Below are 135547 nucleotides of genomic sequence, written 5' to 3'. Positions count from 1 at the left end.
CTGATGTCGTGAGAGAGGCAACATCTTCTCTCTCGATGAATACTTTCTTTATCTGTTTCAACTGCTGTACAACGTGTCCATGCTTTTATAGTTTGTATCTCTAAACATTAATGTGGTGAGATTGTGTTCACATTTGCATTTGCGTGAACAACATCTGTCACCACTATTCTGAATAGCAACCATTATTTGTGTATCATGGTGTGTAATTTTATTAAATCTAAACCAAAGCAGTTTTCCTTCTTATTCCTTAAACTATGGTAAAATATTATTGTCGGGTTGTGCAACTGGATTACACAAAGGGCATCTCTGAGGTTGAATCTGGCACAAAGCTAATGAGATAAATGTGTTCCCTCATCCCATGTGGTTAAGTACAGTCATAGAAATATACAACACGGACACAGAACCTTTGGTCCAACTCGTTCATGCTGAACAGATATCCAAAATTAATCTAGCCCCATTTTCCAGCACTTGGTCCATATTCCTCTAAACCCTTCCTATTCAGATACCCACCCAGATGCCTTTTAAATGTTGTAATTGTACCAGCTTTCACCACTTCCTCCGGCAGCTCATTCCATACACACACCACCCTCTGTGTGAAAAAGTTGCCCCTTGGATTCCTTTTATATCTTGCCCCTCTCACCCTTAACCTACGCCCTGTAATTCTGGACTCCCCCACCCATGGGAAATTACCTTATCTATTTATTCTATCCGTGCCCCTCATGATTTTATAAACCTCTATAAAGTCACTCCTCAGCCTCCGACGCTCCAGAGAAGACAGCTCCAGCGTATTGAACCTCTCTCTATAGCTCAAATCCTCCAACCTGGCAACATCCTTGTAAATCTTTTCCAAACCCTTTCAAGTTTAATTTGCCAATGAGGACAAGGATCTGAATGAAGTTACAATGAAGTTTCCCATGAATACAACAAGCTCAGAGATTCATTCCCTTTAAGACTCTAGATTTGCTTAGAACGCTGTCATTATCTACAATCTGTGAGTACTTGCTTGGGAGTCATAGAGTCACAGAGATATACAGCACGGAAACAGACCCTTCAGTCAAACCTGTCCATGCTGACCAGATATCCCAATCCAATTAGCCCCACCTGCTAGCACACGGCCCATATCCCTCCAAACCCTTCCTATTCATATACCCATCCAAATGCCTCTTAAATATTGCAGAGGCATCATTACCCACTTCCCAATATACTATTGATGTAAGTTGTATCACATCATTCAATGTGTAATTTTGTGCACCATTCCACCAACTTATGAAAGGCTGCATTATAAATGGGAATTTCTTTTGTGTAACTGATCAACATCCATAATGGTTCTAGGCTTTTACATTTTAACTTTTTTTGTTTTACTTTGCCAATTGGAATTGCGATTATTGCATTTTCAGAATGTATTAGATGTTGTTTGATTCATATGGTTAACTTGAGCCTAACTGTTGCTGGAAAACTGAGAAGATTGAGTGCAACTCTAAATATATGCCTGGCTTTCTTTAATTCTTCCTCAATATAATATTGGCCTGGGAGCCATACTGGTATTTCACCTGATCCTGTCAGACTCCTGACTAGTGAGTTTGGTTAAAGTTACCATTCTCAGTTTTACCTTTGACATTCTATATTGAGTGATTGGAGTCTGCAGTGATTTCTTGCAAATTGTACCTGTGTAACTACGTTCAGTTTGTTTTAATGTCCATGTGGGATTCTCTCACTAATCGAAGCAAGAACACTTCAGAAGAATGGAATTGGCAAAGGTTCCTTTAATGTTTAGGACTTGATTTTAAAATATTTGATTACCATTCTTGCCAATTGCATCAAAACATCCAAGTGGCATAGAAAGAGGTCGTTCAGGCCCATTGTGTTTCTGTAGGCTCTTAGACAGGGGGATGCAATTTGTTCCATTCCCAGCTTCCTCCCATAGTGTTAAATACCAGACATTAATTGCTGGTTTAATTTCCATTCTCACTCCACAAACTCCAATCTCATGGGCTACTTGTTCCCTGTAAAACACTCAGTCAAGTGTTCACCCAATTATCCCCGCATTAATAGCTAATATATTCCATAACTCCATGTGGTCTCAGACACCAGACACTGACTGAATGGTAAGACCTATTTATCCAATTCTCTCAGATCTCCCTCTATCAGCTTTTCAGGCAGTGCATTCCAGGTTGTAATAATTATATTGCATAAGTTTCCCCAGAAACATTTACCAATGATCGTAAATCTGTATTCTCTAGTTACCAACTTTACTGCCACTGGAACTAATTTTTGCTTATGGAATCTATCCAAGTTTTTCATAATTTTAAACTCCTCCAATTAACTTTACTTTAATCTTCTCTGCTTTAAGGAGGATAATTCTGGCCTAACTGAAGATCTGGATTTGATTTGATTTGATTTGATTATTGTTACCTGTACTTGAGTTGCAGTGAAAAGTATTGGAGCTGGAGCTGGATGAACTTCGGATCATTCGGGAGGCAGAGGGGGCTATTGAGAGGAGTTACAGGGAGGTAGTCACACCTCAGAAAAAGGCAGATGGGTTACAGTCAGGGGACAGAAAGGGAACTGGCAGGCAGTGCAAGGATCCCTTAATGGCCGTTCCCCTCAATAACAAGTGTACCATTTTGGATACTGTTGGGGGATTGACATGGGGTACAGGTCCCTGGCACAGAATCTGTTCCTATTGCTCAGAGGGGAAGTGGGGGAGGGGGAGAGAAGAGCAGAGCATTAGTCATTAGGGACTCCACAGTTCGGGGGACAGATAGGACGTTCTGTGGGAATAAGAGAGACTCATGGTTGGTTTGTTGCCTCCCAGGTGTCAAGGTTCGTGATGTCTCTGATCGTCTTTCAGGGATCCTTAAGAGAGAGAGGGGGAGCAGTCCCAAGTCATGATCCACATAGGCACCAACAACATAAGTTGGAAAAGGAATGGGAATTTAAGGCAGAAATTCATGGAGCTAGGGCGAAAACTTAGAGCTAAAATGAACAAAAGGAGTTTTTTTATCTCTGGTTTGTTGCCCGTGCCATCTGCTAGCGAGGCGAGGAATATGGAGGGAGAGGAGTTGAACACATAGCTATAGAGATGGTGCAGGAGGGAGGGTTTTGGATACCTGGGTAATTGGTGCTCATTCTGGGGTAGGTGGGACCTCTACAAACAGGATGGTCTACACCTGAACCAGAGGGGTATCAATATCCTATGGGGAGGAAATTTGATAATGCTCTTTGGAAGGGTTTAAATTAATTCAAGAGGGGGATGGAAACCTAAATTGTAGTTTCAGTGTCCAGGAGGTTGAGAGTAGTGAGGTCAGAAATCTGGTTTCAAAGTCGTAAGAGTGCACCAGCAAGCAGGAAGGTGGTTTGAAGTATGTCTACTTCAACACCAGGAGTATATGGAATATGGTGGGTGAACATGCACATGGGTGGTACCTGGGACTTCAATTTCAGAGACATGGATAGAGCAGGGTTAGGAATGGTTGTTGCAGATTCCGGGAATTAGATGTTTCAGTAAGAACAGAGAAGTTAAGAAAAGAGGGGGAGGTGTGGAATTGTTAGTCAAGGACAGTATTTCGGTAGCATAAAGGACGTTTGAGGACTCGTCAACTGCGGTAGTATGGGCTGAGGTTAGAAACAGGAAAGGAGAAGTCACCCTGTTGGGAGTTTTCTTAATGCCACCAAATACTTCTAGAGATGTAGAGGAAAGGATAGCAAAGATGATTCTGGATAGGAGCAGAGGAACAGGGTAGTTGTTATGGGGGACTTTAACTTTCCAAATGTTGACTGGAAATACTACAGTTTGAGTAGGTTTGATGGGTCAGTTTTTGTTCAATGCATGCAGGATGGTTTCTTGACACAGTATGTAGGCAGGCCAACAAGGGGGGAGGCCTCATGGGATTTGGTACTGGGTAACGAACCTGGCCAGGTGTTAGATTTGGAGGTAGGTGAGCACTTTGGTGGTAGTGACCACAATTCGGTTAGGTTTATTTTAGTGATGGAAAGAGATACGTATATACTGCAGGGCAAGAGTTATAGCTGAGAGAAAGGCAATTATGATGCCATTAGGCAAGATTTAGGATGCAGAGGATGGGGAAGGAAACTGCAGGGCATGGGCACTACTGAAATGTGGAGCTTATTCAAGGAACAACTACTGTGTGTCCTTGATAAGTATGTACCTGTCAGGCATGTAGGAAGTGGTCAGGTGAGGGAGCCATGGTTTACCGAAGAAGTTGAATCCATTGTCAAGAGGAAGAAGAAGACTTATGTTAGGATGAGACATGAAGGCTCAGTTAGGGTGTTCGAGAGTAACAAATTAGCCCGAAAAGATCTAAAGAGAGAGAGCTAAGAAGAGCCAGGAGGGGACATGAGAAGTTGTTGACAGATAGGAACAAGGAAAACCCTAAAGCTTTCTATTGGTATATCAGGAATAAAAGAATGACGAGAGTAAGATTAGGGCCAACCAAGGACAGTAATGGGAAGTTGTGCACGGAGTCCAAAGAGATAGGAGAAGAGCTAAATGAATTTTTTTTGTCAGTATTCACACTGGAAAAAGACAATGTTGTTCAGTAGAATATTGAGAAACAGTCTACTTGACCAGATGGGATTGAGGTTCACAAGAAGGAGCTGTTAGCAATTCTGGGAAGTGTGAAAATAGATAAGTACCTGGGCCACATGGGATTAATCCTGGGATTCTCTGGAAAGCCAAGGAAGAGACTGCAGAAACTTTAGCGTTCATCTTTGTGTCATTATTGTCTACAGGAATAGTGCCAGAAGATTGGAGGATAGCAAATGTCACCTTGCTCGAGAAGGGGAGTAGAGACAACCCTGGTAATTATAGACTGGTGAGCCTTTGGTCATGGGTAAAGTGTTGGTAAAGATTGTAAGAGATAGGATTTATAATCGTCTAGAAAGGAATAAGTTGATTAGCGATAATCAACAGTTTTGTGAAGAGTATGTAGTGCCTCATAAACCTCATTGAGTTCTTTGAAAAGGTGACCAAACAAGTGGATGAGGGTAAAGCAGTTGATGTGATGTACCTAGATTTCAGTAAGACCTTTGATACGGTTCTCCATGGTAGGCTATTGCAGAAAATACACAGGCATGAGATTGAGGGTGATTTGGCAGTTTGAATCAGCAATTGGCTAGCTGAAAGAAGACAGAAGGTGGTGGTTGATGGGAAATGTTCATCCTGGAGTTCAGTTACTGCAAGTGTATGGCAAGGATCTGTTTTGGGCCCACTGCTGTATGTCATTTTTATTAATGACCTGGATGAAGGTGTAGAAGGATGGGTTTGTAAATTTCCAGATGACACTAAGGTTGGTGGAGTTGTGGATAGTGCCGAAGGATGTTATAGGTTACAGAGGGACATAAGTAAACTGTAGGTCTGCTCTGAGAGGTGGCAAATAGAGTTTAATGTGGAAAAGTGTGAGGTGATTCACTTGGAAGGAGTAACAGGAATAAAGAGTACTGGGCTAATGGTAAGAGTCTTACCATGAAGCTGAGCAGAGAGATATCGGTGTACATGCACATAGATCCCTGAAAGTTACCAGCCAAGTTGGGGATTGTTAAGAAGGCATACAGTGTGTTAGAAGGATTGAGTTTTGATGCCAAAAGGTCATTTTGCAGCTGTACAAAACTCTGGGGCGGCCGCACTTGGATTATTGCGTACAGTTCTGGTCACCGCATTATAGGAAGGATGTGGAAGCTTTGGAAAGGGTGCAGAGGAGATTTACTAGGATGTTGCCTGGTATGGAGGGAAGGCTGATGGACTTGAGGCTGTTTTCAGAGAGAAGAAACTTGAAGGGTGACTTAATTGGGATGTATAAGGTAATCAGAGGGTTAGATAGGGTGGACAGCGAGAGCCTTTTTCCTTGGTTGGTGATGGCTAACATGAGGGGACACAGCTTTAAATTGAGGGTGATAGATATAGGACAGATGTCAGAGGTAGTTTCTTTACTCAGAGAGTAGTAGGTGCGTGGAATGCAACCGTAGTGGACTCACCAACCTTAAGGGCATTTAAACGGTCATTGTATAAACATATGGATGAAAATGGAATAGTGTAGGTTAGATAGGATTCAGATTGGTTCCACAGGTTGGCGCAATGTCGAGGGCCAAAGGGCCTGTACTGTGCTGTAAAGTTCTATGTATTGTTTTATGTGCTAGCCAGGCAAATCATGCCATACATCAAGTTAATAGAACAGAATGCAGAGTATAGTTTTACAGCTGCAGAGAAAACTCAACTTTAATATATGAGAGATCCGTTCAAAAGTCTGATAACAGCCGGGAAGAAGCTGTTCTGAAAATATTGGTACACTTTTATCTTCCACCTGATGGAAGACGGTGGAAAAGAGTATAATCAAGGTGAGGGAGGTCTTTGATTATGTTGGCTGTTTTCCTGGGGTAGTGGGAAGATCAATGGATGGAAGGCTGGTTTGCATGATGGACTGGGCTGTGGTCACAACTCCCTGTAATTTCTTGGGCTCAGCAATTACTGTGATGCATCGAGATAGGATACTTTCTATGGTGCAGCTATAAAAATTGTTAAGTGACTTTGTGGACATTCTGAATTTCCTTAGTCTCCTGAGGAAGTAGAGGCGTTGATGGTCCCAGTACCACTGTAGTAAATTCAGTGAGAACATAGAAACAGGAGTAGGTCAGTGAGCCCTTCCAGCCTGTTCAATGAGACCATGGCTGATCTGTAGACTAACTCCACATACCTGCCTTTGGCCCATTCCCATTAATATCTTTACTCAACAAAAAAATGTATCGATCTCAGATTTAAAATTAACAACTGATCCTACATCCCTTGCCATTTGTGGAGGAAGGTTCCAAACGTCACCTACATTTTGTGTGTAGAAGTGCTTCCTAACATCTCTCCTGAATGGTCTGGCCCTAATTCTCAGACCATGCCCTCAATTTCCAGAATCCCCAAACAGTAGAAATAGTTTATCTTTATCTAGCCTATCTTTTGCAGTTAAGATATCAATCAGATCACCCCTTAACCTTCTAACTTCTGAAGGAAAAAACCTAATTTGTGTAATGTCTCCTCATAATGTAACCCCTGGAGTCGGCATATCATTCTTGTAAATTTACGTTCCCTCCAAGGCCAATATCTTCCTTCGAAGATGTAGTGCCCAGATCTGCTCACAGCACTCCAAGTGGGGTCTAACTAGGTCTAACTGCAACAATTCTTACAGCTTAGTTCTTATGTATGTTACAATGCACTTATGATTTATGTGTTGCTCTTAGTTGGTGTGGATAACAATATTACATCAGGTTATTCTGATTTATTCAATTATTTCAGGGCTTAGATGGGGTGTAATTTGTTAAGAGTGTTCAAGAAAGATTCCTCAAGCAGTATAAGACCATAAGACATAGGAGTGGAAGTAAGGCCATTCCGCCCATCAAGTCCACTCTGCCATTCAATCATGGCTGATGGGCATTTCAACTCCACTTACCTGTATTCTCCCCGTAGCCCTTAATTCCTCGAGACATCTAGAATCTATCAATCTCTGCCTTGAAGACATTTAGCGTCCCAGCCTCCACTGCACTCTGCGCAATGAATTCCACAGCCCACCACTCTCTGGCTGAAGAAATGTCTCCGCATTTCTGATCTGAATTGACCCCCTCTAATTTTAAGGCTGTGTCCACGGGTCCTAGTCTCCTCGCCTAACAGAAAATATTTCCTAGCGTCCACCCTTTCCAAGCCATGTATTATCTTGTAAGTTTCTATTAAGTCTACCCTTAATCTTCTAAACTCCAATGAATACAATCCCAGGATCCTCAGCCATTCCTCATATGTTAGACCAACCATTCCAGGGATCATCCGTGTGAATCTCCGCTGGACACGTTCCAGTGCCAGTATTCCTTCCTGAGGTGTGGGGACTAAAACTGGATACAGTACTCCAAATGGGGCCTAACCAGAGCTTTATAAAGTCTCAGTAGCACAACGGTGCTTTTATATTCCATCCCTCTTGAGATAAGTGACAACATTGCATTCGCTTTCTTAATCTCCGCTATTGGACTCATGGACTCAACCTGCATGTTTACCTTTAGAGAATCCTCGACTAGCACTCCCAGATCCATTTGTACTTTGGCTTTACGAATTTTCTCACCATTTAGAAAGTAGTCTATGCTTTTATTCTTTTTGCCAAAGTGCAAGACCTCACATTTGCTCACATTGAATTCCATCAGCCATTTCCTGGACCAATCTCCCAAACTGTCTAGATCCTTCTGTAGCCTCCCCACTTCCTCAGTACTACCTGCCTGTCCACCTAACTTTGTATCATCTGCAAACTTCGCTAGAATGCCCCCAGTCCCTTCATCCAGATCATTAATATATAATGCGAACAGCTGTGGCCCCAACACTGAACCCTCGGGACACCGCTTGTCACCGGCTGCCATTCCGAAAAGAACCTTTTATCCCAACTCTCTGCCTTCTGTCAGATAGCCAATCCTCAATCCATGCCAGTAGCTCACCTCGAACACCATGGGCCCTCACCTTGTTCAGCAGCCTCCCGTATGGCACCTTATCAAAGGCCTTTTGGAAGTCTAGATAGACCACATCCACTGGGTTTCCCTGGTCTAATCTACTTGTCACCTCTTCAAAGAATTCCAACAGGTTTGTCAGACATGACCTCCCCTTACTAAATCCATGTTGACTTGTTCTAATCAGACTCTGCTCTTCTAAGAATTTAGAAACCTCATCTTTAATGATGGATTCTAGAATTTTACCAACAATCAAGGTTAGGCTAATTGGCCTATAATTTTCCATCTTTTGTCTTGATCCTTTCTTGAACAAGGGGGTTACAACAGCCATCTTCCAATCATTTGGGATTTTCCCTGACTCCAGTGGCTCTTGAAAGATCTCAACCAATGCCTCCGCTATTTCCTCAGCCACCTCTCTCAGAACTCTAGGATGTATCCCATCGGGGCCAGGAGATTTATCAATTTTAAGACCCTTTAGCTTTTCTAGCACTATCTCTTTTGTAACGGCAACCATACTCAACTCAGCCCCCTGACTCCCTTTAATTATTGGGATATTACTCATGTCTTCCACTGTGAAAACTGATGCAAAGTACTTGTTAAGTTCTCCTGCTATTTCCTTATCTCCCATCACTAGGCTTCCAGCATCAGTTTGAAGTGGCCCGATGTCTACTTTTGCCTGTCATTTGTTTCTTATGTATTGAAAGAAACTTTTACTATCATTTCTGATATTATTGGCTAGCCTACCTTCATATTTGATCCTCTCCTTTCTTATTACTCTCTTTGTTATCCTCTGTTTGTTTTTGTAGCCTTTCCAATCTTCTGATTTCTCACTGCTCTTGGCCACTTTATAGGATCTCTCTTTTTCTTTAATACATTTCCTGACTTCCTTTGTCAGCCATGGCTGTCTAATCCCTTCCCGGATAATCTTTCTTTTCTTGGGGATGATCCTCTGTATAGTGTCCTCAATTATACCTCCAAACTCCTGCCATTTTTGCTCTACTGTCTTCCCCGCTAGGCACATGTTTACTTGCCTAATTTTCTTGTCCTTATCCCAATTGGCACGTGGTTCGGGCAGTAATCCGGAGATTATGACCCTTGAGGACCTGTGCTTCAATTTCCTGCCTAGTGCTTCGTAATCCCCAAACAGGTCCTCCACCCTAGTCTTGCCTATGTTGTTAGTATCAACGTGGACCACAACAACTGGATCCTCCCCCTCCCGCTCCAATATTCTTTTAAGCCGGTCGGAGATGTCCCGCACCCTGGCACCGGGCAGGCAACACACCATGCAAGACTCCCGATCCGGCTTGCAAAGGATACGATCTGTCCCCCTAATTATAGAATCCCCTATAACCACTACTTGTCTATTTGCTCCCTCCTCTTGAATGGCCTTCTACACCATGGTGCCGTGGTCAGTTGGCTCATCCTGTCCAGAGCCCTTTTCCTCATCTGAACAGGGAGCAAGAATCTCATACCTGTTGGACAAGGTCAAGGGCTGAGGCTCCTCCACTCCTGAACTCAGGTTCCCCCTACCTGCCTCACTTACAGTCACACTCTGATGTGCCTGATCACTAGCTGAATGTGAATTACTTAATCTCCCAGGTGTGACTGCCTCCTGAAACAAAGCGTCCAGGTAACTCTCCCCCTCCCGGATGTGCCGCAGTGTTTGAAGCTCAGATTCCAGATCATCAACTCTGATCCGGAGTTCTTCTAGTAACCAACACTTGCTGCAGATGTGGTCACTGCCATTCACAATGGGATCAGCCAGCTCCCACATCATACAGCTACAGCACATCACCTGCCCAGCCATCTCTGCTTAGTTAATTAATTACTTAGTTACTTTGTACAGGTTTGAGTTAGAATACTTTCTGACACCTCTCTGCTATTGTCTTTCCCTAAAAACCACACACACAAAAACAAAGTTAATTTTTAACCAGTCACTGGTAAAGAAATAGAAAATCCTCACCTTAAAAAAAACCCAGAGTAGTTAAGGAGAGTCCTACTCAGGAAGGGGCAAAGCTCAACCTACTCTTGGGAAATAGGGCAGATTAGGTGACTGATGTGACACTTTGGGACCAGTGTTCTTTTAATTTTAAATAGTAATGGAGAGGGACTAATCTGGGGTCCACAGGTTTAAGTTCTAAAGTGAATTTTGATGAAATTAGACAGGAACTTGCAGAGGTTGATTGGCGTTGTATGTTTGCAGGCAAAGGGACGTCCGGCAAGTGGGAGGCCTTTAAAAGTGAGATAGCTAGAATTCAGGGTCTATATGTTGCTGTGAGGGTGAAGGGCAAGGTAGGCAGGAATAAGGAGCTCTGGATAACAAGAAATATTGAGGCTTTGACCAGAAAAAAATGAGGTATGGCTCAGGTACAGGCAGCTGGGATCAAGAGAATTCCTGGAAGAATACAGGGAATACAGGAGTTAATTAAAGAAGGAAATCAGGAGGCCAAAAGGGGGCATGAGATAGCCTTAGCTGAGAAGATTCAGGTGAATCCAAAGTGATTCTTTAAGTATATTAAAGGAAATAGATTAACTAGAGAGAGAACAGGACCCCTCAAGGACCAAAGTGGACATGTATGTGTAGAACCGCAGGAGTTGGGCAAGGTCCTTAATGATTATTTCTCCTCTGTATTTACCGTGGAGAAAGACATGAAGACTTGGGAACTTGGGGAAGTTAGTGGTGATATCCTGGAGACAGTCTATATCACAGTAGAGGTGATGTTGGATGTATTAGAACATGTGAAGTTGGATAAATCTCCTGATCCTGACTAGATATATCCAAGAACACTGCAAGAGGGTACAAAAGAAATTGCAGGGTCCCTGGCTGATATTTGCATCATCATTAGCCATGGGTAAAGTCCTGAAAGACTGGAGGGCAGCAAATATTGTACCCTTATTCAAGAAGGGCTGCAAAGAAAAACCTGGGAGCTATAAACCAGCAATCTTAACATCTATGGGAGGTAAGTTACTTGAGAAGATTTTGAGTGATAAGGTATACATGGATTTGGAAAGACAGGGTTTAATTAGGAGTAGTCAGCATGGCTTTGTGAGTGGAAGATCATGCCTCACAAATTTCTTAGAGTTCTTTGATAAAGTGACCAGGAAGATTGATGAGGGCAGAGTGGTAGATATAGTCTATATGGATTTCAGTAGTGCCTTTGATAAGGTTCCACATGGTAAGCTGCTCTGGAAGGTTAGATAGCATGGAATCCAGAGGAAGCTGGCAAATTGGAAACATAATTGGCTTGATGGTAGGAATCAGAGAGTAATATTGGAAGGATGCTTGTCGGACTGGAGGCCTGTGACTGGTGGAGTGCCTCAGGGATCGGTGTTGGGCCCATTGTTGTTTGTTATCTATAACATTATTTGATTGAGAATGTACAAGGCATGATTAATTAGTTTGTTGATAACACTAAAATAGGTGGCATCGTGGACAATGAGGAAGGTTATCAGAAGTTGCAGCAGGACCCTGATCAGCTGGGAAGTGGGCTGAGCAATGGCAAATGGTGTTTAATATAGATAAGTGTGAGGTCTTGCATTTCGGAAAGTCAAACCAAGATAGGGGTTTCATGGTGAATGGTAGGGCCTTAAGGAGTGTAATGTGACAGAGATACATTGTTCTCTGAAAGTAGAGTCGCAGGTAGACAGGGCAGTGAAGAAAGCTTTTGGCACACTGGCCTTCATCAGTCAGGGCATTGAGTATAGAAGTTGAGAAGTTATATTGCAATTGTACAGGATATTGGTGAGGCCACACTTGGAATATTGTGTTCAGTTTTGGTCACCTTGCTATAGGAAGGATGTTATTACATTGGAAAGGGTGCAGACAAAATTTACAAGGATGCTGCCAGGACTCAATGGTCTGAGTTTTAGGGAGAGGATGGGTAAGCTAGGACTTTCTTCTTTAGAGTGTAGGAGACTGAGGGGGTATCTTATAAGATCATGAGAGTCATGGATAGGGTGAATGCACTCGATCTTTTTCCCAAAATTGAGGAATCGAGGACTAGGGGGCATCAGTTTAAGGTTAGAGGGGAAAGAATAAAAAGGAATCTGAGGGGCAAAGTCTTTTACACAGAGGCTGGTACGCACCTGGAATGAGCTGCCAGTGGAAGTGGTTGAGGCTGGTATATTAACATGTAAAAGGCATTTGGAGAACTAAATTAATAGGAAAGGATTAGATTAATATGGGCCAAGTGCAGGGAAATGGGATTAGTGTGGGTGGACTAGTTTGGGCCAAAGGGCCTATATCTATGCTGTAAGACTCTATGACTCTATTTTTACTGAGAAACTATGGTCTTCACAGAAGGACACTTGATTTTCAGTAAGGCAGCAGTGATGAATAGTTTGCATCCTTGAAAACTTGTTATGGAATAATTTCACCCATATGATTCTACAGGCTGACATTAAAATTGCACCCACATGAGCTAGGACTGTTATGTTCATCTGCATATACAAACAAAAGGTACATTACAAATCACTGATACTCAACAAATTGTTGCTTATTTTAACCAAATGGAACAAACCTATCATATGTGATTTCCTATTTAACCTTATCTTCACAAAACTATCAAAACCGGTTTAACTTAGTGTCAATGTCATGGCCTATTGCAGTGATTAACGAGCACTCCACGTCTTGCCAAAAAATCTGTAACCATGGAATACAATACCACTTGCATTTCATTAAATCATAATTGGTTCCAGCAGTCATAGGTCATTGAATGAAGATATACCACATGTGTACATTCCCTAATGGGCTGAAGAAACATTGGGAGCCACAGCCTGTTAAAGAAACTTGACGCACAATCATATTCTTAATTCTAGTAACAAAAGAGTATCACCAGCACCTTTTCAAACTTTTGCATTAGTGAGATAGTCAAGACTGAGTAGGAATTTGTTCAATCATTTGTTTCATGTCAGTTGTGGGCAACCTATCAACTTCTAAACTTCATGAAGTAAATTGAGATAGTGGTATAGGATTGTGCCAAATCTGATTACACTACTCTCATGTCAATAAGAGAGAGGACACCAACCTAGATTGTGCATGTGAAGAGATAGCTCTTAGTCACTACCCTCGAGGGCTGGATTTGATAATCTTCGAAACACAAATGTAGGGGGTCGATGAGCTCAGTTGGCTACTTGACTGGTTTGTGATGCAGAGTGACATCAACAAAATGGGTTCAATTCCTGCACTGTCTGTGGTTAACATGAAAATCCCACCTTCTTAATCTCACCCTTTGACTAAGGCAAAGCGACTTTTAGGTTAAACTCATCACCAGTTGTCTCTCACTGATATGGAAGTGCCAGTATTGGACTGAGGTGAACAAAGTTAAAAATCACACAACACCAGGTTATAGTCCAACAGAAAGCACTAGCTGCATATAGATTATCAAATACAGCTCTCGAGTGTAGTGACTAAGACTTCTCTCTTCACATGTACAATCTGGATTGGTGTCTTCTCTCTTATTGACATGAGAGTAGTGTAATCAGAATTGACATCAATCCTATACCACAAGCATTATCTCAATTTATTCAGAAATGCATAAAATATTGAGCTAAATTACAGCTCCCTGATGATGGAGCAGCACTCCAAAAGCTAGTACTTCCAAATAAACCTGTTGGACTATCACCTGATGTTGTGTGATTTTTAACTCTCTCACTGATGAAAGAGAAGCCCTATGGTCCTCTGGAACTACAGCGACTTTATCTATGTACAGATGTAAATAAAAGAGCATTACAATAAATAACTAGTTAATAAGCCTTATATGGAATGACAAAAGCAATCAGCCTCAGGGATAGTGTATGTGCAGACAGCCAAGGTACTCTGTGTCAGTGTGTCAATGCATAGGTAACAGCATTGCCTCAAAGCACAAGATAAAACAATACCAATCAAGTTGCTTTTCTTTAATATATTTTGTTCTGAGTACGCCGGAGTTATAAAGTTATGGTTTACTGGAAAATCCTGGAGCGATTTTGTCTAAGGTTCAGTACTAGATAGATGGTTTCTATTACAAAAACCAAAGTGGCATCAGAATCTGATTTAAGTCCGCCCTCAGAAAGGCTCTAAGCAACTTTTGCAGGGCTTGATTAATGGTCATTTCACAGATCGAAATCCACTAACCCAACATCAAGCATGCTATGAAACCCAAACGTCTCAATAAAACATTTGTTGAACGATCAAACCTGAAAGGAAAACAATTAAAGAACTTTTCAAATCCCAGTCAACTCCAGAGAAAATATGCTGAAAGTGACATCAACTACTTAACCTAATTTGTGTACTTTCTGGTGTTCTAAGAATACCAATAACCAATAAATTCTGACACATATAGAAGGTTTAGTGTTGAAGGTTTGTGGCCTTTGCTCAGAGATTGCCTCAGAATCAATCAATTGATTTCGATTAAGCAACCTCATCACTAATGAGGCAGGTAATCAAAAAGCTCAAGTTACTCAGAAAACTCTCACTTTGAAACAGATCTTTTAATTGACTTTAATTTCAGGTTCTTTTTCTAGGTGATGCATTCCTTTAATTATAGTCAGTCCAGTCTTAGGACTTTGTTTCAGTATGAACAACATTACAGACTCGTAGCATCTCGACAGTGTGGGAGCAGGCCATTGGCACATTGAGTACACACCAATTCTCCGAAGGGCATCGTACCCAGACCCACCCCATCACCCTGCATTTCTCATGGCTAATCCACCTAGCCTGCACATGGACGGTGGGAGGAAACCCACGCAGACATGGGGAGAATGCGTTAACTCCACACAGACTGTCACCCGAGGCTGGAATCGAACCCGGGTCCCTGGCACTGTGAGAAAGCAGTGCTAACTACAGAGCCACCATGCTACCTTTGTATCTATAACGGTAAGCATTCAAGGAAGTTTGGCATCATCCAGAACAATGTGGCCTGCTTGATCAGCACCTCATCAACCACCTTAAATATTCACTCCTTCGACCACTAACACACTGTGTCAGCAGCATCCACCATTCACAAAATGCACTGGTGAGCTACTTATACAGAAGCTTCCAATTCCTCTGTCACATAGAAAAACATGGGCAACCCAACCTTGTGACCTCCCACCCCCACCCCGAATCACACACTTCCTTGACATCGAAACTCAGACAATATTCCTCCACTGCTGTTGGGTCAAATTCCTGGACCTCCCATCCTAACAACATTGTGAGTGTACCCACACCCCAGCACAGAGGTGTTTCAAGAAAGTAGTTCACTATCAACTCCTCATGGACTAATCCATGATAGAATAATACTCAATACAAACAGGCATCTGGTTATTTCTGTATTGGAATACTCTGTCTTGTGGAAATGATAATTGTTTGAAATGGACAACCTCCTTTGGGCCAATGTCACTATTGAACAACATAATGGCAGATCCTCCATTGACCAGAAAGCCAGTAGTTTCCACTATTAATGAAGCTGGCAATTGCTGTTAGTTGGTAGCCAAAGAGTATGAAATTTAAGACCAACGTGCAGCAAACATGCTGACTATGCTTTGGGAAACATCGTCCTTGAGAAGTTGAACGAAGCTCAAGGGTTTTATTTGCCTTTGCAGTGCTGGGTCAGAATACTCTTGGCAGGTGCTGGTAACTGGCACATCATTGTTATACATCACCAGCACTGTCACGGCATCTTTCAAAAGTGCATGAAAAGGAAAAATACTGCATTCAATACGTGGCCTGGAAACCACTGACGTTGTTTGTAATTAACCTGTGTAAAGAAATGGGTTTGGAATTTGAGCCTTCAAACTCCAGACAATGAGAAAAGACCTCCAACCGTGCTGTATGTGCAGTAGTTAGTTGTCAATCTAACTCTGCAATTAAATCATGCTTTTTGTATCCGGATCGTTTCCTCCTTAATTAGATTTGATCTAGTTGTCACAAGCAATGGGGCTGATTGGCCTTCAGCCATGTTGGAATTGAAATCATGCACTGCTCACCGTCACCATGGTAAACCAGCTCACCAGAATGCAGTTCTCAGCTCTCCTTGAGGTAGAGCGATAATTGATATTTCGGAAAAGTTTTCGATTGTGCAGATCTTATTTACGCACCACATTTTACATTATCTCCCAGCCTCAATAGGTTTGGGCTGCATGTGAATGCAGTTGAAGAGAGTAGTTTGGGAGGCCGTCCTGTTCAGATGTTAATTGAAGCTCTTCATCAGGCAGTCTCTTTTAATTTGCTCGTGGGACATGGGCATCGCTGGCTGAGCCGGCATTTAATGCCTGTCCCTGGTTGCCCTCGAGAAGGTGGTGGAGAGCTGCCTTCTTGAACTGCTGCAGTCCATTTGATGTGTGTAGACTTACAATGCCCTGAGGGAGCAATTTCCAGGGTTTGACCCAGTGACAGTGACGGTAATGGCATTTCCAAGTCAGGATGTTTAGTGGTTTGGAGGGGAACTTTCACATGGTGGCGTCCCCATGTGTCTGCTGCCCTTGTCTCTCTAGATGGTAGTACTTGCATGCTTGGATGGTGCTTTCTAAGGTTCTTTGTGAATTTCCACATTGCATCTGTTAAGGATCAGTCATCCCACTGTTTCGGACAATCAGCCAGCAGAGAGTGGGACAGTCCCCACAAGGGAAGCTCAGAAAGCGAACAGGGTCCCAAGGCTGGGTTGCCCTTGCTCAAAGGCAGTCATTGAGGGACATGGAATCACCAAGGAGCAAGCCTGCAGAGAGGCACTTTCTACTGAGCATTCCACCCAAACCGACCTCATCCCTTTAACCCTGCATTTCCCATGGCCAATCCACCTAACCTGCACATCATTGGACTGTGGGAGGAAACCCACACAGACATGGGGAGAATATGCAAACACCACACAGACAGTCGCCTAAGGGTGAAATCAAATCTGGGTCCCTGGTGCTGTGAGGCAGCAGTGCTAACCACTGAGCCACCATGCAGCCCATTAGAATTCCCAGTTTAACACAGAGATTCGACTTTTGTTCTTCAGAGGATTAAGAGTCTTTGGAACATTTTTCTTGAAAAGGTATGGAAGCAGTGTCTTTGAATATTTATAAGGTAGAGGTGGTGAGGTATTTGTTAAGCAAGGAATGAAATATTAGCAAAGGTAGGGGGAATGTGGATTTTAGTAACAATCAGATCAACTAGGAACTCATTGAATAGTGGAAGAGGCTAGAGGGGCTGAATGGTCTACTCCTGCTTCTAATTTATTCCTTTGTATGTATAAAATGAAATGGAAGGAAACGATGCTTTTCAGTATTATACTATTTTTATCATAATAGATAAAAAGTTACTTGTTTCTCAGATCAGAAAGATCACTCTCCCTTTAATATAGAATGTGTGGATGAGATTGAGCTTAACTTTCCAAATAAATGCATAGCACAGACTACAGTTAGCATCTAGATATGTATATTTTATATTTCTAGCAACCCCTTTCCACAATTAACAGCTAAGGATGAAAATTCACAATACAAGACACCACTAGAATTGAACAGAGATCAGAAGAGTAAATTCCCATGTTCCATAACATCAGGAAAATCAATTATTATCCTTTAACTCACCAAGAATATCTGACATAACTCGAGTATATCATCTAGGTGGCCCTTCACTGCTGTATCGAGGGAGTTTGACACTGTCAGCGGAGTCATCAATTTGCTGATACATTAAGTGACCTTCCCTTCATTGTAAGGTTAACTTTGCAGTAATTGTAGTCTTTAGTCCTATTTGTACCTCTTCAGAAAATACTCCCACAAACAGCATGACTTGGACAACACTCAGCTGATATGTGGCGAGCAACATTTATGTCAGAAAGTATCAGGCAATGAACATCTTTAACAAGAGAGGATCTAACAATCTCCCCTCGGCGTTCAACGACATAGCAACTGCTGAGTTTCCCACCATCGACATTTTGGCTGATGCCATTAAGTGGAAACTGAACTGGGCCTACCTCATCTGGTTCACTAATGTCCTTTAGTGAAGGAATTTGCCATTCTGACCTGGTCTGGCCTACCTGTGACTCCAGACCCACAGTCAAGTGGTTGACTCTTAGCTGCCCTCTGACCTAGCCAGCAATGCCCTGAATGAATAAAATAATATATAAGTACTGCAGCCAGAACAGCAGGTCAGAAGGTGGAAGTTCTTTGGTGAGTAACTCACCTCTTGACTCCTCAAAGCCTGTCCACCAGCAGCAAGGCACAAGTCAGGAGTGTGATGGAATACTCCCCACTTGCCTGGATGAATGCAGCTCCAACACCATTCGAGAAACTTGAAACTATCCAGGATAAAGTAGCCCACTTAGAACATAGAACAGTACTGCACAGAACAGGCCCTTCAGCCCACGATGTTGTGCTGACCATTGATCCTCATGTAAGGTAAACCTAATGTACAAACCCTCACATTTCTGTGACCATATGCATGTCCAGCAGTCGCTTAATTATCTCCAATGACCTCGCTTCCACAACTGCTGCTGGTTACGCATTCCATGCTCTCACAACTCTCTGCGTAAAGAACCCGCCTCTGACATCCCCTCTATACTTTCCAGCAAACAGCATAAAACTATGACCCCTTGTGTTAACAATTTCTGCCCTGGGAAAAGGTATCTGGCTATCAACTCTATCTATGCCTCTCATTATCCTGTACACCTCAATTAGGTCCCCTCTCTTCCTTCCTTTTTCCAATGAAAAAAGTCCGAGCTCAGTCAACCTCTCTTTGTAAGATGAGCCCTCCATTCCAGGCAGCATCCTGGTAAACCTCCTCTGAGGAGAAAGTGAGGTCTGTAGATGCTGGAGATCAGAGCTGAAAATGTATTGCTGAAAAAGCGCAGCAGGTCAAGCAGCATCCAAGGAACAGGAAATTCGACGTTTCGGGCATAAGCTCTTCTTCAGGAATCCAAGGAACAGGAAATTCGACGTTTCGGGCATAAGCCTGAAGAAGGGCTTATGCCCGAAGTGTCGAATTTCCTGTTCCTTGGATGCTGCCTGACCTGCTGCGTTTTTCCAGCAACACATTTTCAGCCCAAACCTCCTCTGAATCCTCTCCAAAGCATCCATATCTTTCCTATAATAGGGCGACCAGAACTGGACACAGTATTCCAAGTGCGGTTTAACCAAAGTTTTATAGAGCTGCAACAAGATCTCATGGCTCTGAAACTCAATCCTCCTGTTAATGAAAGCCAAAACACCATATGCTTTCTTAACAACCCTGTCCACTTGGGTAGCAATTTTAAGGGATCTATGTACTTATACACCAAGATCCTGCAGTTCCTCCACACTGCCAAGAATCCTGCCTTTAATCCTGAAATTGATCGAAGATTTTCCGCCTTTCTTCAATAGATGTGTGAACTGTAAACACGCACAATAACAGCTCCTCTCCTACAATATTTACTTTCACTTTCCACACTTGATTGGCATCACATCCACAAACAATCACTCCCGCCATCACTGATGCTCAGCGTTTACAAAAAATTCACTAAGGCATTCAGACAGCATCTTCTAAACCCACACCCACATCTACAAGAACTTGGAACAAGTAGATATGTGGTAACACCATCTCTTGGCAGTTCCCCATCAAACCACTAACCACCTTGACTTAGAAATATATCGCCACTTCTTCACCGCTGCAGGATCAAAATCCCAAATCTCTGGATCCCTTGAAGGGTCACTGGAACCAAAACATTTACTCTACTCTCTCTCCACAGATGCTCCCAGGTCTGGTGAGGTTCTCTAGCAATTTCTGTTTAAAGTTAGTCCACATGCTGATGGAGGTAGCTCATGGGTCCTCTTTCCTCATCTTGTCCCATAAAGATATTGAGGACAGTCAGAGGATTCACACTCAGACATAGAGATATGATGATAGATTTGAAAAATACCCTTCAAGTAATATCCTAAAGGGAGAGAGAGAGAGGGGAAAATGGAACTTTTTGGAGAGGGAATTCGAGGGTTTGGGGTCCAGACAGCTGCCAATGTGAATGAGAGTGTACCAAAGACCCAAGTTGCAAAAATGCAATGTTGTAGGACAGGAGGAGCTCCCAACATAGGGAGGACTGAGGCCCAGGAGCGATTTTGTCACAAAGGTGAGAATTGTATAATTTAGGTGTTACTGGTCCAGGAGCAAATACAGGTTATTGAGCACAAGGAATACAGGCACATGGGATTTCGTGAGAGCAAGGATAGGGTTCAGGATGAGCTCAAGTCTGTGGAAAGTGGAAGGTGGGAGGATAGAGCTGGAGAATCTCAACAGATCTGGGAATAGTCAGGTCTGGAGGCAACAAACACTGGATAAAGTTTTCAGCAGCTGATTGCCTAAGGAAGAGGGGTAGATGGATAAGAATACACCAATTGTAGAAGCTGTCTTTGTGGTGCAAGGTTTATGGGCTTGGAATTTCAGTTCAGGATCAAATAGGAGTTGCAGCTTGGCCCAGCCTGAATCAGAAGTTAGAATCAGAGAATCCTTACAATGTGAAAAAAAGTTATTTAGCTCAGAGTCTGCACCAACCCTCTGATGAGCATCCCACCCAAACCTAACCCCACTCTCACCCTATCCTCATGACCTTTCTCATGGCTAATCAACCTAGCTTTCACATCACTGGACACTATTGACAATTTAGCATGGCCAATCCACCTAATCTGCACATCTTTGGACTGTGGAAGGAAACTGGAGCACACAGGGGAAACCCACACAGACCCAGGGAGAACATGCAAACTCCACACAGACAGTTGCCTGAGGATGGAATAGAACCTGGGTCTCTGGTGCTATGAGGTAGCAGTACTGTCCCAGCTGGAAATGTAGAAGAAAATGGAATTCCTGATGAAAGAAGTGATTTCCTGCTTGTAGCTTTGACCTTCCCAATGCTTAGATAATGGAAATTCAAGCTTGGATATTGGAAAAGCAACTTAACAACATGTGCAACACAACACCTCTGCAATGGAGGTTGAGCGAGGAGGCAGTGATGTGAAGGTGAACATTGTGGGCACACAATGGGACCTGACACCATGTCTTCAAATCATGATACCAAACACCCACATGTAGTTGGGAAATATAAGTCACTGCAGAAGGTTCTCTGGCTATGATTAAAGAGTGAATAAGTATGCGGTTGATTGTGTAAAAGGCTGCAGGTTAGCAGAAATGGATGAGGTTGGATACAGTCAAAATATATATTACTGTCTCTCTGTATGCCACAGCAAAGGGAAAACCCCTATAGGAGAGGCCCAATCACAAAAAAAGGAAATAATTTTGGGAAGAGTTATGTTCAAGGACTTTGATAAGAAAAGGGCAGTAAAATGGTGCAGTAGTTTGCTGGAACAGAGAGCCATGGGTGGGGTTTCCTGAGATGGATTTAATGAGGAGGAGAGAACCTGACATGAGGGATTCTTTTATAATATCAGCCGGCGATGGAAGACAGGAAGTGAAATGAGAGACATCAGTTTAATGGGAGTAAGGTTATAACCGTAATGTCCATGTACAAGAGGAACTTGGGAGAAGGCAAGATGGTGAGATACTAGAGAAAGATATTGGGTCCAGGGTTAGGAGCAGGTGGAAACTTTGGGAACGGGGAGAGGTTTGACTTGGAAATGGAGAAAGGAGGGACCCAGGGAAGCAGCCAATCTAATGGTCTCAATTTTAGTGACCAAAAAGTCCTTTAGCAAAGTGTAGTTTTTGGTGAAGCAGAAAAGATGTGCGCTGTCCATATTGCAAATACAGAAGAGTTTCGTATCTTCATTTTTCTCTCAGCTTTTGTCCTTTTCTTCTGGAGATACCAACCCACACTGAGATTGTAGAAATGAAACCGCCAACCAGGGACAAGATTCAGGGGGCAGGTGGTTTTTATTTGAGCAGTCACCAGATCATGCAGGGAGAAGGCTAAAGACCACCTCTGAATCTGGCTTCAACGTGACGGCACAACTATCCCCTTAATCTTTGGCTCAGATCAGAAGAGACGTCAATGACTCTCTGACTTTCACAATATGGTATAGTATTTTTAGATATTTTATGCTACAATAATCGCATACAATGTGGTCACTGTGTCTTCCCCTTTATTCTATACATCCAATCCTGTGAAATGCCTAATCAATGATGGACACTCCTATGCACAGCCCTAGGTTCCCCTTGATCTCATGATATTTAACAAACATTGTAATCACCAGTCTTAGGTTGTTTCAATGCATTCTATTAATTTGCATTTCAAAGTTACTGGCTATACTCCTTTGGACATGTCCCAGACTTGCTTATTTCTAAGGATCTGCTTGAATCCTGTTTTTCATTGTATTCATTTGTTATCTCTATCAAATTCTGTTACTCATCTTATATTCCCCACTGTCCTAATTATAAAAGATACAAAAGACAATTGGTTCTTCCTAACTGCTGTAAGATTCATACTATTAATTCTACTATCAAGTTAGTTATATGTAAAGTTTTTATATCTACCCCTACTGTTAGTATTCTTTAGCTAATGAGTTGTGAGCAGTTTGTTTCTCACAGTGTGCACTAGGCATTCCTTTAATGACAAAGGGAAAGCTTTCAGAGACTAGTTAACTTTCACATCTATATTTGAAGCGTTTCCCCAATGCATTTAGTGATCTTTGTATTTTTGTTATATAGGTGTATGTATAATTACATTGAAATCTGTCTCTAAAGATTATCTGAAGAATCTTTAACTAGAACCTACTTCTTAATATTGTGATTGATATTGAAGAAACAACTAATTAATGCAAAATGCCATTTTGTTGTTTTCATAGCCATTCCAGGACTTAGGCTGACTACATACTGTCTTCTGGGATGAGATTTATGCCCCTTGTCATAACTAACTCTTTTTACCTAATGGGACAACATCCTTTCATTAATGAGACTGGAGTTAATCACTGTTGTAGTTTTACAAACTTGTTTGATATCCAGAATTTTATTAGCCATAATCCCATCAGTTCTTTGATGTTTGTTACTGTGGGAGCTTGCTTTTCCCTTCAATGTTTGTTACAACTCTTTAAGCTTGGACGTTTCTTCTCAAATTGTCTCTAACACACCTTTTGCAGCTCTTGTTTCATGTAATGTTCTCTTTCACCTTGGAATAACCCCCTGTCCAAAGGTACCATTCTATCAACTCATGATCTCACTTAAATGCCGGATCAGGGTTTTAATTCTGTAGAACCACTTGCCAGCCATTTTCTGCAGGGCTAGAGCGACAGCTTGGCTGTCAGCCATTTTGTGTCTCTCAAATATGGTCTGCTCTAACAGAGAGTCACCATGTGCAAATTTCCTGCCCTCTGTTTCCCCCATTGACCAATTATCATTTGCGATGTTAGACAGGAGACATTCTCTGTATGTGCCGCCTCAACCTACGACAGTGTGGAAGAATCTGGTGTAATCATCAGCAATTGGACCCATTTTATATACAACACAACATAGATATTTAAAGACAATTGCGAGGAATTACAAGCAACCTCCTACATATTGTTATGTGCGTACCTAACTATATCAGAAAGTGCTAGAGAAATTCAGAGAGGAAAACAGAGTTAATGTTTCAAATCCAAACTCTCTTCCTCAAAACCATTAAGAATTTCTTAAAGGAGTCACACTTTACTTGAAAAAATAACTCCATTTCTCTCTCAATAGATGATGTCAAATCTGCTGAGTTTCTCCAGCATTTACTATTTTTCATTTCAGATTTCCAGCATCTGCAAATTTTTCATAATATGCATATATAAATAAATTCATTGTTCACATTTCCTTGAGTAGTTGATCTGAGTTTTAATTCTTTTTTTAAACAATCTGTTTTCTTTCTAAACAAAACTATAATATATTAAGTGCCTTCTTACCCAATCTCTATCTCATACTTTTCCAACTCAGGTTATTTTTTTATTACCAACTTGTGTTTCTCCTCCCTAGCTGTCTCAGTTCTCTTTCCAAACCAAATACTCTATCAGAGTAAGCTGCCTCAGGTTGTTTCCTGGGGAGTTTGAAAGTGTTGCACCAGTTTGCAATGCTGTTTTCAGTCTTTGTTCGTTTAGGGAAGCAGCAGAAGTCAGCGACACAGACGCCCAAATAGATCGTGAGGGAAGATATGTGTTACCACACACAAAAAAAACTTTCTGAAAAGCGTACAGATTTCCAAACACTAAGAGATAATCCACAGATATAATCCCTGCTGTAAAGCTGCAGATACGTTCCCACAAGCAATTAACACAGAAAAGATAGCATACAGAGACACGCACACCCACAGACTGCCGCCCTTATACAGTCACTGACCTCCTGGTCAATTACAAAACTTCAACAAGTTTTGCAAGTTCCGGCAAGTTTTTTTTAAAAACAAAAAAATTCCTCTGCCAGTTCGGCAGACTGTACATTCTAGCTCTTTGCTGCCCTGCCTGTTCTAGCCCTCCTCTTCCCTGTAGCTAAATCCCGTGCCATTTTCAGCTCAAGTGTCAAAGTGAGTCTCTTCTGGAAGCAGAGCATGGCGACTCCGAAAGCCTTGAGGGAGTGGATAATGTTGTTCGCGATCTTCACACTGCGGTCTGTTGAAGGTGAGACTCCGTCCTCGCTGAGTTCGAGTGAGCGCAAATAAATACCCTTTCACGTTTTACTGATGTCTTTCCAATGCCTGGATTGCAAACTCTGTCCCATCCAGTAATATCCCGGGAAGCAACCAGATCTTCAGAACCACAGTGTGGATAACTGTGGGGAAGCTTGAGGTGCAGGGACAGGGGGCTGATAATTCACAGCTTCACAATAATCCAGCATTAATCCTTCAGATGCACTTAAGAAAATATTAGCAAGTGGCAGAATTTTTGTTTGCAGTTTGATCAACCACCTTTACTCTGTAAACCCCAAAATCTATAATTTCATATCTCTATGTGAAATATTTATGCAAGTGCATTCATGTATGCTAGCAATATTTTGATGCATATTCATGATTATAACAATGATTGCATTCTATAGTTCTTAATTGGTTGGAAGTAACTAATAGAGATTTTCAGGTTGTGAAACAGTTTAAATGTAAGTCTTCGTTTTTCTCATCTAAGCACACTTGAAAAATCTTATTGGCAAAAGTGAGGATTTCATAGAATATAATTTGTCTGAGAAGCATGTTACCAGAGAGCAGGTTACACTAACTTTGTTATTACGTAATGTGATAAGATTAATTAATGACCTGAGAGCATAGGTACCTTTGGGTAGCAGTGATCATAATATCAATTTGAAAGAGAGCAGAATGGGTCAAAAACTTAAACCTTTAAACTTAATTAAGAGCAAGCATGTGGACATGTGCTAGCTGAAGTGAACTGGAATACGAGGCTAGGAGATGGATCAGTAAAGAAGCTGTGGCAGAGATTTAGGTGATATTTTAGAATACTCAGAATGAATATGTTCTACTATAAAGGAGTTCTAAAGGAAGAATATGGACCAAATGCAAGCAAATGGGCCTAGTTTAGTTCGGGACACTTGGTTGGCATGGACAAGTTAGACCGAAGGGTCTGCTTCCATGTTGTCTGACTAAATAAGTTAAGAAAAGCATCAAACGTAAGAAAAATCATTATAATTATAAAAACATGAATGGCTGGTCAGAACATAATGAACAACTGAAATGACTAAAAGGTTATCAAGCCAAATAACTTTGAACATGACAGGAAGCTAACTAGAAATGTAAAAACAAATAGTAAGAATTTCTATAGGTTCCTAAAAGGAAAAAGCTTAAGTAAAGTGAGTGTTGGTCCTCTGGAGGTGGAGAATGAGGAGGTAATATTGGATAATAAAGTGGAAAGGAAGTTTCCTTTTATGGGTGAGTCCAGAACTAGGCAATACTGTTTTAAAATTAATGACCAGCCTTTTAAAGCAGAGATGAGGAATTTTGTTTCTCTCCAGAGTGTGAGTTGAGTAACTTTGGAACTCTGCCTCAGAGGTGATGAAGTTAGAGTCACTGAATATTTTTAAGGCAGAGCTGGATAGGCAAGGGAATCAAAGGGAATGTGGAGTTTGGAACACCAACAGTTCCCATGAATACAATCAGGGCTGATCTTTTGGAGATTTTTCATCCTTAAACTTAGTGCAAAGTAGAAAAGTTTATAATAAAATGAGAAGTGTTCCTTTTTCTTCCTGTAGTTTGTACTTGAAGTATTACTCAGTAAGCTGAACCTGACAGGGTAATGAGGGTGTGACGGCAGAGATTTATTGTTAAGAGGTGTTATATTGTTAGCAGATTTAGAATAAAAATGGATAATACATGAAACTGCAGTCAGAGATGAAATAGAGTAACAGTGATTATTAATCATTAATTCAATGATTGAGTAAGTAAATGGATGAAGCTAATTGAGAATATTGAGTTCATAACCAAACTATAATATATAATTTTCTCTAATACAGAGAGCACAGTGTTCATTTGCTTAAGGATACAATTTTTCCATTGCTGTAGGCTCCAGGAAGTGTAAGCATCTTGTGTAGAGATAAGGAGAAAACGTGAAAGATGCTTGAATTTAATTATTTAGTTTCAAATTAAATTTTTAGACTTTCCTCTCTGCTGTCAAGTAACTGTGTGTGTCTTTAATAATTCAGTAAAAATGTTGCTCTTGGTTTCATTCAGTTGGGACATTGTCCTTCATTCTAGGCTCGTGTTAGTTCTCATATTATAACATCTCCCTCCAGATAAACTCTTTGACCCAATTTCCCAGTCATCCATTCAAACTTTTAACCATGAACTGTCTACTCCTATGACCTTAACCAGTGACAAGCCCAATTCTAACTGCATACCTCACCATCCCAAACCACTGGTCCCCTTCACTGCCCACTCATCAGCTGATATTTTGCACCCATTGAACGTCCAACACTCATGAGCAAATGAACGATTTTCAACTCTTTCCAAACTCTCCTCATCATGTTTCCACATGCCTTAATCCCTCTATTGGATCGGATGCACTGTTATCCCATCTCTATCCTTCTTTATATCTCCAAATAACTTCAAACACATTACTGTTTCCCAGCTCAGTGCATATTTCTCTTCGGAGCATCCATTTGCGTCTCTTCTTTTAGCGTTCCACCCCTTTCACAGCAACAAAGTGCTTCCCGCCAAGTTCATGAAGGGTATTCTGTGGCTGTAACCGTGGTAGCATTTAACTCTTCATTACTTTTCAGCCCTTGACTCCATCTTCTTCCCTACCCCCATCCTCTTCCCTACCTCCATCCTTCACTGTGCAGCTCGGGGTGACTGCTCTTATTTGGTTCTGCTTCTAACTATTGAATCATAGCCAGAACATCTCCAACAGTTGGCATTCCCAATCCCACAGTTATCTCTCGAGTCTCTCAGCAATTTACAGGAGTGCATGGCGATGGCTGAGTGGTGTTATTGCCCCATGATTTACCAGAAACCCTGGTCATGTTCTGTTGGTAGCAGATGGGGGAATTCAAATTCAATTTGGAAACACATTTAGAATTTGGGGTCCAACAATGACCAAGAAACGATTGTGAATTGTCAGGAAAAATCCATCTTGTTCACTCATGCCCTTTAGGCAAGGAAACTGCCATCTTTACCTAACCTGGCTAGTGACTCCAGACCCATAGCAATGTGAGTGACTCTTAACTGCCCTCTGGGCAATTAGGGATGGACAGTGAATGCTGGGAGAAAGTGAGGACTGCAGATACCAGGGATCAGAATCGAGAGTGTGGTGCTGGAAAAGCACAGCAGGTCAGGCACCGTCCGAGGAGTAGGAAAATTGACGTTTTGGGCATGAGCCCTTCATCAGGATTCTCCTGCTCCTCGGATGCTCCCTGACCTGTTGTGCTTTTTCAGCACCACACTCTCAGCAATAAATGCTGACCAAGGCAGCGACACTCACATCCTGAGACTGAACTAAAAAAAAGACTCTCACGTTCCCTCAACTATATAAGCTGCCTCTAATGTAACTGCCCCTCTGGACCAGGTTGGTTAAAATTATTTTAATCAGCCTGTTCAGAGATGTTATTTCATACCTTTGGAGCAGGTGAGTCATGAACCTCCTGGCACAAAAGTAGGGACACTACCACCGCATCACAGAATCCCAAAGTTGGTTATGTGGTGACATCAAGTTTCTGGGACCAGTTTCTGTGAGACTGATACAAACGTCCAAAGAATTGTTAATGATTTTGTTGATGTCATACGTATCAATAGAACATGATGTGGAGATGCCAGTGTTGAACTAGGGTGGACAAAGTCAAAGTAAAAAATGAGGTCTGCAGATGCTGGAGATCACAGCTGAAAATGTGTTGCTGGTTAAAGCACAGCAGGTTAGGCAGCATCTCAGGAATAGGGAATTCGACATTTCGAGCATAAGCCCTTCATCAGGAATGAGAGAGAGTAGCCAAGCAGGCTAAGATAAAAGGTAGGGAGGAGGGACTTGGGGGAGGGGCGATGGAGGTGGGATAGGTGGAAGGAGGTCAAGGTGAGGGTGATAGGCCGGAGTGGGGTGGGGGCGGAGAGGTCAGTAAGGAGATTGCAGGTTAGGAGGGCGGTGCTGAGTTGAGGGAACCGACTGAGACAAGGTGGGGGGAGGGGAAATGAGGAAACTGGAGAAATCTGAATTCATACCTTGTGGTTGGAGGGTTCCCAGGCGGAAGATGAGGCGCTCCTCCTCCAGCCGTCGTGTTGTTATGTTCTGCCGGTGGAGGAGTCCAAGGACCTGCATGTCCTCGGTGGAGTGGGAGGGAGAGTTAAAGTGTTGAGCCACGGGGTGGTTGGGTTGGTTGGTCCGGGCGGCCCAGAGGTGTTCTCTGAAGCATTCCGCAAGTAAGTGGCCTGTCTCCCCAATATAGAGGAGGCCACATCGGGTGCAGCGGATGCAATAGATGATGTGTGTAGAGGTACAGGTGAACTTGTGGCGGATATGGAAGGATCCCTTGGGGCCTTGGAGGGAAGTGAGGGAGGAGGTGTGGGCGCAAGTTTTACATTTCCTGCGGTTGCAGGGGAAGGTGCCGGGGGTGGAGGTTGGGTTGGTGGGGGGTGTGGATCTGACGAGGGAGTCACGAAGGGAGTGGTCCTTGCGGAACGCTGATAGGGGAGGGGAGGGAAATATATCCTTGGTGGTGGGGTCCGTTTGGAGGTGGCGGAAATGACGGCGGATGATACATTGTATGCGGAGGTTGGTGGGGTGGTAGGTGAGAACCAGTGGGGTTCTGTCTTGGTGGCGGTTGGAGGAGCGGGGCTCAAGGGCGGAGGAGCGGGAAGTGGAGGAGATGCGGTGGAGGGCATCATCGATCACGTCTGGGGGGAGTCTGCGGTCCTTGAAGAAGGAGGCCATCTGGGCTGTGCGGTGTTGGAATTGGTCCTCCTGGGAGCAGATGCGGCGGAGACGAAGAAATTGGGAATATGGGATGGAGTTTTTGCAGGGGGCAGGGTGGGAGGAGGTGTAGTCCAGGTAGCTGTGGGAGTCAGTCGGTTTATAGTAGATGTCTGTGTTGAGTCGGTCGCCCGAGATAGAGATGGAAAGGTCTAGGAAGGGGAGGGAGGAGTCTGAGACAGTCCAGGTGAATTTCAGGTCGGGATGGAAGGTTGATGAACTGTTCGACCTCCTCGTGGGAGCACGAGGCAGCGCCGATACAGTCATCGATGTAGCGGAGGAAAAGGTGGGGGGTGGTGCAGTGTAGTTGCGGAAGATGGACTGTTCCACACATCCTACGAAGAGGCAGGCATAGCTGGGGCCCATGCGGGTGCCCATGGCAACTCCTTTAGTTTGGAGGAAGTGGGAGGATTGAAAAGAGAAATTATTCAGGGTGAGGACCAGTTCAGTCAGTCGAAGGAGGGTGTCAGTGGAAGGGTACTGGTTGGTGCGGCGGGAAAGGAAGAAGCGGAGGGCTTTGAGTCCTTCGTGATGGGGGATGGAGGTGTACAGGGACTGGATGTCCATAGTGAAAATAAGGCGTTGGGGACCGGGGAAGTGAAAATCCTGGAGGAGGTGGAGGGCGTGGGTGGTGTCCCGAACGTATGTGGGGAGTTCTTGGACTAAAGGGGACAGGACTGTGTCGAGGTATTGGGAGGTGAGTTCGGTGGGGCAGGAGCAAGCTGAGACAATGGGTCGGCCGGGGCAGGCAGAAAAGTCACATGACACCAGGCTATAGCCCAACAGACGAAGGAGCATTGCTCTGAAAGTGTGAAATTTTAAATAAATCTGTTGGACTATGACCTGGTGTCGTGTGACTTACAACTCAATACACCATAACCTGGGACCTTACACCAACACAGAGAAGGGGTTTTCAAATCCTGAATAGATGTGAGAAAAATGAGAACTTCAAATATGTTTAATAATGCCCTTGGTTAAAACATATTCTATAAGCTCACCTAAGCAAGTGAAGTCATTTTTGCCACAAATGCTTGTTTGAACAAAATATAATCACTTTGTACTTTTTCCTCCTCAGCACGAGCTGTAGATCTTGCATACAAATCTGGTACATTGTTTACATATAAGTACAATGTGGATTTGTTACTGGAGACATTATCCAGTCCAGAAACATTGCCAGGATCAGGATTCAGGATCGAAGCTGTCGTTGGCCTTCATGTGGTTTGGGAAAACAGCAGCAACCAACATGAGCAGCTTGTTCAGTTGCAAGTACGTACATTTTTCTATTTTCATGACTGGAGTTTGCCTTAAATTCCTCCATGATCTCACTCCCTCCCAACGCCTCTAACATCCTCTGGCACAACAAATGTTTAAGATCTCCACTTTATCCCAATTCAGACTTTCTCAGTTTCTGAGATTTTCATTGCTCCAACATTAACAGATGCATCTTCAGATTCCAATCTTCAAATTTTGGAATTCCCAGTCTCACAAATAATTTAACGATGTTAATGTTTTATTTGATGAATGTGCAAGTGCTACTGATAGTGCAGAGATATTAGTACATTGCAGATTTAACTTCAATTTGGAGGTGCTTTGCAATGACTGCCAGACACTTCACTTAATCAGATAGAGGCAGAAACTGGGATGTGTTTCCTTTGAGCAGAGAGAAGATGAAAGGGAGATTCCAACTCCTGAAGAATTCATAAATCTGTACAGCATGGAAACAGCCCCTTCAGTCTAACTCCTCCATGCCAACCAGATATTCTAAATTAATCTAGTCCCATTTGCCAGCATTTGGTCCATATCCCTCTCAACCCTTCCTATTCATATACCTATCCAGATGCCTTTTAAATGCTGTAATTGTACCAGCCTCCACCACTTCCTCTGATACACACACCACCCTCTGCATGAAAAGCTTGCCCCTTAGGTCCCTTTTAAATCTTTTCCTTCTCACCTTAAACCTATGCCATCCAGGGGAAAAGACCTTGATTATTCACCCTATCCATGCCCCTCATGATCTTATAAACGTCTATGAGGTCACCCCTCAACCTCCGCTGCTCCAGGGAAAACACTCCCAGCTGATTCAGCCTCTCCCTATACGTCACACCGTCTGACCCTGGCAACATACTTGAAAATCATTTCTGAACCCTTTCAAGTTTCACAACAGCCTTCCGAGAGCAGGGAGTTCCATCCCAGAACTGAATGCAGTATTATAAAACTAGGAGAAAGTGAGAACTGCAGATGCTGGAGATCAGTGTCGAGAATGTGGTGCTGGAAAAGCACAGCAGGTCAGGCAGCAGCCAAGAAGCAGGAGAATCGACGTTTCAAGCATATGAAGGGCTTATATGAAGCACCACACTCTCGGCAGTATTATAAAAGTGCAAGTGTGGAGACGCAGTTTCCAGTGAACACAAATGTTAAGCATTGCACATGGATATTTAAAGTAACAACCAGAAGGAATTTGACGGAGTAAAAGATGCGGCAAGTTATCCTCAATTACAGTGGAAGTATTGGAAGCAGATTCAGTAATAACTTTAAAAATGACAAAGAGCAGGAGAGTGTAACTAATTGGATAGATTTCACAAATTAAAAAACAGCTCAAGTACAAGAGGCTAAGTGACTTCCTTCTAAGCTTTATAACCCAATGGTTCTATGCACTTAGTATCTGTTTAGGAAGTAATGGGCTATAATTTTAAACTGGAGAAGAAGTCTTTTGGGTATGCAGTACTCTTAACAAATCAGCAGGAATTAAATGCTTTAAGATTTTGATTACAAGCATCATTTTCCATTGTGTCTCCCTCTACCTTGTTCAATAGATACAGGAAGTGCAATTATTAAATGTATCAGAACAAATGGACAGTCAAAGCATCTTTAAAGCTATTCCTGCTGAGTCTTTGCTGGGGCCTACCGCAATGACAGGATTGAAAGGACCTGTAATCTTTCACTGGAATAATGGAAAGGTAATTATCTCTCATTTTGCTCCATTTTCAAAATTAGGGGTATGGATTGCATCTGGTGACTTGACAAACATTTTCTCACTTAGCCAACCTCAAATAAAAACACAGATTTGGTATGAAATTTAACTTGGACAATGACAGGAAATGGAGAAGGGGAAATCCAGAATCCATTCTTTTTCCTTCAGCCTGATTTTCCTTCCCTTTTTTTTAACAATCGTGCTTTTTCACCGCTGTTCCAAGATCGCCCTATTAATTGGTTCTTAGCTTAATAACAATTGGTGCGTTAAGTAGACTCTGCCTCCGTTCCTATAATTTTGAAGAAAAAGAAATATTCGGACTCATTGAATCACGCAGAATTCTTTAGGGGCTTGACCTGGTTGACTGAGGGAGAATGTTGTCTCTGGCTGAATAGTCTGGAACTCAGAATCTGTCTCAAAATAAGGGACTGGCTATTCAACACTGAAATAAGGAGAAACTCTTCACTCGACGGGCTGCACATCTTTCAGATTCTCTATAGCAGGGATGGTAAGGCACTGTGGGTATCTGATAGATAGGTTTCTGACTAGTACTTTAGAATTAGGTTTATTGTCACGTGTATTTATGTTACTAAAGTACAGGAGTGCAGTGAAAAGTCTACAATGTCACCAACACATGGCTCCATCTTAGGTAAAAAGTACCAAGGTACAAAATGTAGGTATGTAAAAATAGAGAGAATAAATAAAAAAAAAGTTACACTACGTTACAGATATACAGAGTAAAACTTAGGAAAATAAGAAATAAAGCTAAAGAGATAGACATTACAGCCTTTCTACAAGAGTTTCCACATGCTCTGACTGGGCTTCACTGATTCCCAACCAGTAGCCATTTTGCTCCAGGCCACTGGGTGCAGTCCATGCTCTGCTCCAGGCCACTGGGTGCAGTCCACGCTCTGCTCCAGGCCGCTGGGTGCAGTCCACGCTCTGCTCCAGGCTGCTGGGTGCAGTCCATGCTCTGCCCCAGGCCATTGGCTGAACAGGAGAAAGACAGAAGAGAGAAAAAAACACAAGAGAAAAAAAAAGAAAAGAAATGGACGGTGTGGATGAGCTCCACCTGAAGCATCCTACTCTGCCGCCATCTTGGACATTTGGATACATATTTTGATAAGGGATATAGGAATAGTGTAGGAAAGTAGCTAAGGAGGAACAGGTTCAAGTGTTAAATGAGGTACTGTCATTTCTGTTCCTTACCATTTGTATGTTTATGAGATCTAAACTGATTTTTATTAATATAAATTTAACATGTATTGCCAGTGATGTGACTTGTGTCTCCATGGACTGTAACCTCATGAGTTCTGCCTACCAGGAGATCAGTCTGAAATTAATTCATGAGGTTGCTTTACTTAGCTGCTGCATCTCTAACTCTGACTTAACTCTAAGTGACTATTGCCTGGCACTCAGGACTTCCAATAAACTCTTTACTTACATTCTATTAAACAAAATTAGAGTTAAAGCTCCCAAGTAAAATTCATGATTTTCAGTAACGTGATTATTGTTTTTGTCAATTTGAAGTTAAGGCTGTTAGAGAATGGAACTCAGACCAGTTTTTCCTTGTGGATGGAGTTTATTGACTTCTCAGTCACACAGCTCATGTCAACCCCTCACAACCAAGTGGTCCTCCTTCTTTAGAATTTTTTAATCAATCTGTTCAGAGATCACACATCTCTGGAGCAGATGTGACTTGAACCTGGGTCTCCTGCCTTAGAAGTAGAGTCACTACCACTGTGCCACAAGAGCCCTCACTGCTCCCCTGTTTATATTTCCTCAGATTAACCAATTAATCCCCAGTTATCAGCATAACCCTTGTATACTCGCAGATGTCTGAGCTACATTGTCATCATTATAATTCACCATTAACATATTCATTCCTATTCTTCTATATTATTGAATTTTTAAAAATTGTTATGATTTTTGATGGCTACGGTGTGTTAATTTGTGAGCTTTCCCGAACTGTGTTTCTAGTTGTTTGTTTGGAGTGATACTGGATGAAATATGGTGTCTTCCAGTGATAACCTGTTCCATATTCCTTTCAGATAAAAGCTCTGTATGGCTCCGTTGATGAAACAGGATTCACTTTAAGCCTGAAGCAAGGCCTGGTCAGCCTTTTCCAGCTCCAGCTGAATTCGGGTACCGTCACTGAGGTAACCTACTCATTTCAGTTGAATAAATTTTGGTTTCCACCCTCACTTTCTCTTCTCATGAAACCTGGTTGTGTACATCATAACTGAGGCGGCAAGGTGGCTCAGTGGTTAGCGCTGCTGCCTCACAGCACCAGGGTCCCAGGTTCGATTCCAGCCTCGGGTGACTGTCTGTGTGGAGTTTGCACATTCCCACCGTGTCTGTGTGGGTTTCCTCCTGGAGCTCTGGTTTCCTCCCACATTCCAAAAGATGTGCAGCTGTGGCCATGCTAAATTGCCCATAGTGTTATGTGTATCAGTCAGGGGTAAATGTAGGGAAATGCGTCTGGGTCAGTGTGGTCTTATTGGGCCGAAGGGCTTGTTTCCACACTGTAGCAAATCTAATTTTTAAAAAAATTCTGTAAGGGAGGTGAAAATCAAACCTGTACCAGTTGCACTTATCAGGATTGACATGCGAGGAAACTAATCTCAGAAATACATTATTGTCATGTTCTTCGGGTTGTAAACTATTGGCATCAAAAGTATTGTTTTAATTTATCTTAATATTTTTGATTAGGTTCAAGGTAGTTAGATAATTACTGCTGTTGCTACTGAATCTGCATGTATCTACGCCTCCTTTACATTGGCAAGAACAAACGCAGACTGGATGACTGCTTTCCTGAACACCTCTGCTCTGTCTATAAGCATGACTCTAACCTTCCAATTGCTTGCCAGTTTAATAAACCCTCGTGCCCTCACTCGAACATTTCCATCCTCTTCCAATACCTTTCCAAACAGTCAGCCTCCAGAGATTACCATCATCCCATACCCTTCATCAGGGACAATGACCACCACCACCTTCACATCTTTCTCGTGGTATTTGTTGAAGTGCCCAGGATCTTGTGACCCAGTGACCAATTCACCATACTGCTACAGTGCTCCAGCAAGGCTCAACACAGGCTGGTGAAACAGTAGCTCATTTTCAGCTTCAGTCCTTAATAGCATTCGGGGTTCAATAACTTCAGGGCATGCCATTGTTTCTGATCATCTACTTTGATTACACAATCCCCACCCCACCCCAGCATCTCCCTCTCTCTCTCTCCCACCCCCGTCTTGTATTCATCTTGTTGGCTTTGTCTGCGGTGCAGCACACTCCTCTCCTCCTGTTTATGCCCATCATTAACATCTGTTTCTCTTCTCTATTTCTCCTTTGCCTCCGCTAGTGCCGCCTTTGTCTTTTGCTCTTTCAAGTTCTGGCACGGTCGGAACAGTCTCTATGTTCCAGGTCGGTGGCATCGTTTCTTCGATGCACTTTTCATCCTTTTTCTTTTCTTCATCTTTGAGGCCGGAGAAGGTCGACAGGGCAGTTGCTGCAGTGATGGTGCTGTGGACTGGGATCCCCAGTAATGGTAGGCCCAGAGCCTGGACTCCCGGCAGCAGTAGGCCCAGAGCCTGGACTCCTGGCAGCAGTAGGCCTGGAGCCTGGACTCCTGGCAGCAGTAGGCCCGGAGCCTGGACTCCTGGCAGCATAGGCTTGGAGCCTGGACTCGCAGCAGCGTTGGCTCGGGGCCTGCCTCCTGGTGGTGGTAGACCCGGAGCCTGGACCCCTGGCGGCGGTAGGCACGGAGGCTGGACGCCTGGTGGTGGTAGGCCCGGAGGCTGGACTCCTGGTGGCAGTAGGCCTGCAGCCTGGACTCCTGGTGACGGTAGGCCCGGAGCCTGGACACTTGGTGGGACTCGACCCAGAACCTGAACTCTTGGCAGCAATAGACCTGGAGCCTTTATTTGTGGCAGCGGTAGGCCCGGAGCCTGGACTTTTGATGGCAGTAGGCCGGGAGCCTAGACTCTTGGCGGCGGTAGACCCGGAGCGTAGACTCTTGGTGGCAGTAGACCCAGAGCCAGGACTGTTGATGGCAGTGGGCTCGGAACCTAGACTCTTGGTGGGATTAAGCCTGGATTCTTGGCGGTAGGCCCAGAGCCAGAGCGTTAGTTGCTATTGCCAAAGGAACCTTGAGGACTGGAGCACCTTGAGGACTGGAGCACCTTGCAAAGACTTTGCAGAACCCCGAAGCCTGGGCTTGAGCCCCTAATTTGAAAAGAAGCTGAACTCTTAATTAAATAATTCCTTTTAACCTTTTTGTACCTTGTAATGGCACCGGATTGTGGCGACAAAGCTCTTTTCACTGTATCCTCAAGATTGACGTCTCAGTAAATAAATGATTCATTTATTTATTCATTCATTTGCTGTGGACAGCTTCCTCATTAGTTCCAGTCACTTGTTTATCAGCAAAGTAAAACCCATCATTTTCTCACCTCTTTCAAATCCAAAGAAGAGTCATATTGGACTTGAAACGTTGACTTTCTTTCTCTCTTCACAGATGCTGCAGCGTTTTCTCACTTTGTTTCAAGTCTAGCTTTATTTTTGTGTGCATCTAGGTCCATTGTGTTTAAAATTATTGCAGGACAACTCAACAGATCACCAACTCAGAGGTTCTTGCTTGTACCATCAGCCAGCATCCAATCCTAAGCCAATGACGTCTGCAAAGACTGATTACATTTATCAGGAGCACAACCCCTCTACCTTCCTGGGCTCCTTGGGCCATATTTATTGGGCCTCTGTCCCAGACCCTATGTGTCTGAGTGGGGCTCCCAGATAATGCCCAGCACAGAGATGACTACCAGAGCACATACCATCGTTTCACAAGATGAATACTGCTGCCGGCTATATCAATTTCCCTCTGATTATCAATTTCCTATTTGCTTCTCTCTACAGAGAGTTAGAAACACAGCCTAGTCACACAAGCCCAACCTTCCATCCATCAACTCCATCTTCACTTCTCATTGTCTTGGAGAGGTAGCCAACATAATTAAAGACCCCTCCCACGCTGGTTATAATCTCTCCCAACCCCTTCTGTCAGGCAGAAGATACAAAAGCTTAAACACACAGACTAACGGCTTTAAGAACAGCTTCTTCCCCACTGCAATCAGACTTCTAAATGGACCTCTCAAATTTCAAATCTAATGTTGATTTTGCTTTTTGTTCACTATCTACACAGCCATATCTCTGTTCAACAACCCTGTGATCTTTGTATGGTATGATCTGTCTGTACTGCACACAAAACAAAACTTTTCACTGTACCCAGGTACCTGTGGCAATAATCAATCAAATCAAATGAAAATATTGACGAAAAGAGAACCACAAACAGCACATGTTTAGGAACCGGCCTCCATGCATAGAGTCATTGAGATGTACAGCAAGGAAACAGACTGTTCGGTCCAATCCGTCCATGCCGACCAGATATCCCAACCCAATCTAGTCCCACCTGCCAGCACCCGGCCCATATCCCTCCAAACCCAGTTCATAAGATTTTGGCTGACCTGATTTTAACCTAAATTCCGTGTTGCTTCATAGTGCAAATAATTTTTCATCCCCTTAGTAATCAATATACCCATCCAGATGCCTTTTAAATGTTGCAATTGTACCAGCCTCCACCACTTCCTCTGGCAGCTCATTCCATACATGCACCACCCTCTGTGTGAAAAGATTGCCCCTTTTATATCTTTCCCCTCTCGCCCTGAGCCTATGCTCTCTAGTTCTGGACTCCCACACCCCCAGGGAAAATGCCTTGGCTATTTACCCTATCCATGCCTGTCATGATTTCATACACGTCTATAAGGTCACCCCATCAGCCTCCAATGCTCCAGGGAAAACAGCTCAAGCCTATTCAGCGTCTCCCTGTAGCTCAAATCCTCTAACCCTGGCAACATCCTTGTACATCTTTTCTGAACCCTTTCAAGTTTCTCAACATCTTTCCAATAGGAAGGAGACCAGAATTGTACGCAATATTCCAACAATGGCCTAACCAATGTCCTGTACAGCTGCAACATGACCTCCCAACTCCTGTACTCAATACTCTGACCAATAAAGGAAAGCATACCAAACACTGCCTTCACTATCTGATCTACCCGCGACTCTACTTTCAAGAAGTTCTGAACCTGCATTCCAAGGTCTCCATACATCTACTCTCTGTATAGCTTGAGCTATCACGTCATAAGCAATGCTGTTCAAAACATCGAATGGTACAGTGCAGAAGAAGCACAATGCCTTGATAGAGCTACCACGTAATCCCATTTCCCTACTCCTTCCACTCAACCCTGAAGTCTGTTTTCACTTCAAGAATTTATCAGATTGCTTTCTGATCATGACAGTTGGTTCTGTATCTACCATCCTGTCAGATGGTGTGTTCCAAGCTGACAATAACTCAAAGTGCCAGTAAAAAGATTTCTCGTCTCACCTCTCATACTTTTGCCAATCATCTTCAATCTGAGTCCTTTAGTGATCAACTCTTCCTCCTGCTGGAAGCACTTTCTCTCCATTGTAAATTGTTCATGATTTGTAAAACCTCCATCTAATTTCTCCTTCACTTTCTTTACTGTAAGGAGCATGGGCCCAGTTCCTCCAGGCTTGCTGTAGACCTGGAGGCCTCTTGTCCAAGCTCTGGTCTTCTTTCCTAATGTGTGATGAAAGGCCACCAATCCGAAATGCTAATTCTGCCTTTCTCCACGGAGACTGACCTGACCTGCTGAATATTTTTGCCGTTTTCTGTCCCCCATTTCAGATTTCTAGTGTTTTGCTTTTAAGTCATCAAGGGCGGATCAATAATGAAGACACGAACAAGACTAGGCCATTCTTTCAGCCCACTCTGCAGTTCATAAGATTTTGGCTGATCTGATTTTAACCTAAATTCCATGTTGCTTCACATTGCCAATAATCTTTCATCCCCTTGGTAATCGAAAATCTATTAACTTCTGCCTTAAAAATATTTAAAGGTTCTGCATCTACTGCCTTTTGAGGAGAAGAATTCCAAAGGTTCACAAACTTCTGAGAGAAAATATGTTTCCTCTTCTCTGATTTAAATGTGTAACCGTTTGTGTTTTAAACAATGACCTCTCGTTCTCAAATGTTTATCAATTCCACTTTCCTTTTTATTAGATTGATGTATCTGGCAACTGCAGAGTCACCTATGAAACTGCCAATAACCAGGTGACAAAGATCAAGGACCTCCGTAGCTGTGAAAGGCCAGAGTCTGGATTTGGATCATCCAATCAGGTACATTTCATTTCACCGATTGGCCGTGGTAATGCTAGGTAAAGTAACACGAGTGTTCTACTAACAGCAATCTGATTTTGTCTCAGTCCCTGCTGCAGTTTCCTGAAACACTGTGATTAGTGTGAGCTAAAATTAGTGCTCAGGATACTGAAGGCAAAGATTGACCTGACTGGGAGATTGGTTCGACAGCAGAAGACAAGTCAGGATAATAGATATTTCCTTGACTTGGATTTGTTCCAGCAAGGATCTGACATGAGGATTCACCATATTTATTAATCTTACAGATTTACCAATCTTACAGGCACTGCTCTTTATTTTTAACTACCCCACAATCAACCACACATTCTGGAAATGTTGCAACCAGAAAGCGCACAAGCGGATTTGGCGCCATGTTGTGTGATCATTGGATGCAAACAGTGGGCATTAATTTTCCTGCCTTTGCTGTACTCTAGTTGGTACATTTGAAAGCCTAAATATTCTTGGTTTTTTAAGTTTGTACAGTAGAGAAGCCAATTTCAAAATGTGTTTTAACATATTGTGAAAATGTTTTCTCGCTAATAGATACATTAATGACACCCCCCCCACCCGCCCCTTTCTACAGGAACACTCACTCAGTGTTGTAGAAAATCTCAGGAGTCAGTCCTTCAGCATTGACAGACTTTATTACATGGCCATGGGGAAAACGTCATACCTCACAGCGAGAGACAGGCATAATCCGAACTAATTCAAAATGTTAGTTTCTATAGTGACTGTTAGTCAGAAAGTCATGGGTTCGGTGATATCACCGGTCAGCACGGGTTGTGGTTTCCTTATCAAGCAGGGCTGGAGGGTTAGCAGGCACTCACTGTTTGCACCAGGTCTGTAAGAATCAGGAAGATAAACGACATGAGCATCAAAATCAGAAGATAAGCGATACAATGAGCCATGTGTCATTATGCAATCAGAGCTAGACTGGGGTTTGGGGAATACAATGAATCTCAAGTAGTCACAAGGTTATCTTTAAAAAAACTTCTCTGAGCGGGCAAGTCGGCAGTTCTAGCTTTGTCCTGTAAGACCAGAGTATGTGACAAAATGGTTGCTAATTCTGGGGAGCGAAATTCTCCTCCACACTCAGCAACTCTTCACCCAACTCCCATCCCCTACTCACTCATTGACTCCTCACATTCACTCATTGACTGACTCACTTAGCATTCCCTCTTCTGAACCCTCCTCCCTCCCTCACTCAATCACTTATTCACTAGTTCACACAGACTTTCTCTCACCCGTTGACTCCCTCACTTAGCAATCCCTCTTCCCAACCCTATTCACTCAGCAACCACTTTTCCTAACTTTACTCAGTCATTCTCACTTACTCAGCAATCCCTATTCCCAACCCTACTCTCTCATGCAGTTACTCACTCAGCAACTCCTCTTCCGAACTTTACTCACTCATTCTCACTCACTCAGCAATCCCTCTTCTGAATCCTCCTCCCTCACTCGCTCACTAACTCTCACACATTCAACAACCCCTCTCTCCAACCCTCCTTCCCCCACCCAATCACTCAACAGAGACTTGCACAGGATCTGGAGTATATGAGGTGGACATTCACAGGTAACTGTTTAATGTTATCATCATCAGTGTGAATGCGAACCACAGTTTCAATGTGTACAGCACTTCCCAACATAGGAACATTAAAGTAGGCCAGGAATGTATCACATGACACACTGAACGTCAGTATGATCCCAGTTGTTCTCCATGCCTCCAATCCACTCTCCCTCCTCCCTGTTTCACGTGATTCCCGAAGAGTCTAAAAATCTGACTGTCTCAACCTTAAACTTATTCGAATGTGGAACATCCATAATCCTCTGGGGTAGAGAACTCCACAACCTTCTGAGTGAAACCTCCTTTTCTCAGTCCAAAATGATTTTCCCCGAATTCTAGATTTCTCAACCACTGTAAACAATTTCTGAGTATAAGTTAAATTAGCTTTATTGAATTGAGTTGAATTAGTTTTATTGTCACACTTACTCCAGTACTTATAGGGAAAAGTTTACAAGTTGCCACTTACAGTGCCACCTTAGGTATGAAGTACCCAGGTACAATTCTTAGTTACAGAATAGGGAAATGCAGAAAAAATGTTCCATTACAACTATGCTCAATGTGACCATCGGTATGAAAAAGAAGAAGCAAAGTTTAAAAGGACAAACATCACAGTCTCTCTTCAAGGTCTCTCAACCTGAGGGTCTGCAGATCAGCACAGCGGGGTCTCCACATGGTCTGACCACTGGCTGCCCCCACTCACTAATGACCATTGTATTCCAAATCTGGAATGTTTCATTTAGAACCGAGTGTTTTTCTGGGCAACCTCTGAAGCCAATGAACCCCGTTACTGTGAATCTGGATTCACACCCAGACCAGATCGAAAGGACATCAGTGAGCAAGCTGACCGTCAAAATTGATTATTTCATGGTCACCATTAATTAGATTAGTTTTCAAATTCAGATTTTTATAAGAAAATAATTAACTGGATGTAAATTGCTCCAACATGCATGTTGAGGTTTGAACTCATGTCGCCAGAGTATTAGCCTGGATCTTTGGGTTTACTAGACTATTGACCTTAACACCAAAGTCTGACCAGAGCATAGGGCTGTTCTGTTATTGAGAGAGGGAACTAGTGGAGGTTTAACCTGAGGGTCACCATGTCTCAGGTAAGGGGAAAGACTGAAAAGGAGAGTAACCTCAGGCAGTGTGGAAATTGAACCCATGTTATTGGCATCATACAGTTCTTTGTTTACTCCGAACAGCCCTGTTGGATTTTTGCAGGGTCCTATGAGAGTTCCCTCTCATTCATCTAAAATTCAGCAAATACAATGTTAACTGATCACTCTGAGTCAACCATCTGAGCTAAATTGCCAGTACATCACCGTTAGCCATTAAATTGTTCAACGGAAACGTAAAGTATTTGACAATTTCTAGAAGAATTATCCTGTTGGGTAGCAAAGGGTCTATTCGTTTTTGGATTGCCTTGCACAATGGAAACCAATTTGAACAATGGCAGGGTGCCTGAGGAACAAAATATAAAGTCACTGTGGTCCGAGAGGACCATCAGGCTGTTCTCTGATTAGAGAGGGATGACTTGTGGTGGTTTAACCTGAGGGTCAGCAGGCCTCAGGGGAGATCGAGAAGGTGGAACCTTCATAGTGATCTCAGCCAGTGTGGCCGTCGAACACAGACTGTTGGCATGATGGTCATTAGAGCTGAAATCTTCAAATATTCATCTGGGCACCTAGTGACGTTTGTGTCCAGTGTGGCAGAAGGGTAACTGCAGTTCTCCGAGTGAACAGCAGGTGGAGTAACATGACATAGAAATATTTCCTTTGTCAATGTCCCTCACCAGATCCCAAAAGGAAAATGACACACATTGATCCAAAGAGTCTTGTCTCCCACCAGAACAGTGCTCCAATGCCTTCATGTCCAAGTATTATTAATTTGCTTTTCCCTCCTTGCCAACTCTCAGGTTCCAGGTTCCTTCATGTACATCATAACATTTAAAGGTGACCATTGTGTTTTTGTGGTAGAAAATTAAAAGAGGTGTTTTGAAAATTATTCTTCCAATTTTAATTCTAAAAGGTTCATCTTGTGATGCCGAGGGCAGGACAATATTACCTGCTTCCTTCTGTCAGTTTTACCTTGATCCGGCCAAAGTTTCAGATCTTCAGGCTGACGGTCTGAAACATAAAATCCTGCCAATTCTGGAGATTCAGAAATAAAAAAAAACAGAAAATGCTGGAGAAGCTCAGCAGGTCTGGCGGCATCTGCGGAGAAAGAGGGAGGCAGAGTTTCAAATCTGATATAACCCCTCTCAGAATGAGCTATTTAAGAGTAGGCATTTTGAGAAGTGGGGAAGGGGGTTCCTGCTTTTCATGGTTTAGTGTGGTCCACAGGAAATGTGGGTAATGAGGAGGACATGTTTGAGTTGCACTGAGATGACTGCTGACCCTTCCTCCCCACACAACCAACTCATAGAATCCATACAGTGTGGAAACCGGCCATTTGGCCCAACAAATCCACACAGACCCTCCAAAGCGTATCCCACCTAGACCCAAACCGAAACCTATTACTCTACATTTCCCATGACTAATATACCTCACCTCAACATAGAATCCCTGCAGCAGGGAAACAGGCCACTTAGCCCAACAAGTCCACACCGATGCTCCGAAGAGTAACCCACCCAGACCCATTCCCTACTGTATTACACTGCCTATGCCCTGACTAACGTACCTAACCTCCACATCCCTTTTCACTACAGGCAGTTTAGCACAGCCAATCCACCTGACGTACACCTAGAGTCATAGAGATGTACAGCACGGAAACAGACCCTTCGGTCCAAGCCAACCAGATATCCCAACCCAATCTAGTCCCACCTGCCAGCACCCGGTCCATATTCTTCCAAACCCTTCCTATTCATATACCCATCCAAATGCCTCTTAAATGTTGCAATTGTACCAGCCTCCACCACATCCTCTGGCAGCTCATTCCATACACGTACCACCCTGTGTGTGAAAAAGTTTCCCCTTAGGTCTCTTTTATATCTTTCCCCTCTCACCCTAAACCTATGACCTCTAGTTCTGGACTCCCCAACCCCAGGGAAAAGACTTTGCCTATTTATCCTATCCATGCCCCTCATAATTTTGTAAACCTCTATAAGGTCACCCCTCAGCCTCCGACACTCCACGGAAAACAGCCCCAGCCTGTTCAGCCTCTCCCTGTAGCTCAGATCCTCCAACCCTGGCAACATCCTTGTAAATCTTTTCTGAAACCTTTCAAGTTTCACAACATCTTTCTGATAGGAAGGAGACCAGAATTACACGCCATATTCCAACAGTGGCCTAACCAGTCTTTGGACCATGGGAGGAAACCTGAGCAGCTGGAGGAAATCCATGCAGACACGGGGAGAATGTGCAAACTGCACATAGACAGTCGCTCAAGGCTGGGATCGGACCCGGGTCCCTGGTGCTGTGAGGCAGTAGTGCTAACCACTGAGCCACCATGCTGCCCTATTGATTTGTGCTGGTCACCCTGAGAGAGGTTGGTTGGATAAGCCAGTGGGGGGAGGAGTATGGTGGTTAGCGCTGCTACCTCACAGCTCTAGGGACCCAGGTTTGATTCCAGCCTCGGGAGACTGTCCATGTGGAGTGTGCAGGTTCTCCCAGTGTCTGCATGGGTCTTGTCTGGGTGCTGCAGTTTCCTCCCACAGTCCAAAGATGTGCCGATTAGGTAGATTGGCCATGGAAAATGCAGAGTTATGGGGATAGGGTAGGGAGTTGGGTCTGGGTGGGATGATCTTCGGTGGTTTGGTGTGGACATGATGGGCCGAATGGCCTGGTTCTACAGTTATAGCTGTTAAGCATCTGACAGAGTGTGACGAGGGGTAGCTGGGCTTTTTCTGCGTTGGTGAAATAAGTTACAGAGTTCTATCAGTCTATCCCTGCAAAGTACAAGTGAGATTATAAACTATTCAGCATTTCCTGTTTTGTGTGGATAGGACAAGAGGGGTTGTAATCAGGAGCTAGCTGGTGGCTTTTCCCTGTCAGTGCCAGGTCACTGTTTTATACAGAGTCATTCCTGTGTGCGGGCTCTATTACAACAGCTTTCTTTCAAGCTCATGCCTCAGAGAAAAAAATTCATGGCTAACCAGAGGGTCATGGTCTTCCAGATGTTTTTCAGATATCAGTTCGACACAGAAGGTCCTATTTAATCTGTGTGTGCTCCTGTAGTGTATCGCTGCCAATTTGTAGCAGTGTATCTGTTTCGTTTTCACACTGCCTGTCCCTTTCTCATGGTTATATACTGTCCTACTGGCTCATCCAGCTGAAGTGCTCTCCCATTTTTAATTGTCCAACTGCAGCCACTGAATTGACCGGGGAGGTGTCACGGTGGCTTAGTGGTTAGCACTGCTGCATCACAGCGCCAGAGACCTGGGTTCAATTCCCGGCCTGGGCAAATATCTGTGTGGGTTTCCTCTGGGTGCTCCGGTTTCCTCCCACAATCACAATGATGTGCAGGTTAGTTGGATTGGCCATGATAAATTACCCATAGTGTTCAGGGATCTGTAGGTAGGTACATTGAGCGTGGGAATGTGAGGTTAAGTGGATAGCTAGGGTAGATGTGGGGTTATGGGGATAGATTGGGGGGGTGGAATGTTCTTTGGAATGTTAATGCAAACTTGATGGGCCAAATGGCCTCTTTCCATACTGGACAGATTCTACGAATCCCCTTCAATGGCTTCCCCTCCCATTGATACACCATTAATTCCAGTGTCCGCATGAGAATCTACGCTTGACACCCCCAGCACCTCCAGTTTCACACCTGTATGCTTATCCCATTTGAAACCATCTTCCAAATGTGCTGGGATAACACTGATCTCCATCTCGGCACAGTCTATTCCAATCCAACTTTTCGATATCCTGTGCTGGATGTGCGGAAATTAGGAAATAGGTACAAAGCCATGAGGTAAAACCTCTTGGAATTATTTAGGAACGGCATCATGAAATAAGACAATTTAAATTCATCGAGTGGGCCCAACGTGGAGCACAGAGGAAGAACAGCTTCCAACAAATTGCACTTAGGATGGGTACCTTGCTGTGAGATGCCCATATCCCCAAATATTTGTTTAATGTATGTAGTCTCCATATGTATTTGCACATTGTTGTCATCATTGACACTTTCACCTTCCTACAGTGTACTTCATTGTTTCTGAAGTGATTTGTACGTAGAAATTGTTCATAAAATCCCTACAGTGTGGAAACAGGCCTTTCGGCCTAACAAGTCCGCACCGACCCTCCGAAGAGTTAACCCACCCAGACACATTCCTCCTACTCCGTAGTTGCCCCTGACTAATGCACCTAACCTCTGGGGAATTTAGCATGGCCAGTTCACCTAACCTGCACATCTTTGGATTGTGGGAGGAAAGCGGAGCACCCGGAGGAAACCCACGCAGACACAAGGAGAATGTGCAAACTCCACACATACAGTCGCCCGAGGCTGGAAGTGAACCCAGATTCCTGGTGCTGTGAGGCAGCAGTGCTACCCACTGAGCCACTGTGCCATCCTTTGCATAGTGCTAGGGCCATGGAGGGCATAGAATGTTCTTCCTGGACAGTGAGGAGATTTGATAGATATATTCAAAATCATGAGGGGTCTGTGCACATTAGAGGGGGAGAAAAACTGTTCACATCAGTGCGAGGATCAAGGACTGAAAGGCGTAGATTTAAGATCATTGGCCACAGAAGCAATGGAGACAGGGGAGGAAATCTCATCATGTAACACATGGTTAGGGTCTGGAATATACCGTCTGAGAGTGCGATGGAAGCAGCCTCAATCAAGGCCTTCAAGGGAGAATGGGTTGGAAATCTCAAATGGACGGTACAGGGGGAAGGTGGGTGATACTTTGTTCATTCAGAGAGCTATACCGACCCACGGGACAGAATGGCCTCATTTTGAGCCGTGATAATTCTGTCATTATTACTGGCCTTTGACAATCACAGCCCCACTTGTGAAATGTCCCATAGCAACAAAAGATTTACATTTCTGCAGCATCATTCACAACCTTGGGATGGTCCAAGAGCATTCAAATTGCTTAGGAATTATCAATACTATTGTAATGTACACTGTCGGAAGTCAGTGTAGTGTTGGAGAAGCACAGCAGGTCAGGCAGCATCCGAGGAGCAGGAGAATCGACGATTCGGGCATAAGATCTTCACCAGGACTTCCTCGACTCTGATCTCCAGCACCTGCAGTCCTCACTTTCTCCACCTGGTTATAGTCCAACAGGTTTCAGACCCTTCGCCTGATGAAGGAGCAGTGGTCTGAAAGCTTGTGATTTAAAATAACCTGTTGGACTAGTGCCTGTTGTCATGTGACTTCTGACTTGTCCACCCCAGTCCAACACTGGCATCTCCACATAATATAGACCAACACAGCAGCCATTAAGTACAAAGCATAATGATGTTTTGTCATGTTGGTTAAAGAGTAAATATTGAGTGACACATGGATGAACTCCTCTGGTTTTCCTTGAATAATGTTGTGTGAAATGGCAAAGAAATTCAAGGGGATTCATATATTTATTACATCAGGGAAGGTGTTTGCTGCAGTGCACACTCACAGGGAACAGCAGAATGGAAGTCTATGTACAAGTGACATGTAGCTTCAGAGGAACATTAAAAACAACTTGTGAAGCAGAACTTAATGTTGGACGAGCCAATGAGAACTGATGAATGTCCAGTAAACCTCTGAAAGCTTTATTTTCTTGTGCATATGCATAAAGTTTACCATAAGATAGTAATATCAGTGATCTTGAACAGAAGGAAGCTGCATTTTTAAAAAATTGATTTAGCTTTATTGTCACTTGCTCACATGAGTACAGTGAAAACGTTACAAGTTGCCACTAATGTCACAAATGCAAGTTCTAAGGGAAAATAATAAAGAAATAAAAAGTCCAGCATTACACATTGTAGGAATAAATCAGAAAATATTGAACTCTTTGAGGATGTGACAAAACACATCGATGAATGTACAGTAGTAGATGTGGTGTATATGGAGTTTAGCAAGGTGTTTGATAAGTTTCCCCATGGGAGGCTCATTCAGAAAGTAAGGAGGCATGGGATATAGGGAAATCTGGCTGTCTGGATACAGAATTGGCTGGCCCATAGAAGACAGAGGATGATAGTAGATGGGAAGTATCCATACTGGAGCTTGGCGACCAGTGTGTTCTGCAGGGATCGGTTCTGGGATCTCTGCTCTTTGTGATTTTTATAAATGACTTGGGGAATGAGGAAGTGGAAGGGTGGGTCACTAAGTTTGCCAATGACATGAAGGTTGGTGGAGTTGTGGATAATGTGGAGTCTGTCATAGGTTGCAACGGGATATTGACAGGATGCAGAGCTGGGCTGGTAAGTGGCAGATGGAGTTCAACCTGAAAAAGTGTGAAGTGATTCATTTTGGAAGGTCAAATTTGAATGCAGATTACAGGGTTAAAGGCAGGATTCTTGGCAATGCTGAGGAACAGAGGGATCTTGGGATTAACGTCCAAGTTGATAGGGTTGTTAAGGTGGCATATGGTGTCTTGGCTTTCTTTAGCAAGGGGTTTGAGTTTAAGAGCCACAAGGCTATCCTGCAGCTCTATAGAGCCCTGGTTAGACCACACTTGGAATATTGTGTTCAGTTCTAGTCACCTCATCTTAGGAATGATGTAAAAGCTTTAGAGAGGATGCAGAGGAGATTTACCAGAATGCTGCCTGGACTGGAGGACGTGTCTTCATGAAGAAAGGTTGAGGGAGCTAGGGCTTTTCTCATTGGAGTGAAGAAGGATGAGAGGTGACTTGGTAGAGATATGCAAGGTGATGAGAACCTAGATAGAGTGGATCGTCAAGAGACTTTTTCCCGGGGTCGAAATGGCTATCATGAGGGGGCACAATTTTAAAGTAATTGGAGGTGGGTTTAGGGGAGATGTCAGAGATAGGTTATTTACTCAGAGAGTGGTGGGTTTGTGTAATGTACTGCCAGCAGTGGTAGTAGAGTCAGATACATTAGAGACATTTAAGCAACTCTTGGATAGGCACTTAGATGATAGTAAAATATAGGGTATGTAGGTTAGTCAACCTTAGAATCAGCTAAAAAGTCGGCACAACATGAGGGCCGAAAGGCCTGTAATGTGCTATACTAAAGTTCAGACCAACAGCCCTTCCAACCCAGTCCGCACTTGTACCTAGCCTCCAGTCTGCACTGGGCCCATTTCCTACATGACATCATGACAAATCTACAAAACAATTTTCATTAGCTCCCCTAAGGGCTTGAAAGATGCTATATATTAATAGTGTAGCACATCTATCACACCAGTTCATTTTATTCCAGCTCCTGGACTAGTTATTCGCTGAGTGTCCCTTCAGACTGAGATTGCCATGGTTACTGTGCCTGGGTCCACATGTGCTGGAGGAACACATCCGCAATGAATCGTGTTCAGACCGCAGGCACAATATCGATCGGTACTCTCTCTGGACCCAAGTCAAAGCACATTCTCTAATTAGTGAGAGACACAACCTAAGCAGCTTTGGGTCTTGGGTGCTGAACTCCAAAATCCTGTGCTTAACTCCTCACTGATGCTTCATCCTGAGCTAATTCCTTGGCAGTTGTTTATCCATTGCCTTCTAATCTCAGGGGGCAGGTCGGGAAAGCAGGCCCCCGGGACCACCTCAACCTGAGCAAGAATCAAACTCACTCTCTTTATGTTCTTCTGAATCACCCGCAGGAATACAGATACTAAGGAAATAGGGGCTTTGGCCATTTTAGCCTGTTCTCCCATTCAGTACATTCATAGCTGATCATCCAACTCAGTCCCCTGTTCCCTTTGATTCCTTTATCCTTAAAAGTTATATCTAACTCCTTGTTGACAATATTCAATGTTTTGACGTCAACCAGTTTCTGTGACAGAGAATTCCACAGTTTCCCCATTGTTGGGTGAATGGCCTACCCATATCCTTTTAAATGTGAGCCTTGGTTCTGAACAGCAAGTGCAGAAGTCCATCATAACACAGTTCAATATACTTCGAATTCAGCTACAGGGTCCCATTCTTCCTGAATGAGTTAAATCATTATTTACATCTTAATTTTTCTTGTTAAAAATGAAGAGAAGTCGATATTTTCTTAATAACCTCACCCAACTACATCATTGTCTCACTGTTTGGACCCTAACACCCCCATTATAATGGACTTCCACTCTAATTAGGAAAAGCAAATGGAATTTTGGCCATTGATAGAAGAAGTAGGAAGTATAAAAGTAGGGACGTTTTACTAAAGTTGTAGATCATCTTTAGAGTACCATGTACAGGTTTGTTTTGCTTACTTATTTACTGGATGAGAAGCAGTAAAGGTTCACTCATTTGATTCCTGGGATAAAAATGTTGCTTTTTAAGGAAGATTTTCTTTTTCTCTGTATTTTCATGGGATGGAATTGAGTGGCTTACTCGGGCTGTTTCAGAGGGCAGTTAAGAATCAAGCACGTTGCTGTGGGCTAGAGTCACATGTAGGCTAGACCAGGTAAGAATGACAGATTTCCTTCCCCTGAAGGAGCCAGATGGGTTTTATTTTAAAACAATTGGTGAAAGTTCTCATGGTCAAGATCACTGAAGGAAATGTTATGTTCCAAATGGATAAATTGAGCAAATTATGCCCATATTCATTGGAGCTTAGAAGAATGAGAGGTGATGTTATGAAATATAGCGGATTTTGAGGGGGCTTGACGGGGCAAATGCTGATATAAGTGATTGCCTCTCTAGGCCATTCAGAGGGCAGTTGAGAGTCAACCATATTACTGTGGGTCTGGAGTCACATGTCGGCCAGACCAGGTAAGGATGGCAGATTTCCTTCCTGAAAAGACACTAGTGAACCAGATGACAAGCGACACTGGTTTCAAGGTTATCAGTCGACTCATAATTCCAGATTTTCTTTTAAGTTCAGTTCACATTTCACCATGTGCCTTCTGGGATTGATAGTTCATGGATTAACAGTCTAGTAATTAATACGACCAGGCCATTTCCTTTAAAACAGAGCTGCGCTCTCAATTGGCACCAAATCCACAAGCATCCACATCTACGACCTCGGGCGGGTCAGTGGCAGGAGTGTGTACCATCTCCAAGATGCACTGCAGAAATTCACCATAGGCCCTCAGACAACTTCCAAACTCTCGACCATTTCCACCTGGAAGGACAAGGGCAGCAGATACATGGGAACACCACCAGCTGCAGGTTTCCCTCTGAGCTACTTACCATCCTGACTTGGTAACATATCACCATTCCCACACTGTCACGGTCAAAATCCTGGAATTCCCTTCCTAAGAGCATTGTGGGTCGAGCCACTGCACATGGACTGCAGCAGTTCAAGATGGCATCTCATCACCATCTTCTCAAGGGACAACTTGGGACGGGCAATAAATGCTGGCCCAGCCAGCGATGCCCAAGTACCACGAATGAGTTTTTAAAAATTTCCTGGGGAAGGGGACACAGGTTCGAAATAGGGGTCTCCTACTGAAGACTGAGATGAAAGGGAATTTTGTTGCTCAGAGGGTTATTTATCTTTGAGATTCTCTACAGCCATGAGCTAAGGGCTGCACGGTGGCTCAGTGGTTGGTACTGCTGCCTCACAGCACCAGCGTCTCAGGTTCGATTACAGCCTTGGGCGACTGTCTGTGTGGAGATTGCACATTCTCCCCGTGTCTGCCTGGGTTTCCTCCCACAGTCACAAAGATGTGCAGGCCAGGTGAATTGGCCATGCTAAATTGCCCATAGTGTTAGGTGCATCAGTCAGGGGAAAGTGCGTCTGGGTGGGTTTCTCTTTGGAGAGTCGGTGTGGACTTGTTGGGCCGAAGGGCCTGTTTCCACATTGTAGAGAATCTAATCTATGGGGGGAATAAATCACTGGATATCTTCACATCTGTGTTGAGAGTTTGAAGGTCATGGGGAACATGCAGGAACATGGATTTGAAACTGAGATCAGATCAGCCCCTTATTAAATGGTGCACCAGTCTCAATGGACTGTTAATTTTTCTTTTGCTTGTTGCATTCTTAGTTGACCTCACCTTTTCCCCCCACCCAATAGTCTTAATTCATAAGGCTATCTGTAAGTACTGTTCACTTCAGAAGGTTAGAAGTCCTTCGATTTGCCGTTCGTTTAAAGCAGATGTTTGATAAAAATATTGGCTTTTAATTCAAGGTTCTGGGAGTTCAGTGGCAGCCCACCTGTAAAGGTCTTTATTCTTTGGAGAACGGTGTTATCAAAACAGCTGTCAGTGAAGAGGGTCACGTGATCAGCCTCAATCTCCAATCGACAATTGGTGCCAAGATCAGCTCAAGGTTTGCCAGTTTTTTTTAAAAACTTGTTCTTGTGTGTGGCTGTGGAATGGAAGGATAAGGCAAAAATGCAGTATGTGTGTGCAGTTCCCAACCCAAGACTCATCTACACACTTGGCAAGGCATGAACAGTCAGGTGGCATGGTTCCGGGATTAGGGGAGTACTCCTGGTTTCCAGGCCACTGTTTATCCCACGGCAAACAGGACTGAAGGAAAAATGAGCATCTGGTCCACAATCTCTGTTTGCAGCAGCTGAGTGTGTGCAAAATGACTGCCAGGTTACCCCGTATTCCAACATTTTAAAAGCACTTTATTGGCTGAAGGGCATTGCGTCATCATGAATAGCTCTATTATGAATGCAAGTTCTTTCTTAAAACAGGGCCAGATTTCAGAAATCGATATTCTGTTTGCCAGCAGGTTACAAATCAAATTATTGAGTTATAGTCATACAGCACGGAAATAAACCCTTCGGTCCAACTCATCCACGCTGAACAAATATCCTGTATAAATCTAGTCCCATTTGCCAATATTTGCCCATATCCCTCTAAACCCTTCCTATTCATATACCCATCCGAATGCCTTTTAAATGTTGTATTTGTACCAGCCTCCACCACCTCCTCTGGTAGCTCATTCCATACACGTACCATTCTCTGCATGAAAATGTTACCCCTTAGGTCCCTTACATATCTTTCCCTTCTCACTTATACCTATGCCCTCTAGTTTTGGACTCCCCCACCCTGGGGAAAAGATCTTGCCGATGTACCATATCCATGCCCCTCTCTGGTGGCATCCGTTAGTCTGCGCCCATGGATCTGCGCCCAGGAAGTCTTGCTTCAATCTTTATTGGTAGAGCAGCATCTGTTGTGTCTGTAGAGGTCCACACGGGAGTGGCAGTCTCGGCTGCAGTGACTGCTCTTGAAGGCACAGTCCTCTGGGTTTGTCGTGGTGCTGTTTGATCAGCGGGTGGGCTTTTCTTCAGTAGCAGGCTTCAGCTTCTCTTCTTCTCTTTTTAGAGCTCAGCATAATTCCAGCCTCCAGCGAGGGTGATCACTTGCAATGTCCTCCCACCTCGTGTCATTTGTGTTCAGTCACTTCATGTCTCTCTTGCAGACACTCTTTGAAACAAAGATGTGGTCGCCCTTGTGCTCTCTTGCTGAAGGCCAGTTCCCTCATGATTTTATAAACCTCTATAAGGTCATCCCTCAGCCTCCGATGCTCCAGGGAACATAGCCCCAGCCTCTTCAGTCTCTCCCCGTAGCCAGTCCATGCCGAACATAAATCTCAAACTAAACTAGTTCCACCTGCCTGAGCTTGGCCCATATCCCTCCAAACATTTCTTATACATGTACTGATCTAGATGTCTTTCAAATGTTGTAACTATATCTTCACCCACTACTTTTGGAAGTTCATTTCCACAAACCACTCTCTGTGTAAAAACAATTGCCCCCATATCTTTTTAAAATCTCTCCCCTCTCACCTTAAAAATATGCCCCCGAGTCTTGAAATCCCTCACCCGAAAGAAGCGACACCTATCATTCACCTATGTCCCTGGTGACCTCTATAAGGTCATCTGGAGATGTTGCTAAAATTGAATTGGTGTTATACCAATGTCAAAGACCAGCCTTCTGCACAACGTCGTGGAAACAGAAATGATGCTCCATTCCCTCTGTCCTTAGATCCCACCATATTAAAGACTGGGTCAAATTTCCTTTAATGTGAAGTCAGTGCTCCTCTGAGTAAACACCAAAGTAGGGGCACTCAAGACTCAAGAAAACGACCCATTCAAAGATTTGAACCCAGTTGTGTTCACTAAATGTTGCCAATCTTTCTTCACTTAATGTTGAAACGTGAATCCGGAATGTTAGAAGAGGATGTTTAGCCACTTCTAAATGCACCTCTTTCAACTATGAAGGGACAGTGGAGATACTTCAACATGCACCTGAAATTTCCAGTAGGGATAGGACCATAACTTCTTGGCACAGGCTGAATGGCCTCCTCCAGTCACTATAACTGAATGAGAGGAGGCCTAAATGGGTACAAGGCCTGTTCTGTATTGCTCAGACACTCCCGAATTTCCAGCAGGGAGGTCTTCCTTGAAAATCCTCAACCAGGATATTCACCTGCTCTGGTTATTCATGAGAAAGTTGCAAATGGAGACCAGCACTGTACACTGAGCAGCCCCAGTGGCAGCGTGTCCAGCGTGAGCAGATCGGATTTTCTTTTCCAATGGATTTTTACCCCTTTCTCCTGAAGGTGCAGGACTATATTGGGCAGCAGTTGTAACAGTGCTCAAAGTGACCAAATATGCTCCAATAGGAGGCACTCATCTAGCAGTTAAGGGGGGAAGCTGGCTAATTTTACTTTTTACTCTCTCCTTCCTCCTCACTTTCTCTCTTTTTCCATCTTCTTCTCCTTCCTTCTCCCATTTTACTTGAGGTTTAGGCTGAGAAGGAGAAATCAGTAAAATTGTTGAATAGTGACAAGAACTGTAAAGTTTAACTTTTAACTTATTTCTTTATTTTTCTATTTTTACCTAAAATTTTGTACCTAGGTTACTTGTAGCTAAGTTGGCACCGGGAAGGGGGACATTGTAAATTTTTCACTGTATCCCTGTACTTAAGTACATGTGACAATGCAACCTAATTCTAATTCTATTGGTCCAACTGATTTTGTTTACTTCAGTACATTCAGGGCAGCATGGTGGCTCAGTGGTTAACACTGCTGCCTCACAGCACCAGGGACCCAGGTTCAATTCCAAGCCTGTGTGGAGTTTGCACAATCTCCCTGTGTTTGCATGGGTTTCTTCCCAGTGTTCTGGTTTCTAAGCTGTGCAGCTTAGGTGAATTGGCCATGCTAAATTTCCCATAGTCTCCTGGGATGTGCAGGCTAGCCGTGGGAAATGTAGGATTACAGGGATAAGGTAGTGGGGTGGGTCTGGGTGTGATGCTGTTTGGAGGGTTAGTGTGGTCTCAATGGGTGGAATGGCTTCTTTCCACACTGTAAGGATTCCATGATTCATTTCCCAGTACTAGTGGTTCTTTTACTTCTCTTTCCTCCTCTGTATCACTACAATATTAGCTGTTTCAACCTTCTTCATCTCCTCTTGGCAATCCTCTTTCAATTCTGCATTTATGTCTCTTGCCAGCTCAGTTTTCCAACTGACCTTGGGCTCTCCTATAATCCCATCTGCATCACTTGTCTCAGTCCAGAGTTTTTGGCCCAGAGTCAAGTACATTAACCAGTGCACCACCAGAACATCTCATCGTATTTCTTTCATTTGCTCCTTCTTCTCTAGCCCTCCAAAAGTGTTTTAATTCACCACCTACGAAACAGATTGAACATCTTTGACTTAGTTTATCGAAACGATTATTTCTCACAACAGGCAGCAGCTTCATTACTTGAGTTCAGAACATAGGCCCGAAGAATATTATGGGAAAAGTCTTCAGGAAGCACTGCACAACCTTGGGATTGATACACCTTTAGCTCTGACTGGTACTCCGGAAAAGGTACCCTGCAAAGTGTGTACATCTGTAAGTATCCACACTGTTCTCCCATCACAAGTTTAGTGACTCAATATAATTTGCTGTTTGTTTTGCCTTCAAATTCAATTCAAAAAAGGTCAGTTTACCTTTCATACAATCAGCTTTTTATGAGCCATGTTAGCTATGTCTCCCTGAGTGGTGTAGGATGGAATTATTCTCCACTTGATCATTCACCAAATTACTACGATTTGTACAGATTAAGACTTCAACATATTAAGACACCACAAGGGATTTTGCGTGAGTGGTAATAACCAGCATTTAAACAGCACCACATAATGAGACGCCACCTCTGATACTTTCAACTATGTAATTTCCCACACCAACAGGTACAGCTCAATTTTCAGGCTGACAATTCAACCAAGTACTTTTTAAAATTCACTCTTGGGACATGGGCGTTGCTGGCTGGGTCAGTATTTATTTCCCTGGTTGCCCTTGAGAAAGTGGTGGTGAGTTGCCTTCTTGATCCGTGATGTGGAAATGCTGATGTTGGGCTGTGGGGGACGAAGCTAAAAAAATCACACAACACCAGGTTATATCCAACAGGCTTATTTGGGAGCGCTGGCTTTCAGAGCGCTGTTCTTTCAGGTACCTGATGAAGGAGCAGGGTTCCGAAAGCTAGTGTTTCCAAATGAACTTGTTGGACTATAATCTGGTGTTGTGTGATTTTTAGCTTCTTGATCTGCTGCAGTCCCTATGGGTAAACTCACAATGTCTGTATGGAGGGAATTCTAGGATTTTGTCCCAGTGACACCGAAGGAACAGTGATATATTTCCAACTCAGAGTTGTGAGTGGCTTGGAGGGGAACTTGTGGGTGGTGGTGCTCCTATAGATTTGCTGATAGGTGGTAGTGATTGTGAGTTGGAAGTTGGCTGTCTTAAGGATCTTTGGTAAATTGCTTCATGTAGATAGTGCTCCAAACTCTTTGGCTGCTGATGCTTTACTCTGAGCTGTTTCTTTGGCAGTTATTTATCCATGATAGTCCACCATTGCCTTCCACTCTTAGGGGAAAGGCTGAGAAGGCAGGTCCCAAGACCACCTCAACCTGAACGGGAGTCAAGTTCACACTCATGATGCTGTTCCGAATCACATGCAAGGATATAGAAACCTTGCAAATGGAGGCAGGAGCAGGACATTCAATCCCTTTGAGCCTGTTTTGCCATTCAGTATGATCACCGCTGGTTATCTAGTATGTTTTTCCCTTTTTGTTGGTTCCCTCATCTCAGTCTAGCAGTTATTTCCTTTGGGATCTGACCAGCTTGAATCAGTAGTGTTGCTGCTGAGCCATTGATGGTGATGGACATTGATGACCCCCAGCCAGAGTGCATTCTGTGCCCTAACTGCCCTCAATGCTGCATCCAGTTGGTACTCAACATGAAGGAGCACTGATTCTCAGTTGATACAGAGGAATCAGCAGGAAGTTTCCTTGCTCATATTTAACATAATGTCTTGAGACTTTTGATGAGACAAGACATACCCAAGGATGGTGAGGGTTGTGCCTGAGCATTGCCTGTAAGGTGTAATTCAATGCATTTCAAGCCACTCTTTGATGGGGCTTGGGGACAGCTGTCCCAATTTCGGAACAAGACCCGAGATGTTGGAAAGGCGGAGCTTGCAGAGTGTGTTTTCCACTGCCAGAATTCAAGCTGTGGTAATCCAAATTGGTTTGATTCCTTGGAGACTTTGCCACAACTGAATGGCTCAAACAAAGGAATGAACAGTAAACCAGACGGGTTTTTATGGTAACTGGTATTGTCAATCTGGGTTTCTGAGCGTAACTTTTAATCCTGGATGTTAATTTAATTTACATTCTACAAGTTGCTGCGGTGGAATTTGAAGCCAGAGCCCCGCCCCCACAGCATTAACCTGGGCCTCTGGATTACTGGCCCAGTGAGTACTATGGCATCACTTCCACCAGTATTATATGAATGAATCTCCATCTGCCTTTCTCTACATTCCCCGGTGGTAACCACATCAATTGCGGTGGCATTTTTTTGAATTTTCAGAGCAGTATGAAGCTGTGGAAAGCTGATTTTTGTATCGTGTGTCAGCGACACTAACAAGGCAAGCCGAGTGTATTAGTCGAATGAAGATTAAATCCATTTATTACATTTTTTATGACCCAGTTTACGGCAGGCAGAATCATCTGAGCACACAAGTGCAGTTATCTGAAAATGTCAGTTATCCACAATATATAATCAGTGTGTAGTTAGCAGTACATCTGCTTTCTTTCCAAGGATGAATGTTTATGAGTTAATTAGAAATAGGAGAGCTCAGAATCAAAATTATCCTGATCTGCACCGCCCTTGGTTTTCTTCTTATTGTATTTGTGCCAGGTCCATTCTATTTAGTCAGATGTAATTTGAGTTAATTAAGAACATACGTCTTCAATTCTTTGTTCTCATTCAGATTAATATCACATTGTTTAAAGACCTTGCAGTCAATATAACATTTCAAAAGGAATCTCGATGGGTGTATGATTAGGAAGGGTTTAGAGGGATATGGGCCAAATGGGACTAGATTAATTTATGACATCTAGTCGGCATGGATGAGTTGGACTGAAGTGTCTGTTTCTGTGCTGCACATCTCCATGATTCTATGGCTTCTAAGTACTTGAGTCCCAACCAGAACTTTATGCTATCATCTCTTCCTCCACCACTTGTACAGCTGACTAACCCCTCACCGAGTCAGCTCTCAGATCTTGGTTAATATGTTGTATTCCATTCCTTGGCAGTTGACTTGAACAGAATCACCAGGCAGGGATTACTGTGGTCCACGTTCAATCTGCTGTCAACTATCACCCTTACACTCACACCCTGTACATTGGCTCCCATTCTGACATCGGCTCGTTGAGTTTAAAATTCACATCCCTGTGTTGAAATTATTCTTGCCTTCCCGCTATCCCTTTCATCTCCCCTAACTGTACAACTCTCTAGGACCTTGTGCATCCTGGAATTTCATCATTAAGGCACTGGGGCGGCACGGTGGCTCAGCGGTTAGCACTGCTGCCTCACAGCACCAGGGTCCCAGGTTCGATTCCAGTCTTGGGTGACTGTCTCTGTGGAGTTTGCACATTCTCCCCGTGTCTGCATAAGTTTCCTCCGGGTGCTCTGGTTTCCTCCCACAGTCTAGAGATGTGCAGGTCAGGTGAATTGGCCATGCTAAATTGTCCATAGTGTTAAGTGCGTTAGTCAGAGGGAAATGGGTCTGGGTAGGTTACTCTTCGGAGTGCTGGTGTGGATGGTTGGGCTGAAGGGCCTGTTTCCACACTGTAAGGACTCTAAAATATCTTCAGCTCGCTCCACCCAACAGTCTGGCATTTATATTCCCCCTCTGCTAGTAAGAAAGTGTGTAGAGCCACTGACAAACCTTTTGCCTCATTGTTTCTAACAAATTTTCCAAATGCGGATCAGTGTTGGGAAATTTTGTGACATTAAATTGGCTAAATAAAAAATATTTTTGGGCTGCTCAGTGGTTAGCACTGCTGCCTCACAGCGACAGGGACCTGGGTTCATTTCCAGCCTCAGGTGACTGTCTGTGTGGAGTTTGCACATTCTCCCCATGTCTGCATGGGTTTCCTCCGGTTTCCTCCCACAGTCCAAAGATGTACAGGCTAGGTAGATTGGCCATGCTAAATTATAGGGAGAAAGTGAGCACTGCAGATGCTGGAGATCAGAGTCGAGAGTATGGTGCTGGAAAAGCACAGCAGGTCAGGCAGCATCCGAGGAGTATAAGAGTCGATGTTTCCAGCAAAAGCCTTTCATCAGGAAGAGCTCAGGCTTGAAACATTGATTCTCCTACTCATCGGATGCTGCCTGACTGGCTGTGCTTTTCCAGCACCACACTCTTCAACCATACTAAATTACACCACAGTGTCCAGGGGTTTGTAGGCTATTTGGATTAGTCATGGGCAATGTAGAGTTATAGGGATGGGTAGGCTGGTGGGTCTTGGTGGGAAGCTTTTTGGAGGGTTGGTGCAGACTTGATGGGCCAAATGGCCTGCTTCCACACTGAAGCGAGTCTGTGAGTCTATGAATATGTATATGGGAGTATTTGTGGATAGACCGACTATTCTATAACTGACTTCTGTTAACCCATGTTAAAAACCTGGCTCAGGTTTCCTGCTCCTGAAGGGGCTGATCAGAAGTACAGTTTAATATTGAGCCAGCAAGTTGAGTATATAGTTCAACGCCATTGTCCAGGAAAGGAGAGAGCTGTAGACCATCCCACTTGAAGCTAAATACAACCTGTCCTGAGTGCATGTTGGTCCTACCAGAATTCTTGAGGAGTTCAGAGGGAATATTGCTCTCCCCCCTCCATGCCCCCGCAACAGCTCCACCCTGGGACATCTCTCATTTCAATTTGAACAAGAATAGAGTTGGCTTATTCAACCTATTAAGCATTGTCTAAAATCAGCAGCATTCCTGAAACAGCAAACTTTGGCAAAGAAACCAACACTGAGCCAAGCCATCAGTTCTTAGGAAGTGGAAAAATCGACTTGCTTTTCATCTCCTCCATAAATGTGAGAAGGGTCTCTCCTTCCTGCTTTATCTTCCCTTGGCTACGGCCTATGTGTTATTCGCTGAATGTAAAACAACGAGAAAGATTTCAAGAAGCAATTATTGCCAAGGACATTCAGTTAGGGATAAAAGTACTGCAGATGCTGGAATCTAAAGTAGACCACAGGAGGTTGAAAGAGCACAGCAAGCCAGGCAGCATCAGGAGGTGGAGAACTCGACATTTATAACCCTTCATCAAGACTGGCCGTGGGAGTAGGGGACTTGCGGATGGAGGTGGGGGATGGGAAGTGGGAAGGATAATGGGTAGGGAGAGGGACGGAGTGGTGAGGTAGTGATAGGTGAATACAGGTGGTAGGTGTGACCTGGTTAGTCGATGGGAGGAATGAATCCGGTTGGTAGCTGGAGGGAAGGGTCAGTCAGGTGGATGGAAGCGAGGAGATGAGATTGGAAAGAGAGTTGGTGGATGCGGTGGGAGGTTATTTGAAATTGGAGAAACCAATGTTGAATCTTCCGGGCTGTAGGCTGCCCAGGTGGAAGATGAGGTGTTGTTCCTCCAATGTGCGGTATGATTCTCTGTGTCAACTCCCTTTCCAATCCCTTTGGACCTTCACCCCCCCACGACCCTTATCTGTAGCTCTCCCTATCCCCTCCCCTATCCTGAAGAAGAGTTATCCCCAAGGATATGCAATGGCATGAAATGCAAGAGCAAAGTTTAAAAGATCTTTTATTTTACAATTTCCATCTGAACCTTGAGATTAAATTATAGCCTTGAAGTTAGTGGATGGTACCTGCAAAAGTGCAATTTAGTTTATGTTCCTTTGTTAATGATCAATAACAAAACTTTTAATGAATTCTGTTGCTTGCTTTGATTTGCCTTGAATGTCCTTCACCAGTGGATACATCAATAGTTCAGTTGCTGCATAAGAAATAATGTATTTCTCATGTTTTCTCTAATTGTACATGTTATGAGCATTTTGAAAGCATCCATCATATTTTGCCAATTCCACTGACAAAGGAGCTCAAGGCCGTGCTGTCTTCCTTTGACCTGCACTTGGACTGTGGCCATTGATTGGCTGCTGCCTCACCAAAAACCCATGAACTTATAATTAATTCCAGGATATCAGTAGAAAATTGACTTCATAACTTTGAAAAGACATGCTAGCAGTGAAAATGAAATGTTTTATTTCTGCCTATTTCTCTCTTTCTGTCTCCCTCCCTCTCTCTTCCACTTTCCCTGTCCCCTCTCTCCCCCCTCATCCCCCTCTCTCTTCGCTCACCTCTCCATCTCTCTTTCTCCCTGCCTCACTCTACCCCTCTCTCTCTTCCCCTCTCCCTCCATCAGGCTTGCTTTCTGGCCACTGAATCACACAGCTGTTACAATGCATCAGGAGGCCATTTGTCCAATTATACTTGTGATAGCTCTTCAAACAAACATCATGACCAAATTGTTTGCTAGTCTTTTTCCCCTTCTTGCCTTCTGTATCCCTTCTAATCCTTCACTTTTGAATCTCCTCCATTTCAGTTTATTTAACTCGTTCCCTGTTTTTCTCCATTATTTAATCTCCTCAGCTAATTTTTAAATTCTCTTTGTCTTGCTTGTACTAGCAGTTGCTTATTTTCTTATTGTTTATTTTTCATTGTTTGCCTTTTTTGTTTTAAGATTGGGTTCAGTAACTTACTATTACTGTATGAAAGTAATAACTAGTAAATTAACAAGTCAAATAGTTAGGAGGGTTAAATAGATATAAGAGAGCATTCAGTTTTGAGAGTTTATAAAAAGCATTGAATTTCAGAAAACAACCACAGAACACCATAGATGGCAGAATAGGTAGAGTAGAGAGAGCAATTAATAAAGCACACAGTATTCCCAGTGTTATAAATAGAGGCATAGAGCAGAGTGGTGATGTTGAACCTATATAAGACCCTTGTTAGACCTCAGCTGGAGTATTGAGTACAGTTGCAGGTGTCACATTATAGGAAAAACATCAATGTATTGGAGAGGGAGCAGAAGCGATTTACAAGAGTGGTCCCAGGTTTGAGAAACTTCAGTGATGAGGATGGATTGGAAAAGGAGGGACTGTTCCCCTTGGAGAGAAGAAGGCTGAGAAGGAGACTTGATAGAGATTGTCAAAATGGCAAATGGAGAAGAGTAGATGGTGAGAAGCTGTTCCTGCTCAAAAGGGAAAAAGAAACAAGGGGACCTAGATTTAACGTGATGCGCAAACGAAGCAAGGGTGATGTAAGGGAAAAAAAAACATTGTCACATAGCAAGTAGTTAGGGTCTGGAATGCACTGCCTGGAAATGTAGTGGAGGCAGATTCAACTGAGGCATTCAAGAGGGGCAGTGGATGGTTAGTTAGACAGGAATTGTGTGCAGGCAAGATGGGCCAAATGGCCTCCTTCTGTATTGTCCCATTGCTGTGAAAGCCACAGGAAGGGGCTGCAGGTTGAGAAACATTGGCTCAGAGTCCTCAAGCTGGGGTCTGAGCTGCAGATGTTAGGAACTAGGAGTATTACCTGGACAGGTTGGCCAAAGACAGAAGCGTTTGAGAGTCACGATCCAAATTGAAGTAAGGAATCTCAAGGCAATAGTCTTAGCTAGTTAACATGTAGTACATACCTCACACCTGTGGGTCACTGTGGGGGCCTGAGGTTCCTCCATCTGTACATCCTGGATTCCCAAAGCTGCCTATAAGAGAGAACTTCTGGCTTTGACCAACAGGTTTGGACAACTTGCTACCTGCATGGACAAAAACAAGGAATACCGAGCAATGAGTCACTTGACTGTATTGGTGCAGGAATTTGCTCAAGTGGGTGAGTAGTGGAAAGGAATGTGATAGTGAAAGGGACCATTACAATCGAGAGAATGCATAGTGTTCTTTGTAGCTGTAATTATGAGTTCCAACGATGGTGAGGCGGCTTGGAGTCGGGGCTAAAGACACCACCTCATGCGGAATGGGAAAGGGAGGATCACGGTATCTTGGTCTATTCAGGAACCAACTACATTTGGAAAACCAGGCAAGATGTTTCACTGCAAGAGTTTGAGAGGTTACAGTCCAGTTTGAAATACAGCTCCTCTGAGGTAATACTAACAAGTTGTTCCCATGAACCACCAGCCAAGTGGCATAAATTCAAGCAAGGTAAGGAGATAACTGTATGGAACTAAATGTAATGTGAAATGAAGGGGAATTTGAGTCCTGAAGCCAGAAATGGGGAAAGAGGGAGCTGTTTTGTTGAGATGGACTCCGCAAGAGCAGTTTGCAATCAGTATAGTCAGAGATGTGGAAAGGGCTTTGAACTAAACCAGGTCAGGATTGGTTCTTTATCTGATTGGAGGCAGGAATGGGCTCAGGAAAGACAAAACCCAGGTATTTTTGGCAAAAAGCAATTTCAAATTGCAGTCCCTTTCCTACTTATTCTCAGTGAGGCCTTTTTACAGGTCAAGAAGGCTTTGATTTGTGACTCCTCATTGACCTTTTCTGAGGTTAGGGTCACCATTGTCAACCTTCTATCAAATGGGGGAATAATGGTTAATAGATGGAGGGAACGTGTAACGAAACAAATCAAAATGTTTAACCAAAATATGTTCCATTGAAAAATGAGAACTGTGAGGAAGTACAGATTATGGTTTTGTGGGAAGATATTCATCATGTTATATTAAGAGTCTTGTAAAATTTCAAAGCTAGCAGCAACATTAAGGATTGGCTGTTAGAAACCAGCAAAGGGCTACCAAAATATTCCTTGAAATAGAATGTGAGTATACAATATGAACCACCAAGAAACATAAAGCCAAATTTTAAGAAATAAATTTTTACCAAGTATGTAAAAAATAAGTGGGGAGCTAAAGAGAGCATTGGTCCCTTAGAGAATGGAGGGAATTAAAAATGAAGAAAAAGCAGAGATAGGTTGTGTCTGTGTTCTCAGCAGATTGTGCAAATTTCATGTTAGAAAGTAACAACGGGGTTAAATAAGGGCAAGAAACATTAAATAATTAACAACTGAGCCAACTAGAGATTTAGCACCACAGCCTCACAGTGGCAGGACGCGGGTTTTGATCCCAGCCTCGGGCGACTGTGTGGAGTTTGCACATTCTCCCCATATCTGCGTGGGGTTTTCTGTGGGAGCTCTGGTTTCCTCCCACAGTCCAAAGGTGTGCACGTTAGGTGGATTGACCATGCTAAATTGCCTGTGGTGTCAACGGATGTGCAGGCTAGGTGGATTAGCCATGGGATAGGCAGGGTTACAGGGTTAGGGTGGGGGAAGGCTGGGTGAAGTCCGAGTGGGATTGCTCTTCGGAGAGCCAGTGCAGACTCAATGGGCCGAACGGCTTCTTTTTGCACGGTAGTGATTCTGTGTTTCTATGAAGAAACTGAGAACTGAATGCAGGATCTGATGGCTCTCAAACTTGGACACAATAATCCATAGCTGTAGAGAGAGGAGGTCACTAGTTATGATTTTCCAAAATTACCTGAGGCTCTAGAATCGTCTCAGCAGATCGGTATTTAATGAGATCACACGAGAAGGTGGTGCTGATGATGTTGGGGGTCGAACTCACGGGTTATTTGCTAAATGTGAAACATCGGGAGAGATTTCAAGCAGTAATCCGATCAAGGACATTGTATGACATGAGATGTGAAATGTTTGCTTTTACAATTTTCATCTGAACCTTGAGATTAGATTGTGATGTTGAGGTGAATGGCTGGTATCTGTAAAAGTTCAGATTTGGCTTTATTTTCCTTTTAAAATGGTCAGTTCAGTTATCAAAAAAAAATCAGTTCATTAATGTGACATTACTTAACCTCGAACAGCAGCTGTTATCCTCAGTGATTGTCCTGAAATTCTTCCTTCAGCAGATACTGGTTTAATAATTATATATACTGAGTGCTGATTCATTTGAATTGCATTTGCAATTGGAAAGTCTGCCAGCCACTTAGAAAGGCTGGAGTTTTGGCAGCACTTGGAAAGCAATACAGATTTTTAGAAATGCTTTACCACGAGGGTTTTTGAGGACATATCATTCAATGTTTTCAAGGTAGACAAATTTTTAATAAGTGAGGAAATGTAGAGTTATGGCAAAAAGGCATGAGTGGAGCATGAGGTTAATCAGATCAGTCACACTCTCATTGAATGGATGGGGTAGACTCAGTGGGACTAAAGAGCTCTTCCTTTGTCTTATGGTCTAATGTCTTCCACCAAAAGTCAGGAACTTGGCATGAATTTTGGGAAGATGGCTGATTTTTGTGACATTAAATGCACTGGGATTGGGAGTGGGTTCTCTTTCAGACTGTATTTGCTGCCATGGCAACAGTTGGGGTGGAGAACCCATTTGGTTTCTAATTACCTGGAGGCGACTAACTCTCCACCATTTTATCACTGTCTCACTTGTTTTTATGAAGAAACAACTCTTGCCTGTTTCCGTTGAGGCACTCAACATGAGTTGTTTTCCTGTTTTAGTTGCCTTTTGCTCTCAAGTTTAATAATAAACCCTACATTATTTATTTACACACGTAGACTAGGCTGCTGAATTCAGGACGATCCCCCCAACACACACATACTCACAAACACACGCACACACTCTCTCTCTCTCACACACACACTCACACACACACTCACTCTAACGCACACTCTCTCTCTCTCTCACACGCACAAACACACACACACACACACACTCACACTCACTCTAACGCACACACTCTCTCTCTCTCTCTCTCACACACACACACACACACAATTTGATTCAGCGTAGGAGATGGGTCAGAGATGTTTTTATTTTTTTTTTATTCTTCATTCATGAGATCTTTACACAATGGTGTGGAGACCCAAGTCATCGCGTATATTTAAGACCGAGATACTTAAGTTCTGGATTAGTATGGGGTTCACCTATTCCAGGGAGAAAGCAAGAGAATGGGGTTGGGAAACATTTCAGCCATAATCAAATGGCAGAGCTGATTAGTTGGGCTGAATGGCCTAATTCGGCTCCTATTCCTTATATTCCTTGGTTGGACCAACATTTATTGCCCATCCTGAATTGCCCATTTGAGTGGCTTGCTAGGGCCAGTTCACATGCTTCCACTCCAACCAGCACCCCTGTGCACACCCCACCCCCCAAAAAAACCTAGAAGCACAAACTCCACAGGAATGTGTAACATTCAAGCTTTGCTATCTGAGGTGGCTCAGTGTTAGCAGTGCTGCCACACAGCGCCATGGACCCGGGTTTGATTCCAGCCTCAGGTGGTTATCTGTGTGGAGTTTGCACATTCTTCCCGTGTCTGTATGGGTTTCCTCCAGGCGCTCCAGTTTCCTCCCACAGTTGACGGATGTGCAGGTCAGGTGGATTGGCCATTGGAAATGCAGGGTTACAGGGATAGGGTGGGGTGATCTTCAGAGGATCAGTGTGGATTCAATGGGCCAAATGGCCTGCTCACACCCTGTAGGGATTCTATACACTCAACGAACTTGCTTTTCAGACAGTTCAGTAACTGTTTAACAGGTTGAGCTCTGACCTTTCACCCAGAAACCTTGAGAGGCTGACTATATCAAGCCTACAATCTCTAGGATTTGAAAGAATGAGCGAATCAGTGAATTGGTTTGACTGGGTAGAGTCTGAGAGAATGTTTCCAAACTGGGAAATCTAGAAAATGGGGGAAATGTCTCGTGATAAGGGACTAATCATTAAGGATGAGATGAGGAAAAGTGTCTTCCCTGATAGAGTTATAAATCTTTGAAATTTTCTTGCCCAGAGAGTCACATTCTCGAGTAGACTTAAGACAGATTTTAGATGCCCCACTGTGAAGTGAAGAATTGGCGGGAAAGTGGAATAGAGGCAGACGATCAGCTGTGGACATTTTGAAAGGCTCAAGGATCCCATACAGCTTGTTCCTCTTCCAGTTCCTTATCTTTTTCTCTCGGCTCTCCCTTTGTCGATGCTCTTCTGCACCCCTTTGTTTCCTTTTCCAGTTCTGATACGTAGCCAAGCACGGTCTTCCGTCTCGGAATTCAGGAACAAGGCAGGAGCAAAGTGGAGCTTGGCCCCAAGGTTTGGCAGAAGGAAGATTACAGAATTGAAAAATTGGTGGACTATTCATGTGTGGGTCCAGAGGAGTGTCAGACTGTAAGTGCACAAGATGTAGGAGCAGAACTAGGCCATTCAGCCCATCAAGCCTGCTCTGCCTTTCGATCATGACCAGAAGGTTTTTCAATCTCATTCTCTTGCTTTCTCCATGTAACCCTTGTGCACCTCACTAGTCAAGAACCTATTTATCTCTGTCTTCAAGACATTCAATGACCTGGCCTCCACAGCCTTCTGTGGCAATGAGTTCCACAGATTCACCACCCTCTGGCTGAAGAAATTCCTCCCCATCTCAGTTCTTAAGGGTTGTCCCTTCACTCTGAGCTGTGCCGTCGGGTCCTAGTCTCTCCTACTATTGGAAACAGCTTCTCCTTGTCCACTTTATCCAGGCCTCTCAGGATCATGTGGGTTTTAATGAAATGTCCTGCTCATCTTTTCAAACTCCATTGAAAACAGACCCAGAGTCCTCAACCATTCCTTGTGCGACAAGCTCTCCCCTTCCTCTCCGGGATCATTCTTGGAACCTCCTTTAGAATCTCTCCAACACCAACATATCCTTCCTTAGAAATGGGGCCCAGAGCTACTCACAATATTCCAAATGAGGTCTGACCAGAGCCTTACACAGCCTCAGCATGCATCCTGCTCTTGTATTCTAGCCGTCTAGAGATGAATACTAACATTGCATTTGCCTTCCTAATAACCAGCTGAACCTGCATGTTAACATGAAGAGAATCCATAACTAGGACTCCCAAGTCCCTTTGTGCTTCAGACTTCTGATGCTTTTCCCCATTTAGAAAATAGTCATCAACTCTAATCTTCTGACTAAAGCACAAACCTCACGCCTTCCCATATTGTATTCCATCTGCCAGATCTTTGCCTACTCACCTAGCCTGTCAAAGTCCTTCTGCAACCCAACACTTCCTGTCCCTCCAACTATCTTTGTGTCATCTGCTAACATAGCAACAATACCCTAATTCCTCTGTCCAGATTGTTAATGTGTAATGTGAATAGTTGTGATCCCAACACTGACCCTGCTGAACCCCACCAGTCACTGGCTGCCATCCTGATAGTGAACAGCAAAGGGGTAAGTGCATTGGTTGGTAGGAAATAAAATATAATGGAGGAAAATCTGAAATTGATTAGCCATGTTGGTGGAAAAAATGTAGAGTACAGTTGCAAGACGGTGACATTGTACAGGATTGGGTGGCACGGCTCAGTAGTTAGCACTGTGGCCTCACACACCAGGGACCCAGTTTCGATTCCACCCTCAGGCGACTGTATGTGTGGAGTTTGCACGTTTATCTCCCGTCTGTGTGGGTTTCCTCCGACAGTCCAAAGATGTGCAGGCCGTGCTAAATTACCCATTTTGTGCAGGAATGTTTTAGATTAGATTAGACTTACAGTGTGGAAACAGGCCCTTCAGCCCAACAAGTCCACACCGACCCGCCGAAGCGCAACCCACCCATACCCCTACATTTACCCCTTACCTAACACTATGGGCAATTTAGCTTGGCCAATTCACCTGACCCGCACATCTTTGTGACTGTGGGAGGAAACCGGAGCACCCGGAGGAAACCCACGCAGACACGGGGAGAACGTGCAAACTCCACACAGTCAGTCGCCTGAGTCGGGAATTGAACCCGGGTCTACAGGCGCTGTGAGGCAGCAGTGCTAACCACTGTGCCACCGTGCCGCCCACTAATGTTGTAGGTTAGGAGGATTAGGAGAAAGTGAGGACTGCAGATGCTGGAGATCAGAGCTGAAAAATGTGTTGCTGGAAAAGTGCAGGAGGTTAGGCAGCATCCAAAGAGCAGGAGAATCGACGTTTCGGGCATGAGCCCTTCTTCAGGAATGAGAAAAGTGTGTCCCTTTCCTCATTCCTGAAGAAGGGCTCATGCCCGAAACGTCGATTCTCCTGTTCTTTGGATGCTGCCTGACCTGCTGCGCTTTTCCAGCAACATATTTTTCAGCTCGGTTAGGAGGATTAGCCATGGGAAATGCAGGTTTATAGGGTGTGGGGGTGGGTATGCGTGGGATGCTGTTCAGGGTGTTGATGTCGACCCAATGGGCTGAATGGCCTGCTTCCAAATTTCACAATTCTATGATTGTATAAGACTGGTACAAGGCACTTGTTAGACTTTAGTTGGAGTAACGTGTACAGTCGTGGGCGCTACGTTTTCGGAAAGATGTAAATGCATTGGAGAGAGAGTTTAGAGATGATTCACAAGAAGGGTCCCAGGGATGAGAAACTTCAGTGATGAGGATCGTTTGATGAAGCTGGGATTGTTCTCCTTGGAGAGAAAAAAGATTGAGCTGAAATTTGATGGAGGTTTTCAAAATGATGAGTGGGCTGGATAGAGTAGACAGGGAGTAGCTGTTCCCACTTATAAAAGGAACAAGAACAAGTGGGCATAGATTTAAGGCAAATGAAGCAAGGTTGATGTGAGAAAATACTTTCTCACCTTGGAGTGCAAGTTTGTAGTTCCTTGCAAGTGGAGTCACAGGTAGACAGGGTAGTAAAGAAGATATGTTTGCCTTTATTCGTCAGTCCATTGAGTGTAAGAGTTGGGAGGTCATGTTGCAGCTGTGCAGGACATTGGTTAGACCGCTTTTGGAATTCTGTGTGGAATTCTGGTCTCCCTCCTATCGAAAGAATGTTGTGAACTTTGAAATGGTTCAGAAAAGATTTACAAGAATATTGTCAGAGTTGGAAGGTTTGAGCTATAGGGAGAGGCTGGATAGGGGCTGTTACCCCTTGAGCATGAGAGGCTGAGGATTGACATTTTAGAGGTTTATAAAATCATGAGGGGCATGGATAGGACAAATAGACAGTGTTTTTTCCCAGGTGGGGGAGTCCAGAACTAGAGGTCATAGGTTTAAGGTGCAAAAGGAAAGATTTAAAAAGGATCTAAGGGGCAAGTTTTTCATGCAGTGGGTGATGCGTGTATGGAATGAGCTGCCAGGGAAAGTGGTGGAGGCTGGTACAGTTACAACATTTCAAAGGATGTGTATGAGTAGAAAAGATTTAGAGGGGTATGGGCCAAATGCTGAGAAATAGGGCTAGATTGATTTAGAATATCTGGTCAGCAGGAACGAGTTGAACCGAAGGGTCTGTTTCTGTGCTGTACAGCTCTATGACTCTATGACTCACTCACTTACGAGTGAAGATCTGGAATACACTGCCTGGAAATATAACGGAGGCAGGTTCCATTGAGGGGTATTCAATGGTTATTTGAATAGAAATGGTGAACAGGGATATGGAGAGAAGGCAGGAGATTGGTAATGGAGGCATGATGAGCTCAATGGTTTTCCCTGCACCATAACAATTTTGGTGATGCTATGTTTGGGATCAACATGGTGTCAAGTTAATCACTGAACAGTATACCCAGTTGTAGTAAAGGGATAGTCTCTGTACAATTATTTACAAAATAATTGGACCAGTGAGGAGCAAGCAGTCAGCTTTCACAGACTGGGTGAACTTCCATTTTCCACATTGCTAATGATTTAAACACCCAACTTTGCTGCAAATGAAAAGGTCACATTGTGATTTAAGTTGACTAATATGTAATTTATGGAATCTCTTCAGAGTTACAATCTCCACAAATTGTAAAATAAACAGCAGAAACGTTGTCCTGTCTGTTTGTAGCCGTATTGCTTTCTCATAAAAATGAAACATGTAAATTCTTATAGCTCTGGCCTTCCTGATAATAACATTTTTGTACAGGGTTCAAGTAAGTTCAACATTCCTGAGGTACCTGCAACTACTGCTTGATTTGTTTTTTTCCCTAATCTTTCATTGCCAGCAGCTTTTATTAAGCGTACCTTTGCAGAGATTCCTGAAGTTGTTTGATTTGCCAGTAGAGAAGAGGAGATTACTAGCTTAGAAAAAGCCATAAGGCATTTGGCTAAGGAACGGGCTGTAGGTAAAAGTATTCAGCATTTAACGTGACTGGCAAAAGAAATAAAGGTGATGCGAGAATAATTTTTGCCCTTTTTTTGGAGTGGTTAGAATCAGGAGTGCACTGCCCAATACAGTTTCTCAAAGTCTGCCCTGTCAAGTCCTCGATGAGGTCACCTCTCAGTCTTCTAAATCTCAATGAGTACAGCCCAAATCTCCTCCATCTGTCATTATAACAGGAGGTTGTAGGTGGAGTTGAGAGAGGAAGGCTATCATTCCAGAGAATAAGCCACCTCATTTTCAAAACCTTCCCAAACTCCAAAACCTCTGGTAGACCTGGAAAATTCCACTTGATGAATGAAAAGATGTTTTTCAGATTGGTAAATTGGAATAAGTATGATGTCAAAGGGATCAGTGTTGGGGTCTCAGCTATTTATAATCCCTATCATTGAATTAGATAAGAGGATTGGATGTAATGTATCCAGGAGCGAATTAGTTTAGATTCCCTACAGTGCGGAAACAGGCCCTTCAGCCCAACAAGTCCAAACCAACCCTCCCTCTGACTAATGCACCTAACACTATGGGCAATTTAGCATGGCCAATTCACCTGGCCTGCACATCTTTGGATTGTGGGATGAAACCAGTGCACCCCGAGGAAACCCACACAAACACGGGGAGAATGTGCAAACTCCACACAGACAGTCACCCAAGGCTGGAATCAAACCTGGGACCCTGGTGCTGTGAGGTAGCAGTGCTAACCACTGAGCCACAGTGAATGCTAAAGTAAAAGCTGTTAAAAGGATGCCAAGAGGCTGCAAAGGAGTGTGGGATGGTTAGGTGAGTGTGCAATTTAGTAGCAAATGGAATGTATTGTGGGAAATATGCAATTTATTAACCACAGTGCTGGAAAAATGTAGCAAACCAGAATTCCATTCCTGGCTGCCCTTGCACATGACTCATAGATAGTTAACATTCCAGGATAACAAGCAATTAGGAAGGGAAATGGTACATTAGCCTTTCAACAAGGGAGTGAGTGTAAAGGCATTTTGCTGTAATTAAAGAGACTGTGCATGTAATACTATGTTCAGTTTTGGTCTCCTTATTCAAAGGGTACACTTTCCTTAGAACAAAGGTTCACTAGATTAATCCCAAGGATCAAAATATTGTTTGATGAAGAGATATTGAACAAAAAAAGGACTATATCCACTGAAGTTCTGAAGAATGAGCAGCAAGCTAATTGGAATACAGAATAATTATTCGAGGATTGACATGGTGAATGCTGAGAGGCTGATTAACCAGGCAGAGAATGTGCATATGATCTCAGGATAAGGGGCTGGCCATTTAGGACTGAGGTGAGGAGAAATGTCCTCATTTAGAGGTTTGGGGAGCTGCAGAGTTTGTTTATTAAACAGCAACTGTTTTCATTTACATGGCACCTTTTAAAAGTATTGCAAAACATCACCAGGCCTTGCACAGGCGCATCATTTGAGAGCAGGACTCATTAGAAGGGAGTGACTGTAACCCTGCACGTTCTTTCTAAATAACCGTCAAATTGTCTGTTGAATGTTTCAATTGAACTTGACTTTACCACATTCGCAGGCCAGACCTTAACCATTCACTAAGTGAATTTGTTTTTTCTTCTATCACTTTGCTTCTCTTATAATTACTTTAAATCTGTGTCCTCTCACTCTTGATCCTTTCAGCACTCAGAACAGTTTCTTCCTATCTACTCTGTTCAGAGCCTTCTGGATTTTTAATCACTCGATCTGATCTCCTCTCTCTTCAAGGAAAGCAAGTTTGAACTTCTCTGATCTATCTTTATAATGGAGGTTCCTCATCCCTCAAACCATTCTCATGAACCATTCCCTCTATCTATCTGTTGCCTTCCTAAGCGTCACTTGGAGACTTTATTTTTACCTTCAGAATGTTGGTAACATTTGCTCGTGCTATTTGTTCATGTGGGGAGACCAGGGTATCACAGCTGCTGCACAGTTCTGGCTAGGCAGGATACTGACCACCACCAGCAAAGCTGAAGGACTCCTGGATTGTTCACACTCTATAGTTCTTCCGTGGCCATCATGGGATTATGGCAGTGATATAGTGGTGGCCGGTGAAAGCTAGAGCAGATCTCTGTGGCTGCAGTGAGGAGGCAGCTATCAACGGTGTTGGAAATGTGGACTCTATTTAAGTTATCTTTTAAAAAAAAATTCTTTTATTATCTTTATTTATTTTTAAGTTAGTCAAAATGGTGCCGATGCATGATGACAATTTACACTTTTCACTGTATTTTGTATTAAGTACATGTGACAATAAATGAGTCAAATTCAAATCCTGACGTCGATCCTGGAACTAGAGCTGATTTCCCAGAGATAGGGACAGTACCATCATCATCTTTAGTTACGGGATCTGGGCGTCATTGCCTGGGCTGGTATTTATTGTCCCCCTCGAGCTGTCTTTCAGAAGGTGATGATGGGGTGTACAGCAGTCCATTTGTGTAGGTGGCCCCATAGAACTGTTGGGGAGAGTTCCAGGATTTTGACCCAATGGCACTGAAGGGATGGCGATATGTTTACAAGTCAGAATGGTGAGTGGCTCGCCGGGGAACTTGCAAATGGCGGTTTTGTCTGCTGCCCTGTCCTTCTAGATGGAAGTGGTCATGAGTTAGGAAGGCGCTGTCTAAGGCACAGCGGTGAATTTCAGCAGTGCATCTTGTAGTTAGTCACACGCTAACTACTGAGTGGCGGTGCTGGACAGAGTGGATGTGGTGTCAGCTTGGAGGGTAACTTGGAGGTGTTGCCATGAATCTGCTGCCCTTGTCCTTCTGGTCTGAGATTCTTTGGACCGTCACATGATTGATTTTTTTTTCACCTCCTGATGACTGGTTGAGCTGTGATTGGATGAAATTGTGTCACACACATTGAGTAAGATCCTCAACAAATATAAATTCTGAAAGATTAGTATGTGGGTCTCACTGGTATAGATGCCATTTATTGACCATCCCCCATTGCCCATGAGAAAACAGTGGTTAGTCTTCCTCTTGACTATCCATGAGATGATGGCACTTGCCCCAGTGCTAGGGCTTGCAGGGTTCTGCATTGGTGCTAAATGGAAGTAAGGGTCAACGTCAGGATGGTATGTGACTTGGAAGTGATGCACCTAAGATCGCCAGCCTTATTGTATTATTTAATGAATAGCTTCAAAGTAAGGGAAATTAGTCACACAGTCAAGGCTCCAGCCTTGCCTCTAAAAAGGATAAAAAAGCTCTCTTCAAAATATTAAACAAAATTCTAGACTTTAACTACAAACCCAATGCAAACACACAACATAAAGCCAAAACAAAATTGGAATTGAAATGCATTCCCAAAACTTTGACCTGAGCAAATGTGCAAAAGGAAACCAAACAAAGCCCTGCAGTAACACTCCGACGCACTAAGTCTTAAAGATATTCAAAGCATTAGCCTTTCATGATGCTGATAACGTCTGATATCATATCATGCAAATACCGTGTGAATAATTTCTTGCCTACTTTTCAGAACACTGACTTTCTCGGGATCTCTGCAAAACTTTCACTATATTACTGTGAAACTATTATGGTCAGGTTTGACAATGAATGGTCGGACTTGGCATGTTTAGGTATTGCACCCGCTGTGGCTCACTCAGGTGCACCTATGCCTGAGTCAAAAGGTTCACTGGGCACTGCAGAGGTTTGATCACACAATTCACCCTGACTTCACGCCTGTATGTTTAGTGTCCTCTTTCTGATAGAAGCTGAACTCAGTGAATGTAAAAGAGCCCATGGCCCTATTCACTGAAGAGAAGGAGCGATTTTCATGGTGTCTTAATCAATAATTTTCATGGTGTCTTAACCTCAGTCAGCAACATGAAACTGATCACCTTGTTACTTTGGGAACTTTCTGTTTATAAATTGGCTGCAGGATATCCCACATTACAACATTGATTACACAGCAAAAGGTAAAAGACATTGGAATATCGATGTTGTAGAAATCCACATGTTATTCTTGACTGTATGATTAATATTATTCAGGACGTTTGTCTATTATGCCTGGACAGGGCCGTGCGCACACACACATACATACACATACGTACGTACATACACACGTACACTCTCACACGCATACATATGTGCACACACACGTGCACACATACATACCCACGTACACTCGCGCACATACACGCATGAACCACACGCACAACACATACATGTGCACATATGTGTTTAACTATCTCCTTTGCTACTGCAAAGACAAAGTCTTTAGTTTACAGGTTAAAAGTTGGGAATTAATTGGACCAGAATACAAAAATGTCTCCATTTTAAAATCCTATATCATTTCCTTATTTTATACAAAACTTTGAATTGATACTGTGACACTATTGCTTTGCTTTCAAAATCTACATGCTTGTTTTGATTCCTGTTAGATTACTTACAGTGTGGAAACAGGCCCTTCGGCCCAACAAGTCCACACCGACCTGCCCCTTACCTAACACTACGGGCAATTTAGCATGACCAATTCATGACCCGCACATCTTTGTGACTGTGGGAGGAAACCGGAGCACACCCACGCAGACACGGCGAGAACATGCAAACTCCACACAGTCAGTCGCCTGAGGCGGGAATTGAACCCGGGTCTCTGGCGCTGTGAGGCAGCAGTGCTAACCACTGGGCCACCGTGCCACCCACTGTTGTGGCATAACTTTGTGAAACAACAAATCAGAAGTTGTCTGAAGAAGGTTTATTTGTATAATATTGTTAATGAGCTGTACACGGGCTTCCAGAAGGTGTTTAGTCAGTGCTACACAAGCAGACTTGTGAGCAAAGTTATAGCTCGAGGAATAATGCAGGGTAGCAACACAGATACTAAGCTGATGGAGAGACAGGAAACAGAACTTTGTCAGTGGTGGATGGCGTTTGGACGGGAGTGAGTTCCCTAAGGTTTGGTGTTAGAACCCCTGCTCTTTCTGATGTATCTTAATGATCTAGCCCTGAGGGTGCAGGGTTCAGTTACAAAATTTATGGATGATACGAGACCTGGGAGCATTGTAAACTCCGAGGAATTTGATGCAGAGCTTTTGAAGGACATCATTGGAATAAATAGATGGGCAATGGATGAAGCTCAATATGGAGCATATATTAGAGAAAAGGAGGAGAAAGCTGGATTGTTGATGTGGATTAGATTGATGTTAACAGCATTGGATTTTGATCTCCATTCCATCTGCAGTGGATTTGGGAACTGCCATATTGCCTTAGCTGTGGTGGGAATGGTGTTGCTGTGGATCAAGGCTATCTTTGGGCGGCGAACTGAAGAATAAGATTGTAGTTCTATTTTAGCATTGTGTGTGCATACTTCCATCCCGTAGATTGCAGAGCTTCAACACTGGCCTAGCCTGCTACATCCACACCCTGTGAATTAATTTTAAAAACTCAAAAGATATCCTTGCTCCTCCACCCTATGTGCCCTTGCACATTCTAAGCAATGACCTTTCTTCCTTTCGAAATGTGTGAGCTCATGTTTATCGGCGTTGAACTGTATTTGCCTGTTCAGCAAGTTGATTAATGGCCTCCTGTAATTTGTTGTAGTCCTCTTCAGAATTGACTATAGTTCTGTCCCCCCTCCCCGCCCCAAATCTGTGTCATGTGCAAATTTAGAATTTGCATTTGGCAACTAAGTCTTTAAGGCAAATGCTGATCAATGGAATTTCTTCAGAGTTCAACCTGGTTGCAATGAATTGTAAATCAGGTTAATGGGCGATAGAACTGCCTCCTCTTCCAATATTCTGAACCGGTAGTTCAGCGCATTGCTATTGGCTGTTGCAAAATGGCCACCATGTTTATCCCTATAGCAACAGGCACTGCACTTTGCAAGTAATTAATAATACAAACATGCTACTGCCAAAACTGGAGTGTAGTGATTGGAATGAGGATCAGGTGGATCTCATTGAGTATGAGATCCCCGACTGGGGCTGTTAATCTTGGCCAATCAGGGAGTCCTGGCTGATGGACATAAACAAGAGTCTCAGATTCTTTTCACTCCAAGGACTGGCTCTGAGCTAGCTGGTCAGAGTCGAAAAGTGTGATGCTGGAAAAGCACAGCTGATGAGGCAGCATCTAAGAAGCAGGAGGGTCAACGTTTCGAGAGTCCATGTACAGGTACTGTGTACATGTAAATAAAGAGTGACTTGGTGATGGATTAATGGCCTATGCGCAGTTGTTTCATTGACACAATACACTTTGAAGCACAAAAGAAAATCTATCAACTGATAAAAAAGACATGACTCTTAGTTGAAAAATTGGATTATAGTCAAGGTCACTGCTTCAGAGTAACTAACTAGAATAAATTCACCTTTATTACATGAGATTTCAAAATGCGGTTTGTGTTTTACATTCACTTTTCACCATCGTTAGGTCTTATTTTGAAAAGTGAAAGTCTTGCAGTTCTGTGAATGTACTGACACCCCAAGGACTGCAGCAGTTCATGAAGGCAGCTCACCGCCAACTTAGAGACATAGAGTCAAAGATATGTACAGCATAGAAACAGACTCTTTGGTTCCAACTCGTCCATGCCAACCAGATATCCTAAATTAATTAATCCCTGCTATCGAGTGAATCCCTACAGGAGTGAAGGATCAGTAGGAGTACACTCGAGGGAAGTCAGGAGGGCAAAAAGAGGATATGAGATAGCTTTGGCAGATAAGGTTAAGGAGAATCCAAAAGGACAGAACTGAGGAGTAACTAAGGAGAGAGTAGGACCCCCTTAACATCAGTAAGGCTGTCTATGTGTAGGAATGGGCAATAAATGCTGGACCAACCAGCACAGCTCACATCCCATGAACAGATATTTATTAAAAACCTCAAATAAATTTACATAATGGGGAACTGTGAAAGTACACAGACTGTCAGTCAGCAACTAGGTAGGGAACAGAGATCATTTCATTCTGGATCCAGACCCTTCCTAAGTGAATGCACCTAAAACTTAGAATCTACTTTTCTCAGATGCTGACTGAGCTACTTCATGTTTGTAGCATTGACTGTTTTCACTTGCGATTACAAGCTTTTAAGCTCTGCCTGTTATGTGGTTCCAAACAGAGGGCAGTGGGACGTGACCTTGTCATGAGTTAAGATATAGCTGTACTCAAAAGTCTATGAAATGTAACATGGGGGAAAAAAGAATCCTGATTAACAGTAAAGTGCAATTTTGGTAGTGGATGGAGTTTGATCTTTTTTTAAAGGGAAGGGCCAGGGACAGAGAGATTGATGAACAGACAGGAGGAGATGGAAAAATGGATAAATACAGGAAATCAGAATGTTCCAAATGGAGTGTAGAAATTACAAATCTCCACATCAATCCTGCCAGCTGGAACTTGTATGCGAATTTACCAACAGTTATTAAGATACCCTGGTGCATAAGAAACTGTTAAACTGGAAACCGAATACTTAAGTATACAAAATAGGCCATTCAGGCCCTCGAGATTACTTCACCATACTTCACCATAAAGTGATGGCTATTCTGTTTGTGCTTGAATTCTCCCCCTCCCCACCACCTGGTCGCCATTTTCTTTGACTCCTATCTAACAGGAACATGTCTACCTATGTCTTAAAAATATTCTGAAGCACAGGGTTCCAAAGTTGCGCAAACATCAAAAACAAAATTCTCTACCTATCTGACCTAAAAGAGTGTTTGTCCAACAGGGTCCATATCTGCACCTGATTTTAAAACGGTGCCTCTTATTTCTGGACTCACCCTGAAGAGGAAACCTCCATTCTATGTCCACCATGTCAGGACCATTCAGGATCTGATACACTTCAAAAAAGGTCAGCCCTCCCTTTCCTAAACTCCAGTGGAAACAAGACCAACCTAGATACATGAGGATTAAACCTAACTCATTTTTAATTCTCCCTATGGTATGGACGTTATGAAAACTAATCTTTGAAGCCCTCAATTCATCATTTATGCACAGTAAGTACTGCATGCTTAATAAGGTCCTAAAGTGGAGGCTTTTTACTTTTCAGTGTAATAGATTCAGATGTCACATTAAAAATGATGAAGATCGCTGATATAACACAGGGCTCAGGGCAGAGAAATAAATAAATTGATAAACACAATTGCCATGAAGTAATGGAAGTGGGCCTGGTCTACTGGGCTCCATATAAATGCAGAATGCAAGAGATGGCTGATGTGGGGTGTGGTGAAATTGAAGAGACAACAGATTTCTGTGGAACTAATGCAGATTTATCCCATGCATTATGGATCAGTTGAAGAAAATAAATTTCAATCTAACACTGTAATTATATTCCAAAATATTCCAGGCCTGGGAGTCACAAAGATTGAGTTGGAGACATGACTGCTGGGGAGAAATAAAGTATGACAGGGATTAAAGTGCAGGGATAGAATGATGTATATGTTTCCATTGTAAATTTATTGTTAAATGTCCTGAGGGATCTTGATTGGGTACATGCGGAAAGGATGGGAAAATCGAAAAGTAAGGGTCTCGGTTTCAAAATAAGTGCTTACCCATTTAAAGCAGAGATGAGGAGAAATCATTTTCCTCCAAAGGTTCATGAATCTTTGGAATGATCTTCCTGAAAACACAGGGGAAGCTGAATTTTAAGAACGTCAGAATTAGAAGCAGTTCAACTCTGCTCCACCATTTCCTGTGTTCATCGCTGATCTCGCCATGACCACCTTTCTGCCCATTCCCCATAATCTTTCAACCCATTTCTAATTAAAAAGCTATCTATCTCCTCCTTGATTCAGTATCCAGGTGTCTTCTGGGGAAGTGACTGTCATAGATCGATGGCCTCTTAAGAAAAATAATTCTTGATCATCTCTGTTTTAAAGCTGTAATATCAAATGAAATGTAGCAATCTAAAAGGTGTGCAGGACCCTGGGTGTATAATTACATATTCTATTAAATGTGGGGAAAGTAGTTAATAAAGAATATGCTTTATCAGCTTATTGGTCAGTACATAGATTAGAAGAACAAAGAGCTTATGCTGGACCTGCAAAAGATACTCATTACACCTCATTTGAACATAGAACATAGACATAAAACATAGAACAGTACAGTGCAGTACAGGCCCTTCAGCCCTCGATGTTGTGCCAACCTGTGAAACCAATCTAAAGCCCATCTAATCTACACTATTCCATTATCATCCATATGTTTATCCAAAGACCATTTAAATGCCCTTAATGTTGGTGAGCCCTCTGCTGATGCAGGCAGGGCATTCCACAACCTTACTATTTGTAAGGTGTATCATCTATAATTGTGGGCTCCATACTGTAGGGAGAATATTGGATAAAGGGCAGAAGAGGTTTGCAAGAATAGTTCCAGAGATAAGAACCACTTCAGTTATGGATGGCACAGTGGCTCAGTGGTTAACACTGCTGCCTCACAGCCCTAGGGACCCAGGTCCAATTCCACTGTCTGCGTCGGACACCTGTCTGTGTGGGGTTCACACATCTGAGGAGGGGGCTCCTCTAGGTGCTCTGGTTTCCTCCCATAGTCCAAAGATTAGCTTAAGTGGATTGGCCATGCTAAATTGCCCCATAGTAAACAGGGATGTGCTGGCTGGGTGCATTAGCCATGGGAAATATGGAGTTAAAGTCAAAAGCTGGATGGGACGCCCTTTGGAGGGTCCTGCAGAGTCGATGGGCCGAATGGCCTCTTCCTGGACTGGATAAGGCTAAGAGGAGATTTGATAGATCTTTTCAAAATCACAAAGGGTATGGACAGATTGGATTGGGAAAAACAGTTCCCACTCACTAAGTGATTAAGAATGAAGTGGGGGGAGCACAAATTTAAAGCAAAAACCTATAGAAATGCAGATGTTAGAAATCAGAAACCAAAATAGTAATTGCTGGAAAAGCTCAGCAGGTTGGCAGCATTTGTGGAGAGAAATCAGAGTTAACGTTTCGGGTCCAATAACCTTCTCTTAGAGGAGAGGTGAAACTTTAAATGTGATTTCTCTCCACAGGTGCTGCCAGACCTGCTGAGTTTTTCCAGCAATTTCTGTGTTTGTTACAAATTTACAATAATTGACAGAAGCTGGTACAGGAACTGTGAAAGCTTGATACGGTGAGTAGTTGGAGCCTGAAAGGCACAACGTCAATGTGTAGTGGAGACAACTTCAGTCGAGACTTTGAAGAGGAAAGCGTCAGGCTATTCGCTCAGAAACAATGTGATGAGACATGTGGGGGGTGGAGCCCAAGAATGGCTTGAAGTCATAAAGCTCAATCAGAGAGCTCATGTTTACACAATGGGCCAAATAGCCGCCTGCATCTCAATTCTGTAATCCTATGAAAGATTCTTGATAAGCAGCAGGGTAAAAGGTTATCCGTGTTGTCTGAATGAAGAATAATCAGTTCAGCTATGATCTTAATGAATGGGAGAGCAGGCTGAAGAGATTGAGGGGCCTACCCATGCATATATTCAAATATTAACATTGTTATACTGGAACCTTACTATGTCAACCTGGCACAACCATTTCCATTTATGTGGCATCTTTATTAGTAAAAGTACTTGAAGAACAGAATTTTACACTGCCAGTTATGTGAAAAATTGCCAGAAGCTTGATCAAAGAGGAAGGCTTTAAGGACTTATGGACAAAGGAGATATGGATTTTTTTTGGAGGAATTCCAGCATTTTGGGCCTAGGGCAGGGGGAAGCAGTGGACAGATTAAAAGAAGTCGAGTATATTGGAAGATTATAACCTGGAGGAGGTTACATAGAGACAGAAGGTGTGAAGCCTTGGAGAGGTTTGAAAACAAAGATGAGAATTGTAAACTTTCATCATTGCTCATGTGAACCCTGTGTAGGGTCAGTAAGCATGGAAGTAGTGGAGGAACAGGCCCGGAGAGGTTTGGATGAGCTTTAGTTTATCAAAGGTGGAAAATGGGTGTCCATTCAGTGCATTGAAACTGTCAAGTCGAGAAGTGGCAAAGACTTGAATGGGGCCTGCTGTAATTACATCTTCCCACCACTGGTGGTGCTTCTGTGCTTTAACCTTGCATCTCCCAATTGTGTTCCTAATAACTAGGAGAAAGTGAGGACTGCAGATGCTGGAGATCAGAGCTTAAAAATGTGTTGCTGGAAAAGCGCAGCAGGTCAGACAGCATCAAAGGAACAGGAGAATCGACGTTTTGGGCATAAGTCCTTCTTCAGGAATGATTCCTGAAGAAGGGCTTATGCCCGAAACGTCGATTCTCCTGTTCCTTTGATGCTGCCTGACCTGCTGCGCTTTTCCAGCAACAAATGTTTAAGCTCTGTTCCTAACAACTTCCAAGTTGCATTAAATTTTGCAATTTAACCATGAACAGTAATATCAAATCAAAGTATATTAGAAAAATAGGAACAAAATGTTTTGACTTTAAAATGGCCAAACTCATGACCTGCTTATTTCTCTCACATTTTAAATGTAATTCATCTGAAGGCTACAACTGTAGAAATGCCACTGGGAGATTGACCAAAATGGACATTAAGGCTCATGGTCACATAAAAGATAAGTGAAGAGTTACATTTCTGGAGAAATCTTTATGATCAAAGGGCATCCCACAAAGTTATTCAGCCAATGAAGCACCCCAGAAGTCTTTCACTGTAAAAAAGAAAGCAGCTTATTCATACACAGCAAGATCCCATAAACAGAAATGTCCAGGTGATTTTTTTTTGTGATACTGATTGAGGGATAAATATTCTTCAATGTCACAATTTCCTCTGACGCCTTGTTTTGTCCAGACTGGAGAGGGCTCTGGCTTATTGGTATAATTTTACATGCCTTTAACAGTCACCTTTTGCATTGGTGGCTATTGCTAAAGTGGAGATGCTGTGGTGCGAGGTGGTAGTGTCTATACTCTGGGATAAAAGTCGTGGGTTCAAGTCTTACCTCAGGACTGGGCACTTCACAAAGGTGAGCCATAACATGGCCAAACTGTTTGATTATCAATCTGTAAATCCTTGTAATGAACCTCTGGGCAGTCGTAAGAGTGAGAAACTAGCAAGGTGGCTCAATGGTTAGTATTGCTGCTTCACAGCGCCAGGGATCTGGGTTCGATTCCAGCCGTGGAAAACAGTCTGTGTGAATTTGCACATTCTCTTCGTGTGTGCTTGGGCTTTTTGGGTTCCTCCCACAGTTGGAAGATGTGCAGGATAGATGGTTTGTCCATGGGAAATGCAGGGTTACAGGGTCTGGATGGGATGCTCTATGGAGGGTCAGTGTGGACTCAATGGGCTGAATGGCCTGCTCTCACACTGTAGGGATTCTATGCTTCTTAAATGGTGTGGTGGCTGCGGTGTTAACAGCCTCCCCATGTCTGCATCTGAGCAAGTGCCACATCTGAGTTCCTTTAAGTTGAACTGATAAGATCCAGCAGTCGGAACCCTATGATGAGAGATTTATTCTGTTTCTCTTTAAGGCAAGTGATTATTTGAAAAGCCTCAATAAAAAGACTGCCCTGCAAGATCTTTATAAAGTATCCACAACAAGGACTTTCCTGGCTTTTGTTCAACTACTGAGAGAAGCAAAGAAGATTGATATTCTGAACTTGCTAAAGAAAGCAGGAGACACTGAAATGTGAGTTAATGGTCTGTTTTCCATTCATCGTTATAAATGAACACACACTTAGGAATCTCTTGGCAGATTGGCAGAGGGAGGTGGTGTTGCAGTGTTAGTAGCACTTGAGTAATGCTGAGGTGAATGCTGGGAAAATGTGTTCAAACTGCAGCACGGGAGTTTGCATTCTTTAAGATTGTTAATTATTTAATATTCTTTTAAAAAATTTGACAATTTAATTCTAGTCTTAATGGTGATCATGAAACTCACAAACATTGTAAAAACACATCCGACTCATTAATCCCCTGCATGAAGGAAATATGTTGTCTTCACCTGACCTGGCTTGCATGTGACTACAGGTCGACAGCAACGTAATGACTCTTAGAATCACAGAATCCCTACAGTGTGGCCCATTTGGCCCATTGAGTCCACACTGATCCTCCGAACAGTATCCCACCCAGACCCACCCCATCTTTATCCTGGCTAACCCACCTAGCCTACACATCCCTGGACACTAGGGGCAGTTCAGCACGGCCAATCCACCTAACCTGCACATCTTTGGACTGTGGGAGGAAACCGGAGCACTCAGAGAAAATTGTGTAAACTCCACACAGTTGCCCAGGACTGGAAATGAGCCTTGGTCCTGGCACAGTGAGGCAGCAGTGCCAATCACTGACTCCCGTACCACTCTTAACTGATGTCAGAAATGGCTCAGTAAACCACTCAGTTCATGGTCAGTTAGGGATGGGTAATGAATGTTGGCTGGCCATTGACACTGTCATCCCAGGGGGAAATAAGGACGAGGTGACAATCCAAATAAAATCTTGGAGACATTGCAGAACAGTCAGTGGCAGTTGCGGCCAGGTTGGGGGAGGGGGGGGATTGGGGGGGTGGGGAGATGGGGGGGTGGTGGTGGAGGTGCTAGTCCCTGAATGAAGCATGTTCCTGTAGAAGTTGTAAACCCTGAAATGCTGAGAGGACCCAAAAGACCAGGCAGGAATGTGTACAGAAAGAAACACAAGCACTCCTCATCAATGACCTTGCATCATAAAGTCAAAAGCCAGGGACTTAGGATCAGAGTGAAGCAAAGAGAATGTGTCAGGCAGGAGAGAGGAGTGATCTGATAACAAGTGTCATACACTATGGTGATGATATGGGGAAATGTATGGAGACAAAATGGAGGGACGGGTAATAGTCTAATGGTAATATCGCTGGGATGTTAATCCAGAGACCTAGGTAATGTTCTGAACATCTGGGTTCGAATCCTGTCATGGCAGATGGTGGAATTTGAATTCAATAAAAGCCATCTGGTTCAGTAATGCCTTTTAAGGAAGGAAATTATTATTCGTCCCCGGTCTGGACTGGATATCAGCCTCTGTTGAGTTATTTCACAGGGAAGTCATACTAATTGTTGGAAATGTGAGTTGAAAAGTCCTCAGAGCCTGACAGATTTCATCCTAGGGTCTTAAAAGAAGTAGCTGATGGAATAGTTGATACATTGGTTTTTAAAGTCATTAGATTCAGGGAAGGCTCTTTCAGATTGGAAAATAGCTTTAATTTCTTTATTTAAAAAGGGCGGAAGCAGAAAGCAGAAAACTGCAGGCCAGTTAGCTTAATATCAGTTTTTTTAGAAAATATTAGCAGCTATTGTTAAAGGTGTCATAACAGGACATTTGGATTATTCAAGGTAATCAGGCATAGCCAATATAGTCTTGTCAAAGGGATAGTATGTTAACTAATTTATTAGAGTTCTTTGAAGAAATAACTTGAGCTAGATATAAAGGGGAACCAGTAAGATATTATATTTAGATTTCCCAAGGCATTTGTTAAGGTGCCACATCAAAAGTAACTGTGAAAAATGAAAGCTGATAGCATAGAGGGTAACATTGGCACGGATAGAAAGTTATTTCACTAACAGAAACAGAGTAGGAATATGTGGATATTTTTCAGACCATAGAGGTTAGGTTGGGGTGACAATTCTTTACAGCTTATATAAATGGTTCAGATGAAGGGATTGAAGGTCTGGTCGCTAGATTTGATAAAGCAAAGGCAGGGAGGAAAGTGGGTTGTGAAGTGGATGAGATGTAGATAGGTTAAGTGAGTGGGTAAAGATCTGGCAAATGGAATATGGTTTGGGAAAGTGGGAAATTGTCCATCTTGGCAGAAAGAATAGAAAAGAAGCATATCATCTAAATAATGAGAGGATGCAGAACTCTGGGATGCAGAACTCTGAAATGCAGAGACGTCTGCGTGTTCTCGTGCATTTATCACAGAAGCTTTGATGGCAGATACAGGAAGTAATCAGGAAAACTAATAGAATGTTATGATTTATTGCAAGGGGAATTGAATGCAAGGGTAGGGATTATGCTTCAGTTATGCGGCACGTTTATGAGACTGCATTTTGAGTACTGTGTAGAGTACTGGTCACTGTACTTACAGAAGGATGTTAATACGTTGGAAGCAGTTTAGAGAGGATTTACTGGACCAGTATCTGGAATGGGCAGATTGCCTTATGAGGAAAGACTAGACAGGCTAAGCCTGAATCCTCTGAAGTTTAGAGAAATTTGAAGTGACTTAATTGAAACATTAGACCCTGAGAGTGGATATTGAAAGCATGTTTCCTCTGTGGGAGAATCTAGAAGTGGTCATAGATTAAAAATAAGGGGGTGACTATTTAAAACAGAGATGAGAAAATCTTTTTTTTTCTCTCTGAGGGTTAAATGTCTTTGGAATTCTCTCCCTCAAAAGGCAACAAATACTGAATCTTTTAATTCTGAGGATGGGTCACTCGACCCGAAATGTTATCTCTGATTTCTCTCCACTGATTCTGCCAGACCTGCTGAGCTTTTCTAGCAATTTTTGTTTTTGTTTCAGAAACTTTAAGTATTTTGAAGGCAGAGGTAGGCAGATTCTTGAGGACGAAGGATTATCAGGGAAATGCAAAAATATAAAGTTGAGGTTAAAATCAGATCAGCCATGACCTTATTGAATGGTGGCGTGTTCCTGTTTCTTGTTTGCCTTTTTGTAAACATGATTCCTTCAATTCTTTCTCAATACATCTCTTTTGGAAATGATTTCTGGATAATTTGCAGATTTAATAGTCAATCGTAGTCCTGTTGAGACTGGGGATCATACTGAAGGCTTCGTCCTGTCTGTGTCCCATTCTAGCTCCTTCCTGATAGACTCGGCTACGGCAGCGCAGACAGAGTCATCACTGAGCGCCCTCTCCGAATTCCTGGATTTCACCAAGGATGCCCAGATTCCTCAATTGCGGACATTCTTGTATGCCAGTGCCTTCACCTCACACCCCTCAAAAGAACTTTTGGACGTCCTGCTGGTATGTATGAGATATGCAGTACAATGTTTAATTTTTTTTTACATGTCAATATTCGGACACATTATAACATCCCTCTGTGACTGTCACATTCTGAGGTGGGATTTGAACTGAGATCATCACCACATTCGAAATGTTTCAGGATTAGTCAATGCTGGCACAGTGTTGCTCTGTAGATGATACTTGGATGGTGAGCCTGAGCACAAGATGGCTGACTTTATCTAATGATACGAGATTGACGTATTTTCCATCACTCGGGACCCACCAGGCTTAGGGAGAGGTGGGCAGCAGCCAACAAGCGACTGCTTTCTGCCGGTAAAGAGCCACCAGTTTTTCCTGAACAGGAAGTCTGAAGTCCAGAAGATTTTATTAATTATAGTGGAGTGCACCCTCAGGCCCTGTACAGTAAAGTATTCACAATTAAACAGGCCATTCGGCCCAATGGTTCCATGCCAGAACTTGTACAACACACAAATCTTCACTCACCCCTCTTCTTTCCATCTAATCATATCCTTCCATCCCTTTCTCCCATAGATGCTTATTTAGCAGCAACTTACATGGGTTTTTTTTATTTAATCATGGGATGTGAGCATATCCCTAATTACCCTTGAGAAGATTGGGGTAAGCTGCCTCCCTAAACTGCTGCAGATCGTAACTTGCCTCCATTTCACCTAAATGCAAGTTCCAATTCTAACGCTCTTTGGATAAAGTAGATATCCTGGAACCTTTTTTTTTTGTAAATATCTTTATGAGCACAAAAAACCTTTTACAAAAATATGAAGTTTTGGAAAATATAACAAATACCAGTATAATAAAAAAGAACGCAAATTACAATACAACAACCTTTTACTAACAACTAACCTACCCTATAAAACAAAGCAAAACCAAACACTGTGCAAAATAACACCAATAAATAAGTAAGTGGGTCTGTTTCCATGCTGTACATCTCTATGACTCTATAAAAGAACAAACAAACAAACAAATGCAAGAACACAAAATAAACAAAGTAACAATATTCGGCACAGAGCTCTCAAACCAAAAATGGGAGCATTGTGTATATATCCATATTAACTCAGCAGTCCGCCCTTCAAGGCCCATGGCTCAGCAAACTTAACTATCCTGGTTAAACGAATGTCCTAGTTAAGATAGCAGACAAATCTGTGTCCAAACAACTCAGAAGGGTTGCCATGTCTTATAGAAATGGTCTGTTGTGTGGTGCACCAGATTTATGAAAAAATCCAAGGGAATGTGTTCCATAATTAATTTCCACCATCCCAACAAGCTCAGTGGGTTCATAGAGACCCAATTCACCAGAATATTCTTCCGTGCACATTGAGTAAGAATATTAAATAGTTTCTTCCCATGGCTGTCTAAAAATGATAAATTCGGTAGATCTAGGAGGAGAGAGATATCAGGCCTAATTTAACTTCAGTCCTCAATACCCTCCCTATCTCTCCCGCCACAGCGCTCCAGTAAACACTGAGCCTGTGGCATGTCCAGAAGCAGTGACTACACTTATTTTACGTTTGGGGCACATTGGAGATGTCGCTTTTTTTAAACTTCACCAGACAGTCTGGTGCAAAATGAACCCTGTGCAGAAACTTTAACTGCATAGCATATGTCCTATTACAGATTGAGACCTTTTGCCTGCCCTCCCATATATCCTCCCATGTTTCAGAAGAGACCTTCCCTCCTAGGTCTTGCTCTCAAACCTCTCATAACCGGTTAATATCCTGCCACCCAGCAAGCAGTAGAGGGCATTAGCCAAAAGGGTGCTTGTGGAACGTAGCAACAACCTCTCTGTATCGGGCTTATAGGGCTTAGTGAGAAGCATGATGTGGATGAAATCCCTAACCTGAAAAAAAACGGGTAGCCCATATTTGCAGCTCAATTGCTCAAAAGACATCATAACGTCAAACAAGTCTCCCAAACTGGAAACTTCTTTTGCTGCCCCTAGTTGAACCCTGAGTCCGTCATCCCTGGTCGGAACCCTGGCATACCAACTATGGACGTAAGTTGTGAAGTCTTGCATAAACAACCCTCATTCTGATGCATCGCTCTCCATGCCTTGACCATACGAATAACAATGGGGTTCCGGCAGTGGTCCGTAACTATTCTCATCTTATCCATGAGCAACAGGTTAATAACAGAAGGACGTCACAAGGATACAGTGTAATCTTGTGTGCCCTCGGCCCCACTTGTGGAGCGGTTATGTGGATGTTCTGACGAATGGCCTCTGCCAGCGGCTCTATCACCAACGTAAACAACAAAGGTGAGAAGGGCAGCCTTGCCGACTACCCCTACCAATCCTAAAATTCCCAGACTTCACCCCGTTGGTGATGACCGTGGCCAGAGGGTGGTGATATAAAACCTCCACCTACCTAGCAAAAACCCCACCCAACCCAAACTGTACTAGGACATAAAAAAGATACGGCCATTCCACCCGGTCAGATGCTTTCTCTGCGTCTAAAGAAATCACCCCTGAATCGGTCGTTGCTGACAAACTTGGACCATAGTCAGCAAGCTTCTAATATTATTAGAGAACCCTTATAAAACCTGTCTGGTCCTGTTTGACAATATAGGGCAACACCTTCTCCAATCTCAGCGCCAAAATCTTACACTGAATCTTAAAATCTGAATTTAATAGAGAGATGGGCCTGAATGAGGCACAATCCTCAGGAACCTTCCCCTTCTTAAGAATTAAGGAAATATTAGCTTTTCTCAAAGATGGTGGTAGGGATTCATGCATATAGGAGTGATTGTACATTTGCAGCATCGGCCTTGACAGAATCCCTATAAACTCCTTATAAAACTCACCTGGGAGACCATCAGGGCCAGGTGTTTTCCCACACTGAAGTTGCCTAGCTGCCTCCTGTATTTCCTGAACTGTCAGGGGCATTGGGGAGAGAGGCCTGTTCCAAGATTACCCCCGGGAGGTCCAGGCTCTTAAAAAAAGGATTCTATTATGGCCCACCCATCTTTGCAACCTTCAGACAAATAGTATTCAGAGTAAAAACTCTGAAAAGCCTTGTTAATCGTTTTGGTATTGTATGTAAGGACCCCAGCGCTGTCTCTAACTGCAGTAATGGATTGGAGATCACACTTTTTCCTAGTCAGATACACTAAATACTTCCCTGGCCTATCCCCATACTTGAACAATCTTTGTTTAGCAAAAGCGAGTTCTTTATTTGCGGTTTGTGTAAGTACAGAACTCAGGGCAACCCGGAGGGCCGTGATCCACTATAACTTGGTCACCGAAGGCATCACAAAATGTGCTGCCCCAGCAACTTTCAGCCATGTTCCTCCTTCTGTCATTTCCGGCTAGCCGAGTAGGAAATGGCTAATCCCCTAGCAAAGGCCTTTGCGGTCTCCCATAGCATGGACGGACTACTAGCTGTGCCTGAGTTGATAGTCAAAAACTCCTGAAACTCCCTCAAAAAGTATTCCACAAATTTGGAATCTTTGAGGAGAAAAGATCCAGGCACCAGTGTCGTGAACCTGACCCCTCACTCTTGGCCTTAACCTCCAAATATACTGCTGCGTGATCAGCAATACCTATTTTCACAATTTTGCAATCCATAATCGAATCCAGAAGGGTCCTAGGAGCCAGAAAAAGATCAATCCTCATGTGACATATATGCAGGTTTGAAAAAAAGATGAAGTCCCTGCCGGTAGGGTGAAGACATCTCCAAATGTCCATGAGCCCCAACTCCTCGCATACGTGGGTCACCTGCTTGGCCTGTGAAGAGATAGTTGGGGGCCCAATTAGGCAAGCTGTCCACTGTCAGATCCAAAAGGCAATTGAAATCCCCCCCTATAATAATGTACCGTGTTCAAAAGACACTCAGCTTAGAGAAGCCTCTAATCAAAAATTTGAGGGGATCTGCCGGGGGACAGTAGACATTTAAGGTGCCATATTCCTCCCCAAGTATCAGGACCTTAAATATCACAAACCGCCCTTGCTCATCTTTCACCGGCTCTAATAATGTGAACGAAAGATTTTTCTGAATAAGTATGGCCACTCCCCTACTTTTAGTAGCAAAGAATGAAAAGAATCACTGGTCATAAAACCCCGTTGTAAATTCAGGTGTTCTCCATCATCAAAATGGGTTTCCTGCAACAGGGTGATATCAACCCTTTCCCTCTTAATGCTGGAAAGCATACTTTTCCTTCTAACAGACGAATGACTTCCCTTGATGTTTCAGGTGCACCATTTAACAAGACACTTAGCCATATCCCCTTTCAGAGCCCCTTGAACCCCCGGGAGGGAGCACCCTGCTTGCAATGCGCCGAGCACAAGTAAATGGAGACTCATAGAATCGTAAAATTGTGTATGCAAAAACTACTCTAACGTAATACAAACGACGATTGCTACCAAAAAACTACAAAAAAAACCACTGCAAAACCTTGAACAGGAGACTCTCCCCTGTCCATAAGGGGCAGTCACCCTACCCATCCCGCCCTTCAAGACTCTTTCAGGCCTGGCTGTGCCATAGTCTTAATCAAAAATAAATACGTAAACAAGGAGATGATCCTTAAATCAACAAGAGAAGACAAAGACCGGATAAGCACTCTGCCCATCCCTGGCTCCATGTCAGCCCCGAGTATGACTAAAAGAGAAAATGAACAAAAAAAAGGAAAACAACACCCATTAACTTTCCCATGATGAAATCCTGTTATAAAAGTATAATAGGAACTATGTATTCCAAGATTTTATTTTAAAAAAGGAAAATTATTAGGAAGAGAGAATAAAGGGAAAAGGGAAACCACAGGGAAAGAAGGAAAAGAGGACAAACATTAACCATATTCTTCAGATCAGTCGGACTATTTTAAAGTGTCCACAAAGTTCTTGGGTTTATCTGCCGAGTCAAACGTATAAACTGAATCCTTGTGGCTGAAACAGAGCACTGCGGGGTACCTCATGGAGTACTGGATGCTCAGGTTCCTCAGCCTCTTCTTAACTTCATCGAAGGACTTCCTCTTTCGAATTACAGCTGCCGAGAAATCTTGAAAGAACGTGATTTTTGACCCCTTGTGCAGCAGTGCCTGTGGATTTTCCCCCAGTGATCTGGAAGCTTCTATCACTCTTTGCTTGTCCCTGTATGTGTGAAAGTGCACTAGGACCAGGCAGGGGCGCTGTATTGGCCCAGACCTGCACACCGCCACCCGATAGGCCCTTTCAATGCGCAGCTGGCTGGACTCGATTTGAAGGCCCACAAACTGTTAAAGCCAGTGTTCAAAGAAGTTGACTGACTGCCCACCTTCTTCACCCTCCGGGAGCCCAACAATCCAGGGATTTGTCCTCCGATCTCGATTTTAGAGGTCATCGACCTGATCTCGCAAGGTCCACACTTGCCGTTCCAGGCCCTTTGTCTGTTCGGACAGGGACTCGATTGTCACTTCCGAGGTTCGACCCTCCACCTCCTCCATCCGTGCATGGACATGATGGGTTGGATCTGGGCATGGATCTCCTTAATCGCAGCCTCAACCTTCGCGGTAAGTCTCGCCATCACTACTGCCAATTCCTGTGAGTCCGTTAAGTCCCCCAGGGGTTCAGGAGAGGCCACTGTTGTGGCCTCTAACGGGTCCGGTGCTGCAGGGAAGTGTCCTTCCTTTCCCTTTATCATCCTTCTCACTCCTAAATAGAACATAGAACATAGAACAGTACAGCACAGAACAGGCCCTTCAGCCCACGATGTTGTGCCGACCACTGATCCTCATGTATGCACCCTCAAATTTCTGTGACCATGTGCATGTCCAGGAGTCTCTTAAATGTCCCCAATGACCCTGCCTCCACAACTGCTGCTGGCAACGCATTCCATGCTCTCACAACTCTCTGTGTAAAGAACCCGCCTCTGACATCCCCTCTATACATTCCTCCAACCAGCTTAAAACTATGACCCCTCGTGTTGGTCATTTCTGCCCTGGGAAATAGTCTCTGGCCATCGACTCTATCTATGCCTCAATTGTTATTATCTTGTATACCTCAATTAGGTCCCCTCTTCTCCTCCTTTTCTCCAATGAAAAAAGTCCAAGCTCAGTCAACCTCTCCTCATAAGATAAGCCCTCTAGTCCAGGCAACATCCTGTAATCCTCCTCTGAACCCTCTCCAAAGCATCCACATCTTTCTTATAATAGGGCGACCAGAACTGGACGCAGTATTCCAAGTGCGGTCTAACCAAAGTTTTATAGAGCTGCAACAAGATCTCACGACTCTTAAACTCAATACCCCTGTTAATGAAAGCCAAACACCATATGCTTTCTTAACAACCCTGTCCACTTGGGTGGCCATTTTAAGGGATCTATGTACCTGCACTCCAAAATCTCTCTGTTCCTCTACACTGCCAAGAATCCTATCCTTAATCCTGTACTCAGCTTTCAAATTTGACCTTCCAAAATGCATCACCTCACATTTATCCAGGTTGAACTCCATCTGCCACCTCTCAGCCCATCTCTGCATCCTGCCAATGTACCGCTGCAGCCTACAACAGCCCTCTATACTCTCAACGACACCTCCAACCTTTGTGTCATCTGCAAACTTGCCGACCCATCCTTCAATCCCCTCATCCAAGTCATTAATAAAAATTACAAACAATAGAGGCCCAAGGACAGAGCTCTGTGGAACACCACTCACCACAGACTTCCAGTCAGAATATTTTCCTTCTACTACAACTCGCTGTCTTCTGTTGGCCAGCCAATTCTGTATCCAGACAGCTATATTCCCCTGAATCCCATTCCTCCTGACCTTCTGAATGAGCCTACTATGGGGAACCTTATCAAATGCCTTGCTAAAGTCCATATACACCACATCCACAGCTCAACCCTCATCAACTTTTCTAGTCACATCCTCAAAGAACTCAATAAGGTTTGTGAGGCATGACCTGCCCCTCACAAAGCCATGCTGACTGTGTTTAATCAAGCCATGCTCTTCCAGATGATCATAAATCCTATCCCTCAGAATTCTTTCTAACACCTTGCAGACGACAGACGTGAGACTTACTGGGGATTGCCGGGGATTTCCCTATTTCCTTTCTTGAAGAGAGGAATTACATTTGCCTCTCTCCAGTCCTCAGGTACAACTCCAGTGGAGAGCGAGGATGAAAAGATCTTCGCAAGTGGCGAAGCAATTACATTTCTCGTATCCCAAAGCAGCCGAGGACATGTTAATGAATAAGTGTTCCCAAAGCTTTAAGTGAATAACTCTCTCACAGGAGTTAGCCAGGGATGGCAAACAAAAACACCAAAATGCCTTGGCTGGTTGGCAGAGCCATCCATGGCAGTTCTACTGCCTGAATGCCATCTTGCTGAGTCATCCTGGAATCTTTATTGGATTTATTGATGGCTATCCACTGATACAAGTGGAAATATCTCCAGTTGTTTTGTATGTTAACTTATAAATTGATGATGGATGATTTGCCAACAGGGTAACAGTGACATTTCTTGTTGGCTAGCGCATTGTGATTTGTTCAAAGCCATTGGTTTCCATGCCTCATAAAACAACAATAGAATATTATGGGCCCCAGTGTTTGTTTTAGAATTAAGCCAGTGATACAAGTTGCCATAGTCCCGGTGGGTCTCAGGAATGTTCATTTGAAAGAGAAGACTAGTGATGGTTTAATCTGAGGGTCATTACACATCAGATGAGAGGAGAGGTTGAGAAGGAAAATCTCTCCTGATAATCTCAGTCATTGCGGGAATTGAACCCTGACTTTGTTGGCATTTAGTTGAAATATGAAGAAATCCTTGCATTTATTCCATTGAACTTTACACAACATAGGGACATATCAGAGTGCTTCACAACAAATTAAAACATTTCTGAAGCATAATGACTGTTGCAATTCAATTGATATTTCGTTATTTGGGAACTGATTTTGTGGAATGTTCTCATTGTGTGGAAGTGGCTTTTTTAAAGGATCAGAAAGTCTTTTTTTTAGTATTGAGTCAAAATAGCATTTCCAATAAATCATGTGACTTCAGCTAAATGATGAGACCAGCTACCTCGGCGACACGGTAGCACTGCTGCCTCATAGCACCAGGGACCCAGGTTCGATGTCAGCCTCAGGCGACTGTCTGAGTGGAGTTTGCATATTCTCCCCGTATCTGCGTGGGTTTCCTCCAGGTGCTCCGGTTTCCTCCCACAATCCCACAAAGATGTGCTGGTTAGGTGAATTGGCCATGCTAAATTGCCCATAGTATTAGGTGCATTAGTCATAGGGGAAATAGGTCTGGGTGGGTTACCCGGAGGGTCGGTGTGGACTTGTTTGGCCGAAAGGCCCGTTTCCGCACTGTAGGGAATCTAATCTAACATTGTAATGATGGCGACACTGAGCTTTCATAACTTACAGACTGTTTTGTCTCAGCTCCTGGGTTAACCTCTGAGCCATAGATTGGTAGAAATAGGTTGACTGAGTGGGTTCAAATATGGAGTATAATATGGGAAAATATGAAATTGTTGACTTTCGCAGGAAGAATAAGGAAGCAGTGTACCATTTCAACAGAGTGACCGCAGAATTCTGAGGGGTTGGAGGATACAGTATTGTTCACACAGAAAGTGAAGGAGAGGGCGAATACAATTCTCTCTTTCATTGAAGCCACCTCTCAAATACAATGCAGTTTTGGTCTCCTCTTATAAGGCAGGATGTAAAAGCATTGGAGGCATTTCAGAGGATTATTGGGATGATACCTGACAGAGTGGGTTGGCTTATGGGGAAATGTTAGACAGACTGGGCATAGAATGGTGAGGGGGTGGCATGATTAAAGTGTGTATGATGCTGAATGGTCTTGACAAGGGAAAAGGACATGGAACGGATGTTTTCTCCTTTGCGGGAGTCGAGAGCTACAGGGCACTGTTTTCAAAGTAGTTAACACGCTCTTCGGAGATATAAGAGGATCTTTTTTCTCTCACAGAGGGTTGCATGCCTTTGGAAGTCCCTGCCTCAGAAGGATATTTTTGAGGCAGAGGTAAATAGATATTTGTTCGGCAGGGGAATGGAGGGTGGATGGGAGGTTTTGAAACAGCAACAGACGTTACGATGTTATTGATTGGTGGAGCAAGCTCAAGGGACCAAATGGTCTACTTTTGCTCTTAAATTGTTTGTCAGTAGTTGGTCAATCAGAACGATCATCGATGCGTCTTCATAGAGGTCATACAGAATGGAAACAGACCCTTCAGTCCAAATAGTCCACCTAGCTCTCCAAACCTTTCCTATTCATGTACTTAGTCTACACAGAATGCAATCTTTTGGGGGTGTGGATGAAACACCACCACGCCAATTGAGTGACCTCCCCACCCCAAACTTTCCTCCTAATAGCTCTGTCATGAAAACCATATAACCATCAACTTCTCTTTCATTGAGGCCACCTCTCAAATACAATGCAGTTTTGGTCTCCTCCTTTAAGGCAGGATGTAAAAGCATTGGAGGCATTTCAGAGGTTTATTGGGATGATACCTGACAGAGTAGGTTGGCTTATGATAGAAGATTAGCTTTCAATTGAAAAAAAAATCTCAGTGTTGGGGAAAATCCAAAAGTTTGCCATGAACTTGCTGAAGTTTGGCTTCCGGTAAGTGCTAACTGAATGATCACAACTTCCCGGAAATCTCAAGTTATCTCTCAAGTGACATTCGACTGAAAGTAATTGGTGAACTAAAGTGAATAATGTATAGTTCCTCAGTAAGTCAGGCATTATTTAACCAGCGCTGGAAACATTAATTTGATTGGTGTACTTCCCTTACAGGCTAAGCTTCAGAATAAGGTACCAAGCAGAGAAATCCAAGAGACCATTGTCCTGGTGATTGGAGCAGTGATCGGCAAGATGTGCCAGAGGAACCTGTGTAATCTCCAGGTTAGTAGTCTAATATTGTTGACCAGTTGCTGATGGGTAGACTTAAAATTCATAATCAAGCTTTGTTCCACCTAGCAAATGTCAAAAAAATAAATTAGTCAAAAGGCTGGCACTTCATAGGAGCCCAACTGTGTAGAAAGAGGCCACTCAGCCTATTCAATATGCACCAACCCCACAAAGAGCATCCTACCCAGACTCATATCCACCATGGCAAACCCACTTAGCCTGCACATCTTTAGGATGTGGAAGGAAACTGGAGCAAACCCACACAGACACAGGGAGAATGTACAAATTCTACACAGACAGTCACCCAAGGCTGGAATTGAACCGGGGTCCTCGGTGCTGTGAGGTGGCAGTGCTCACCACTGAACCACTGTGCTTTCCTTAATTAATAATTTTTTTATGATCCAGTGCTCTTAACAGCCAACGACATACTTTGTGAAGTGTAGTAAACGCAGCAGCTAACATACACACAGCACAATCCCAGGAGGACAATGCCATAGTAACCAGATCATCTGCTTGGAGTGACACTGAGAAACAAATGTTGGCCAAATAGAGATAATTGCTAAAATTATTTGCCCAGTACAGCTGAGGTTTCTCAGTGAGGACTCTTCTGGTGCTGAGCAAAAACTGACGAGCACCCTCATCATGGCACACTGCAAAGGAATTGTCCAGGAAATTGAAAGTACAGCTCAGCAATTCCCCTCCACTGAGAATTCTCCAAAAATATCCACTTATATTGGAGAATTTAGAGAGTTCCACTGAATTTAAGTATCAGTTACTCAGGAAGTTAAGTCTCTTAAATATTTAATCTCGCTCCTGAGTAACTACTTAACTGACCCTGCAACTTACCTCACACATGATCCCCTCCCACCATCCCCAAGACCGGAAGGCGACACCTACCTCCCCCACCCGGAGCAGATACGGTCCCTCTGGATCTGGGAATGATGGCCCCTTCGTCCCCACTCCCCCATGACCTGAAAACACCCACCATCGGGCACAATGCCACCCTTCCATTGATAGTACCTCCTATCTCACTGCTGTCTGTCTGACTCCAGGACTCAATACCACTTCTCTAACTCTGGGCCTGACACCCTGCCCCTCCTACTGCCAGAGCAGACCCTCCTTTCACTCTGACACAACACCCCTCCCTGACACCAGTAGACACAAACACCCCCTCACCCTCCACCGTCATCTCCCAAGACCCAATCCCACCAATAGAGACCCCCCCTCCCCCCCAGACTCCACCATCACCTCCCAGGACCACATCCCACCAATAGACACGATCTCCCTCACCCCCCCGACCATCACCTCCCAGGATCCAACCCCTCTGAACCTGACCCACCACCTCCCAGCAGCCAACACTTCCTTCCATCTGCTTTTGGACCCAGCACCCCACCCTCCTGCTCCCAAAAACTGATATTACTCCTCCCTGCTATTCAGCACATCTCCAGCCCATTCCCCCCACCTACACTATCACTGCATCACTTCCCTTGCCCTCCTTGCCCTGGCACCACTTATCGTGCCTCCTACCTTCTTCACTAGCACGCCATCCTCACTCTTCCCTTATGTACTTACCTAATGACAGCTGTTATCAAAGTGATTCTGTGTGATGCTGAACCTTTAAATTAAACAATAGATCGACTGCCCATTGTGAACAAAAATAGGGTGTAATTGACCTTCTCCCAATCGCTCTGTGCTAGGGGGGACTTGTCAAAATGGAAGTATGACTTTGCATTTCTGAAGGAGCCCCTATTCGGAATCTCCAGTCAGAAATTCTGAGGGGGTGGAGGATACAGTATTGTTCATACAGAAAGTGAAGGAGAGGGCGAATACAATTCTCTCTTTCATTGAAGCCACCTCTTTTAAGGCAGGATGTAAAAGCATTGGAGGCATTTCAGAGGATTATTGGGATGATACCTGACAGAGTGGGTTGGCTTATGGGGAAATGTTAGACAGACTGGGCATAGAATGGTGAGGGGGTGGCATGATTAAAGTGTGTATGATGCCGAATGGTCTTGACAAGGGAAAAGGACATGGAACGGATGTTTTCTCCTTTGCGGGAGTCGAGAGCTACAGGGCACTGTTTTCAAAGTAGTTAACACCCTCTTCGGAGATATAAGAGGATCTTTTTTCTCTCACAGAGGGTTGCATGCCTTTGGAAGTCCCTGCCTCAGAAGGATATTTTTGAGGCAGAGGTAAATAGATATTTGTTCGGCAGGGGAATGGAGGGTGGATGGGAGGTTTTGAAACAGCAACAGACGTTATGATGTTATTGATTGGTGGAGCAAACTCAAGGGACAAAATGGTCTACTTTTGCTCTTAAATTGTTTGTCAGTAGTTGGTCAACCAGAAAGATCATCGATGCGTCTTCATAGAGCTCATACAGAATGGATGACAATTCACAGAGCTGTCAATTCACATGTGGCTGCCACTCCTCAAAAAATCCAGCCCAAAGCTTGGGGAAGCTGACAAGCCAGCATGGTCTGACCAGGTATAACAGGAGAATGGCACACATTGAAATGAAAGCAGGCCTGGAATTTATGATGCAACAGGATACATCAAAGGGCTTTGAAGCTAATGAAGTGTTTTTGAAATTTAGTCAATGTTGAACATAGAGAAATATATAATTGCTGATTTGTGTATAGTCAGGTCTCATGACTAACAGTGTGATAACTGATGTGTCTTAGAGTCTTTTTTTTGCATTCATTTTATGAATATGGTAGAAATCTTTCATTTCATGATTCGTATGTTGTAAGAGTAAACCTTTTAGGTTGGAATCAAAATATATTATTTCCCTAATTTATTCCTATGACCTATAATGCCATTTCTTTACTTTTCTAATTTCACTTTGTTACCTCAGAATTTGATCTTAAGTGTCTGTACCGAGGTCTCTTTGTGTGTAAGATGGTGCTACATACAGTAACTGTAAACTATTTGCTGTACTCATTTGAGTACATGTGGCAATAAATCTAATTCAATTCAACTCAGAGTTTCAAAAAAATAAGATACTTTGAAACACCTGATTTTGAACACTGGTAATCAAGCCTGAGGTAAGTACAAGTCAGATGGATCTGGGATAATTACATTCCAAAGGGAAAGTTTTATCATATTGTGAGGCGGGTGATAAAAGATATGCACATTCAGGATTTTAATTGGATCTATGTGGATGAGCCAATTTGTCTCAGAACACCTGGGAAAATGCTTTGAAATTGGTTGAGATGTTTCAGTTGTTCACGGAGATTTGCCAAGATCCAAGGACCTAAAAACAATTTGTAAACATTGTGACATCTTAATGGAACTAATAAGTCTCGTGAAAGGGCCACAGACCAGCTAAATTGTGCATGAGGATCCCAGAGTCAAAGGGTTGTTTTGAAGGTACAAGATATCCAGTGGACCTTGGGGAATCTATTGTCTTCTCCATATCGATGCCTCAGCCAATCAGAAAGAACATGCCAAGCAGTTAGTGCCCATTTCTCTGAGGTATAAATTGAGGTGATCGTTTGAAATTTGGCATTCTTGCATTTGTCCTGATGAGTACAAAACAGCCAAAATTCCCTGATAACTCTTTTCAGCAAAATTCAGTTTCTACACTTCCAAGAAATTGTGAATATAAGCATGAAGCTTTTTGTCTTTCAGTATAATTAGTAACTAATTAGCTGGTTGCTGGCTGTAAAAGGAGAATAAATTTTTCAACAAATTACTGAACGCAATGAACTTATATAAAACATTTCAAAGTACTGATTTCTCAAAACATTAGATCTCCCCACAGTCGAAACCTGATCTTACTGAATTCCCGATCATAGTTAGGTAGGAGGCGGTGGGAAAAGAGACAGAATGAAAGTAACACTAAAATATACTCTGTAATGATAATAATCCTATTCCTGAACATTATTAAGTAACTTCTGCTGGAAGATAGTGACTTGAAGCATCTAAGATTCACACCTCAGCCATAATGCTGCAACATTCAACTAATCTGCCAACATTCCCAGTTCAGGTTCACCCAGGCAGAGTGATCACATGTAAAGGCCCTGGAGGGTGGCACCCTCAGGGAACTGGCTTATACTGGAGTGGAGGCTGGCAGGGGGAGACAGGAGGTGGAAGCAGTAAGAGTATGAAGCTAAGCAGTTACAGTGTCAGACCGCACCATGACTCCCTCGCTGTTGCTCTTTGTTCACAGGAAGTTGAGACTGGAAAGAAAACGATCTTGAAGGGGCTGAACGTAGCCACAGAAGAGGCGGATATAAAGATGTACCTCCTGGCCCTTAAGAATGCACTCCTTCCAGAAACAATCCCACTCCTGTTAAAATATACAGAGTGGAAGTCGAGCTCAGTGGCAGCTATCGCTGTGACTGTACTGCAGAGATTTCCAAACATCTATATCACCCAGGAGGTAAAGTTACACATCTTCCTTCACTTTTGGGTAACTAATTGTCAGCCTCTCGATGCAGCTTGCCAGATCGAACTCACTTCCTGTCCTGCCTCAGCTCATCCACTGCTGAAGTCCTTGTCCATGCCTTGTTCACTTTCAGACTTGACTGTTCCAAAGTGATTAACATTTCCACATGCTGCCCTCCATGAACTGGAGGTGATCCAAAACAAATGCTGCTGCCTTGCACCAAGTCCCATTCCCCCATTACCCACTGTGCTTCGTGACCCACATTGGTTCCTGGCTCAATTAAAAAATTCTCACCTTTGCTCCTCCATCTCAAAGCTTCCTCTGGGCACATCACTCTCCCTAATTTCCCTGTATCTCTCCACTTCCCTGTATCTCTCTTCTACTACAGGCTGGGAATCCTTTATTTGAAATCCTTGAGACCAACTGGTTTTCAGGTGACTGATATTTTCTGTTTGTGGATCCACTATAGTCCGTACAGACCCTCTGGAAAATAACTTGACTGAACTCAAGTGGACCGACAAAGTTTGTTAACCAGTGGGCTCTGAACAGACTTGCAAACATGCTGAATTCTGGGGGAAAAAACTCATCACTTTTAGGTTTGCATCTGTTCAGCCAAGTAAAGATTTTTTCCAAAGAGCCAGAAATCATCATCCATTTGATCCACTTCCAAAAAGGCCTTTGTCTTTGATGTCTCTTTGTCTGAATGGTTAGTGGATACCCAACCAGTATAAGGTGTTCCTTAAATTCTACATCTTTAGTCAAGCTTTTGGTCACTTTGGGGGAGGTGATGGCCTAGTGGAATTATCACTAAATGATTAATCCAGAGACCCAGCAACGTTCTGGGGACCCAGTTTTGAATCCCAGCGCAGCAGATGGTGGAATTTGAATTCAATAAAAATCCGGAATTAAGATTCTAATGATGATAGTCGATTGGTGGGGGGAAACCCATCTGGTTCAACAATGTCCTTTATTGAAGGAAACAGTTGTCCTTACCTGATCTGGCGTACATATGACTCCAGACCAACTGCAATGTGGTTGACTCATAATTGCCCTCTGGACCATTGGGGGTAAGCAATAAATTCTGGCCTATCCAGTGACACCTTTGTCCTGTGAATGAATGAAAAAAAACTATCCTAATATCTCTTGGGATTATCCTATAATCTGGCTTGGTGTCAAATTTTGTTTAGTCTCACCATCCCGTGAAGGGTCGTAGGATGTTTTAATGCATTGTAGATGCTACATAAATACAAAGTTGTTATTGTTGAAACTTTGTGTTGGGCTGTTTTACCCCAGGTAAGGTTAACCTTTTGGAGGTGAGGGCAGTAGGTGAAGGCCCGAGGACAGCAGGGGTCCACATTCTTGGAGTGGAGCTGGAAGAAACGTTCCGCTTGGATTTTCCAGGGCTTTCACGTACTTGCAGCAGTTTTCCCACATCCCAGGTTACCTACTGCTGGGCCATGTCCCATATTTTTGATTGTCTGGTTTTACGGATGCCTGATTCCTGGGATGGCAGGACTGACATATGAGGAGAGATTGAGTCGGTTAGGATTATATTCACTGGAGTTTAGAAGAATGAGGGGGAAATATCATAGAAACCTAAAAAATTCTAACAGGGCTATGCAGGTTAGCTGCAGGACGGATGTTCCCAATGGTGGGGGAGTCCAGAACCAGGAGTCATGGTTTTAAGGATGATGGGTAAAACTTGGAGGACTAAGATGAGGAGAAGGGTCTTCACCGAGAGAATATTGAGCCTGTGGAATTCACTACCACAGAAAGTGGTTGAGGTTTTCAAGAAGGAGGTAGATATAGCTCTTGAGGCTCAAGGGATCAAGGGATATGGTGGAGGGCAGGGTTAGGGTATTCAGCTCAATGATCAACCATGACCATAATAAATGGTGGCGCAGGCTCGACGGGCTGAATGGCCTATTCCTGCTCCTACATTCTGTTTCTTTGACAGGTTTAGCAGCACCATCACCCCCAGTGTCAACATTGTGCCCTTTAGTGTATTCCCCAACAGTTGTTCATCTTGCCAGCATCACCAGAAGAACTGTTGGGTGTGAAATCTCGCATAAAATGGCCACGTTATTTACATTAGAGGACCCAGGGTTCCTTATTAAGAGCAAGTCAGAAACTCTGACATTCTGGATATCTGATAGTTGGGTCCCTTTAAGATGGCAACAGATTATCATCACTAATAGCAACGGGGCAGTCAACTTCGTTTGGGGATTATGAATAGTAGACAATAACAAACCCAAAGGCTCAAAAATGGTGATTAGCCATTTTGTTAAATGAACACAAATGATCAAAAAATAATTTAATTGTATTTTGATTTAATGTAATTGTATTTTAATTTTTAAATTTGTGTCAAGAAATATGGAAGCGTGGGATATCCCCTGACAAATTTCTCAAACTGACTGAATCTTTTGCTACACAATCAGTGAAGAATCTGCAAGGTTGGTTTCTAAGCAACTCAGTGACCTAAAAAAAAGTACTTGTCCCAGTTATATCAGTTCTCAGAAGTGAAAACATTTTCCTGACTTTCCATCGAGTGTTATTTTAATTCCATGTGCAAAAACTATGAAATAAATCAAATGAGATCATTTGAGAAGCTAGGTCCTGATAATTCACAGTCACATGTGTTCTATGACGTTGTTGAGGAACTTAAGAACATTTCCTTTAATAATAGGGTTTCACATGAATGTATATACAGAACAGCAGGAGGCCCCTTGAGTCTGCTCCGCCATTCAGTATGATTGTGGCTAATCTGACAGCGACCTCAATTCACACGTTACTGCCTATAGTATTAGTGGTTCGCTAGAATCATAAATACAACACGAGGTAGATGGATAGTAAACTTGAACAGAGAATGCTTTATTGTGCATCCTCTCAGGTCAACTGTCAGTTTTAGACTGTCTCCCCTAACTCTCAACCTAAGTCACCTGACCCTCCCTCTTAAAGGGGCCACACACACTCAACTATATACATAACACCGACCTCTCCTTGATAAGCTTTGACTCCCGTGTTAGTTAAGAACCTGTCTACCATTCCTGGAAAAATATGCTGTGACTCTGGGAAGTGAGTTCCAGAGATTCACAGTGCTACTCGGGGGTGATGTACCCCTGTTCGTAAGTTCCCACAAATCTCTGCGAGAACAAATGTTGCCACTCCATATCTGGGATAACCCTTTCTCTATCCCTTAGTTCTGGACTTTTCCACCAGGTGCAAAATCCTTTCAGCTTTCCCCCTCTCAGAATCTTATCAATACGATCAACTCTTAGCAGTCATCACCCAGAGAGCTAACTTTCTTCCTCATTTTTCAAGAGGATCTGTTGAGCATTTCCAGCATTTTCTGTTTTATTTCAGAATTCTAGTCTCTGAAGTATTTTACTCTCGTATTCACATCTGGAATTGTCTGCCTTTGATTCATACTCATCCCCATTCTCGATACGATCTATTTTTAATTACAGCCACAATTCTCAATTTTATAACATTAATAATATGTATTAAATGTTGTTATATTATCCTGAGAAAGCTTGCAAAGGGTGAATGGGTTTTCAGACAGAGAAAGATTAAAGGCCATTGATAACACAAGTTTCTATTTAATTCCCCAGGTCTATCGTAATAAAGCTATTCCCAGCCTCACAGCAAATAAATGAGATGTCAATTAGATCTAATGTAGCAAACATGGACATTATAACTAGTATTATGATTCCGAGCACTATCTTTCACCCTCTATAAGCTTCACCTTGTATCATAACAAATACCAAGTTCTTTTCACCCTTGCTGCTCATCCCAGTTTAAAAATTCACAGCTTTTTTTCCTCAAATCCCTCAACCTTCTTATTCATGTTTCAAGCCCTTCACCTTTCTGGGAAGCCTGCCTTTCTCCAGTTCTGCCCCCTCTGGGGATTTCTCCAATTTGACAGCTATGTCTCCATCTGTTTAAGCGCTAAGCAATGGAATACACTCAAACCCCTCATCCTTTCCACCTCGCTACGTTTCTCCTGCCTCAAGCCAGTCATTAATTCTGTTTCTTTGGCCAATCTTCTGTTACTTGTTCTAATATCCCTTTGGGTTTCTTAGAAAGAACTCCTGGGCAACTTTGTCTAACTTTACTGGGTTAAAGATGCTACTGGAGTGCAAGTTGTTGTTTCTGTGATGGTGGCCACCCAGTGACTCTGGGATTGGGCATCTGATGGGAGGGTGCCTGCAATGTGAAGAGAAACTGGTGTTCATTCAATTGATGTTTTGAGGACCGTATATAAAAAGTAAATTTCTCATTCTGTATAAAAAGTGTCAACCCACAGGGAGAACCACCCACAGAGAGGATCATCCAGAGGGAGGCCCATCCACCGGGAGGGTCACCCGCAGAGAGGGTCACCTATAGGGAGAGCCACCCACAGAGAGGATCGTCCAGAGGGAGGCCCACCCACCAGGAGAGCCACCCACAGGGAGAGCCACCCACAGAGAGGATCATCCAGAGGGAGGCCCATCCACCGGGAGGGTCACCCGCAGAGAGGGTCACCTATAGGGAGAGCCACCCACAGAGAGGATCGTCCAGAGGGAGGCCCACCCACCAGGAGAGCCACCCACAGGGAGAGCCACCCACAGAGAGGATCATCCAGAGGGATAGTCACCCTCAGAGAGGGTCACCCACAGAGAGGGTCACTCACAGGGAGAGTTACCCAGAGGAAGGGTTACCCAGAGGAAAGGTCACCCATAGGGAGGGTCACCCACAAGGAGGGCCACCCACAGGGAGGATCATCCAGAGGGAGAGCCACCCACAGAGAGGGTCACCCAGAAGAAGAGTCACTCATAGGGAAGGCCACCCACAGGGAGGGTCACCCAGAGGAAGGGTTACCCACAGGGAGAGCCACCCACAGGGAGGATCATCCAGAGGGAGGGCCATCCACAGGGAGAGCCACGCACAGGGAGAGTCACCCACTAGGAGGGCCACCCATTGGGAGTGTCACCCATTGGGAAGCCACCCACAGGGAGGGTCACCCACTGGGAGCGTCACCCACTGGGAAGCCACCCACAGGGAGGGTCACCCACTGGGAGCATCACCCACTGGGAAGCCACCCACAGGGAGGGTCACCCACTGGAAGAGCCAGCCATAGGGATGGCCACCCACTACTGGGATGGTCACCCACAGGGAAATTCAAGAAGGTGCAGCAGAATCTCTACCAACCAGGTAAAATAAGTGTGCCAACCTGATTGTGCCATGTGCTCCCCTCTGGGAGTGCCCGCTCATATGCTGATGCCTCTAATCATTACATTCACTCTCCATTCATTTGCATCTTTGCAATGTTTACGTATTGACAAACCAAATCTGATTTGTACTGTATCAGCCGTTCAGATAAGAATGCTAATGAACAGGCCTTGCCAAACCTCAGACCAAAACCATCTGAAAAGAATAAGGCAGGAGCAGGAAATGGGAGGATGGATGGAGAGGATCATGGAAGGAAGGGCAGGGACTAGATTCAGCAAGCTCAGTGTCAGCACTAAACAATCATCTGGGAAAGTTGGTGGCTTGCTGCTGTTGACCTGTTGGATGAATAAAGATTTGACTTATATTTACAATTAGGTGAAGAAACAGATGAACATGATTTTTCACCAGAGCGTGAATCAGTATGGGGTACCTGTACGACTGGCTGCGTTTGACGTGATTCTCAATAACCATCCCTCAGCCATGGAGATGAAAAATATCTTGCTGTCCATCGGAGAAATTGAATCGGAGCTGTCTAAGTTTATCGTAGCAAAACTGCAGAATATTCTGCGCTCTGACCATCATCCAGCAAGGTGAGAGCTGGGTGGACGGTCCTATGGAAATTCCTGTTCCTCTCACAGTCATAAGCTAAGAGCTTTTAGGAGCAGGTTCCTCAGTGGCTGTACATGCACTGGCAGCTAAAGTGTTGGAACTGCATCCCCAGCGTGTTTCTCCAAAATTCCCAAATCGATTATTGGTGACTCTCCTTGGATTTAGCGTCCCGATGTTTGGAATGCCCTACCTTCCCCCAACAAACTGTCCGCTCATTGATGGGTAGGGCTGTGCTGAAACGGTTCAGAGGCGACATTTTCTTTCTCTTGTGATCTCTGCAGGATTGAGCCTTGGCACTGCGACTGGGTAGAGGAAGGAGGCAGATCCCAAATCCAACCCATTTGGAATAGGGATCCAACCCATGCAAGCTGACTCACATTGCTGTCTAGCCAAACAGCGAATCTGAGTTACTATGGCAATATACACTTTTACATGTAGCCTGGATCTATGGGTGGTCAAAGGCTTCAGTTATTTTCCTATCCCATGGCTGACCGGGAATCCTTCCCATGTATTGGAAAGATTTACAGTCAACCAACCCACTTGGCCATGGTATGATGGCATCATTGTTGCCCATCAAGGGCTGGAGTGGGATATGAACCCCAAGCTTTTGACTCAGAGGTAAGGACGCTACCTACTGCACCAGGTGAGCAAAATGTGGGACCCAGTTGAACATCTCATTGATGTAAGAACAGGACCAATCAGCCAACCCTTGATAATGACTGTGCCCCACATAAACCCAGGTTTATCTCACCCCATGGGAGTATTCTTCCCCGCATCATCATCGAGTTTACCCTTAGCACCTCAACCACATCACGTGGCAGCCAGTTCCGAAGTCTTGCCCCACTCTGGGGAACAGATGTTTCTCCTGAATTTTCAATTGAATTTTTGGTGACTCTGCTTGTATTTAGGGTCCCAATGTTTGGAACGCCTTACCTCCCCCCATCAAACTATCTGCTCAAATCCCATACTTTTTAAACATCTCATTGTGTGGCCCAGCTGCTATCACCTTTGTGAAATATTCCCTTTTATCCCTTCACTAAAGTAGCTATGGGTGGAATGTCATAGGACCCTGAGTAATGTGTGACAAATGTGGAGGGGTCCATCTACGCCAAGAGCAACTCGTGCCATCTTTTATGCTTTTACAAGCAGCGTGGTGAGATTATAACTCGGCAGCCCACTGTCACCCACATCACTCAGACCACTATAAGGTTCCACCCATTGTTTTAAGGCACCATTCAGAGGTTGAGATCATAGGCTCCTCGGTAAGCATTAAGAATTAATCTTTATTATTGGACTGCCACTAATTTCAGATTGATATTTTCAAGGCCTTAATCTCTCGTGATTGCACTATAGACTGGGTGCAGTCAAAAGGCACCCAGCAGACAGTGAGACTGTTGGTGAGACAGTCCAGGCACACATTGACCTTCTCTGTCTACAGCTGCATTGTGGTTACATGCTCCTCTGACTTGGAAAATGGAGATGATTCAGGAGATTCACTTGTGGGATGTGGGTGTCGCTGGCTGGGCCCAGCATTTACTCCCTGTCTCTAGTTGCCCTTGAGAAGGTGGTGGTGAGCTGCCTTCTTGAACCGCTGCAGTCCATGCACTGTAGGTTAACTCACAATGTCCTGAGGGAGGGAATTCGATATATTTCCAAGTCAAGATGGTGAATGGCTTGGAGGGGAACTTGCAGGTGGTGGTGTTCCTGTGTAACTGCTGCCCTTGTCCTTCTCGATGGAAATGGTCGTTGGTTTGGAAGGTGCTAAAGATCTTTGCCTTATTGCAGAGGCAAATCACATGGTAATCTATCTGCTCCTCATGGAATTCCAAACAATTCCTTTTGCTTAAGGCAAAATAGACATGATTTCCTCCTCATGACCCTGGACAACTGAATTCACCTCATAATACAAAGGGAATTCATTCGAATAGCTGCTTTTTGATGGTCAGGAAACAGGATTTAATATCCCAGCAGTATCTTTGGCCAGTGTTGGCATAGTGATGTCAGTCTTTTTCCCCTTGCTCTCGAATGTGTAAGACCTATCTATCAGAATCCAGAAACTAAAATGTCTTCTTTACTCGGCCTCGACATGTCGTCACAGAATCAAACTCTGGAAGAAAAATGTTTGAAACAATTTGAACTTTCTACTTTCCACTTGAGCTCTCCTTGTGACCTCTATTCAAACCTGTCAAGTGTACTGTCTGGAGATTTTCGCACATGAGTTGTACTTAGACTGCCACTAAAGACCATAAAGAAAGATAATTCCATTTCATTACTGTTATACAATGATAGAATCTCATAGTTCCATTTTTCTGTGTTACTTTTCCAATTGGATGCAGTTCAGTACCCTGTGTACATTCCTGAAACTTTGACCTTGACAAAACTCTTTTGCTTTTTGTAGCAAATTAATTCGCAAAGCCCTGAAAGACCCAATGATACATAATTACCACCGACTATCCAGAACTGGGAGTTCGTCATCCTCCTCAGGATATTTAGCAGGTAAAAGGATGGCAATTAGCATATAAAGTGGATGTATTCGATTCCATTTTTTCTGTATGCAACATAGTTGTTCAAAGAACCCTATTTCCATGTAATTTCTTTCTTTATAAGTTACTAAAGATATGGTGACCTCATACAACATGGATATACTCTTTGGAGACAGCGGTATCTTACAGCAGAGTTACTCTGATTTCTTTGTGTCTACGGGGAAAAATAAACTTCATGCAAGCCAGGTATGTTCACTTGCTTTATACCTAAGTTGGTGTCTGTTTAACTGTGATGTGGAGATGCCAGTGTTGGACTGGGCTGGACAAAGTCAGAAGTCACACGACAGCAGGCTAAGGGCGGTATGGTGGCTCAGTGGTTAGCACTGCTGCCTCACAGCATCAGGGAGCCGGATTCGACTCCAGCCAATGGTGACTGTCTGTGTGGAGTTTGCATATTCTCTCCATGTCTGCATTGGTTTCCTCCAGGTGCGCTGGTTTCCCCCTAGAGTCCAAAGATGTGCAGGTTAGGGTGGATTGGCCATGCTAAATTGTCCATAGTGTTGAGGGATATGTAGGCTAGGTGCATCATTCAGGGGAAATATGGAGTAACAGGGGAATGGGTCTGGGTAGGTTACTCTTTGGAGAGTCAGTGCGGACTTGTTGGGCCGAAGGGCTTGTTTCCACACTGTAGGGATTCTAAGATGTGCTCCAAAAGCTTGTGATTTCAAATAAACCTGTTGTACTATAGCCTAGTGTCATGTGACTCTTGATGGTGTCTGTTTACGGTCTGATTGTTCTAATATTGTATTATAAAACTCATAACCAAAATGTTCACTTGAGTAAAAAAGGCAGGTTTTGTTTTGCTTTGGAGCTTGTAAATGTTTAATAAAATCTCTGACACTGATGAGTGCATTGAGGGTAACCTCCAGTCTCTGAATCATATTGCCTACGCACAAGTGCATATTTATTTGGCACGAATCCTCCACCTCTTGTACCAGGGAGCCTGCAGATTGTAATACAACTTTTTGGCATCAACCTTATTTTTATGCACATCCATGAGCTTAAAGAAAAAGGAGTTGAAATTTGAGTCAATAAAATGCCTGTCAGTAGATGTGATAAGAAGTATAAAAGAGAACATGTTGTTGAGTCTTAGAGATGCATAGCATGGAAACAGACCATTGGGTCCATCCCGACCAGATATCCTAAATTAATCTAGTCCCATTTTCCAGCATTTGGCCCACATCCCCCTTCCTATTCATATACCCATGCCTTTTAAATGTTGTAATTGTACCAGCCTCCACCATTCCTCTGGCAGCTCATTCTGTACACACACCACCCTCTGTGTGAAAAAGTTGCCCATTTGGTCCCGTTTAAATCTTTCCAGTCTCACCTTAAGCCTGTGCCCTCTAGTTTTGGGCTTCTCCACCCTGGGGAAAAGAACTTGTCTATTTATCCTATCTATGTCCTTCATGATTTTATAAACCTCTATGAGGTCACCCCTCAGCCTTTGACGCTCCAGGGAAAACAGCCCCAGCCTATTCACAGCCTCTCCCTATAGCTCAACCCTCCAACCCTGGCAACATCCTTGTAAATCTTCTCTGAACCCTTTCAAGTTTCACAACGCCCTTCCTATAGCAGGGAGACCAGAGTTGCACACAATGTTCCAGAAGTGGCCTAACCAATGTCCTGTACAGGCACAACATGAGCTGCCAACTACTATAATCAATGCACTGACCAAAACAGGCAAACGTACCAAACACTTGATTGATGATGATAGTACTTTATTCCGTCAATTATCTAATGTTTCTCACTATTAGGTTTGTAATGACTGCGTGGATAAATCTTGGTGTTTTACACAGCCGTTACTGTAATACAGTCAGCCCACTATTGAGCAGGTTTTGACAGTTTCAGAATAACCTCATAATGTTTGAGTAACTGAGCCAGTATTCCTGTCAAATTATTTCCTTTATGTCATATGTATATTAACCAATTTTATAAGTTTCTGTTCGAGTTTTTCTGCAAGGCAACATGTATTTGATAAAGATGACTGTCAGTCAGAATTTACTTATCCAGTGCGTAACTATAACCCTTCGTCTTTGTTTGGCCAGCAATCACAGAAATCCTGCCTGCGGTGCTATTGAGGGACAACCGGGGGAATGCCACGGGAATCAATGCTCCATTACCTACACCATTGTGGCAATGACCCTGCTCAAACAGCACACTCACCACTGCGCTCACAATGATGCTACCAACGTCTAGAGCAACTACGCACAACATAAGCATCCTACTTATCACAAAGTCATACAGCATGTAAACAGACCCTTCGGTCTAACCAGACCATGCCAAACATAATCCCAAACCAAACTAGTCCCACCTGCCTGCTCCTGACTCATAACCCTCCAAACCTTTCCCATTCACGTACTTATCCAAATGTCTTTTAAATGTTGGAATTGTATCCACGTCCACCACTTCCTCAGGAAGTTCTTTCCACATATGAGCCATCTCTGTATAAAAAAAATTACCTCATGTCTCTTTTAAGTCTCTCTCCTCTCACCTTAAAAAATGCCCCCTAGTCTTGAAACCCCCATCTTAGGGACACGACAACTATCATCAACTCTATTTCTACCTCTACCTGTTTTTATTTTATAAACTTATATCAGGTCACCTCTCAACCTTCTACGCTCCTGTGAAAAAATCCCAGCCTTCCCTCAAAACTCAAACCTTCCATTCCCAGCAACATCCTGGTAAGTGTCTTCTGAACCCTCTCTGGCTTGATGATATCCTTCCTATAACTGGGCGACCAGAGCTAGACACAGTACTCCAGAATGTGGTATTACTCTCTGTTTCTTTCATACCGAATGTGTACAAGCCTTGAATAGTAACAATTTCACTTAAGTACATACAGACAATAGCTTCATATTGTGTTCCTTAAACAAACATATATCATGTCTGGCTTTCCAGAAACTTGATCTCACTTCCTAGTAAGAGCAAATTACTGCTGATGCTACCATCTGTACTGAAAACAAAAATTGTTGAACGAAGAGTCATCTAGACTCGAAATGTTAGTTTACTGTCTTTCCATGGAGGCTGCCTGACCCACTGTGATCTCCAACATTTGCTATTTTCAGTAGATAACAGATTTGAGAAGATGGAGCTACTCTGTTAAAATTGGCCTCTCAATTACTACATACATCTCTTCACATTTGGAAACAGGTATCAATCGTAGCCCAAGGTCTCGACTCATTTTTCAGAGAAAGCTCGAAGGAAGTTGAGGGTGACGATGATGAAGCCATGGCCGGTATGTCAGTGATCCTCTTTGATGTCCAGCTCCCTCCTGTCGTGTTTTTCCAAGGATATAGTGACTTAATGGAAAAGCTCTGGGCCATCACTGAAGAACCCACAAGCATAATCAAAGGATCCATCTTACTTATTGACCATCTACAGGTATCAAAGCCCAATTGTAACCTTCTTATTACAAACTAATGTGCTATAAACCACATTGAGTTTTGGCTCACATGGTAAAACAGTTACCCTTGAGTCAAAAGGTTCTACTCTGGGAATGCTGCAGTATTGAGATGTCTGCTTGGGTGGATCCTGTGACATCCTTTCACAGAAAAATAGGGGTGATATCCTGATTATTGTACCTCATAGTTATATTTCAGTCAACATTCCAAAAAATAAATTATCTGATCATTACTGTTAATATAAGCTTTATTTGTGAAAATTGGTGCTTCTTAATTTATCAAATGACTATATTTCACAAAAATCTTGCAGTGATGTAAATTGCTTTGAGACTTCTCATTGTAATTAAAAACACTGCACATTTTTCTTTTAAACACACTCATAATAAATGTTTCCTTTGATCTGTAGTTGTCAAGAGTGACAAATAAGATTATTGCAATCAAAATTATTGTTTGTCTAGTCAGTACAAACTTGCATTTATAACAATTTTAATGTAGGAACGGTGTGTTACAAAACTGAATTAAGCCAAGACAATAACAAAACCTTGGCCAAAAAAATTGCTTTTAAAGGCATGTTTTCCTGCGAGTAAAACAAAACGCTTCACTATACTTAGGCACATATGACAAACATAAATAAAATCAAATTGAAATATAGCTTTTGTAAATGCCAAATATGTAAAACATAATTGACATCCAAAATGAGATTATTGCAGTTTAGTTTTGATCTTGTGACATACCTTTCTGAAAGATTCCTTATTCTGGTTTCACTTTAGTTCCCTGTTTTAAATAAGCATCATCGTTTAAAATTCCAAGGAGGACCAATTTAAGATTGTGAAAAGGAAGAACAATTATCTGTGATACATTTTAGTTCCCAGAATTTCTTTACATCTCAGAACTGTATTTTAATAAAATTCAGAAGATAAATATGGGAGCCAATTTGTATATACAACAATATCAAATCGACGAGTAGTTTCAGAGGCATTAACTTAGGGAAGAATTCTTTACTTCTTTTCCAGCAGTTTGGAGAATCTTATATGTATCCCTGGGGAGGCAAATTTATGTCCGACTTGAGTTTTGGCATACCTGACAATACTAAAGCTTGACCATGACCCCACCATGACCCATCAGGCCAAAACCACTCACACTGTCTGTGCCCTCTTTGCCATGCAGTGATCTCCCTTCCACTGCTTCCAACCTCATAGTCCCCCAGCCCCTGACTGCCCACTTCTTCCTGCCCAAGATCCACAAACACAACCACCCCGGACAACCTATCAACACTGAATGTTCTAGTCTCACCCAACGCATTTCTTCCTATCTCAACTGCATCCTCTTCCCCTTGGTTCTCCTTTTCATCTACATCCATGACACTAACCACGCCCTCCATCTCTTCAGTAACTTGCAATTCATAAACTTGCGCTTTATCTTCACTATAGATGTGCAGTCCTTATAAACGTCCATACCCCACAAGGAAGGCCCTCAGGCCCTCCACTTCTTCCTCTACAATAACCCCATCCAGTTCCCTTCCACCAATACCCTCCTCTGCCTTGCTAAACTAGTCTTCACCCTCAGTAACTTTTCCTTCAACTCTTCCCATTTCCTCCAAATCCATGGGGGGGCCATTGCCACTTAGAATGGGCCCCATCTATGCCTGCCTCTTTGTTGGACACGTTGAACAGTCCCTCTTCAGTAACTACACAGGCCCTGTACCCCAACTCTTCCACCATTACATTGATGATTGCATCAGTGCAGCATCTTGCACCCAGGCTAAACTGGAGTAGTTTATCGACTTAACCCACAACTTCAACCCCGCCCACAACTTCACTTGGTCCATCTCGGACACCTCCCTCCTCTTTCTTGACCTCTTCATTTCTGTCTCCTGCGACAGTTTCTAGACGGACGTTTACTGTAAAACCACAGACTCCCGTAACTACCTGGCCTACATCTCCTCCCACTCAGTATCCTGCAAGAACTCCATTCCATTTTCCCAATTTCCCAATTCCTCCACCTCCATCGCATTTGCTCGGACAAGGAGACATTCCATTCCCAAGCATCCCAGATATCCACCTATTTTGAACGATGTGCTTTTCCTCATTATGTCATCCAGACTGCTCTAACCTCTCTCCCCTCCCCCCCCCCCCCCCCAACCCCACAACACAGTAAAGACAGAGATCTCCTTGACCTGACCTTCCACCCCATCAGTCACCACATCCAACACATCATCCTTAAACTTTCTACCAACTCCAACTAGACCCCACCACCAAGGACATCTTCCCCTCCCCACCCCTCTCTGCCTTCCACAAGGACCATTCCCTTCCCCAAACCTTGGTTCACACTCCTCTCTCTACCAACTCCCTCACACACCCAGCAACTGGAAAAGATGCAAAACCTGCTGGCAAACTACCCCCCTCACCTCCTTCCAGATGAGACAGAAGTTCACCTGCCTGTCCTCCAAACTAGTTAACAGTATCTGGTGCTCCCAATGTAATCTTGATGTCATGAGACCAAACGTAAACTCCGGGCACGTTTTGCCGAGCATCACAGACGGCCCCATAGGGGCCAACCTGACTTCCCAGTCACCAGCCATTATAATTACCCTTCTCACTCCCTTTCTGACATGACCATCCTCGGCCTCCTCCATTGCCATAGTGAATCAGACTGCAAGTTGGAGGAACCACACCTCATCTTCCACCTGGGCAGCCTACAGCCTGGAGGACTCAACATTGAGTTCTCTAATTTCAAATAACTTCCCATCCCATACCCCAATTTTCTTTTCAGACCCACCTACCCCCTTCCATTCCACTTCCTTCTTGCTACCAATCAGATTCATTCCTCCCATTAACCAACCAGGTTGTACCCTCTACCTGTGCTCAACTATCACTACCTCACCATTCCAGCCCTCTCCCCACCCAAAACCATCTCCGACCTTCCACCCCACCTTTATCTGCAGCTCCCCTTACCCCTACCCACAGTCCTGAAGAAGGATTGTACGCAAAATGTTGACTTCTCCACCTCTTGATGTTGCCTGGCTTGCTGTGATCTTCCAGCCTCCTACCTGTCTATCCTAGATCTGACAATACAGCAATCCCTCATTGCAACAGTCAGGCGAATGTGAAGACTTGAGTCTATTAATGTCATTCCTGATGAAGGGCTTATGCCCGAAACGTCAATTCTTCTGCTCCTCGGGTGCTGCCTGACCTGCTGTCCTTTTCCAGCACCACACTATCAACTGTGTGCAGTTGTTAGCTACTTGCAGCATAGTACCAAAGAATTCAAATGGCTGGATAGAAAAAGAAAAGGAGCAAGTTCTAGAGACACAGTTTGTGTGCTGGTCCTTCAGAGTGAAGGAGCCCTCACTCATGGCAGAAGACTGTTTCTACTGTAATTTAACACAACAAGGCTGTTGTTTTGAAGCACCCTCTTCTGACTGACCTGGAAACTCTCCCACGTTTACCACCTCCCATTGGATGGGTACTTGTAGGATTTAGGGGAACTTGGGCCAAATGCTGGCAAATGGGACTAGATTAATTTCGGATAACTGGTCAGCACAGACCAGGAGGGCTTGGGACCGAAGGTCTGTTTCCGTGCTGTAGAACTCTATGGATGTATGGACTCTATGAGCTTGGGGAGTTTAGAACTGAACTAAATTTAATGGAAATTGTTCATTTCCCCAGTGCACTCCGTGCAGATTGAAAACACTTATTATTGCTGCACAGATACAATCATCCTGGCTTGGCTGCTTTATGGCAGGTTTCCACAATCATTGAATCTTGAGAAGGGACGTGAACCCAGAGCTGAGCATGCTCCCCGTTGAGGGGGCAAGACCACCTCAGTTGGTCCATATGCTGGGACAGAACAGAGAGATTTGTGTGTAAGGTGCAAGCCCCATATTCAAAGCTGAAAGAGACGAACTGCTGTGCTCATAAGATCAGAATCAAAAGAGTCCTTTATGAAACAGGGAGGAACTATGAATAAAGTAATGTTAAAATCATCTCAGTCAAGTGACAAATAGCAATAGGCCTATAAATTGCTGAGAAAATTCAAGGTGTGAGGAAATCAAAAAGACATAGGAAGCAAGGAGCAAAGGTGAAAATTTAAAAGAGGTTTGAAAGTGTACAAATTGCAGAAGTCAATTACCTCCCTGTGCCATTACAGATTAGTGTCTTTCTATTCAGGAAGCTTGGGGAGTTTAAAACTGCACTGAATTCAATAGAAATTGTGCATTTCCCCATTGCACTCCACACAGACTGAAAACACTTATTATTGCTGCACAAATCCAATGTATTCAATTTTCTCTCTGCCCTTAGGCAATCCAACTACAGTCAGGAATTCAAGCCAGCACCGAGTTCCAAGGAGGGCTTGGGATTGACATTTCAGGCACCATCGCACTCAGCTTGTGGAGTCAACAATCGAAAACCAACATCAGGAATCAGTACGTAAATAAAAATCTTAAAGATAGCCGAGAAGTCCAAATCTCATTGTCAGTTTTTATTGAAGTAACAACTTCGCCTTTACTAAGCTGCTCAAGTGCACCGCTTTAGTTTGTCTTTGATTAGATTCACTGCTTTTAGTGTCAAAACACATCCTTTTTAGGAAGGCAATCTGCCATTCTTACTGGGTCTGGCCTACATATTGCAAAATGTGCTTGACTCTTGTAAAAGGCCCAGGATTCCATTCAGTTCAGAGGCAATAAGAAGTGATCAGTGACACCCACGTCCCATCAAAGAATAACTGGTTTTGAAAAGCTTTTCTTTCTGTCACTCAGTGTCAAATTTTGGTTGATTAAACACCCCTTGGCAGAGTTTGGTGTATTAGAGAGAATTGGTTGTTTGCCAGGTTCACCCAATGTTTGTGCTTTAGGCAGCCAGATACTTATTTTCATTCCTGCGGCTATTTATTGAGAAATAGATTTTCATCTTTAATCATCTGATAATCTATCAGTCCATTAGCCATCCTTCCCAGAATTCACCATTTCCATTCCATTGATTTAGTTGCCCCACCTATGAGTTTTCTATCTTTACTGAACAGCCAATGAACTACTGGCAAACTGGACTCCCACATGAGGACTGACTACAATTCTTGATGAAGGACTTTAGCCCAAAATGTCGATTCTCCTGCTCCTCAGATGCTGCCTGACTGGCTATGCTTTTCCAACACCACACTTGCGACTCTAATCTCCAGCATCTGCAGTACTGACTTTCACCTACAATTCTTCAATGTCAACTGTCACAGTGGAGTTGCAGACTCCAGCCACTAGATGCTGCTCTGGAGCTGGATCATGAAGTGGCTGTCATTGAAGTAGGAGTAGGCCATTCAGTCCTTCAAGCCTGTTCTGCTATTCAGAATGATTATGGCCAACACTCTGTCTCAATGCTGTATTCACATTTTCTTCTTATACCCCTGGATGCCCTCAAAAGTCTAAACATTTACTGACTCTTTCTTGAATATACTCAGTGACTTGGCCTCCATTTCCCTCTGTGGTAAAGAATCCCACTGGTTCACTAAAGTCGCCATAGTCTAACAAGATTGTAAGGCTGCTTGTCATTGAACAGAGAGATGACTGGCAGTGGTTTAATCTGAGGGTCACCACACCTCAGGTGAGGGGAGAGGTTAAGAAGGAGAAAGCTTCATTGTACCTAACCTCAGCAGGTGTGAGAATTGAACCTGTACTGTTACTGTCATTCTGCATTGAAAGCCCACCCTTTGAGTGAAGATATTTTTCCTCATTTTTGAATTAAGTGATTTACCCAGTGCCCTGAGAACGTATCCCCCAGATCTAGACGTTCCCCACAACCAAATCCGGTCTGTCCAGCATGGTTAGAAAGCTGAATATTACAATCCAGACACTGCTCACCCTTCTGAATTCTGTTGAATACAGACCAGTTGAACCAATCTCTCCCCATGGAACAGTCCTGCTGTGTACTCGCACGCGCGCGCACACACACACACCCCCCTTTCCTGGTATCAGTCTTGTGAAACACTGCTGTACCTCCGTCCTTGGGTGGGGAAACCGAAATTACACACAGTCCTCCAGATATTGACTCACTAAGGCCCACTGTTGCCATGTTGCAGTCAAGACAGATGGGTGTTGAATAAAAGATAAGGTTAGATGGGCTGAATGGTCTGATAGTCCTCAAATTCTTAAACAAGCTGTCCACATGTACACTGCAAGATCCCATAAACAGACACAGAACAATGAGTGGGTTATCAGCTTCAATGATGTTGGCTGAATGGTATTGTTTATTTCTATATCTTTGAACTGAAATGTGCTGATACACATTTTCACTAACAGTAAATGCCATTTGAGCTCCACATGGAAACCCCCTCAGGGGACTGGACTGCACACAACAGCAACAACAATAATTAGCATTAGATTACTTACAGTGTGGAAACAGGCCCTTCAGCCCAACAAGTCCACACCGAACCGCTGAAGCGCAACCCACCCATACCCCTACATTTACCCCTTACCTAACACTACGGGCAATTTAGCATGGCCAATTCACCTGACCCGCACATCTTTGGACTGTGGGAGGAAACCGGAGCACCCGGAGGAAACCCACACAGACACGGGGAGAACGTGCAAACTCCACACAGTCAGTCGCCTGATTCGGGAATTGAACCCGGGTCTCAGGCGATGTGAGGCAGCAGTGCTAACCACTGTGCCACCGTGCTGCCGACGGTGGTTAATATAACCACTTTAAGAAGTTAATATAACCTCTTTAACTGAGCAACACATCTCACAATCACTATCAAACAAACTTCAACATTGAACAACATAAAGAGCTATTAGGACAGGTGACTAAAAACATGGCCGAAGAGATTAGTATTAAAGGAGATATTGAAAGGAGCAGAGAGACATAACATCAGAGAGATTTAGAGAGGTTATTGTAGAATCTTCGGGCAAAATAGCCAAATGGCTTTTGGCACAGCAAAGACAATCAGAGGTGTAGAATAGACAGATCCCATAGTCAATGTCTCTGCAACCCAGAGTTTAGTTTTCAAACCAATCAAGTAAATGTTTGGGCTGACAAGTTATAAATAAAATTTACAACATGTGTACCAACCAATGACCATCTCCAACAAGAGAGGATCTAACCATTGCCACGTGACATTCAAAGGCATTACCATCAACATCCTGGAGGGTCAGCATTGATCAGAAAGTGAACTTTCCTAACCGTTTCAATGCAGTGGCTACAAGAACAGATCAGAGACTAGGAACCCTGCAATGGGTTACTCACATCCTGGCTCCCCAAACCTATTTGCCATCTACAAGGCAGATTTGAGGAGTGTGTTGGAATACTCTCACTTGCCTGGATGGGGGCAGCTCCAACAACACTAAAGAAGCCTAACACCGTCCAGGACGAAGCAGCCCTCTTGATTGGCACCACAATCACAAGCTCCCCCACTGACGCTGAGTCACAGCAGTGTGTACTAGCTGTGAAATACACTGCAGAAATTCACCAAATTCCTTAGATAGCACCTTCTAAACCCACGACCACTTCCATCTAGAAGGACAAGGGCAATAGATACATGGGAACACCACCACATGCAAGTCACTCACTATCCTGCCTTAGAAATAAATCACAGTTCCTTCGGTGTTGCTGGGTTAAAATCCTGGATGGATTTCCAGACGGCATTTTTAAGATTTAGGTATAGATTTTATTGTCATGTATACTCAAGTGCAGAAGTATAGGAGTACAGTGAAAAGTGCCATCCTAGGTTCAGAGGTACCTAGGTGCAAAGACTTAGGTTCAAAATAGTAAATAAAAAACAAAGTTAAAAATGTTAAGCATTACCTTCATAGAATAAGTAGAAAAATAAAGAAATAAGGTAATAATTAACATTCAAATCCTTCTTAATAAAAACTAGAAAAATAAAGGAATTGTGTTAAAAGTTGAGCAGCTTTTGATGAGTCCTCTGCTTAGCTCACTCTCTGGGAGATCTCAGATGTCTGTTCTTGACACCACTGCCACAGATAACAGGAGACCTCTGCCACCACACACTCTTCCCACGTTGGACTGTGATGAAGGGGAATAGTTACTGCATAGTTTAGGAGCTACCACATTGGCATCGCTGGTAGATTGGCTGCGATTAGAAATGGATCTATTTTCAGTTTGGCAAGGTGTAATGGGTTGGGTGGATTAGCCATGGGAAATACAGAGTTACAGGGTAGTGGAGTAGGTCTGGGTGGGATGCTGTTCAGAGAGATGGTGAGGACTCAATGGGCTGAATGGCCTGCTTCCACGGTGTAGGGATTCTCATCCCTAATTGCCCTTGAACTGAATGGCCCACACTTGCATATCCCAGAGGATAGTTACGGGTCCACTGTGAGTCTGAGTGAGACCAGACTGGGATGGCTGATTTCCTTCCCAAAATGGACATCGGTCAAACTCGTGAATGTTTACAACAATCTGTGGTAGTTTTATAGTCATGATTTTAAGACAGGCATTTTACATTGGATTTAATTTAAATCTGCTGTGGTGAAATTTAACCCTATGGTGGTAGAGCATTAGCTGAGACATTACTGCTACACCATCCAAATATAATGAAGTCACATGACACCAGGTTATAGTGCAACAGGTTTATTTGAAATCACAAGCTGTCGGAGCGCTGCTCCCTTGTCAGGTGAAGTGATAAATAAACCTGTTGGACTATAGCCTGGTGCCATGTGATTTCTGACTTTGTCCACCCCAGTGTTAACACTGTCCTCCACGTCAGAGATATAACGAGTCTTTTCCATTGGTTGACAGGGGATCATTAGTGATCAATTCAGTTACGACGGTTGATACTCCCTTTCTGCGAGTGGGTGTGAACTGCAGTTCGGAGGCTGCAGCTTCTTTGGATTTTGTCAGTACTGTGAAATTTTTGGAATCCCCAATCCTGATCTGTCTACAATTGCTGAAGAAACCATTCCCATACAGGTAAAAGACCACCATAAATGTTAGTTATCGCACATTCAGCGATAACCTGCTATTCTTGCTGCATTCTTAGAGTCATGGGGCAGAATTTAGTGGCCTCTCCCATGCCAGGTTTGATGTTAGGAAGTGGGTGGGGAATTTCATTGGGTGGGAGAGTGGGTCGTAGGGAACCTGCCTTCCTCATTCCCCCACCTGAGTTAAGATGGGCCTTCACACCTGACCGCCAGTTGTAGCCCCAAGTAATTAATGGCCTTCAGAGATCACATGCCTCTGCCATTGTTATTAACCCAGCAGTTGACATGAGGCTTGTAAAGCTGGGCATTGACAAGCTGACTCTGGCATTTTTGCCTGCAGCCTCTTGTGTTCAAAGACACTTTTACTGCCTACTTGAGGGACCAGATCTGATAAAGGAGGAACCTGCTGAGAGCTAACATCCCCTATCCCCTTTTACAGCTGAGTCCTTGCCCTCCCACTATCGTTCCCGGAGCCTGGTTGGGTGCAGTACCAGCAGTGGCCACCACTTCTGTAGAGGTGTTGCTGAGGGCTGAAAGGTGTCTGATTGGCTGAGTTTGGCAGGTGGGCTTTCTGTCAATGGGCAGCTTGATCGTAGGGGAAAGACCTAGGCCTGAGAGGCCACAAAATGTGGTGAACCTTCACAAAGAGAGGTGACACAGGAGCCTCACTGATAGCTGCACGATTAATATCCTGCAAGATTAGATCTATAGAGTCATTTACGTCTAAGTAGGAGGCCATTTGACCCATTGGTTCTGTACTGTGAAGCAATCTAACAAATCCCACTTCCCTCCACCCGAATTCCTGAAGCCATGTAAGTTCACTTCCTTCAAATGCCAATCTAATTCCTTTTAAAATCAGTAACTGTTTCTGTTTCCATCCCCCTCCTGGGCAGTGATTTCAGATCATGGTCATTCACCTCATAACAAAAGGTTCCTCCACATAGTCTCCCATAATGCATTGCCCAGGACCATCTGTCTGTGAGGGCTTACTCCTTGTATCATCAACTAAAATTTTGTAAGCCCCCATCAAACTCCCTTTATTCCAAAGAGAACAATTCCAGGTTTTCCAACCTAACATTCTTGGAAATGTTCTGGCAAATCCTCTCTGCACTCTCTCGGTGTTCCCATGTGCTCTGAAGTGTGGTGACAAGAACTGGATGCAGAAATTCTCCAAAGATCCTGAGACTGCACCTTCCAAACAGACGGACACTTCCATCTAGAAGGACAGGGCAGCAGATACATGGGAACACCAACAGTTCCCCTCCAAGCCACTCACCATCTTGACTTGTAAATATATTGGTATTCCTTGACTGTCGCTGGGTCAAAATCCTGGAATTCCCTCTCTATTGGCATTGTGGGTCAACCTACAGCACATGGGCTGCAGCGGTTCAAGAAGGCAGCTCACCACCACCTTCTCAAGGGCAATTCAGGTTGGATAATCAATGCTGGTCAAGCCAGCGATGCCCAGAACTCCCAAATGAATTCAAAGAAAGCATTTTGAAAGTTGCTGTTCATCACAGGATGTAAAGCAAGTTGAGCCCTAAATTCTCTCTTCCTTTCTGACTTCAGAGAGACGGTTATGATCTACCAGTCCTCGCGAAAGGAGGATCCATTTCTCATCAAGAGGGCGAGAACATGGCGAGTTCAAGGCATGGAGTTACCATTGCATCGAGCAAACTCCAAAATGTGTAAGAAGGTGCTCTCAGAGGAGGCGTAGGTTCCAGCCTGGGTGGTGAACTTGTTCGATGCTGTTTGCACAACTGGGAATTTGCTCCTGGCTGTAACATCACTGCAAGTGCATCGTGACGCCCATCGACAGGCCACTCTGAAAAACCTCCCAGCCTTGGTATACCTGCTGCCAGGCAAATTAGTGTTGACCAGTGTCTTTCAAATGCAATCGTTGAGGTGGTAAAATTCGTAAAGCAATTTAAAAGCAAATTGCAAAAATCAGTAAAAGCCATAGGTACATAGCAGCATATTGTTTGGAGCAGCTCTGTGGTTTTCAAAACCACTTGTCCATTTTGCAGCATACCCCATGTTGCAAACACATCAGTGTTTCGTACAAAGCTATCACCCATTTCCCTAAGCTCTGCTATGGTATTCATGTTTCACCTTTTACCCAGTTTTTTTCTCTGTTCCCACTTCCAATCACTTTATCAACCACAAGGTCAAAGCAACGGGCTTTGACTCAGCGGCCTATTTCTGCCGAGCCTTTTAGAGGTTGGGGAAGTTGTGGTGAGGTTGAAGTTAAAAGCATCTCTTACTGAGATGAGAAACAGCTGGGAACAGAAGGGTTGGACTCTCCAAACATAATCCACACACAAAAAAAAGATTGACTGATTTGGTTCTCATTTACAAAGTTGAATTTAGTGCATGAGAGTAGACCTCCCCGAAAGTTGGGTTTCAGTAAAATTTGCTTATTTTTCATTTGGAAAGAAGGTGCCAGAGTTTAAAGTTGAAATCACTTTGGTATAAAAACAATCTTGCTGTCGCTCCGAGCAATCAGAGTCATTATTTGTCTCCCCAGAGCCTTGCTCCATCTCTCTGTGGGATTCGGCAGCCCCATCGCAGTCTGTGAATTCTGTGTTCCTGCGACTCTGACCTCTTATGCATTCTCCAGTCTAAGTCCTAGACTCTGAATCTCTCTATCTCTGTTCCTTGCTCTGTCCTCAGTTAAGACACTCTTCAAAAGCTACACTTTTAACTGAGCGTTACTTTTGATCTTAATGTCTCTTAACTGAGGCTCAGTGATATGAAGTGTTTGAAATGCTTCACTTTGGTATGTTTCACTGTGTTAAGGGGCTTTATATACAATTCTATTGTTTTATTTCTCTCTCTGCTGCATTCCCTGGAAGCTGATTGGCTGTTAGAACTCTTAGCCAAGTGATCCTTCTAAGTGTGCTGAGCCCTGAGCTTGTGGGTATCTGTAGCCAGTTCAGTGGAATAAAGAGTGATTGCGTTCCCCAACCAAAGTTGGCAGGCAACGATTTTCTGGATCTAGTTCCTGTGGAACTTTCAGGCCAGTTCTTCTCTCTGTATGTGGGTACTGAGGGCCATTCAAGGAAGCCTGACTGACTTCCAAGATGGCAGCAGCGGGGTCAGCAGCATTTGGGTCCTGAGCACGGGCCTCAGCCACTCATGGCTTTTGCAATGGATTCTGCCGCATCCACACGGCTCTATCTTTCCAGCACAGTCACGTTTTTTTCTCATTCTGGTTGCCCTGGGGCTTCCTCCTGCAGGAGGCCAGGGTCCTGTGTATCTCTAGGTGAAAGTGAGGACTGCAGATGCTGGAGATCAGAGTCAAGATTTGAGTGATGCTGGAAAATCACAGCAGGTCAGACAGCATCTGATGAAACTGGTCTCCTGGTAGTGATAGGTCTAGAGCCTGGACTGCTGGTGACAGTGGGCCTGGAGCCTGGACTCCTGGCAGCTGTAGGACCAGTGCCTGGACTCCTGGTGACAGTGGGCCTGGAACCTGGACTCCTGGCAGCAGTAGGCCCAGAGGCTGGACTCATGGTAGCAATAGACCCAGAGGCTGGACTCGTGGTAGCAATAGGCCCAGAGACTGGACTCTTGGTAGCAGTAGGCCCAGAGCCTGGACTCCTGGCTGCAGTAGGCCCAGAGCCTGGACTCGTAGCAACAATAGGCCTGAAGCCTGGACTTCTGGCAGCAGTGGGCCCTGAGCCTGAACTCCTTGTGGCAATAGGCCCAGAGCTTGGAGTCTTGGCAAGAGTGGACTTGGATCCTGGACTCCTGGCAGCAGTGGCCCAGAGCTTGGACTCCTGATGGTGGTAGGCCCGAGCCAGGACTCCTGATGGTTGATAGGCCTGGAGCCTGGACTCCTGGCAGTGGTTGGCCCAGAACCTGGACTCCTAGTGGCTATACTCCCAGAGCCTAGACTCCTAGTGGCAGTGGTCCTGGAGCCTGGACTCTTGGCAACAGTAGGCACGAAGCCTGGACTCGTGGCGATGGTGGGCGCAGCAGAGCCAGAGTCTCCTGGGGAATCAGCATTATCGTTGCTGTTCCCAGAACATCAATTTTTGAGGCCCACCTTGCAGAAGCCCTGAAGCTCGGGCTTGAGACCCCAATTTGAACTGAAGATGAACTTTTACTTAAGTAATTTCTTTTTAAACTAACTATAGCTAAAAATGGCGCCGGATTGTGGCAATACTGTATCTTCAAAATGGATGCGACAATAAATCATTCATTCGTGCTCAAGAGAGGGCTGGTGTGAGAAATGGAAGGGAAGAAAAAGCCTTTGATAAAGAGGGAATGATTGTACAAGTTGGGGATGTGGGAGCATTGTTTGGGGTTACAAAAGTATATGGGGTCCTATGTGATTTTAGTGCTAAACATAGTGGGTTGGGAGAACATGTTGCAAATTTGGAGGCCAATGGGCCAAGTCTGACATTATTTTCCCTTTTAAATAACAGTAAAGGAAGTCCATATATGTAAATTATTTTATACCTGACCTCAGGCTATTTACTGCATAAGGGAATGTGCAAAAATAATGAGTTATGATTAGAAATATTTCAATGAAATGACAGGGACTCCAAGAAAATATTACTTTGTCATTTATTAAATGATTAATCTGAGATGTGACAGAGTTGGTAAATGTTGCATTTTTAAGAGGATTGAGGTACTTTAGTTCTTAAAATTATTTCTCATTCGGGATTATTTGTGCCTTATGTTTGGGTCCGTTGTAGACATGTTAATAAAATGTCTATTCCATGCACCTGCTCTGGCTCTGTTCTTTATTTACTTTTCTCTTAGACTACCCTCAGGCTTAGCTAATCAATCACAGTGCTTCAGTCAGCACTCGTAATCGAGCACAGAACAACTGCGCAGGGTAATTGGTTGCTTTAATTATTCAGAAACTCTATTGTGGTATCACGTGACTAGCTGACTGGTCTAAAGTGTATGGGGTGGACTTTATTTTGTTTTCAAGTCATCTTTCAGACCATTGGCTACTCATGCAGGCAGAGAAATTGAAAGACAAACTTTCCTGTTTCCTACCAAAGTGAACATTCTGTTTTAAACCGTTGTCAATGTTTATATGAAGTGTTAGCACAGGATGTGATTGTCACCATCAATGGGTTTACATATAAATAAAGGTGGAAATAGGTTCACTCAGCTTTCTCCCTGAAGACAGAATCTTCCACATCAGTTGTCCAAAACCACTCGATGCAGTCAGGAAAAACACTGGCGGACACCCTGAGGAACACCGGCAATGTTTTAGAAGGTGGTATAACCTCCACAAAATGACTTATGATGTGTGAACAAAACCTTTGGTACCTCTAGGGGGTGTGTGAACGAAACATTTCATATGAGGGAAGTACAGAGTTCCTGAATTAGTCTAGGGTATTCTAATCACCTACCCTTAATGTCGGCCAATTGTAGCTTGGTTTCTCTGGGGCATCCTTTAATTCCCCAGGAGAAATTCCAAAAGATAACTGCTAGTCTTTAGACAAAGGTAACATATTAAGGTAGCTCAGGAGGTAATGTTGTGCATTGGCTTTGGAACTGAACTGAAAGAATGGGATCTTCTCTATTTGCTAATCTTGGAAGCCCCATAGTCTCTGTTCCCACGATAGTCATGTCTGATTTTAATCTCCTTGTTTTGCTTAGAAGAGTCCGATTCTGGGCACCATAACCCAGGAAAATGAAAACTTGACAAGAGTCTGGAATGATGGCTGAATTGTGGGACTTCAGGTCCATGGAGAAACCAAAGAAACTGGGATGATTGGCCCTGGGACAAAGATGGTCAAGGGTAGACTCCATAGCTGTGTTCAAAATGAAGGGGGATTTGGTAATGTAGGGAGCTGAGAGTTGGCTCCATTGATAGCAATGTCAGTAGGTGATGGATATAAATCTAAAGCTCCAGCGCAAAGGTAGGATTTGTTTTTTGACATGGTGATTTGCTGTGGTCTGGGATGCACTGCCCGAAAGGATGGTGGAAGCAGATTCACTAGTAAATCTCAACAGAGAACCAGGTAAATCTTGTAAAGGAGAGATTTACAGGGCAATGGGGAAAGTAGGATGAATTGAATCAATCATACGGAGTGCCAGCAGGGAAATATGGGCCAAATGGCCTGCACTTTATCATTCTACATATTAAGTTGCTGGATCGATTACGTTTCTCCAACAAAAACCTGAGCTCTTCACTTGCCAACACTGGAGAGGAGGTCACTGCATTCTGAGAGGAGATCAGTCTAAACAAAGTTAAACTTAGAATGAACAAAGCCAAAGAAAAAAATTGTATCAGAGGCAATTGTATCAAAGATCATTTCCAATATCAAGCTATCACTTAAAACACAAGAGTGGCTGACTTTAAGTTACTTTATGGACTAGGCATGAGACAATAGTGATCTAGACTTTGTGACACAATTTATTGCCCACTTCCTGCCCTTTCCCTGGGAGCCTCCACACAGATTTCAGCTGTGGATCTCATTTCAATTTGCTAACTGGCTCGGGCAACCTGCATTGCAACAGCCTCAGGATTAACCCCTCATGGACTTGTGGGGACCCACTGACAATGTGTTGCTGAGACTAAATGGCGGACAAATCAGCCAATGGCGAGCCAGTTGCGAGGCTTTAGGGAATGGAATTTGTTAAATAATTAATGAATAAATAAATAAACAGGGTTCATGTCTCCTGGGGTGGGGTTAGAGTCGGCCGACTGGTGTCAAAGGGCACCTCACGTGCCAGTTGGTTCCAGTCAATGAACAGCTCAGCCACGGTCAGTTGCAAACAGCCGTGAAAAATGAGGCAGCTGTTTTCCTTTGGTTGTTGTGAGCACCCTGGAAAATCCGAAATGCTGCCCAGTCTCTGATTCCAAAGCCCTGTGAATGCTTCCTGGCAACCTGGGTAAAGTCCTGGGCACAGCTCCGTGACCATACCTTTGCAATCTCATGACTACTGCCCAACTCCACGTGCCTGAGGACATTGGAACAGTTCAGTCACATGTCTGGGTCCTCAGCATAGCCCAGGTACCACGCCTGATGCCAGGGAGCAAGTGCAGTGCCCAGACGTCCCAACACACACCCAGGACTTCAGCCAAACACTCAGCTCCAAGTGTAATTGAGGTCATGTGAGTGACTGAGATGCTCTCAGACTCGTCCTTGAAGTAATCGTTATTTGTTTAAGATGTCTAGTCATTACACTGGTTTTGAACTAGCAGTGTCTCCAGTGAGCTGCATGGCAGTGTAGGTTGTACTGTAGGTTTATCGGTTTATCGTGATTTAACTGTTTAGGATGGTGCCCACCCTCAAACAGAAGCAGAGCTTTCAATTGTGCCACGCTGGGCAATTTGATGCCAGGAACAGCCTGAAGGAAAGGCAGCAAAACAAAATGTTCAAATCTTGCTGTCAGAAGGCAAGGGCAAACCAGGGAAACAGGGTCAATGGCTGCCGCGGGCCATGTGACCTGATCATGTGCCTTCCTGTCCAATCACAGGATACATGCACAGAGTATTGGGAAATTCTGTAAAACCTCCGAACTCTGAATACATGTGATGATGACAGCATACATATACCTCACAGTATTGAGCATTCTCACACAGCCAACTTTGTGGACATTTTCACAGGAAAGCATTCTGACATTTTCTTCTGAGGGATTTTCAGTGAAACCCACGTGAGCTTTGATTTGCAGATTTGTCACATTGAGCAAAATAGAATCATTACTGTGGAAGGTCATTTTGCCCATTAAGACTGTGTCAGCTCTCTGTAAGAGCATCACAACTCATCCCAATGCTAGCCAATTTCCCCAGTTAAAAATCACACAACACCAGGTTATAGTCAAATAGGTTTAATTGAAAGCACGCTAGCCTTCAAAGCGCCGCTCCTTCTGATAGTCCAACACCGGCATCTCCAAATCACAATTTCCCCACAGCTTTGTCATCTTTGTTTTCCATTGAGATAATTATCTAAACCTCAGTTGAATTTGTCTCCACCCCACTCTTTTGCAAGTGGATTAGACCGACTTACTATATTAAAAAAAACAAGATTTCCTCATATCGTCATTGTTTCTTTGTTATCACTTTAACTCTAAGTCCTCCGTCCTTCAAACAGTCTCTCTCTCTCTCTCTCTCTCTCTCTCTGTCCATCTCATGGTTTTGAACAACTCTACCCAATCTCCTCTTCGAATCTTCCCTTCCCCAAGGAGGAGTCTTCAGCTTCTCCACATCCCTGCACTGGAAGCAACTGACCAGATCCATGGTGTTTCCAGATGTGTGGAGGATGCTGCTGAATGTGGCCTGGAGCAGGGAAAATGAGTATAAAGTCTGTCAAAATCCAACTAATACATTTCAGGCAAAGGACTGTGCTACTGCCTGCTCTGATCTGTGTGTGATTCCAGTCTAACAGCTTACAATTGCTGCCTCTTAGCCACAGGGCAATGAGGTATATCCAATGAATGTGAGTAATGGCCACACTGAGAGCAAACAGATTTTAAAAATGCAGCAACCAAAGAACACCCAGCAGGGGACTCAAACCATCAAATGTGCGGAATAAATATTTAATCTGATTGTCAGTGAAAATAGACAAGATGGGTCAATGAGAGAATTCCTGCTCTTCAGGATTTCATGAATTTCTGCTTGCTGGACTTCAGTAAGAATTCCTGCTCTCCTGAACATAGGGAGAACTCCCAATCTCCGTGACTCCTGGAACATTCCAGCTCTCTGGAACTTTGGGAGAATTCCTGCTCTCTGGGAGAACTCAAGCTCTCTAGGACACCGGGAGAATTCCTGCTCCCCAGGACTCTGGGAGAATTCCTGCTCTCTGAGAGAATTCCTGCTCTCTAGGACTTGGAGTGAATTCCTGCTCTCCTGGAGAACTCCTGCTCTCTTGGGTTCCGGGAGCACTCCTGCTCCCCAGGACTCTTGGAGAATTCTTGCTCTCTGAGAGAATTCCTGCTCTCTGGGACTTGGGGAGAATTCCTGCTCTCTAGGATTCGAGGAGAACTCCGGGGCAAGATTTGAAACAGGTTGAGAATTCCCAGTGTTGAATTGCTCTGGTTGTTTTGATTTGTTTTTTTGATTTTGATGATATTGTTGAATTTGTAAAAATCCCCGCCAATCCCAAATCATCTGAGCCTTTTTCCCATAACCTTGCAAATTGTTCTATTCAAGTAATTATCCAACACCCTCTTTAAAGTCTCAGTTGAACCTTCTTGCACCTCATTTCCAGACAACACGGTCCAGACTCCAACGATCACCTGTGTGCAGAGGACTATTCTCACTTCACATTTGCACCAATCACAGAATGTTTAAAACTGCGCCCTCTCATTCTCAAGCCTTTTGTGCGCAGAACATTCCCTCATGATCTACTCTATTCAGGCCAGTCATGATTTCGGTAAACCTCTCAACTGTCTCCTCCATAAGGAAAACAATCCCAACTTAAGCAATCCCCATAACTGAAGTTTCTCATCCCTGAAACCATTGTTCCAAATCTCTTCTGTACTTTTTCCAATGTGTTTACGTCCTACCCACAACTGAGTTCCAAGCAGTGTCCTGTACAAATTTATCATAACCTTCCTGCTCTATGACTCTACTAATGAAGCCTAGAATACTGTTTGCGTAATTAATCTTTAATGGTTATGTACATATAAATATCTTTTCCGCACTCCATTCATTTTAAACTATTCTTTGTACCAAAGTGCATCATCCCACACCTCATTGAATGTTGCCATCTATCTACCACTCCACCACCTTGTTAACGTCCTTCTGATATTCTACATTATGCTCCTCACAGTTTACAATTTTTCCAATGTTCATGTCACCTGCACACTTTGAAATTGATCCATAAGGTCAAGAGCATTAACATAATTCAGGAAAAGCAAGGATCCCAGTAACAACCCCTGCCCAACTCCACTGCAAACCTTTCAAAAAAAAAACTCAGTCCATTTACTCTCTGTTTCTTATCCCCAAGCCTGCTTTATATCCACATTACCACAGCTCCTTTAATTCCATGGTCTGTATCTTTCATGGAATCCCAACAGTGAGGGAAGCAGGCCATTTGGCCCATCAAGTTGCACCAACCCTCTGAAGAGCATCCCATCCAGACCCACGCCCCCTACCTTATCCGTATAACCCTGCATTTCCCTTGGGCTTTTGCCTGAAATGTCAATTCCAATGCTCCTCGGATGCTGCCTGACCTGCTGTACTTTTTCTAGCACCACACTCTCGACTCTGATCCACCCACCCTGCCCATCCCTGGACACTATGGGGAATTTAGCATAGCCAATCCATCTAACCTACACATCTTTGAGCCACAGGTCTGTCCATTGGCATTGTATCAAATACCCTTTGGAAGTCCATGTACACCACATCTACAGTCTTACCCTCATCAACCCTCTCTGTATCTCCTCAAAAAAAATCTTCAGCAGGTTATTTAGAGGTAACTTTCCCTTGACTAATCCATGCTGAATCCCCTAAATCAACCATAACTTTTCCAAGTGACTATTAATTCTATCCTGAATAATTGCTTCTAGAAGTTTCTCTAACAATAAAGTTTAACGGTGAAGTTAGACTGACTGGTCTGGATAGGACATTCATCACTCATCCCATGACAATCAGCTACATCAAGGAAAGGTGATGACCATTTTCCATTAACGCTAGCACTATTATCAGTTTATAAGTTGTACCTTATTAATTCACCTCCATTGACTGATTGAAAAAGCTTGGCTCATTTGTCTGTAAGTTATTGATTACTCTAGCTGAATAGCTGGTACCATCTTTGCACTCACACCAGTCAAAGTGAGCCAAGTTTGTTTGTTCTATTCATTGGCAGCATTGCAAAAAAGTTAATTGCTTTGTGGAGACTTCATGCTATCTGTGCTGAGCCTGTTTAAACATTAGTTCCTTCTGATTTTTGGTTTCAGTGCATCAGGCAAGAAAAATTAACTAAATCCAATATGACCACTCGAGGTGACAGAGACAAACTAAAATCTTTAAATACTGCAACTTTGCAGTGAAATGTAACTCTACCGGGCCTTTTGGTTTAGCTCTCTGAACAGTGTCAATGCGAGCTGTATTTTCCCCACATTATGGAGCCACATTGAAGAGACTGGATGAGTAGGACTCTATTCACTGTAGTTTAGGAGAATGAGGTGAGATCACATAGAAACCCACAACGTTCGAACAGGACTAGACAGGGTAAACACAGGAAGGATATTCCTGATGTCCAGGGAATCCAGAGATCCAGGGATCAAAGTCTAAGGATATAGGAGAGGCTATTTAGGTCTGAGATGAAGTGCGTCTATGGAATTCTCTGCCACAGAAAGTGGTTGAGACCAAAACATTGAATGTTTTCAAGAAGGTGTTAGACACAGTTCTTAGGGCTGAAGGGATCAAAGAGTATGGGATGAAAGCGGGAACAGGGCACCGAGTTGGATGATCAACCCTAACAATCAGATTGAAGGATGAAGCAAGCGCAAATGGCCTAGTCCGGCTCCAATTTTCTGTGATTCTATGAAGGTGCAAAATTCTATTCGGAGCAAAGTTTAAAGATTCTTATATTGGGTGGATTCCGGACAGGTTCCTGCCTCCATGCAATCTTGCCGGAGCCAATGTCCAACCAAGACTGGCTCCCTAGCCAGGAGACAACCATGCTCAACCCAGCACAACTTTGGAGTAAAATGGTGGCACCAATGGGATCTTCCTGATGGCTGGTCAGGATGACAGATTTCCTTCCCTAAAAGATATTATTGAAACAGAGGGGATTTCAGAACAATCAATACAATGGTTTTGTGGACACCATTGTGGAGTCTAGTTTTTCAATTGCAGATCTTATTCACTCAATTTAAATTCCATCAGCTGCCCATGCCCCTAAGGTCCAGTAATATTGTCCCAGTATCTCTCCTTACCTGTCCGGAACTTACCCGAGCTCATGGTGATCTGTCCCATGATTACCTCATGTAAAGTCACCATGGTCCTACTCTCATATGAGAGGGAAAGACAGATGGTGATAGTTTAACCTCGGGTTGGGGATGGGGGAGAGATTGAGAAGGAGAGTCCTCCATAATAACCTCACCCAGTGCAGGAATCGATCCCAAGCTGCTCTCATTTCTCACCAGCGATCGAAGCTAGCTAACTGTTAAATTCCATACTTATTGTGATCCTTGCTCCTGTGAGCCATCTTGTGATTTGGGCTATTATTTGACTTTCTGAAGGTGGGGTTCAACTCCACTGCTGAGCAGCAGTGATTGAGCTTGAGCTGTTCTGATTTGATTTCGGAGGGGGATCCTGGAAAGGAGAATGTTCTAGAACTGTTGTCTTCCTAACCTGAAGAAAAACTCACTCACTCTTTTTTTCACATCTGCAGTTGCTCATCTAATGTGATCTTGCTTCCCTGATCAATCAACTTCACGCCCACTTTGTTAGGGGTGCTATTCTACTAGTTGGAATATGACCATGCAGACTGGTAACTTTGGATCCTGTGCCATCAGCAACGGTATGCCCACCACTGAACCATCTGCACCACTACAGTTTTAAGGGTGGCACAGAAATGACGTGTCTGGCACCAGCCTGTGACCCAAATGAGACCTTAAAGTGGGCAATTTGCACTCAGTGGACATTGTAAGGCGTTCAATAAGGTTCACACAATAGACTGGTTAGCAAGGTTAGAGCACATGGAATCCACGAGACCTAGCCATTTGAATACAAAATTAACTCGAAGGTAGAAGATAGAGGGTGGTGGTGGAGGGTTGCTTTTTGGACTGGAGGCCTGTGACCAATGGTGTGCTGCAAAGATTGATGCTTGGTCCAGTGTTTTTTTGTCACTTACATAAATTATTTCAATGTTAGCATAAGAGGTATAGTTAGTAAGTTTGCAGATGACACCAAAATTGGAGGTGTAG

General features: G+C 43.6%; 1 protein-coding gene across 1 annotated transcript; it reads left to right on the top strand.

Moving 5' to 3' along the window:
* The first annotated feature begins 24428 nt into the window (after nucleotides 1–24428).
* On the top strand, nucleotides 24429–127386 carry LOC132834934 (microsomal triglyceride transfer protein-like). Its single transcript, XM_060854097.1, has 18 exons — nucleotides 24429–24960; nucleotides 30812–31002; nucleotides 32550–32693; nucleotides 34759–34866; nucleotides 39836–39952; nucleotides 52698–52837; nucleotides 56217–56364; nucleotides 84287–84444; nucleotides 87592–87760; nucleotides 97493–97600; nucleotides 101781–101993; nucleotides 107586–107800; nucleotides 110218–110315; nucleotides 110427–110548; nucleotides 113516–113746; nucleotides 118068–118192; nucleotides 122511–122681; nucleotides 124262–127386. Exons 1-18 carry the CDS (start codon nucleotides 24891–24893, stop codon nucleotides 124407–124409), a joined length of 2676 nt encoding a protein of 891 aa, XP_060710080.1. The 5' UTR covers nucleotides 24429–24890; the 3' UTR covers nucleotides 124410–127386.
* Nucleotides 127387–135547: the final 8161 nt, after the last annotated feature.

The sequence above is a fragment of the Hemiscyllium ocellatum genome, chromosome 43, assembly GCF_020745735.1.
Source record: "Hemiscyllium ocellatum isolate sHemOce1 chromosome 43, sHemOce1.pat.X.cur, whole genome shotgun sequence".
NCBI classification, from domain to species: Eukaryota; Metazoa; Chordata; class Chondrichthyes; order Orectolobiformes; family Hemiscylliidae; genus Hemiscyllium; species Hemiscyllium ocellatum.
The sequence above is the reverse complement of the archived record's forward strand: the minus strand, read 5'-3'. Positions and strand labels throughout refer to the sequence as shown.

Bases quoted from the DNA above. Each gene is read 5' to 3' on its own strand.
- LOC132834934 (XM_060854097.1), top strand. From the start codon at position 24,891: ATGGCGACTCCGAAAGCCTTGAGGGAGTGGATAATGTTGTTCGCGATC. The intron at 34,867-39,835 runs GTAACCTACTCA...CCTTTTTATTAG, and splicing joins ATTCGGGTACCGTCACTGAG to ATTGATGTATCTGGCAACTG. The intron at 113,747-118,067 runs GTATCAAAGCCC...CTCTGCCCTTAG, and splicing joins TACTTATTGACCATCTACAG to GCAATCCAACTACAGTCAGG.